General features: G+C 54.6%; 5 protein-coding genes, 1 non-coding gene and 1 pseudogene across 17 annotated transcripts in view; 3 read left to right on the plus strand and 4 right to left on the minus strand.

Annotated features, from left to right (window-relative positions):
• The first annotated feature begins 3,992 nt into the window (after nucleotides 1-3,992).
• Nucleotides 3,993-43,263, plus strand: SPNS2 (SPNS lysolipid transporter 2, sphingosine-1-phosphate). Of its 4 annotated transcripts, none has more exons than XR_009211043.1 (13): nucleotides 3,993-4,527; nucleotides 18,486-18,551; nucleotides 30,300-30,436; nucleotides 36,184-36,335; nucleotides 36,602-36,668; nucleotides 37,967-38,109; nucleotides 38,387-38,539; nucleotides 38,654-38,843; nucleotides 39,153-39,218; nucleotides 41,421-41,519; nucleotides 41,608-41,771; nucleotides 42,149-42,309; nucleotides 42,812-43,263. XR_009211043.1 is itself a non-coding variant. In XM_032137920.2 (13 exons), exons 1-12 carry the CDS (start codon nucleotides 4,167-4,169, stop codon nucleotides 42,303-42,305), a joined length of 1,641 nt encoding a protein of 546 aa, XP_031993811.1. In that variant the 5' UTR covers nucleotides 3,993-4,166; the 3' UTR covers nucleotides 42,306-42,309; nucleotides 42,812-43,263. The 4 variants fall into 4 exon arrangements, 2 of the variants coding, with proteins under 2 accessions (XP_031993811.1, XP_058287269.1); XM_032137920.2 differs by having other exon boundaries at nucleotides 42,263-42,309; XR_004245286.2 differs by having other exon boundaries at nucleotides 4,105-4,527; nucleotides 41,608-41,781; nucleotides 42,263-42,309.
• Nucleotides 43,264-43,743: 480 nt separating this feature from the next.
• On the minus strand, nucleotides 43,744-60,506 carry MYBBP1A (MYB binding protein 1a). 3 transcript variants are annotated; one of them, XM_032137913.2, is made up of 27 exons: nucleotides 60,241-60,506; nucleotides 59,975-60,070; nucleotides 59,321-59,404; nucleotides 59,145-59,219; nucleotides 58,936-59,043; nucleotides 57,593-57,768; nucleotides 57,267-57,434; nucleotides 57,022-57,139; nucleotides 55,151-55,446; nucleotides 54,433-54,543; nucleotides 53,625-53,750; nucleotides 53,244-53,411; nucleotides 53,065-53,164; nucleotides 50,970-51,066; nucleotides 50,734-50,885; nucleotides 50,383-50,469; nucleotides 50,150-50,299; nucleotides 49,877-50,047; nucleotides 49,547-49,704; nucleotides 48,045-48,297; nucleotides 47,751-47,876; nucleotides 47,599-47,667; nucleotides 46,922-47,029; nucleotides 46,603-46,704; nucleotides 45,503-45,639; nucleotides 44,746-45,305; nucleotides 43,744-44,320 (listed from the first exon to the last, which is right to left on the minus strand). In XM_032137913.2, the coding sequence occupies exons 1-26, from the start codon at nucleotides 60,436-60,438 to the stop codon at nucleotides 44,753-44,755; spliced, it is 3,987 nt and encodes a 1,328-aa protein (XP_031993804.1). In that variant the 5' UTR covers nucleotides 60,439-60,506; the 3' UTR covers nucleotides 43,744-44,320; nucleotides 44,746-44,752. The 3 variants fall into 3 exon arrangements, with proteins under 3 accessions (XP_031993804.1, XP_031993803.1, XP_031993806.1); XM_032137912.2 differs by lacking the exon at nucleotides 43,744-44,320 and having other exon boundaries at nucleotides 44,322-45,305; XM_032137915.2 differs by lacking the exons at nucleotides 43,744-44,320; nucleotides 58,936-59,043; nucleotides 59,145-59,219; ... (1 more) ...; nucleotides 59,975-60,070; nucleotides 60,241-60,506 and having other exon boundaries at nucleotides 44,322-45,305; nucleotides 57,582-57,608.
• Nucleotides 60,507-62,033: 1,527 nt separating this feature from the next.
• GGT6 (gamma-glutamyltransferase 6) lies at nucleotides 62,034-65,688 on the minus strand. Of its 5 annotated transcripts, none has more exons than XM_032138364.2 (4): nucleotides 65,496-65,688; nucleotides 64,667-64,869; nucleotides 64,454-64,549; nucleotides 62,034-63,576 (listed from the first exon to the last, which is right to left on the minus strand). In XM_032138364.2, the coding sequence occupies exons 1-4, from the start codon at nucleotides 65,630-65,632 to the stop codon at nucleotides 63,419-63,421; spliced, it is 594 nt and encodes a 197-aa protein (XP_031994255.1). In that variant the 5' UTR covers nucleotides 65,633-65,688; the 3' UTR covers nucleotides 62,034-63,418. The 5 variants fall into 5 exon arrangements, with proteins under 5 accessions (XP_031994255.1, XP_031994253.1, XP_031994252.1 ...); XM_032138362.2 differs by having other exon boundaries at nucleotides 62,034-64,166; XM_032138361.2 differs by having other exon boundaries at nucleotides 62,034-64,166; nucleotides 64,454-64,567.
• A 10,759-nt stretch (nucleotides 65,689-76,447) lies between these two features.
• Nucleotides 76,448-77,158, plus strand: LOC116458906 (thioredoxin-like; annotated as a pseudogene).
• Nucleotides 77,159-86,936: 9,778 nt separating this feature from the next.
• On the plus strand, nucleotides 86,937-112,221 carry SMTNL2 (smoothelin like 2). Of its 3 annotated transcripts, none has more exons than XM_032138203.2 (8): nucleotides 86,937-87,016; nucleotides 95,169-95,256; nucleotides 95,700-95,942; nucleotides 96,601-96,676; nucleotides 97,939-98,121; nucleotides 99,330-99,447; nucleotides 99,682-99,833; nucleotides 111,270-112,183. In XM_032138203.2, exons 2-8 carry the CDS (start codon nucleotides 95,202-95,204, stop codon nucleotides 111,394-111,396), a joined length of 954 nt encoding a protein of 317 aa, XP_031994094.1. In that variant the 5' UTR covers nucleotides 86,937-87,016; nucleotides 95,169-95,201; the 3' UTR covers nucleotides 111,397-112,183. The 3 variants fall into 3 exon arrangements, with proteins under 3 accessions (XP_031994094.1, XP_031994093.1, XP_058287487.1); XM_032138202.2 differs by lacking the exon at nucleotides 86,937-87,016 and adding an exon at nucleotides 87,447-87,921 and having other exon boundaries at nucleotides 111,270-112,221; XM_058431504.1 differs by lacking the exons at nucleotides 86,937-87,016; nucleotides 95,700-95,942 and adding an exon at nucleotides 87,447-87,921 and having other exon boundaries at nucleotides 111,270-112,221.
• Nucleotides 112,222-123,318: 11,097 nt separating this feature from the next.
• On the minus strand, nucleotides 123,319-123,422 carry LOC116459578 (U6 spliceosomal RNA). Its single transcript, XR_004245617.1, has one exon. It is a non-coding gene; the product is annotated as a U6 spliceosomal RNA (small nuclear RNA).
• A 10,290-nt stretch (nucleotides 123,423-133,712) lies between these two features.
• The window catches only part of ALOX15 (arachidonate 15-lipoxygenase), a 10,733-nt gene continuing 7,650 nt past the window's right edge, over nucleotides 133,713-136,795 (minus strand). The window contains exons 9-14 of the mRNA XM_032139530.2: nucleotides 136,176-136,262; nucleotides 135,908-136,077; nucleotides 135,624-135,745; nucleotides 134,941-135,041; nucleotides 134,649-134,816; nucleotides 133,713-134,539 (exon numbers count right to left, since the gene is read on the minus strand). Of these exons, the coding sequence (XP_031995421.2) occupies nucleotides 134,360-134,539; nucleotides 134,649-134,816; nucleotides 134,941-135,041; nucleotides 135,624-135,745; nucleotides 135,908-136,077; nucleotides 136,176-136,262 (828 nt within the window). The 3' untranslated portion in view covers nucleotides 133,713-134,359. The remainder of the gene's footprint in view (nucleotides 134,540-134,648; nucleotides 134,817-134,940; nucleotides 135,042-135,623; nucleotides 135,746-135,907; nucleotides 136,078-136,175; nucleotides 136,263-136,795) is intronic.

Below are 136,795 nucleotides of genomic sequence, written 5' to 3' on the forward strand. Positions count from 1 at the left end.
AGGCCACAGCTGCACATGGTGCTCACGCCTCTAACCCCAGCATTTTGGTAGGCTGAGGTGGGAGGATCACTTGAGCCCCAGAGTTTGAGACCAGCCTGGTCAACATAGTGAGACATTTTTCCTAAAAAAAAAAAAAAAAATGCTGGGTATGGTGGTGCACGCTTACAGTCCCAGCCTTTTGGGAAGCTGAGGTGTGGATCCTCAGGGGAGGAAGACTCTTCTTTTTTTATATATTTTTTTATTTTTTTATTTATTATTATTTTTTTCTCCCTGAGACGGAGTCTTGCTCTGTCGCCCAGGCTGGAATATGAAAGTCTCCATTTCTCTGTCTTTGCTCCTCTCTGTCTTGGCTGTTTTTGTTGTTGTTGTTGTTGCTTTGAGACAGAGTCTCACTCTGTCACCCAGGCTGGAGTACAGTGGTGTGATCTCGGCTCACTACAACCTCCGCCTCCTGGGTTCAAGCAATTCTCCTCCCAAGTAGCTGGGATTACAGGCGCATGCCACCACACCCAGCTAATTTTTGTATTTTTACTGGAGATGGGGTTTCTCCACGTTGGCTAGGCTGATCTTGAATTCTTGACCTCAAATGATCTGCCTGCCTTGGCCTCCCAAAGTGCTGGGATTACAGGCGTGAGCCACTGCGCCCGGCATCAGGAAACCCCTTCTTAAAAAGGATCCCTTGAGCCCAAGAGTTCAAAGTTATGATGAGCTATGATTGCACCATTGCGTTCCAGCCTGGGTGACAGAGAGAGACCCTGCCTCTTAAAAATTTTTTCAAAAAAAGTAAAGTTCAGGCCTAGGTGAGAGGCTGCCAAGGTAGAAGCTGCCAAAGGGGAAGGGAAGCAACCGAGGCCTGGAGACACTCCCATGTGGGAGGATGGGCAGAGGGCAGATGGGCTGAGCTCCCAATTACCAGCCAGGGAGGAGCAAGTGCATTCTAGGCCAGTATTTCTCAGAGTGTGTCCTGCAGAGCTCTCATCTTGCAAGACATTCTGTGGTCACACACACCTGGGAACATGGCATCCTATATCTCCCTCTGGGAGATTCAGAGTGTCCATTCTCATAGTAAAGGCTCTGAAAAGTCCCTAAGGAAACCTATTTTCTGTGTTTATCCCACTGCTTCCCAAGTATACCTGCTCTTTGAATAACGGCCATTAATGCCCTGTGCCCCATTTTTTTTGTGTGTGTGTGTTCTTTTCTTCTCCCCTGCCTTTTTTTTTTTTTTTTGAGATGGAGTCTCACTCTGTCACCCAGGCTGGAGTGCAGTGGCGTGATCTCGGCTCACTGCAACCTCCACCTCCCAAGTTCAAGCAATTCTCCTGCCTCAGCCTCCTAAGTAGCTGGGATTACAGGCACGCACCACCACGCCTGGCTAATTTTTGTATTTTTAGTAGAGACGGGGTTTCACCATGATGGCCAGGCTGGTCTCGAACTCCTGACCTCAGGTGATCCACCCACCTCCCAAAGTGCTGGGATTACAGGTATGAGCCACCACGCCCGGCCCCCATTTGTTTTTGAAGCTGTGATCTAGACCTAATTGAGTATCAGAAGGTCCTTTAGCCACAGAGTTCAGCCTCCTGTTATACTGATGAGGAAACAGAATCCCACCCAGGCTGAGGGCAGCGTGCGGGGCAGTGGAGGAAGTGCTGGATTAGAGGGCAGACACACCTGGGTTTAGTCCATGTGCTGTCATTTACCAGGTGTTCGACCTTGGGCAAATTACTTCTTTTCCCTGGGCCTCAGTTTCTTCATTGGCGAGATGGAGGAAAGAACCCTACCAGTCCTCTGTCTGACAGCCCCAGGATACTTCCAGAGCTTCTCAGAAGGCTGTAGGGATTTGTCCTGGGCTGCACAATCAGAAAGGGCTTCTTGTCCTCCCTGTCCCTCTGCCCTTGGTGGCCCCTTATCCCATACAAGGACCTATTCTAGAGACTGCCTTTGAGTTGAAACCCCAGTGAAACACAGTGGGAAGGGCTGGCTTGCTTGGTGGCAGCTCAGAGGTCCCCCAGGTTTGAAAGGCTCATGCCACCCTCTTCCCCTGCTCTGGGACCTTCCTAGTGGTGAAAAGGGAAGGCAGCAGAAAGAGAATGCTCCCCTTTCTGTCAAGGCCAAAAGTGTCCCCCTGGACAGGACTGTGGCCAAAAGGATGAGGAGTTTTGAGGCATGGGAAGGGGACCCTGGGGTTGGGTCTAGAGTTGTGGTTGTGCCTCCTTCACCACTAGACACAGTTCCACAGCTGGGCAGCCTCCCACAGCTAGACTATATCCACCTGCTGGCACCATCACACACTTATGAGATCATTGCTGGGGCCGGGTTCTAGCCCCATGGAGCTCCTAGCTCTCTGTCCTTGTTTGTTAATCACCCGTCATGTCAGGCCACCATGGGGAACTCCCCCCATTCGCCTTTGCAGGCCTGAGCTCAGCGAGCTGGAAAGAGGCAGCAGGCAACTTTCAGAATGAAATCTGTTTTCCTAACCCTCCCGTCGCAGTCATTCATACCCAGCACGCTGAAGCATATTTTTAGTCACTTTGCAGAATTTAAAATACACCTCGAAGGCGCCAAGAAACACCAGTTGGGGATTAACTCTGCTCACACAAGAGACAGTGGAGGGGGGCGGGGGGGTGCCTTGTGCTGTGTCACCCGTTGGCTATGCCATGACTCACTGTGGCCGACAGCTTCATCAGATGCACCTGCCTGTGGACGTGGGGTCCGGAGAAGCCTGTAGCGGGGAGTGAGCTCCAGCCCCCGGGAATGATGCTAGAGCCTGGGGGGCTCCAGGCCTGCCACAGACTCACTGCCTGTTCTTAATGGGTCACGTCCGTGCCCTGGGACTTGTCTGTGAAACACGGGGAATAATTAACTGGTTTCCGAGGGTCTGTCCAGTTCTAACATTCTGTCCTCTGCACTTTGTACAGGATTTTAATTTCAATGAAAGCCCCAAACAGGTGAATGGGGGAGGGAAGGGGGAGATCGTCACAGAGCCACAGCACCTCTAAGGAGGGGCGAAACCGTGATGGGATGTCAGGAACACAGAAGCACCCCAACCACTCTCCATAGGAGGCAGAACCCCGCCCCATCCCACCAAGGGGAGGTGACCACCCATGGATTTCCAGACTGAATCCCATCCTGCCATCTGCCCCCAGATACAGAAACGGAGACCCAGAGAGTGGGTGCCCTGTTCAGGGTCATGCCACACGCCAGGGCAGAGCTGAGCTAGGACCCAGCCTCCTGTCTGCCACTGGGGGCTTTGTACCCTCTCTAGAACGTACCTGGAAGTCTGAAGCTTGAAGATGTGGCCCCTCAGGAGAGAAGGCCCCTTCTGAATATCCTGTTTCTGTTGGGCCCCAATCACAGCCCTGGCTCTCCCTGCCAGGGGCTGCCGGCCACTCTGTGGGGCAAGGGTAGGGTCCGGGTGCCCACACAGGAATGGGCCCGGGGTAGGTTGGGGGCTGGATCTGGGTTGCCCTGGGGAGGTGGGCGACACAGCCCACCATGACTGGTGGAGGTCTAGGTTCTGGGTCCTCCCTGAACTGTTTAAATCCGGGCGTGTGAGTATCGGAGGAGCCACCGGCTCTCCAACTGGCGCCCCTGACTTTAGCCATCTGAGACTCCTCTCTTCAGTTCTCCCAAATACGCTAGGCTCAAGCCCTCAGCCCGGCTCCCAGAGCCTCCGCCGGGAGTCCACGCCCGAGGCAGGGGTTGGGTGAAGGGTACTGAGTAAGTGCTGGGAGCCCCGTCACCAGCACCCCGCTCCCAGCTCCGTAGCCAGAGCAAACCCTCTCCCGCTCCCCGCGGGCGTTCGCGGCCGGGCGGCCCCGGCGTGACTGCGCCCCCATTGGCAGGAGGGGCTCTGCCGCCCGTGCCCCCAGTCCCCGAGTCCTCCACCCCCAGAGCAGCACGTGCGGGGCGGGGCTGTGGCCCGAGCCCGGAGCTGATTGGACGCGGGCCTGGTAGGCGGGGCCGGGCCGCAGCTGTCAGAGCCGCGGCGGCGACGGAGGCGCATCGAGCTGAGCGGTGGCAGCGCCGCAGCCGGGAACAGAGCGCAGGAGCCGACGGGGCCCGACCAGGATGGTGCAGCGGCGGCTCCGCGGCGCACGCACGCGCTGAGCGGGCCCAAGCTGGGCCCCGCGCCCCCCGCGCCCCCCGCCGCCCCGATCCGGGCCGGCATGATGTGCCTGGAATGCGCCTCGGCGGCGGCGGGCGGCGCGGAGGAGGAGGAGGCGGACGCGGAGCGGCGGCGCCGGCGCCGGGGGGCGCAGCGAGGGGCTGGCGGTAGCGGTTGCTGCGGGGCGCGGGGCGCGGGCGGCGCTGCAGTCTCCGCCGCGGACGATGAGGTGCAGACGCTGTCGGGCAGCGTAAGGCGGGCCCCAACCGGACCCCCCGGCACCCCCGGCTGCGCAGCTGCTGCAAAGGGCCCCGGCGCTCAGCAGCCCAAACCGGCGAGCTTGGGCCGCGGGCGGGGGGCAGCCGCCGCCATCCTCAGCTTGGGCAACGTGCTCAACTACCTGGACAGGTACACCGTGGCAGGTGAGCGAGTGCCCCACCCAGCCCGAGGACCAAGACCCCACCCCATCCCACCACCCGCCTCGAGGCAGGTACCCCAGAGAGCTTTTGGTCCCAGGTTTGCTATCTCCAGGCCCTACGTGAGGTCCCTACGGACCCTCTGCTCAGGCACGACTGGGCAAGGGATGCCTCCGTGCTCCACGGGTACAATCCAGCTCCCCGCTCATACACACCCGGGGCCAAGGGTTAGAGGCGTCCCCACCCCTGGAGCAGCCCGAGCGTCCTCGCCAGCCCTTGACGGCCCATCCGTTGTCCTCTTCTCCAAGAGTCTCCTCTGCGTCTGTCTGTCTCCTTGTCTCTGCGCCCCCTCCAACCCCAGCTGCAGGTCCCCGGGCCTCCTTCCCTTCCCCCAGCCCAGGCCGTCTGTCCGTCCATGGCCCGTCAGTTCCTTCCTTTCTCCGCCGCCTCCACCCCCCTGCGTGCGTGCGGCGAGTGCGCGCGCCCCTTGCGGGTGTGCGCTAGGGAGACCGGGTGTGTGTGCGCGTGGCGGCGCGGTTGTGTGTGTGAGCGCGTGGCTGACAAAGGCTCCGGGCTGCGGGGAGCGGAGGGAGGGGAGGGGCGGGGCGGGTCCGCGGCGCCTGGGGACCCGGGCTGCGGTTTGCAGCTGGCCCTGTACAGAGGCCTGGAGGCGCCTCCCCCTGCTCTATGGTGCTTGGGGTGTAGGGTAGGGCGCAGGCCTTTGGAGCTAGAGACGTGGAGCCCCATCCTCAGGGAGCGTCTCTGGGAATCAGCCTTGAGGACGGGATTGGGATCGATAGAACAACTGGGTTCTAGCCCCAGATTTGCTCCTAATGTGCTTGGTGTGTGACCTTGGGCCAGTCTCAGCGTGTGTTTAGGTCTGTTTGCCCGTTTGTGAGTTGATTGATCATTGGGCCTTTGGGGGACGCACGTGGTTCTGGAATTGCCTTCTGCTGGCTCCCCTCCCCAGCTCTTAGGGATGGGTCTAGGGGTAAGAATTTGCCCTAGACTGAGCTGCTACTGGTTGGGAATGGTGGAGCTTTGAGAGGGAAGGACTTTGGCCAGACTGGCATAGGAAGGCGCTTCCCTGCAGGAGGAGAGCAGTACTGTGTGCCTGGCATGCTGGCCCGGAACCTGCGTAACTACAGCTTAGTAAAATCTGGAGCTACCAGACACACACACAACAGAGAGAAAGAGGAGATAGAGAGGAGAGAGGAAGGATTTATTTCTGGACAGACTCTAAAGAGAACTTTGCGGTAATTGAGAGAAGAGAGCCCGGGCATAAAGCACGTGCCACCTGGCGCCCTTCTCCGGGCCTCAGTCTCCCCCTCTGTTGAATGGAGTTTTGTGTCAAATGGAAGGGAAGAATTCTGATGGGAGGGCAGAGGCTTCCCCCTCCCCCCATTCCTGCTTTCAAACCCGCTTGGCTCTCTGTCCTTCCACTGGAGGAAGTTGGAAGTGGGTACCAGTGGCATCAGTTTCTGGGTCGAGCTATCCCAAAGAGACACTTACTTTGGTCTAGAGAGCAGGAATATTGAGCACCTCCCAAAAACGCCAACTGCTGTCACGCATGCACCATGCTGCCGGGGACCTGGGAGCATAAGTGCCACCCTTTGGGGGAGAAATCAGAGAATACCCTGGGACCTGCAGTCAGTTCAAAAAAGGCTTCTGTACACAGATAGGGGGACCAAGGTCCCTGTACAGCCCCCGTTCAAGATGGCCAGGAAAGTGACTGACTGGCAAAGTTGGAGTTAGATCTAGCAGTAAGGCTCTGCCTGGGAGGACGTCTTCCCACCCTTTCTTAGCTGAAGAATGAATGGTACTACTTCTGACACTGCAGCGCTCTCCAACTTGGTTTTTTTTCCGGCCCCAGACCACCCCCTTTGACGTTCTTAGGGGAACTGCCTCTGCCAGGGGCAGAGCCAGAGAGGGTGGGATCAGGGAGGGCTGGCGCTTATCTGCTCCCACTTCTACCCAGGTCTCAGAGTCAGATTGTCAGAATGGGGGAATGAGATAGGAAATTTGTGGTGAATTGGTAAAGGGAGGTGGGGAGTGGTGGCTAAGAGGGGCGTGGGGGCGGTTAGGGAGGAAGGCCCGGAAAGCCCTGTGCAAACACCCGCCTGGGCTGCGCCTCCCTCCCTCTCGTGGCCTGGAGTGGGAGCTCACGCACCACCCTACCCCCAACACACAACAGACACAGGTTTCCTCTCCGGATAAGCCTGGTTGCCCCTCTCTTAATGGTAGATTTCCCCATCTCCACTTCCCCAAGTTCAGTTTTTAGGAATATTTATTATCTCTATGGTAACTACTGTGGCTTGATGTGCTAGGGCCAGGGGAGTGCTCATCCCAGGCGTGAGTGCACCTGTTGCTGGCTGGCCCAGCTGGGACAGAGATGGGGATGTAGAGACTCCATTGCTCAGTCTTTGATGCTTGCACCTACCTGGCCCCAGCTCCCCACCAAAGAAGGAAGGGAGGTCCCACTCTCCTTTAACTCTGTCCTTTAAATCTGTTTTTTCATAGTACTGACCAGCTTTGTCCAAAAGAAATATAATGTAAGCCACATATTCCGGTCAAATTTTCTGGTAGCTGGGTTAAAATAGTACAAGAAATAGGTGCGATTAATTAATACTATATTTTATTTAACTCAATATATCCAACATATTTCAACACGTAATCAATATAAAAGTTGTTAGGGCCAGGCGCGGTGGCTCACGCCTGTATACCCAGCACTTTGGGAGGCCGAGGTGGGTGGATCACCTGAGGTCGGAAGTTAGAGACCAGCGGGGTCAATGTGGTGAAACCCCCATCTCTACTAAAGTAAATACAAAAATTAGCTAGCATGATGGTGCACACCTGTAGTCCCAGCTACTCGGGAGGCTGAGGCAGGAGAATCACTTGAACTCAGGAGGTGGAGGTTGCAGTGAGCCGAGTTCACGCCACTGCACTCCAGCCTGGGTGACAGAGTGAGACTCTGTCTCAAAAAAAAAAATATCTATCTATCTATATATATATACACACACATATGTATGTTGTTATTGGGATATTTTGCCTCCCTTTTCATACTAAGTCTTTGAAACCCAGTATGTGTATTTTCCATTCATAGCACATGTCAATATCACGGTGGCCAGGGGCCACTAGAGTGGACAGTGCAGGTCTAGAGTCTTTGCTGCCAGAGTTCGAGGCAAGGCTCTTCAGCTTCCCAGCCGTGTGACCTTGAAGACATCACCTGAGCCTTCTGTGTGATCATTCCCCTCCCGCCTGCCTCCCGGGTTGCGTGGGATAAATGAGACTGTATCTCGAGCACCTGGGACGGGGCCAGATTCCTAGGAGGGCTTCATGAGTGCCAGCTGCCTTCTCCTTCATGCCTCTGCTCAAGCTGGGCCCCTGGCCATGATGCCTTTCCTGGTTTTTTTTTTGTTGTTGTTGTTCTGTTTTTTGTTCTGTTTATGACAGTCCTTTCAGGACACCTTTGCGAACCCCTCCCTTCTCCACAGGGCTGGTCTCCATCCTGGGAACTCTAGTAGCTTCTGCCTCTGCGCAAGCATTCCCAGCGCCACCCGGTGAACCTGCTAATTACGGCCTCTCCTCCGCCCCATGAGAACCCCCTGAGGGCAGCAGGCCTCAGAGCCGGTGAGGAGGGCCAGGCTCCTGTGCTTGCTCTTCTTACCGAGCATTGCTTCAATTGGATGAAATTGAGGTAGCCCAGAAACCTCTTCTAAATCCTTCCTTGCACCTCCTTGTGCAGATGGGAACACAGCCATCCAGAGAACAAAGACACTTACCCAAGGTCACACGAGGGGTGGAGCAGGGCCACACCAGCCAGAGCAGCATCCTCTCCAGCCCCAGGAGCCCCAGGTGGAGGTAGGGGCATGACCCTTGCTTCTGGCCTGGGAACGCAGAGGCTCTGCGGGCTCAGGCAAGAGCCCTTTGGGTAGGTGAATTTCAGTTTAATTGAGCCAAGGCAGTTTGAGCTCCCCTAGGGCACATGGCTCCTGCTCCCATGGTCCCTACCAGCCTAGCAGCCACCCAGTCTGCATTCTGAGCCCACTCCTCGCTGCCAGGTCAGGAGAAGGAGGGAGTCCCTCAGACGGGGGTCTCACGCCCCCTCTAACCAGCTCTGCTTCCTGGTGCCAGAGCCACCTCTGCCGCCCAGGCTGCCATTCTTACCTCTGTGAAATGGAAGCAGAGCTGAGGGTGTAGGTGGCATCATTTTGCCCCTGGAACCAGGCCCCACAAGAGGGAGCTGGCCCCTGGCCTTGTTTATGGGTGGCAAATGACTATTTGGGAACTGAGATCCTTCCCCAACTTCTGTGGGGTACCTGTTCTCTTCTCGAGACCTATTTTCTTTCCCTTTGATCCGGCCTGGGGCAGCCTGGGCACTTGGAGTTGGGTGGAGTGGGGGCTGTTGAGGAAAGGCAGAGCCTTGCCCTGGGGGAGTCCTTTCTGCCAAAGAAGCTGAGACTGGTATCCATGGCAACTGCTCACTAACACAAACCCAGAAGGAGCGATGAGCATAGGGACCCAGCTGGGAACATAAGCCGAGAGGGACTTTGGGGCTTCCCCGGAGCAGCTGAGCTGGGTGCAGGAGAAGGGGGTGCCAGGCTGGGGCTCACTCTCCTATTGGCCTTTTTTTTTTTTTCTGGTCTGTCCTGTTAAGTCTATCCAGAATTGAAAGATGGGGAAACTGAGGCCCAGGGTCTTTTACAGGGTCACCTGGTGGGTAGATGACCTGTCTTGTGGCTCTGTGGCTCCCTTTAGATAAGGATGACCACCTTAAGGATAAACAGTGCCCCTGCCTTGCCCTCTTAGGTGGCCTTGTCCTGGCCACTGCCACATCTGCACTGTGGAGAAACCCCAGCTAAGGTCTGAGGGGCAGGGCATCCGGAGTGTCTGACTGGCAGGCTCAGCACCCAGGTGAAGCGCCAGGTGGCTTAGAATGTCAGCGCCCTTGTGACTAACTGCCTGCTGCCCACTTCCTTGCTCCTGCTTCCTTTTCAAGGCACCTTTCAGCAGGCTCTGCCAGCCCCTCCGCTGTGCTGTCATCCGTCAGAGGAAGTGCCTTGAAACATAGTACCTTGGTCTGGGGCCCCGGGCCAGTGATGGCCCTGGCCTGTGCCTCTGTTTCTCATTTAGTGGATGAGGCAGGAAGGCTGCAGGTCTGCAGGTGATAGCCTGTTCTGAGAGGGAGGCTGCCCTGTCCAGAGCTGCTCAGAGGAGCTCCTTGTTCCTTCCCCAGATCCTTCTGCAATAGGAAGTGGCCTTTGTTTCTGCCTGTGGGGGCCTGAAATCTTGAAGGTGGAAGGGGGACGAGAGTGAGGGAGTCCAGGAGAACACTGGCCCGATCCCCGGGCTTCTGGGGCTGGGCTCCCTCTTGAGCTCCAAATGTCTTCTGGGCTGAGCTTCCTGTTCCTGGCTCTGCCAGCCTTCGCCAGCTTTACTGTGTGACTGGAGGCAAATTCTGACCCTCTCTGATCCCTGAATCCATGATAGATGATTTTTGTCCCTCTCTTGCTGTTGTCAGTGTCTTGCCCCCAAAGATAGTGTGGTGCACTTGGTCTCAGGAACTCTAGTCTGCTGGTCCCTGGCTCTGCCTGCACCTCCCTTCCCCAGGACAACCAGATCTGCTTCCCGGGAGCTACAGTAGCCAACTGCGCTTGCCCCTGGTGGGTCTCAGCGGTGTCGTCTTTCCAGGATGCCGTCTCCGGTGCTCTGGGCTGAACCAAGTGCCTACCTCCTGGTTTTGAACTGTACTCTGCTCCACCTCCATCACAGCACCTATCCCCATGGAAGGTCACCATCCCCCTCTAGCCATGAGGGGCAGAGCCTGGTCACAGCTGGAACCCCTTCATGCATAGGAGACTGACCCAGGCTTGAGCCCTGTTGACTGAGTCACAGACTCAGTTGACTGAGACTTGGGTTGACTCATACCTGCCTGACCCAAAGCACATCCTTCTGGGCTGAAAGGGCACTGGTAGGTTTGGACAGCTCAGGTGAAGGGCCAGGCCCCTATGCTGACATCAGGGTTTCTCCGACAGTGGCTGGTGCTGTCTCTTTGTTCTGACCAGGGCTCACAATGAGCCTCAGGGCCTGAGTCTCCAGGAAGGAAATGGGAGGACGTAGTCGGCGGCAGTCCCTGTCTACCCAGTCCTCAGCCCTGACAATGAGGCCGCCCAACCCCCAAGCTGGGCAGAGCGGCTTTTCCACATTCAGGAGGGCACAGTGGCTTTGCCCTGTCTCTTCTGCAGCTAGGGCTGGCCCAGGTCACACAGTGAGGCCGTGTGAGGAAGAGCACCGGTCTGCTCTGGGCCTGGTCCTCGCCTGGTGGCTGGGAGGTTGGTGAGTGGGGCCATAGGGGAGATGACAGTAGAGCATTGGCATCGGGGCAAGAAACAAACCTGGAACGAGGCACTAGCCAGAGCTTGGAGGCTGGGGACAGAGTCCTGTCCTCCTGCTTTCCTCTGCCCTCTTGGAGCCCTTGCTAGGGTCTCCCCACTCCCACTCCTAGAGCCACGAGGTCTTCGTGATTCCTTCACTGTCAGGCATGGAGTTCCTGAATGGGCTTCCAGGAGGCAAAGAGCAGGATCAGGCTTTGTAAACTGAAAAGGGCTGTGCCTGGGGAGGGGTGGGGTTACTTGGTCTCACAGCTGTTTCTGGCACCCGTGCGAGCACAGCTGGTGTGGATGTTGAGGGGTGACTGCTTGCAGCCTTTTTGGGGGGAGTTGTCGGGGTGCAGGTGGGGAACATAGGCCAGATGTGGGAGCCTGGGGACCAGCTCAGCCTGGCTCCTGCACCCTCTGACCTGCTCACCTTCTGCGTGTCAGCTTCCATCTGAGGCGGGGAGCAGCAGTCCCTGGCCGCCTCGGCTACTGAAGCAGCACGTGGCGAGAAGGCTGAGGGTTTGTGGGCTTGAGGGGAGCCATTCTGAGGTCTCTTATCTCTTCCCCACCCTCTTCCCCAGGCCCCTGCCTTATCCTGTGTCTGGCTGGCATATCATGACCCACTGGCCACACCCCCTGTGGGTCATGATAAGGCTGTGGCCACCTTATCCCTGGCCCCTGGTGGTCTTGGGAGTCCCTGGGCCAGGACGGGGCTGGGGAGGCTGAGCTGGGGAAGGAGTAGCTGTGCAAAGCCCCCAAATTGCTAAGGCAGAGCCTGGTTCCAGTAAAGCTGGCCCCAAATGATAGACTAGAACCACAGGCCAGAGGCCCGCGGCCCGGCTCCGCCCCGCCCACTCTTGGCATAGAGACACAGCAGGGAGGAGGGGGGCACTCTTGGCTCCAGGGTGGTGTGTCTAGGGCTAGCGGGGTCTGCGGGCAGGACTCTCGGGTGGGGAGGGGTGTTTCTCTAAGAGGCCAAGGCTCTGGGCTGGGGGCCTCATCCTCATGGTCCCTGCAGAGACGATCACTAAGCTGCTCTGCCATTAATGACCCAGATTTGCAGGGTGGCTTGGGGGTAGGGGACCAGCACACGTAGAACAAACCCAGTTGAGATTCAGAAATGAACCCAGCAGGGATGTCTTGGGATTCTGGGCCACTTCTGAAATGGGCAACCTGAGGCCCAGCTGTTCCTGAAGGTCACGTAGCCTCCTCTGGGCAGACGGGGGCAGGACCTTGCCCTGGGCAAGCCTGGGGGTGAGTAGGAGTGAGTGTGCCTGGGTCCAGGGCACTGGCTCAGGGACTGCCTTGGCCCAGTCCCTAGGCTGGTGGGGTGCCGGCGGGGCCGGGCTGTGGGTTCCCAGCCTTAGCCATCCAGCGCCAGGTCAGCAGAGCCAGGCTCTCCGGCCCCTGTAATTACCGGGGTGGGAGCTGCAGCCGAGCCAGAGCAGGGGTAAGACTCCCAGCGTGAGCCAGCACTGAGGCCTCCACATGGGGACCTGGGTCCCTCTGAGAGGGACTGGTCAAGGGCGTCAGGGCCCATCCTTTCAGATCCCTAGGCCCTGTCTTTCCAGGCATCTGCCCCCATTCTGGATAAAAGAAAACCAAGGTGGGAATGCCCCATTGTTCTCAAGTCATAGCTGGGGCTGTGTCCTGTCCCACTAGTTAACGACCAATGATAACATTTATGACATTTATTGAGGACCTACTATGTGCCAGGCACTATTCTAAACACTGTATGTGGATTAACCTACTTAAACCTCAACAACCATATGAAATGAAGCAGATCTTCAAATTAAGCCATATTACAGAGGAGGAAACTGGCACAGAGAGGTTATGTTATTTCCCCAAGGTCACACAGCAGAGAAAGTGGGAAAACCAGGATTTAAACCCAGATGCTCCAGTTCTGGAGCCCATGCTCTTGAGAATTTAGCTAAGCCACCTGCTGCTCTGAGACAGGCTCAGGTAGGGTGAACGTGGGCTGATATTGACTGTGCTTGGGGAAAGCAGGGGGTACGCGGGGACAAGCTTGAGTGCCAGGTGCCCTGTCTGGGCTGCCTAGGAAGGAAGAGACCTCAGGATCACGCTGTTGGCATCTTGCATTTGAGGCTGGCCTGAGCCGAGGGCTCTTGAGGTCAGTGTGGATTTCCTCTTACACCTTGGCCTTTCGAGGATTCTGTGATGTCAGCAGATTGGACCTGGCTGGAGGAGGGAGGAGGAGGCCAGGAGTCCTGGAATCGGGGCTTGACTCCTCTCAGGGCTACTGAAGGACCAGCAGTGATGGGGAATCACTGTGAATGTCTGGGGTAAGCTGTTGAGTAAGTCAGGGCCAGAGTCCATCCAATTCTGGGGGTGCCCTTGAGGGTATAGGCACCACTTCACCAAGAGCCTCAGAGGAAAGAGGCAGGTGTCCTGGTAGACGCGACCTTGGATCTGGGCCCTAGAGGTGAGGCAGGTCTTAACGGCTAGAGAGGGATAGCCCAGGAAGAGGCACAGCTGTGGCCAGGGCTGGGCGGCCTACAGCCTGTGATGTGTGGTTCCAGGGCGCTCAGAGCAGCCCGGCCAGTGGTTTCCAATCACCTGGGCAGTGCGTTTGTAGAGTCTTGGGTCGTACATCTAGAAAGGGTGACTCTGCAGATTTGGGGAGGGCCCCAGGAAGCTGTATTTTAATAAGCACCTTCCCTAAAGGTGATTGGGATTCTCAGGCAGGTTTGGGGATCTTCCCAGTCTCTGCATTTACACAGGAAGAAATAGGGGTCCAGGGAGGTGAAAAGTCATGGCTAGCGGCATTCCCCTTTGCCTGGAGTCAGGGGCTGTATGTGTGTGCGGTGGGCACTGTGGTTGGGAGAAGAGCTGGCTTAGGGCCAGACCGTGGAGGCCTCAAATGCTAGAATTCTGGGAGGCAATGGGGCTGCTAAGTGTGAGTGGGCAGCCATAGCCCCGGCCAATACTCATAGAGCCGCGCCTGGCACAAAGTAGTTGGCGGATACATGTCAATATGTGCATTGTCGTTGTTGTTATTGGTACTATTACTGAGCCAGGGGTCTGGGCCAGTGGATCTTGAAGGACTGGTGGATGATTCTGAGGCCAGAGGTGACCAGTGGGCCACAGCATTAGCTCCTTGAGTCCAGGAACTGTCTTGTGGTCTCTAGAGGCCCAGGCCAGGACCTAGAACTCAGTAGGAGATTCGTAAGAGCTTGTGAGATCAGGCAGCAGGAGGGATGCCGGCTGGCCGGCAGGGGTTGGAGGCAGGGAGCCCAGGGAGGAGGCTGGGCGATGAAGCAGATGGAGAATCACTGGGGACCATTCACGAGGCGGAGGGAGCCAAAGGGGTATCCTGGCTGACTCCCAGGGTCCTGCAGTGTCCTACAGGGTCCGCTTAGGGAATGGGGACCCAGTGGTGAGCTGAGGAGTCAGAGTCAGGAGGCTAGGAAACAGGGATGAGAGTGTCTGGGGGTTGAGCCTCCAGGAGGTGGTTGGTTTCAGAGGAGGAAAGGAGGTGAGAATATTGACTTGGGAAGGGAAAGAGCTCTCAAGAACTTCTTAGCTGAGTGTGGTGGTGCACGCCTGTGGTCCCAGCTACTCGGGAGGCTGAGGCAGGAGGATGGCTGGAGCCCAAAAGGCTGAGGCTGCAGTGAGCTGTGATTGTGCCACTGCACTTTAGCCTGGGTCAGAGAGCAAGACCCTGTCTCAAAACAACAACAAATACTGTCACCTGTGAAAGGAGGCGAGGAAAGGAACAGCTGGCAGAGGGGACGAGTCAGAGCTGTTCTCACCACCAGGGTGAGGGAGGTGTGGGCGTGTTTGTGGGCTGCTGTGCAGGAGCCAGAAGCCAGGGAGAGGCTGAGTGCACGGGCCCAAGCCAAGGACTGCCCCAGCGCAGCCTCCCTGCCAGGCGAGAGAGACAGTTGGCCCAGAGTAGGGGACGCTGGCCTCAGACAAGAGGTGAGACCTCCCGGGGCTTGGGAGGTATGTAACTGTTGTCAATGGATGTTGTTCCAGAATGTTTTCTTGGGTGATGAGGACCCTGTGGCCAGGAGACAATTCTGGCTGTGGATTTGGGGTGCTGCCTGGAGAGGCCTGCATTGCGGCTGTGTTGGCTGGGGTCTGCATCTGGGGTAGGAACCCCACTTTGCATGCACGCCTGGCGGGGTGGGCTTGGCCTGAGCTGTGGGAGGCTGCTCCTGGGCGTGAGGCCCATCCTGTGACCCACCAAACCTCAGCCTCCAGGAAAGAGGCTAAAAATAAGGCTGTGGTGAAGAAGGGAGGGGTGCGTGGGCCCGAGCCGTGCTGGAGCCCAAAGGAAAATCTGAGGCGACCCGCCGAGCTGCTGTGACACACGCTTCCCGTGCCAGCGGCCAGCGGGATCTCGCCCTCCTGTGGCTGTGGCCGCTTCTAGGCCCGGAAGAGGGAAAGCAAGCCAGAAAGGCTCAGCCCGGGTCCGACCTTGGGCCTCGCAGCCTGCAGGAAGCCCTCCTCCCTGGGAAGGTTCTCTCTGGTCTTTTTCCTGGAGCTTGGCCTTGGACCCGAGGCTGGGCGCCGGGGAGTGGTGGGATGGGGGCAGGCCATGTTATCCAAAGCTTCCCGTGTCCTGGGAACTGCCCAGGACTTCCCAGAGGCCTCAGACGCCCACGTGGATGTGGAGGAATGTCCTCCCTCTACCAGGAGCTCTATGCGATAGGAAGTCAGGGGAAGGCTTCCTGGAGGCAGAGGCAAATCCTGGACCTTGAAGTCATCCGATGGGGAAGTGTGCAGCTGGATGGCTGGATACTGCAGGGAGGAAGCGAGAGTGCTTTGATTTGCCGTGGACACAGGATGTCGTCATGATGGCTATTTTGATACGGCCTCCCTCCCAGAAATGGAACCTGCAGTTACTGCAGACCCATGTCCCTCCTCTGGACTATGGACAGGGACCCTCCTGCCTCCTCCTGACTCTGTCCATCCCCTTGTCCACCCGACACCAAAATCGTGACAGTCCCTGCTCTGGGTCCTGGAGATGACCCGCCACGGCTCCTGCCTTGCTTGTGGTCTAGTGGAGGATGAAGCCGCATTCACCCACGTGTGAAGTCCCTGTGGGCCATGTGTGTGCTGGGCCCTGCAGGACACCAGCAAACCACGCAGAAGGCAGCGTGGCAGGAGAACAAGCTTTGGTTTTTGGCAATAGACCTGGTTTCAGATCTCACCTCCAAAACAGAATGTACTGTGTGACGAATTACTTCATGTCTCAGAACCTCGGTTTCTTCTATATAAAATGGGATGAGAATCATAAATACCAGCACAGATAGTGAGGACAGCGTCTGTACCATCTTCAAAGCCTCACGCAGTTCCTTGGAACTTAGCGGGAAGCAGTAACTAGCGGCTGTCAGCTCAGGAGGAGCTCATAGCTGCGCTTCTGTGTGCATTCCTTTTTAGAACCCACTCATCCTGGTGGGCCCAGCGCTAAAACGAGTTTGGACAGGGGAGAGTGGGGGCAACTAACTTATTGAGGGTGGTGGGAGGGGAGCAAGCAGGGGAGATATTCCAGAACAGGAGGCATCTGAACTGGCCTTGAAGAAGTGGCAGGAGTGAGCCTAGTTGACGGAGTTGTACCAGAATAGAAGAGGAAGTGTGTGGAGTCAGGGGGCCACGAGTAGCTTGGGGTGGCTAGTGGAGGGGTGGTGTCTTGAGAAGTGAGGCCGGAGGGTGGGGCTGGCAGGGCCGCACCTTCACCCTGTGGTCTGGTGAAGGGCCTGGACACAGGGGAGCCCCAGATGACAGTGACTGTGCCACAGAGGGATGGGATCAAACCCACACATCAGGAGGGGGAACAGAATCCTGACCCAGAAAGGAATGGGTTGTGGGGCCGTGAGCCTCTGGGGCTGGGTCGGGGCACCTCAGAGGTCCCTCTTGCTGGCTCTGCCATCCACAGGCCTAGGATTGGCCCCGGCTTCTACCTTCAAGGCAAAGCCACAGCCTCTGCCTTGGTTATTAAGTCATTAACTGGGCCTCACACAGCCTCTTCATTACGGGTAATTATGGTCAATCCACTCAGGGCATGAACAAGGAGGAAGACAGCTTCTCTGGCTGTCAGGCTGCTAGGACATCCGCCCGTCTGTCCTGCATTCCGGGAAATTGCTCAGGATTCCAACCTGGGTCTCGGAAGGGACAGTGACATTCCAGCCTCCCCACTCCTTCCACACCCCCAGTCCCAGCTGCCAGCAGGATCCTCATACAGCACCTGGAGATTCCACTTTTTCCTACTTCCCTGTGGTGTGACTTTGAGCCCATGGCCTAACTTCCTATGCTCCAGTTTCCTCATCTGTCAACTTAGATACTAGTACCAGCCTCCTAGGGCTGTGTGAGGATTAAACAGGCATTTAATGCTCAGTTAGGCAAACCATCATCTGTTGAATGCTGCCATCATCATCGTCGTCATGAAGAGCTCTGGAGTCCCCCAAAGGCCTCTGTCCCTGCCTGTGGGGCCCCCAAGGGCAGGGCCATCTCCTCCTCCTCCTTCCCCTGTCCCTTCTCACTGCAGAAGTACTATGGTCAGGGGGGCTCTGGCCTGTGGCCTGGGTCCTCCTGTCCTTAGAGAGAATGCAGGCAGGGACCCTGAGGCCCGCGGGGATGGGGGTTGTGCTTACTCAGGAGCCCTGGCTGAGTGCTGTGAGGGGTAGAGGGTCCAAGATCCTGCCTGTCCCCCAGGAGCCATGGCTCTGCCAGTCTGCTGGAGCTGTGGGTGGTTTCTAGGTGGTCCAGCTGCTGCCCCCACCCCGTGACGTGCAAAGCCCTAAAGTAGTTGGGTTTGGGAGCAGGTGCGGCCTCAAGAAATCCACTTCTCCCAAGAAAGGGGGCCTGGAGCCCTGCCTGCTTCCCTCTGTACCCTGGGCCTGAATCTGAAAATGGGGGGCCTGGTTATAATCCTGAGGGTACCTGGGGTGAGAGCATGTGTGTGCACGCGCATGGGTGTGTGTGAACGTGTGTGCGTGTGTGTGCATATGCATGTGTTTGCAGGTGTGTGCGTGTGTGTGTGTGTATGCATGTGTGTGCGTGTGTGCGTGCGTGTGTGCGTGGGTGCATGTGTACAGATGTGTGTGTGCATGTGCGAGCACGTGTGCGTGTGTGCGCGTATGAATGTGGTTGTGCACATGTGCAGGTGAACCAGAGTGAGTGGCTGCCTCTACCAGGCCAGAGGGCTCCCCGCAGCTTTCAGGGCCCCCGCTGCTCTCTGGGTCATGGGCTTTGTGGTCCCCCTGAGGGAAAGGCCTATGTCTACTGCACTGATCCACAGCCTGGGCCACAGGTAGGGAAGAGGCCCAAGCTGGCAGATAGGAGGTGTGGTTGCCCATGGGGCAGAATGACCACAGAGGAGCCCTGCCTTTCCCTGCCCCTTGCGCCCTTGTGAATGATGGGAACAGGCTGAGGACAGGAGGTCCCCGTGGAGGCAGGAGGGAAGCCTGGGAAACCTGGGCAGGGTAGAGATCGCAGCAGAGCAGGAGTGCTGCAGATGCGGCCAGGCTGGGCCCTGCAAGGTGGGAAAGAGGCTGGGCTGGTCTGTGGGGACACCAGCCATCAGACTCGGCCAGTGAGCACCCTCTGTCTTCCCTCCAGGCGTCCTTCTGGACATCCAGCAGCACTTTGGGGTCAAGGACCGAGGCGCCGGCCTGCTGCAGTCAGGTGAGGCCCACCTCCCACCTTCCCCCCCGCCCAGGTGTTGGCGTCGTGAGTCCTGTCCTGTTGGCCGTCATCTGCCACCCGGTCTGTCTTCCCCTGTCCTGACTCCTGGAAAGAGAGTGGGCTTTGCATCCCAGTCTCTCTATTGCCGCCCGCCAATGGCACTGCTTCTCTGAGCCTCTGCTGCTTTTCTTGTGTAACAAAATGAATAATACCTGCCCTGAGGGGCTATGGCAGGTAAAGGAGAGTGCAGGCAAAAGTTGCAGAGGTGACCTTGCTCTGGGTCCGGGGCCTCATCGGGACCCAGTGATCCAGGTTCCTTCCTGAGGCTGGTGCAGGGAGCTCCTTAATTCAGTAAGTTGGGCAGTGCCAACAGAGCCGTGGTGACCCTGTTTTTATCTCCTGCCCTCCCCCACATTCCTTCCAATATCATCAACCCTGGGAATCACCTCTTAGGTGACGAGGCAGAAAACTCCACCTAGTCAGCCCCAGAGCGGTTCCCAAGCCCGGGGCAGGCGCCTGAGAATCTGGGCCCTGAACTGGACGTGGGCCTGAGGTTCCTGCCACCCTCTCCCCTGGGGCCCAGGCTTCTGATGGGCTGCCAGAGCAGGGCCTGAGCCCCCAGGCTGCTGGAAGCTGGGCTGGGACAGTGTGGGAGGCCATTAAGCACTTATGGCAGCCCACCAGCCCCTCCTTCCGGGAAACGTGCCTCCCTTGTCCCCGCCCTCCCCGTGACATGGCCCCGTGGGAGCCGGGCCCTTGGCTCCCTGGCCTTCCCACTGGCTGAGGCCATGTTGGCAATGCTCTTAGCAGCACCCCTCGGGCCTGGGCAGAGACTAAGGCCGGTGCTGCCACCCGGGGCTGGGGGCAGGAGGCCTGGTCCTGACTCTGCCCTAGTGGTGCTGTGTGGCCCCAGCCTGGGTCCTGCCTTCTCTGGGCCCTTGGGCCTGGAGTCCATCCGGCTGTGAGCCCCAGTCAGATGCAGGATGAGGTCCCCATGGTCTGCATTCCAGTCGGTGAACCCCTTCCCCTGCCTGGGCCCTCCTGGGAGGGAGCGGGTGGAGTGAGCTTGTTCTGTCCAGGAACCTGCCTGACCTGTCTAAGTGGATTCCAGTATGCACAATCCCTCCCCAGCTCACAGAATGCCACAGCCGCTCCCCCTGCCCCCCTTCCTAGCTGTCCTTACAGCCCAGATGGGGACTTCGGGGCTCAGAGAGAGGGGTTGCGATGGTTCTCGGGCTCAGGTGAGACTTGACTGTGCTAGGATGGGGCACGGCTGTGTGGTCCAGTATCCCCTATAGGTGGCCAGGTCCCTGCCCTGGCAGACATCATGTTTTCCCAGGCAGGCCATGAGCCCAACCCCTCCCCTACCCCTTCCTGGGTCTCCCTGGCTAGGCCAGAATAAGTCTGCCTGCCCTGCCGCCTGAGACAGGTTCCTCTAGCTCTCTGGGCTGTGCGCATGCAGTGACCAGCACTTCAGCCGGGAAATGGAGTTCCAGCCACATGGGTGCATGAGAAGGAGTGGGCTGCCAGGCTGGCAAGGAAAGGGTGGGAGAAGGCCTAGCTGCCCAACCCCCGCCCTGTGTGGCCCCTGACTCACTGGGGACCTGGCCCAAGCCTCATCCCCCTCCTGGTCCCGGCCTCGCTGCCTCTTCTGGAGCAAAGCTGCACCCGATACGTCCTCCATTTAATGCCCACTGAGCATGGTCGGGGCCAGCACAGCCCAGGGAGGGGCGGGAGGTATAGGGAATGGTGGGGAGGGTCACAGGCTGGGCGGGGGGTGGGGGGCTCGGTTCAAGGCAGGTGTGAGGGTTCCCTGGTTCTTTCTGCAGTTCTGTCCCAGGCTGGCTGCTCGGGCTCATGAAAGAGAAGTCACTCTGTCCCTCCTCATCCCGGTGGCCTGGCTGGAGGTGGACAAAACGTGCACAGGCGTTGTCTTGTTTCCTTCTTCCAGTAACCCTATGGGCTCCGTTTGTCAGCTTCATTTACCAGATACAGGGACAAAGGCCCAAGAGAGGGAAACGGCTTGCTCGAGGGCTGGCAGTGGAGAGCAGCCGGCCTGGAATAGGGACCTGGGCCTCTGCCTCTGCTGCCCACAGGCCAGGGGGCAGCCTGGATGCTTGGCATCTCAGTGTCCCCAGGGTGGGTGCCTCTGGGCCATGGTGAGAATTGCCGGCATTCTCAGGGACCCTCTAGTCTGTACACCATGACCCTCACCTGTCACCTACCCCGGCACAGCTGGCATGGCTCCCCAAGGTGCCCTCACCCCTTCGGCCACTTAAGCCAAGAAGCCAGTCGAGTAGACCATGATGTGACTCAGTGGACAACTAGGCAAGTCACCTAATTGGCCTGTGTCCCAGGCACCTGTGCCTTCCCCAAGCCCGATAAGGTCGGAGCCGGGTGGAGGGCGCCAGCCAGGTGTTGGTGCTTGCCCAGATCAAAGGGCCAGGGCTGAGAGCGGGGCTGCCTGCTTATTTGTGGGCACCAGGGGCTGCTGGGCCAGGAGACAGGGAGTGGGGGTGGCTGAGGGTTAGGCCTGGGCTTGTCCCTGCTGTTTCCCTCTTGGGACCAGGCACGAAAACTGCTGAGGATGAGCCCACTTTCAGCAGCCCCTTTGCAGATTAGATGGCTGCTGGTTTGGACCTGGCCCCTGGACCTTCTGCAGGAGCCATAGCTCAGCCTCTGTGAAAGCCCACAGCAGAACTACAGCTCATAGGCTGGGCACCTATGGCTCATGCCTGTAATCCCAGCACTTTGGGAGTCCGAGGCAGGTGAATCATCTGAGGTCAGGAGTTCGAGACCAGCCTGTCCAACATAGTGAAACCCCGTCTCTACTAAAAATACAAAAATTAGCCAGGCGTGGTGGCGTGCGCCTGTAATCCCAGCTACTCAGGAGGCTGAGGCAGGAGAATCGCTTGAAGCCAGGAGGTGGAGACTGCAGTAAGCCAAGATCACGCTGCTGCACTCCAGCCTGGGTGACAGAGCCAAACTCTATCTCACAAAAAAAAAAAAAAAAAATTACAGCTCATAGGTTTTGCTGTTTTGGGAAATCAGGAGCCCCCATGGCCTACACCTAAAGAAGCAGCTGCCACTGAACCATGTGCTGAGCTCTGCCCAGACTCAGTTCTTGCCCTCAGGTAGATTCCCTCTATCTATAGGGGCAGAAAACATATCATCAAGTCACCACCCAGGCACAGGGGGAATGTGGGAGCCTGCGTGGACGGCAGAGAGCGTGCACTTAGCTCTGGCTGGTGGCAGGTGGAGAATGCTTCCCTGAGGAGGAGACATCTGAATGGGGCTTTGAAGGATGGGTTAGAGTTTATAGTCAGTGTGTGAGATCGAGTAGATGTGTGAAGCCCTCCTTTCCCCTCCAAGCTAGGCAAAATATGCCAAGAAAACATGTTGAAATTACAAAGCTGAGCTTGACAGCTAAAGCTAGCAGGGAAATTCCCAGATGCCAGAAGCAGAGAGCTGAACTCAAAAACCGGAGTGGGAGCTAGAATTGAAGCCAAGTGATGCAGAGTGTTTAGGGACCAGATAAATGTCTTCGAAGCTTGTTACAGTATTTTCAATGTAAACATTTTTATCATGAAAAATTTTAAACAGACATAAAAAGTAGTGAGAATGGCGCAACAAACTTCCATGGAACACATCACCCAGATTCATCAAGGGAACGCCCGCTTGGCTCAGTTTCCGGGCCTGGGATTTCTTCGTTCTAACCATGGGTGATTTCGTTTCCATCCAAGCTTCCTGATTCCAAGCTGTGTCCCCAGGCTGGTGGGTGGTTTTTCTGGTAGAGTTCCCTTTCGAGAATGGGCATTTCCCACCTGCCTCTGGCTTTATGCACAAAGCCTAGTTCCAGCCCCTGCTCCATACAGGCCTGGGGCTTCCACTTCCTTCCCCATAGAGGCCCCCTGTGTTTCCAGGGACCCCAGCAGAAGCAAATCCCAAACCATTCCTTAGGGAATTCTTCATGACCCAGAGCCTGCATGGGACACAGGGGACAATTTCCACTGAAGACAAAGTCAAATTCAAAATCAATAGAGCAGGCCGGGCGCAGTGGTTCACACCTGTAATCCCAGCACTTCGGGAGGCCGAGGCGGGTGGATCACCCGAGGTCAGAAGTTTGAGACCAGCCTGAACCAACATGGTGAACCCCGTCTCTACTAAAATACATAAATTAGCTGGGCGTGGTGTGGGCGCCTATAATCTCAGCTACTCGGGAGGCTGAGGCAGAATCGCTTGAACCCAAGAGGTGGAGGCTGCAGTGAGCCAAGATCACACCACTGCACTCCAGCCTAGGTAACAAGACCAAGACTCCGTCTCAAAAAAAAAAAAAAAAAAAAATTGGGCACACAGTTCTCCCTCATTTTTTTGAGAGGGAGTCAGCTGACCCTGAAGATGGGAAAACAGACTCATCGCAAAGGGACTTTAAAATTAGGTGTGTTTAATATTCAAAGCTGTAAAGGAAAGGATAGGATTTGTCAGACAACAACAGAACATTATGAAAAGAGAACCAGAAAATGTTTAAAAGACTAATATTCAAAAATACTAGAAGTGAAAAATATGTATTAGAATAAAAAATGGAATAATTAGGTGAGTTAATGAGTAGACTAAACCTAGTTGAAAGAAAAGTGAATTAGAAGCTAGATCTGAGGAAATCAGCATCAACGCAACACAGGGAAGGGCAAGGGAGAACGAAGGCTGTTTGTGGCACTGCCTGACTCGAGTGGCCCGTGGCCCATTGGCCGTGGGTTGGTGTATGGGGAGAACAGAAGGAGAAGAGGCTGGACAGTGGGCAGGGTCTGACTGTGAAAGGCTTGAAGGCCAAGATAAGGCATTTAGATTTTGTCTTGGGGCAGTAGGGAGCCAGAGAAGGTTTTGGAGCAGGGCAGTCCATGTAAAATGTGTGTCTCAGGCTGGGCGCGGTGGCTCACGCCTGTAATCCTAGCACTTTGGGAGGCCGATGCAGGAGGATCATGAGGTCAGGAGATTGAGACCATCCTGGCTAACACAGTGAAACCCCATCTCTGCTAAAAATACAAAAAATTAGCCGGGTGTGGTGGCGGGCACCTGTAATCCCAGCTGCTCGGGAGGCTGAGGCGCAATCACTTGTACCTGGGAGACAGAGGTTGCAGTGAGCTGAGATTGCACCACCGTGCTCCAGCCTGGGCGACAGAGCGAGACTCCATCTCAAAAAACAAACAAACAAACAAAAGATGTGTGTCTCAGGATATTCGTTCTGGGACCAAGTGTGGGAAAGGGCAGCAGAGGAAGCTGAAGGCTACTCAGGGCCAGGGTTTGTAGGCTCACAAGGAAGTGCCAGGATGGGGATGGGGGAACGGAGGGAGAGTGGGGACAGAGGAAGAGCCAGCTCAGACCGAAACCAGACAGTGCCTCTGATTTGGGGGTAAGTCTCCTTCTGCCCATTCTCCCCTCCCCTCTTTGGCCAGCCCAGCGACTCCTGCTTCAGCAGACTTGGGTTCTGAAGGCACAGCCGGGCAGCCCCTGTGGCTGTTCCCCAAGGCCCTCCTTTTCAAGGGGTGGCCCCAAAACCTCATTCACCCTGAGGCCTGAGAGGCCAACACAGGGTTTACATCCTGAGTAGGGGATCACAGAGCAGGTGTTCCCGTCCTTCCACGGGGAAGTCTGAGTGTGGTGAGCTTTCAGGTGCTGATGGGGCCATCTGTCCTGAGCATTCTCCGTCAGCTTGGCCAGCCTAGGCTGTCCCTTGGATGGGCAGAGCCTGGCCCCTGCCCCACCCATGTCTGCCTGAGCACCCTCCCTGCCCACAGGATGTGGAGGATGGCAGGTCTTCTCCAAATAACAGATCAGCCATGTAAAAATAGCCATGGTTCAGCCCAGGCCGAGGCAAGGGCTGAATGCAGGCTCCAAGGCCACAGAGTGGGGGCTCAGGGCTGCCCCAAGCTCGGACTTGTTCTTTCCTGCTCCAAAACTGCCTTCTGGGGTCATACAGGCCATGTGTGCCATGGGGATGGCTCCCCTGACCACGGACAGGGTCCTGGGGCTGCCCACCAGGACACCGAGTCCCCGTGGGGGTTCTGAGCTCTGGGCTGCCATGAGAGGTGGACAGCACTGGCTTTCTGACGGCCTCCTGCCAGCCCGGTGAGGAGGAGGGAGCGAGGCCCTGGCCCAAGACCCTGAGGCGGGCGGGTTGCTCTGACTCCTCCCTCCCTGCTGTCACGGCCCTGCCCGCTCGGCCCTGGCTCTCTATTGTCCTAGACCTGTGGGCTCAGCACACGTGAGCTGAGCGAGGGCTTCCCCACACCCTCCACAGGATGTCCCTGCGGGAACTGCTGGGAAAGCCGCCCCTACCAAAACCAGGGGTGGGGCTGCCAGTCTGCCCAGAAAGCTCTCCTCAAACAAACAAAGACCACGGGATGGCGGGGTGGTGGGCAGGGGAAGCTTCTAGCCTGGAGGCCCAGCCCAGGCTGGTCTTTATTCTCAGCAGAGTTGTCCGCTGGCCTCTGTGTCCCCATCGGACACAGTTCACATGGGCAAGGCTTTGCCTGTCCTGTCCCTTCTGCCAGAACCTTCTCTCTCAGTCCCCTCTGTGTCCCTACCCTGATTGTGTTCAGGCCCCTCCATGGCCTGTGACCTCCAGAGGGGCCAGGAGGGGTCCTCCCTCCTGTCTGTCCTGAGCAGAGAGAGGGCGGCAGTGATGATTCCACCTCCCTCCTGACCCTGGACTGCCATGTCCCAAGGGAAGACACTGAGGGGCGGGCAGGTCCAGACTGTGCCTTCCTAATTTGGTCTGTCATCTCAGGCAACTTCCTCCACCTCTTGGGGCCTCAGTGACCTCAGCTGTTAGATGGGGATGGACATGGGGAGGATCAGGTGAGCTAAGGGCACGTGGGTGCTTGGGCAAGTTCATCAGGCTGGGGCCGGTGGGTGGGGACGGGGCGTGCCAGCTTCTGCCAGGAGTCCACCTGCAGTCCTGGGGGCTTCTGCCCATCTCAGTGAGCAGCCAGAAACCAGGGAGGGGTTGAAAGAGCTAGGAAGGGCCTGTGCTTCCTGCTCCACTGTGGGCAAGAGGGGAGAATGGAGCATGATGGCCGGGGTCTGGCGAAGGTCTGGGTCATGTCCCTCCAGCCCCTCTTCACCCCCTCTGGTAAGGGGCTTTTTCAAGGGTCCCACCATGGTGTTGGGGGGCGGGGTGGAGAGAGTGCGCCGTGGTTCTCTGTCGCCTTCTAAACACCAAACCCTGTCCTGGTCTTTAGCCCAGTCCACCCTCCACAGCCTCATCTCTCGCTGCTTCCTCTTCAGCGTCCTCAGGCCGTGGCCTCACCTGTCTCCTTGCTGTCCTCAATAGGCCCTGAACCTTCCCTGACCTTGGGAACATCAGCTGGGACCTTCCCCCTTCCCAGCATGGCAGTCTGCGGAGTGATTTAGAGCAAGGACTCTGGAGTCTGCCAGACTGGGGTTTAAATTCTGGCTCAGCCGCACACTAGCTGTGTGACATCACTTCTTTTGGCCTCCATTGTCTCTTCTGTAAAACGAAGAGAACAGAATCAAATGAGATCATCTGTGCATATGTCAAGGCTGCATCCTGGGCCTTGCCTATAATAACTGCTCCATAAATAATAACTGCAGTTATTACGAACACTAAGCATCATGCCTCTGAACCATTATACAATATTGCTGATAAGATCTGAAGTTTATATTTCAGTGTATATTCTTGATGTTAAGTATTACCGTAACGGTAAACTCCTATGCATGCTTCAGTGCCCAGCTTTGACACCACCACCTCCAGGAAGCCTCTCTTCATTATCTTGGCAGGATCTGGAGTTCCTTGATGGTTCCCCAGTGTAGGTTGTCCTTTAAACAGAGCAACCTATGAACAGGATCTGCCCCTGGCCTGACGGGGCAACTTCTCTTCTGATTCTTTCTGTCCACTTCCCACCTAGCACAGACAGGCACAGAGAGAACAATTCCTCCTCCTCCCCCTAACATGTGTCCTGATGCAACTGGAAATCTCCCTCCTGCCACGTTCTGATCTGATCTCAGGCAGGTCCTTGGAGGCAGGCCCAGAAGGAAAAATTCTTTTTCTAAATGTGAGGAAATAATTTCTGCCTTGAACAATTTAAACAAGGGCCCAGTGTTGACCAAGGCCGGCCTGCTCTGGGCAGGGTGTGGCATTAAGCACCTTGCACGTGCTATCCAGCACCCAGACCCACCCTGGAGAGCTGCTATTTTTATCTTCATTTTACAGAAGAGGATGTTGGCATGTTGGCGCTGGCTCAGGCCGGCTCACGAGAGTCCATTGTTAACATTTCAGGAATGGTGTGTGAGCTTGTCGTAAAATACAACCATTGTTAAAAACTAAATGATATCAGCTTACAATTAAATAATTAGAAACAAGGTAATAACTACTCAGAAGTCCTCACTTCCTAATTATTTTGCTGTGTTTAAGCGTTATCTGTGTTCCTATGGTGAGTGGCGTCTGTTCTATTTGTGCGGTAGAAACACTGGACAATGGCGTGTTCCTGCACATCCCTGTCCAACGCCCATCAGTGACACGACGTGGGTAGCTTGAACTCAGCCAGGGTGGAGTGTTTACACCACAGAAATGAGCAAACACGGCCAGGCGCGGTGGCTCACGCCTGTAATCCCAGCACTTTGGGAGGCCGAGGCAGGAGGATCACCTGAGATCAGGTGTTTGAGACCAGCCTGGCCAACATGGCAAAACCCCGTTTCTACTAAACATACAAAAATTAGCTGGACGTGGTGGCAGGTGCCTATAATCCCCGCTACTCGGGAGGCCGAGGCAAGAGAATCGCTTGAACCTGGGAGGCGGAGGTTGCAGTGAGCTGAGACGGCGCCACTGCACTCCAGCCTGGGCGACGGAGTGAAACTCCATCTCAAAAAAAAAAAAAAAAAAGAGCAAACACGCCACATCAGGGCTGCCCTCGCCCCTTTTTCAGAGCCAGTTAAACATTTATCAGCACACCACTGAAGGTGAGACACAGAAAGGCTGTGGCCTGACCGAGGTCACTGGCCGGGAAGGAGCAGAGGTGAATTTGAGCCCAGGGAGTGTGTCTCATGCCTGGATTTGTGCACCCGCATGCTGATTCTACCCAAGCCCTCTGGAATTAACAGGTCTGCTCGTACACCCACCACCCACGCGCACTCTCTGGCCTGTTCTTGCTCGCGTGAGAGAGGGGCAGCCACTCCTCCAGCCAGGTTCAGGGGAGTTCTGCCCGGCCTTCTCACCTCTCTTTCACCTCTCTCTTTTCCTCCTTCCTCCCTCCCTCTTTCTCTTCTCTCAGGTCCCATCTCGCCAGGGTCTCAGGCCCACGGAGGAGCAGCCGGGACCACGCACACATTCAGCCTGGCAGTCAGAGGCCAACTGGCTGCCATGTCTGTCACTCCCAGCCTTTGTCTGGCCATCTGCCCATCAGCTGTGGGACTGCTTTCCAGGGGGAGGAATGGGGGGCCACCTCGCTGTGTGACCTAGGGTCTACCCTGCCTTGCCCTGGGCCTCTTCGTCCCACCTGGGACCTCCAAGGCCCCTCCCATCACTGGCAGTGGCCTCCCTGTGGAATCTTCTAAACCTCTTGTTCTGGAAGAACAAAGCCAGGTCACGGCCTTTGCTCAGCATCCCGTTGTGTTCTCCTTTCTCACCCGTGGATGTCACGGTCATCACAGTGGGCTCCGGGGCCCTGCCCCAGCCTCTTTCCTGCTCCCCCAACATGCTAAGTAACTCCTGCCCCAGGGCCTAGGCACTTGCTGTTCTTGCCCCAATAATTGCATGATTTGTTTCCTTACCTCATCCAGGTCCTGGCTGAAATAGCCCCTTCTTTGACCCCTCTATTTAAAATTGTGGTGGCTGGGTACAGTGGCTCACGCCTGTAATCCCACACTTTGGGAGGCCAAGGCGGGTAGATCACTTGAGGTCAGGAGTTAAAGACCAGGCTGGCCAACATGGAGAAACCCCGTCTCTACCAAAAATACAAAAATTAGCTGGGCGTGGTGGCAGGCGCCTGTAATCCCAGCTACTCAAGAGGCTGAGGCAGGAGAATTGCTTGAACCTGGGAGGCGGAGGTTGCAGTGAGCGGAGATTGCACCACTGAACGCCAGCTGCCTGAATAACAGGGCAAGACGCTGTCTCACCAACAAATAAAACACCAGCTAACTATATCAATAAATTTCAGCCAGGCGCGGTGGCTCACGCCTGTAGTCCCAGCACTTTGGGAGGCCAAGGTGGGCGGATCACCTGAGGTCAGGAGTTGGAGACCAGCCTAGCCAACATGGTGAAACCCTGTCTCTACTAAAAATACAAAAATCAGCAGAGCGTGATGGTGCGTGCCTGTAGTGCCAGCTACTCGTGAGGCTGAGGCAGAAGAATCACTTGAATCCAAGAGGCGGAGGTTGCAGTGAGCGGAGATTGCGCCATTGCACTCCAGCCTGGGTGATAGAGTGAGACTCTTGTCTCAAAAAAATGTAAAATCGTGGCATCCACGTGCTCTCACACACACCCTTCCAAGCTCCTGTTTCAGCCCCTCCCACCCTCTGTAGCACTTGCCACCATCTGACAAGCTGTGTTATTGATTTGTTTCTTTATTGTCTATTTCTCCTCATTCGAATGAAAGCTCCGTAGGGTAGGGGTTTTTGTCTCTTTTGTTGACTGCTATATCCCAAACACCTAATACGGTTCCTGGTGCATTGTAGGTACAAAAAAATTGTTGTTGTTGTTGAATGACAAGACGGTAGGATGGACAGACGGATGGCAGTGTTTTCAGCCATTAGGAAAGGCCCCGCAGCGCACTGGGAGCAAGGGCAGCTGTGTGGTCTAGCAGGTGCAAAATCTGGAGTTCCAGGACCAGTTCTGCCTGATTTGCTGTGTGACCTTGCGTAGATCCCTTCCCCTCTCTGAGCTTCTTTCCCAAGTAGAACAAGGAGTGCAGTGCGGTAAAGTATAAGGAACACAGGCTCTGGGGTCAGATCCCCACTGGAACATTTACTGCCTGTGGGGTCTTGGCCAAGTCACTCTCCCTCTGAGTCTGTCTCCACATCTGTGAGGTGGGAGGGGGCTAGAAAGATACGTAATACATGAGATACAAAGATACATGATGAGATATGGCCGGGCACAGTGGCTCACACCTGTAATCCCAGCACTTTGGGAGGCCAAAGTGGGTGGATCACTTGAGGCCAGGAGTTCGAGACCAGCCTGGCCAACATGGCAAAACCCCATCTCTATTAAAATATAAGGATTAGCCAAGTGTGGTGGCACGTGCCTGTAATGCCAGCTACTCAGGAGGCTGAGGCATAAGAATTGCTTGAACCCAGGAGATGGAGGTTGCAGTGAGCCGAGATTGTGCCACAGCACTTCAGCCTGGGTGACAGAGCAAGACCCTGTCTCAAAACGATAAAAATAAAATTTTAAAAAGATATGTGAGATATGACATGGTGAGCCCCTAGCACAGTGTCTGGCATGTAGAACATGTTCAATAAATAGATGTTGACTCTTAAAAAGTACCCAAAGGGCTCACCCAAACCTGGACAAGCTGGACGAACTGGCCATACATGGGAGAGGATGGCATGGACTTGCCTGACCTTGTAAGGCCTTTCCCACCTTCCTGGGGTGCAGGTCGGGCTGAGGTTTCCTCTCTGGGCTGCTTCCTTGGTCCTTTTGCTCCACAGACTCTTGGCCTCGAGCTGGCATGAAATGGGCCGGGAGGCTGGGGCGCAGGGACCTGGGCTGCCTCTCAAGCTCTCTTCTCCCTGCAGTGTTCATCTGTAGCTTCATGGTGGCCGCCCCCATCTTCGGCTACCTGGGCGACCGCTTCAACAGGAAGGTGATTCTCAGCTGCGGCATTTTCTTCTGGTCGGCTGTCACCTTCTCCAGCTCCTTCATTCCCCAGCAGGTGAGGCCCGGCCCGGCTTCTCTCCCACCCCTGTGTCCTGGTCCCTCTGGTGAGTGGCTAGTCTTATTGGCCTGTTGAAGAATCCAGCCCAGGGCTTCCAGCTCCTTTGCTTGAACCCCACTATCTTCCCAGTGCAGAAGGATGAGGTGGTCTTCGGGTACTTTTATAAACCAGCCCGGCGGCTGGGGCCTTCCCCACACTGGCCTGACCTGAGGGCCTTCCAGCCCGTGTGGCCTCCTGACTCTTTCTGAGCGTCCCTCTGATTTGGGATGGATGCAAAGAACAAGTCTGGCCTAGGAGTGATGGCCTTGCGTCCTAGTCCTGGCTCTGCCATTACCTGGCTGTGTGACCCTGGGGGAGTCACTGCCCCTCTCCGATTCTTGCTCAGTTTATGCTTGGTCTGATGACCAGCTAACTTCTTGGACTGACGTCCCAGAGAAGCAAACATCAATTCAACACAAACAAGAGTCTTCTCGTTTAGCTCTCACAGGTCTGGGCTTGAATATCCCAACTTTGTTGCCTACTCAGCTTTGTGACCTGGAGGAACTTACCCTTAATCTCTCTGAGCCTCAGTTTCCTCATCTTTAAAATGGGGATAATACTTCCCAACTCGAAGGTTTCCCTTGAGAAGCAGCTGCGCTGTGAAGGTCCAGACACTGGAACACGGCGAGTGCTCAGCCAGTCATTGTTCCTGTTCCTCCTTCCAAAGATGAGACTGTTGCCTTGTGAGGTAGTGAGTTCCCCATCTCGAGGAGTATTCAAGCAGAGAGTGGCAATCACATGGTGGCTGCTGTAGAGAATGATGAAGGAAGAAGGGGAGAGCATGATCTGTCTTCAAGGAGCTTTCAGGATAGCCCTGTCCTTGGGAACACCCAGGCTTCAGGATAGGAAGATTTGACAGGAGCTCCTGTGCTCAGAGCCTTCAAGAGGTGTAGAAAAAATGCTGAGAGTCCTCACTAAAGAGACAGCAGTCTCTTGAAACCCATGGGTTCAGGGAGGGCTTCCTGGAGGAGGTGGCATTTGCGCTGGGCAGGCAGGACTGTGAGATTAGGCCTTTTGGTGAAGGTAGCATGGGCAGAGGGAGCCAACCCACTGATGCAGAAATGGTGGAGGGTGTTGAAAGATTGAGGATTGGGCCAGGTTTGATGGCTCATGCCTGTAATCCCAGCGCTTTGGAAGGTCGAAGCGGGTGGATCCCCTGAGGTTAGGAGTTCGAGACCAGCCTGGCCAACATGGAGAAACCCCATCTCTACTAAAAATACAAAAATTAACCGGGCATGGTGGTGCATGCCTATAATCCCAGCTACTTGGGAGGCTGAGGCAGGAGAATCATTTGAACCTGGAAGGTGGAGGTTGCAGTGAGCAGAGATCGTGCCACTGCACTCCAGCCTGGGTGACAAGAGCAAAACTCCTTCTCAAAAAAAAAAAGAGAAAGATTGAGGATTGCATTTTCACTGGAAAGAAAGCAAGGACTGGGTCATGGAGAACCTTGAATGCCAGGCTAGAGGGCCTGGGCTTCCTTCTGTGGCAGTGCTGAGCTCTGGAAAAGTTTGAAGAACAATGGCGGGGTCAGATTTGGGTTGATGGTGGGGACATTGGAGGGAGGGCAGAGAGAATCGGCAGGTTTGCCAAGGACATCCTTGCTTCATGGGGCAGCTTCACGGAGGAGGGTCAGGTCAGGTCAATCTCCAGGCCCAGGATGGCAAGCAGAGCCTTGTGGCCACAGACAAAAATAAGGACTGGACCAGAGGCCTCCAGGGCCCCTCAGGACCTCGTCTTGCCCCTGGCCAGGCCCCTGGTCACCAACCTCTGAGGCTGCTCCTGGGACTGACCAAGTAAGTCTAGGACCACCGTGCCAGGTCCGGGTCCATCTCTGGGTGTGTGGAAGGAGACAGAAGATAAGCAAAGGCAAAGAGAGAAACAGGTCACCTCCAATGAATCCATAAATTCATTGCAATCACAATTTGCATCCCATAGGGGTTTCTGGTAGACCTTGGCAATGTGATTCTGAAGTTAATTTGGCAGAGAAAACTCCGAGGAACAGCCAAGAGCATTGTGAAAAAATAACAGTGAAAGGGGATTTGCCTCTCAGTTATCAAAATACGGTGATTGTAACTAAAACAGCAGAGGGATGGACTAAGATCAATGAACCAGAGTCCTCCTTTCTGTGGGGATTTAGTGTAGGATGAAAGTTGCATCTCAGGCCGGGCGCGGTGGCTCACGCCTGTAATCCCAGCACTTTGGGAGGCCGAGGCGTGCGGATCACGAGGTCAGGAGATCGAGACCACAGTGAAACCCCGTCTCTACTAAAAATACAAAAAAATTAGCCGGACGTGGTGTCGGGCGCCTGTAGTCCCAGCTACTCGGAGAGGCTGAGGCAGGAGAATGGCGGGAACCCGGGAGGCGGAGCTTGCAGTGAGCCGAGATTGCGCCACTGCATTCCAGCCTGGGCAACAGAGTGAGACTCCGTCTCAAAAAAAAAAAAAAAAAAAAAAAAGTTGCATCTCAAATGAGTGGTTTGGGAAGAACTATCTATCCATCTGGATTGAAAGCAAAGTTTGGCCTGTGTTTCAAACCATCCTGCAGAATAAAGTCCTGATAGGGGAAAGTAAAGCAAAAAGCAAGCTCTTAAAATCTAGAACTATAAATCAACAAGAAAAAGACAAATAACTCAGTAGAAAAATGGGCAAGGGATAGCTACAGACAGTGTCAGGAGAAGATACCCAAACGGCCAACACGTGTAGGAAGAGACAGTGCTCAGCTTCTCTAGTAATCAGGGAAATGCAAATTAGAACAACAACGAGATACCATTTCACACCCGTCAGATTGGCAACAATTAAAAAGGCTGACAATACCAAGTGTGATCAAAGCTGTGGGGAATCGGGGACTCCAGCCCTGCTGGTGGGAGTGTAAATTGGTAGAGCCTCTTTGGAGAGTGAAATGGCAGGATATTGTAAAACTGTTTATCTCCCGTGGCCCAGCCTTCTACTTGGGGTATATATCCAAGACAGAAACTCCAGCTTGTAGACACATGCATGGAAGAAGCACTGTAATAGCACAAAAAAAAAAAAAAAAAAAAGCAATCTAAATGACCATCGCTGGGTGTGCACAGATTAATGGTGTGTGTGAGTCTTTTTTTTTTTTTTTTTTTAGACGGAGTTTCACTCTTGTTGCCCAGGCTGGAGTGCAGTGGCACAATCTCGGCTCACTGCAACCTCCGCCTCCCAGGTTCAAGCGATTCTCCTGCCTCAGCCTCCCAAGTAGCTGGGATTACAGGCGCCCGCCACCACACCCAGCCAATTTTTGTATTTTTAATAGAGATGGGGTTTCACCATGTTGACAAGGCTAGTCTCGAACTCTTGACCTCAGGTGATCCTACCACCTCAGCCTCCTAAAGTGCTGGGATTATAGGTGTGAGCCACCATGCCCGGCCCTGTGAGACTCAACAGGAAAAGAATGAACTAGATCTTAATTAACCAGCATAAATGGGTTTCAAAAAGAGAAGAACGAGGGAGCAAAAGCAAGTTACAGGATAAGATGCGTGGAGGGTTTCCTTTCATGTTCATTTTATTTTTAAATGTTGTTGGTTTGTTTGAGACAGAGTTTCGCTCTTTCGCCCAGGCTGGAGTGCAGTGGCGCAATCTTGGCTCACTGCAACCTCTGCCACCCCCTCCCCCACCACCGGGTTCAAGCAATTCTCCTGCCTCAGCCTCCCGTGTAGCTGTGATTATAGGTGCCTGCCACCATGCCCGGCTAATTTTTGTATTTTTAGTAGAGAAGGGGTTTCGCCATGTTGGCCAGGCTGGTCTCGAACTCCTGACCTCAGGTGATCCACTCACCTTGACTTCCCAAAGTGCTGGGATTACAGGTGTGAGCCCACCATGCCCGGCCTTAAATGTGTTTTTGAGACAGGGTCTTGCTCTGTCACCTAGGCTGATATGCAGTGGTGTGATCACGGCTCACTGCAGGCTTGACTTCCTGGGCTCAACTGATCCTCCTGTCTCAGTCTCCTAAGTAGCTAGGATGCACCACGATGTCCCGCTGATTTTTATCTTTTTTTTTTTTTTGAAATGGAGTCTTACCCTGTCACCCAGGCTGGAGTGCAGTGCAGTGGCACAATCTTGGCTCACTGCAACCTCCGCCTCCTGGGTTCAAGCAACTCTCTGCCTCGGCCTCTCCAGTAGCTGGGATCACAGGTGCCCACCACCACGCCCGGCTAATTTTTGTATTTTTAGTAGAGATGGGGCTTTACCATCTCGGCCAGGCTGGTCTTGAACTCCTGGCCTTGTGATCCACCCACCTCGGCCTCCCAAAGTGCTGAGATTACAGGCGTGAGCCACTGCGCCTGGCCCGATTTTTATCTTATTTTTAAATTTTTTTAGCGATGAGGTCTCGCTATGTTACCCAGGCTGGTCTCGAACTCCTGGCCTCAAGCAATCCTCCTGCCTCAGGCTCCTAAAGTGCTGGGATTATAGGCATGAGCCCCCATGCCCAGCCTCACGTTTGTTCTTTAAAAGCACACAGGGGGCCGGATGTGATGGCTCGCGCCTGTAATCCCAGCACTTTGGGAGGTCAAGGCAGGCAGATCAAGAGCAACCTGGCCAACATGGCAAAACCCCGTCTCTACAAAAATTCAAAAATTAGCTGGATGTGGTGTCAGGTGCCTATAATCCCACCTCCTCAGGAGGCTGAGGCAGGAGAATCGCTTGAACCCGGCGGGGCAGAGGTTGCAGTGAGATCGTGCCACTGCACTCCAGCCTGAGCGACAGAGGAAGACTCCGTCTCAAAAAAAAAAAAAGAAAAAAAAGAAATCGATGCAAAAGAGACAAATGACCCAACAGAAAAACAGGCCAAGGCTGTAGGCAGGTGATTCCCAGGAAGAGAAACAGAGGCGAGGAGCTAAGGGGAGATGGGGAGAGGGAGACGGGGAGAGAGAGACAAGCACGAAGGGGTCGGAGATGCACCAACCCAGGCAGCACCTGCAGGCACAGCAAGCCAGGAGCAAGGTGAGCAGATGGAGAGAAGTCAGGGAGACCTGGGGAAGGGCTGGACGTGGGCGATGCTGGCCAGATGGGTGGCCAGGGTGGGGCTGGGGAAAGATGACCAGGCTGGGTTCTCAGGCCCCGGGCAGCTGGGGGACGGAGGGAACAGGTCCACATCAAAGGGGTCGTGGTACCAGCAGCTGGCAGGGCCCCACCCTTCCCCGCTCAGCCGGGCTTTGCCCTTTGATGTGTGCAGGGGGAGGTGCTCTGGGTGCCCTGGGCTTCCCTGCCAACTCCCCAGTCCCCACTTCACACTGGGCCCTCAGTGCTACCAGGGTTGGCCCAGCCACCCGGCTTGGGAGAGACACACAGAGTGGAGGGTGGTGGCTTGAGGCTCCCCAAGTGGAGTCAGAACCAGGGAGGGGTCTCCCAGGTGGTGGTGTAGTGGAGACATAGGCTTGTGTCCCCAGTGCCTATGAGGACACAGGGGCCTGCCTGGGCCATACCACTCTCAAGCTGGGATAGTCCCGTCCCATACCAGCACTGGGCCGGCCAGGCCCCATCAGACTCACTATACAGAGGGGCAAACTGAGGCCCGGAGTGGCTGGGGGAGGTGGTCTTTACGGAGGTGCAGCCCACCAGCACCCTCGCCCTTCTCTCCCCTGGCTCCTGGGCCCTGCAGGGGGAGAGAGCAAAGTGGGAACTAGGGATGAGAGGCAGACAGCGGGTAGTCAGTCCCCCAGCATCCTCCACGCCTCCCCACAGTACTTCTGGCTGCTGGTCCTGTCCCGGGGGCTGGTGGGCATCGGTGAGGCCAGCTACTCCACCATCGCCCCCACTATCATTGGCGACCTCTTCACCAAGAACACGCGCACGCTCATGCTGTCCGTCTTCTACTTCGCCATCCCACTGGGCAGGTGAGAGCCAGAGATGCCAGGGTCTGGGTGAGGATCTGGGCAAGGTTCCCTTGGACTTCTGAGTGCTCCCACTCCCTGGGGTTCTAGCCCACGCAGGCGCCCTCAGAGAGCCAAATGTGGGCGGTCAGCCTTTGAGAAACTCCTGGACCTGCTCCCTGGCCAGCTGGCTGGGTGGGGAGGGTGGGCAGCCTGCCTTACAGACCAGCAGGCACTCCCTGTCCCCCAGCCCGTCTCTGCTCAGCCTGACATGTGTCTCTTCTCTGCAGTGGCCTGGGCTACATTACTGGCTCCAGCGTGAAGCAGGCAGCCGGAGACTGGCACTGGGCATTGCGGGTAAGCCCTACGTCCCTTCCCATGAGAACACCCTCCAGTCCAGACCTCGCTCCAGGGTTGCCCAGAGATGTAGTCCAGGCTAGGACCTAGGCCTCCAGGATTCCTCCCCCAGCTGCCTGGACTCTGAAATCCCTGCCCTTCCAGATTAGTCCAGATTGAGGTGTCAGAGCCAGACACAGCCCCACCGCCCTCAGGGTCCCCAGGCTGAGGGTTGGAATCTCCCGCCCGGGAGTCCCAGGTTGAGAGAACCAAGGATTCTCCCACCACGTCAGGAAATTCCAGGTCCGTGGCGGTGCTTCCTGCTTCCAGCCCTGGCACTGTGCTAGGGTAAGGCTGGGACAAGACCTCTGTGTGGGGGCCCCAGGGTCTGGAGCCACTTCCTGTCTCGCTGGGTTTGGGGCAAGTTACCAAGGCCCCAGGACAGTGCAATCGGAGGAAACAGAGATCCCCAGTCTCTCGGAGGAGCGGAAGCTTAAGACAAAGTGTTTTTTCCTAAAAGCAGGAAGGAAGCGGCCTCCGTGGAATTTTAGTGGGGGGGGGGATGGGGGGCAAGAGGGAGGTGGCAGGCAGAGGAACTCCCCAACCCAGGGGCTCCCATTCCGGGGGGGGGGGGGGGCATGGGGGAGTGTGTTCTGCAGGGCTGGTGAGATGGAATCCAGGCTGCCAGGGTGTCACTCTCCCATCCGGAGAGAAGCCTGGGGCCTTGGAGGTTCTGCTCTGGAAAATGGGCTGGACACGGGGAAGATCCAAAAGGGCTCGTGAGCCTCTGTGGGGCCTGCATGGGCCCCCCACCAAATGCCAGCTCACCTGATCTGTCAGTCTGACACTTCACACCCAGACAGCACCTTCCCAGGGCCCCGCTCCAGGAATTCCCTCCTCCCTCAAAGTCATCATCCCATCTGGCTGTCTATCTACTTATCTTCCATCCGTCCATCCATTTGTCCATCCCTCCCTCCCTCTCTATCCATCTCTCCATCTACCTCTTTAGCCATCTCTTCTCCCCTATCCATCCACCCCCTGCTTCACTCACTCACCCCTCCTTCTTCCTTCAGTCTGTCCGGCTTCCCTGCACCCTCCCCGCTCTGGTCCTGCCCCTGGTCTGGACAGGCCATCTCAAGCCTTCAGTCTCTTGACCGACCTCAGCTCTTCTCAGCAGCCCAGTTAGGAAGGCTGGACAGATACCTGCTCAGAGGAGAAACCTATGGCCCAGAGAAGGCATGACTTGCCTGAGTCCCTCCTTCTGCAGCAGGGACGAGGCTCACTGGGACCTGGTGTCCTAACTTCCTGCTCCCTGGCAGGTGTCCCCTGTCCTGGGCATGATCACAGGAACACTCATCCTCATTCTGGTCCCAGCCACTAAAAGGGGCCATGCGGACCAGCTCGGGGACCAGCTCAAGGCCCGGACCTCATGGCTCCGAGATATGAAGGCACTGATTCGAAAGTGAGTACCTCGGGAAGAGGGAGGGGTGCTGAGAGGGCCTGTCCCTGCAGGGCAGCCCACCAGCACCCTCAGCCAGACACCCCACCAACTCTGCTGTCTTAGTGCTGGGAGGGACATTTTGGCCCCTAGAATCGATTATTCCTGCAGCCTGAATCCTCACCCCTGGAGCCTGTAAGACGAGGCATTTTGGGGCCTCCTGTTCCCCCAGTGCATGGGGCTGCCTATGGGGGCTGAAGGAGGTCACTGAGCTCAGTGTCACTGCCTGGCCTCTCCCCAGCCGCAGCTACGTCTTCTCCTCCCTGGCCACGTCGGCTGTCTCCTTCGCCACAGGAGCCCTGGGCATGTGGATCCCGCTCTACCTGCACCGCGCTCAAGTTGTGCAGAAGACAGCGGAGACGTGCAACAGCCCGCCCTGTGGGGCCAAGGACAGGTGGGGCCCCGGGGGGTGGGCCTGGGGCTGGCGAGGGACCTCGGACAGGAGAGGCCCCTCAGCCTTAGCCCTGAGCCGCCTCAACTCATGCCCCACTGTCCTCTGTCCCCACAGCCTCATCTTTGGGGCCATCACCTGTTTTACGGGATTTCTGGGTGTGGTCACGGGTGCAGGAGCAACGCGCTGGTGCCGCCTGAGGACCCAGCGGGCCGACCCACTGGTGTGTGCTGTGGGCATGCTGGGCTCTGCCATCTTCATCTGCCTGATCTTCGTGGCTGCCAAGAGCAGCATCGTAGGGGCCTATGTGAGTGCGGTGGGGGGCAAGGGTGCTGGGGGAGCTGGGCCTGGGCCACGGGAGGGTCTGGAACAGGACATTCAGTCTGACTTGCTGGATGCTCCCTTCCCTCGGGGAGGCTCCTGTTCTCTGGCTGCCCCTGCTCATCCCCAGCCCGGCCACAGCCTATCCAGGGCCTCTGGGTGCCTCAAGGCTGTGGGCATGGCTTGAAGCCTCTGGATAGCCCATGAATGGATTTGGGCCCCCTGCCAGCAGCCAGTGTGTAGGGGGCAGAGGCTGCGGGGACCACTGATGGTGGCTTTGCATTCTCCTGGGCAGATCTGTATCTTCGTTGGGGAGACGCTGCTGTTTTCTAACTGGGCCATCACTGCAGACATCCTTATGGTAAGCCAGGCAGGCCGAGGTCACCTTGTGCTGCCGAGCCAGGCCTCTTGACCTCACAGGGGTGCCTGGGGAGGGCAGGTGAAGGGGTGGGAGAGCTGGTAGGGGGTTGGGGGGAAGGCAGGCCTGCCAGGAATGTGAACCCAGAGGCAGGGAGGGGATCAGAGAGTTTGGGGTCTGCCTCCGGACAGGGCCGGAAAACAGGGTTGGGCAGGCAGAGCGAGATGTGGAGACCTAGTGGGAGGGGGCGTCTCGAGGCTCAGGTTAGTGTCTGGGAGGCTGGCAGTGCCAGGCTGGCACCGAGGTGGTGGTGCCTGCCAGCACTCCTCCCCCCTGGGGTCTGAGCATCCATGGGATCTGCCCTCCCTACTCAGCCTGGCTCCCAGGCGTGCCTGCCCGAGTGCCTGCGGGTGGGGCCGGGTGGACAGAGGATGTCTTCACAGGGCCAACAATGGGCTCTAGACTAGTCAGCTGGGGACAAAGGGCTGTCTGAGCGGCCAGCAGGGGCTTGTGGCCCTGGGTGGGGATGGGAGCACCCTGGGAGGAGCCAGGAGTGGAGCTAGGAATTCATGGCCCTCTGGGGGTGGCAGGGGTGAGTGTGACACTTGGTCCCATGCCCAAGGATCAGCCTGGCCAAGGTCAGGAGGGGACAGGGGAGAGTGTCTGGGTGGTGTCAGGGCAGGCGCTGGGGCAGAGAGAGGAAGGACTCAGGGGTGGATTCTCAGGGTGCCTGGGTTTGGGTGCCCCAGCATGGGACAGCCCGGGAGATGAGTTTGCCAGGCACTGCGGCCCCTGCTGGCTCCTGCACTTCGGGAAGCCTGCCTTGCCCCACCCCAAGCCTCCAGGCGTATCTGCTTCCTCCTGGGGTGTCTCTCTGTGTCCTCCCGAGTCCATGGGCTGGGGTGGTGGTGGGGAGGTCTGACGCAGCTCTGAGCCTCAGCACGGAGCCAGGCGGTGGCAGGGGTGCTCCAGGGTCACTGCACAGGTCCAGAGTGAAGGGAGGAGTGAGTCTGTGCAGATCAAGTGCTGTTGGGGCTGGGCAGGACCCCCTCCCCTGCCTCCACCTCCAGGGAGCCCCTGACAGCTGCCAGCAGGGTCAGGGTCAGGGTCCCAGGGAAATCGTGTCCCAGTTTAACTGTCACAGTTTATTCCTGCTGGAAACGGGGCCACTTGTTTCGATTCAGGCCCTTTTCCACCCGCCCCCACCTCTCCCGCAATGGGGTGCCCCGTGGGTGCTGGCTGCTTGCACACTAAGGTTGGCACTCCAAAGAGGTGAGGCAGCTGGAGCTTGGGGCACAGGGGCTGCCTGGGCACCCACAGAGCTGGCTGTGCCTGTCCCGCCCCCGCCCCAGCCCCAGCCCCTCCTGACTCTGGCTTGCCCAGCTTTGAAGTGAACCTCCTGTGGGTTGGGGCCTGCTTGGTCTGATGGGGGTCTGGGGCCCAGCAGTGCCTGGCATTCAGTGCTGAGGGTGCCCAGGGGTGCGAGCAGAGGCTCTTCCAGGCAGGGGCCTGCCTCACTAGCTCCCATCCTAGGCCAGTCGAGGCCTTGCTTGGGCCTCAGGAAGGGGAACCAAGATGGGTCTTTAGCTTGATGGGAGGTGAGGACAAATGGCTGCGGCTGGGGTTCAGGTTCCCTTGGGAACATGTGCCTCTCCGGACTTCAGTGTCCCCATGACCCAGGGCCAAGGGCAGAAGCCAAGGCACCCTGGTCTCAGGAATGGAGCAGGAGCCGCGCCGGAGAGACGGCAGCGCGACCGTTCCTCATGGCTCGGAGGGCTCTGGGCTAATGGCCTCTAGTGACTGGCACCCCGGCAACCCCCAAAGTATCCTTCCTTGACCGCATGTAGCTGGGAGGGGGGGTGAAAATTCCCATTTCGGAGGGGTGTCCTGGGGGCACAGCAGGTTTGAGGCCAATGATGCTTTCAGTATGGGGTAGGTGGCAGCGGTCTGGGTTGGAGGTGTGGAAGCCCCTGGGGCTGAGAGGGCGACTGCAGCTATGTGTGGGTGGCAGGGGCTCAGGGAGGAGAGGAGCAGCCAGGCTGGGTGGGGTGGGCAGTAGAGGGGACTGTGGGGAGGAGGGCAGGGCCCAGGGGAGAGAGGTGTCAAGACACAGGGCAGGAGTGAGTCTGATGGTGTGGGGGCTTCAGAAGGGCCATGGCCCGGGCCTGGCTCCTCTGGCCGCTGACGTGCCCGCCTGTTCCGCAGTACGTGGTCATCCCCACCCGGCGGGCCACTGCCGTGGCCTTGCAGAGCTTCACCTCCCACCTGCTGGGGGATGCCGGGAGCCCCTACCTCATTGGCTTTGTAAGTAGCCCCGGGATGGGGCTGGCCTGGGGAGCCTGGGGGGCTTCAGAAGGGCTCTGCCCTGACGTCCACCCCCCAATCCTCACAGATCTCAGACCTGATCCGCCAGAGCACCAAGGACTCCCCGCTCTGGGAGTTCCTGAGCCTGGGCTACGCGCTCATGCTCTGCCCCTTCGTCGTGGTCCTGGGCGGCATGTTCTTCCTCGCCACTGCTCTCTTCTTCCTCAGCGACCGCGCCAAGGCTGAGCAGCAGTGAGTGGGGGTGAGGGGACACCCTGCTGCACCCGCTAGGAAGCAGGGACCGTGACAGCCACTGTGAGCCCTGCCCTGGGGTGGGTGGGGGAGGGTACACACCTCCCATGCACCCAGTGGGTGACCTGGTTGCTGGGGTCCAGCCCTGGGGCCTTCCCGTGCCTCTGGGGCTCAGTGCCAGGGTCAGCCTGGAGCTGTGGGAGGCCACGGGGGTGTCTGGTGGATCCAGCCTTGGGTTTGTCTCTGGACTTAGTGGTTTTCAAAGCTGGGACCCCTCCCCTTCCTCTCACTTTCTGACTTCTTTCTCCTTTCCTCTTTACTCCTCTCTCTCCTCTCCCCACCCCTGGGCTCTCCCATCTCCCCCTGGGGCTGACGAGGTCCCTGCCCAGCACCTCCGGTCAGCTGGCCCCCACGACGCGATGTGCCAGAGCAGTGCCCGGGCCCGGCCCCCGCTGATGCACCACCCTGACCCCCGCCCGTCTCTCCCCCAGGGTGAACCAGCTGGTGATGCCGCCCGCTTCTGTGAAAGTCTGAGGTGGTGAGTGCAGGCTGGGAGGCCCGTGGGGGCTCCCTGCAGAAAGGGGAAGGCCAGGGTTAGGCGACAGGGAGCACTTTTCCTCCGAGTCACCTCCTACCCCAGCACATCCCAACCCTGGGCTTGGTCTCTGAAGATGTTGCCAGAATTTACTGATGGAGCTATGGGTGGGACAGCAGGCTGCTCCTTCCAGTAAATCAGCTCCCCTTTCCTTCCTTCCAAGGGCTGGGTGGGGCCTCGCATAGGTCAGGGCCAGGACTGGCTAGGAACTCCCCACTCTGTCCGGATTTCTGTTCTTCCAAATCCTCCTAGATGTATCAGGGCCTGACTCCTTGGCCCTTCCCTCTGGGAGCTATAGCTTCCCAGCAGCACGAGACCCAGGGTCACAGCCGCAAGTCCAGGGGAAGGCTTGCGTCTCCAAACAGCAAGAAAAGGGAAGGAGGCAGGGCAGCCTTGGTATGGGCCCCACTAAGCCCCACTTCTGACCTGACACCCCTTTCCCCAGGTGCCATTGGGATAATGAAGAACCCACACTCCCACCTAGTCTGGGAGGTGTCCTACAGCATCCGGGACCGGCTGGGCTGCCCCAAAGCTTTCTGTGTGATCCACGGCTAGGCACCCACCCTCTCTGGCCCAGGCCTGCCGAGTGGCCCTGGCATCAAGAGGAGGCCATGTCCTCAGTTACCCTGGAAGGATGTGTGTGTTGGAGCCACACGGTTGGACAGATTCCCAGCCCTAGGTTTGGGCTGCAGGGCCCCTGGGGCCAAGGAAGAAGACAGCCCCAAGTGGGTGTCCGGGGAGCGCCTGGCCTGCCACCAGCTTATGTGATCTTGGGCAAGTCCCTGCCCTCCCTGGAACGAAGGGCCAGGGCGCTGGACTTTCCCCCACAACTTGCTGGGCAAAGCACGATCTGCAGCTTTGACGACTCAACAGACCCTGGACCATACAGACAGCAGGTGGCCCAGGCCTCAGGGCGGCAGTCCCGGCTTTGAGGCTCACGCGAGGGCCTGGTGTGCAGAGACCACTGCTCAGCTGGGCCTCGGACCTTGGGGGTATCGGACTGAACCTGGCAAATGAAGCTGGGCACCCAAGTCACTGGGTACTCCCTGGAGGACACTGTCTATCTCGGGTTGGCTCCCAGCCTGGAGGTCCCAGATGGGGACTGTTCTGATAAGCTGGCATCACCAGGGGTGAAGGCCCTGGCTGCAGCTGTGCAGCACCTGTGCCCCCAGGCTCAAGGTCTCCGGGAGGTGCACACCAGCCCACCCCTGCAGCGCTCCTCTCCCTGCCACCACCCCCCAAGCCAGGAACCCACTCCTTCCCCAAGGCTGAGCTGAGCCTTTTCCAGCAGCAGGGCCCAGGAGACCATTCCCAGAAGCCATGGGGCAGCAGCCAGGGCTCCAGCTGCTGGAGGAAGCAGCTATCCACAAAGCTTCCTGCCCCAGAGCTGAGGCCGAGGCCCCCGGGAGAGGCCAGCCCCTACCCACACACTGGCTGCTGGCATTCCACCAAGTGACCCCGGGAGCCAGGCCTTCGATCACCCACCTCCCATCCATGCACACACCAGGATGCAGCTGCCACCTTCATACCAGCCCCAACCCGCTTTGGGGGAGCTTAGCCCCCTGCGTCATCCACTCCCTGCACTTCTGCTGCAATCAAGGTGGTTCTGGTGCTGGGGAGGGTGCCCTTGTGGCCAATAGGAGACCCCAAGAGCCAGCTTGGACAGTGCTCTTCTTGCCCCTTAGTTACTGGCTGGCTGTGGCTTCAGTGGTGTGTAAGCTAGTGGAATACTCACCCACCAAGCTCTGGGGTACCCCGGGGGCCTGACGAGGAGGGGGTGGGGGTGGTATCCTCCAAAGACCAGCCTCCACCCCCACTCCAGCCTCAGCCTCAGCGGAGCCCCAGCGATGTTTTCTTGTTGTACAAGAACCAGGTCCGAGTGTTGCCTCCTCTTCCTTCCGGAAGCCAAACTGCTCCTTTATTTTTTAGAGCTGCTGATTGTGAATCTCAGAGTCTTAAGAGAGAAGCCAAATATATTCGTCTTGTAAATGAAGAAATAAACCTATTTAAATCACCCCCGGTGGCTCCCTCACAGCAAAAAAGCCTGTGGGCAAGGGGGTGGCAGGCACGAGAGATGGTCACACCTGTACCCAGCCTGCAGCCAGCGCGTCAACCTGCACCCACCCAGGCAAACACCAGAGCCCTGGACATGGCCCTGGAGCCAAGGTCCCAGCCCAGAACCGGGGGCAGGGAGGTCTCTGCACCCTGGGACCCCTGCAGGAATGGCTCAGAGCAGGATGCCCAGGCAGGCGGCAACAGCCACCCTCCCCAGGGGCAGAGCTGGCACCTTAGAAGCAGCTTGTGTATTAAAATCATGGTAAAAAAAAAAAAAAAAAAAGTCTCAGGCAGATGGAGGCAGGGGCTGGGGGCGGCCTGTACCTGTGGCTCAGGGCTTCCCCGCCTTCCTCAGCTGCGCTTTCTTCTTCTTGGCCCCGCTCTGAAGCAGGCTGGGACTCCTGATGACCAAAGACAGCCTTGCCTTTTTCCGTGCCAGCGCAGACGGGGGTGATTTGCCCAAGACCCCTTTTTTGGGAAGAGCCTTCTGATGCTGCTTTTGGCCTGCAGGTTCCGCAGGGGATCCAGGAGCCCCATTCACCTGGAGCGGCTTCTGGTTTTTCTTCTGCAGTTTTGGGAATTTGGCAGGGGTGCTGGGGCTCAGGGTGGGGGCGCCAGGGGCTGGACTCTTGGTGGAAGGCGTCACATTGGCCTGGGCCGGAACCTTGGCCTTTGTCCTGTTCCTCTTCTTCCTGCCCATGCTGGGGGGCTGGCTCCCGCCGGTGGCTGCAGGTGTGCCATCCTCCGCTGACGTGCCATCCTCTGACTTGCGTTTCTTGCGCTTCTTCGTCTCTGGCAAGAATCCCTTTTTCTTCCGCTTCTTGCTGATGGGGCTCTGGGTGGCACTGGGGACCTCCTTGGCATCCTTCTCCAACTTGGGGCGCCTGAAGGGAAGTGAGCAAGGTAAGAAGGTGCCCAGTGAAGGCAGCAGCCACTGCGACCACCACCTCCACCTGGATCCTGTGAGGCCCCAGGGTCCTACAGCTCCCACATCTGAGCATGCGCTTGAATGCGTGTGTGCAACAGCGTGAAGGTGTTCCCAGCCCCTGCCCAAGGTGTGCATTCCCCTCCCAGAACCTACTGGACTCCCAGGGTTTTCATGGCCTGCCAGTAGAGGTCGTGCAGGCGGCTAGAGCCGGTGGAGTGTGCCCCCTGCTGTAGGCTCTGCTGTTGCCCCTGCAGCACGCCCAGGAGCACCGTCAGGTCCAAGGTCAGCTTCTGCAGACAGTGGGAAGGCAGAGCTGTGGGGGCCACAGAAGGCAGGGCCTCTCCCGGGCTCCCAGTCTTCCCACCTTTGCCCTGTTGCTGCCTCGCCAGTAACCCCTGCGCCCTCCCGGCCTCAGCCTCTCCTTCTGCCTGTTGAGTCATCCGTGTCTCTTACCGAGGGAGGAAACACGCGTCCCAGGTGTTGGTTCTCCTACTTCCCATAGCCAAAGGCCTATCTCGGTGTCCTCCCCTCCAACAGTGGCCCTGGCCCACCCACCTCCAAGAGGGCCACTCCCCATCACTCCATCACCGCGGGGCTGCCAAAGCCCTTCCCCACCCACCCCTGCCACCTTCCTGCACATCCTGAATGGGTTATTGTTGGAATCTGCTAGCTTCCAGGAGCACTGCTCTCCTGGCTTCCTCACTATCAGCCAGTTTTGTAAGGCCCCATCCCGGGCCCCGCCTCTGCCTGCCAGCACCCCCTTGGCAAGCTCTCCCTCCACAAGGGCTGACTAGCACCTATGCTGAAGATTCCCAAACCCTGCCCTCTGGGCCAGACCGGGGGACCCAGATGGCCGCCTCCAGCTGCCTCCTGGCCCTGCCCTGATGGCTGCCCACACTCCTGCGCCAGGCCTGGAAACCTGGCTGCTCACCCTGAATCTTCTCCAACCCTTCCACATCTCCAGCCCTGCCATCCCCTTCTTGGCTTTCTCACGGGATGTGGCAGTGCCACCCCCTCTCACCTCGCCCTGCAGGAGGAGGTCAGGGTGGCACAGTCCCTTCCCAAGTCACTCATCCATCCATGGTTCGGTAACTGCCCAAATGACAGCCCAGAGCCCTGGCCCAGGCACTCAGAAGTTTCCCCACATGACCCCCATCCCCGCAGTCCAGCCCAGGCATGGCACTGCTGCCCAGGAGGCCCCGAGGCCCCTAAGAGGAACCCCAACACGACCCCGGACTGGGCCCCCGCCTCACCTCATGTTTGCAGGTCCTGAAGAGAGCGTTGAGCAGCTCCAGAGAGGACAGTGCCTGCTGATGCTCCGCCTTGGTCCGCGCCTCCCCCAGCACGCGCAGGTTCTAGGGAAGGGTGGCCAGGCTGAGGCACCCCGGAGAGCCGCTCGCCTTTCTGTTTCCCAGCCGGGACTAAAGCCGAGAAGCAGGGACCATCTCCTGGGACAACCCCAGTTCCCCCAACTCTGGACTCAGGCTCCAATCCTCACTTCTTTCCTGGAGATCGGTCTCCCAGAGAACTGATTCTGAGGGAGTGGGCAAAGGGCGCCCCCCAGGCTGTTACCTCGGTGACCTTTGCTAGGACCTGGCCCATCAGCTGCTTCCACTCGGGCTCCTCAAAGCACGACCTCACCTCCCGCATGGACAGGCTCTTCTGGAGCAGCAGGCAGGCCTGTGGGTGGCAAAGGTGGGTGGCAGGAGCCTTGGCACATCCGGTGCTCACGGCTCAGGGATGCATGAGGGCTCGGGGGCCTGCCCGGCACTGCTGTGGGCAGCATGCGAGGCTGCCTGCTGCATTGGGCTCTGTGACCACCTGCTCCTGTGCCTTCATGTGCAGGGGGGGACACCAAGGCCTCCCAGCTGGATAGAGATGGGACCTCAGGTTGGGACAATTCCTGCCTCTTATTGGCTTAGTGCCATCTTCCTCCAGCCTGCCCCCGACAACCCGGCACCGGAGCAGACACTACCAGGGGCATCCTGTGTGTGGCCAAATGGTCAGCAATGGCTGCAGCAGTGAGGCCAGCCCTGCCCCCTCAGCTCCTCTGTGTTCACTGTGTGGCAGGGTCCAGGGCACGGCCACCCCCTTCAGAGACAGTGTACCACAGCCAAGCCAGTGGGGCAGGGACGGCTGTGCCCGTGCTCACCAGGGCAGTGCTCTGGGGCCTCACAATATCCAGTCAGAAGAGGGTTAAGCGGGTTAATTCAGACAGGCCCTGGGCTGGGAGCTGGGAAGTCTCTTACCTGATGACGGGGCCGTACCGGGCCTGTGATATGCTGGACCGGGATGGGGAGCAGGCTCTTACAGAGCACCTGGTGGGGAGTGACAAGGGCTGTGAGGTGCAGGCTGGGCTGAGCAGGGACCCTGAGGAAGCAGGGAAGGCCCCAACACTCACCGGGTGCCGGGAGAAGAGGCTGAGGAACATGGGAACTGTGAGGGGGCTGTTGCGCTTGGTCAGGAAGGAGCTCAGTGCTGTTGAGTACACCCGGGTCACCAGGTTCAAGTCCAAGCAGCTGGCAGCCTAGGCCAGGGGACAGCGAGCTGGGTGAGGCCAGGAGAGGGGTCCCTGGGACGGGAGCAGAGCCTGGCCTACCTTCAGAAGGCTGAGGGTTGTGCCCTGGGGCAGTCCCGGCCTCCACTCCCTGGCTGTGAAATACCTGGGGCTGCTCCTGGGCCAGGCCCTGCTCACCTGCGGGCCCATGGGCATGAGGCTGGGGTCAGTGCCAGCTTTCTGCTTCTCCTGTGTCTCATGCACGCAGCCCTCGGCAGTGTTGCCCTTCAAGACCCGGAGCAGGTAGAGAGAAGCGTTGAAGTGGTAGAGGGCGGTGGGGGAGTCGGGCTGGCGGCCAGCCTGCTGCACCAACCGCTCCACCTGGGCATGCAGGGCCTCTGCGCGCTCACCCAAATCGTGGCAGTAGCGCCGGGCACGGCACAGGTGGTGCCTGTGGGTGGTGAGAACATTCTTGGTCCACCCCGCTCCGCCACGCACAGCCAACCCAAGTCCCACTTTACAGCAGGGGAAACAGACTTAGAAGAAGACGGAGGTGACCCAGGCCACAGAGGAAGGCCCAGGGCCGTCTGCAGGCTGCTTGGAAGCTGTGTGGGCTCAGAGTGCTTGGGTGACAGGGGCACTCCAGGGGAAAACAGAACAGCTCCCTGAGCGGAGGTTGCACCAAGGGCCAACCACCTGCCTGGGGCACTCCTCCTGTCCACACTTGTCTCTCGTGGGGCAGTGGCCTCCAGGACTTTTGTAAAGCAAGACAAGGATTCATGTGCTCAGAACCCTCTGTGGCCCTGCAGGGCCGGGGACACAATGGGGACAAGAGGCAGGATGCTCAACAAACGACACTGTCCACGCATGCTGGCAGAACTACCTGAGAAGGCATGGCCTGGGCGGGCCTGGGGTTGTGAAGAATGCACTGCCAGTCACACTCCCCACCCCTCCTGACTATCCACGCAGCACCCCAGGTCCCAGGCCTTCACCTCCCCAGCGACCTGAGTTCTGAAGGCAGGTCTACCTGGTGCCTGCGTGTCTCTCCCATGCCTGCCACTGCCTCCGTCCTGGGCCCCCTACCTCCAGCACAGCCCCTCCCAAACCCTTCTCCCAGCTGCCAGCCATTTCTGAAAAGGGAAACCAGACTCAGACCCTCCCCCACGCCAATGCTCTTGCTGATAATGCCTCTGTGGCCCCCAGCACCGCTAGGGTCAGGGCCTGCGAGGAGTGCAGGGGCCTGTGGCCTTGCTGTTTGCCTGACCTTCCAGCTGCATGTCTGACCGGCTCCCGTCAGGATGCACTTCCTCCCTTTCTGCCCTGCCCAAGGCCTCCCAGCCTGACAAACTCCCATGCACGCTACACCTCCAAGGACTGGGTTGGGTGTCCCCTGCCACAGGTGCTCCCACTGTCCCCCCTCCACCCCAGCACAGCCCCCTCGAGACTGTCAAGGGCAGGGATGGACCCCAGCTCCAGGGCACTGTTGGCCCTGTGTTGGGAGAACACGCGGATGAATCAAGGACTGTGGGAGTCACTGAGTGAAGTGTGCCTCCAGGGCTTAGCAGTGAGCCTGCGAGGTAGGGGCCCAGGCTGGAAGCTTGGCTCTCTCCTTCCTGTGCAGACAGCAAGCCTAGAGCTCTGGCTCTCCTGTGCCTGGTGGCTGCTGGCCACACCTGCCCGCCCTGCACCCCCGTGCTCACGTGAAGATGCGCGCCGTCTTGTGCAGAAGGTCCTGCTCCTGTTTGGAGCTACTGCTGCGCAGGCTGCGCCGGATGATGCTCAGCAGCGGCTCCAGCAGCTCCAGGACCAGGGCATTCTCGGGCTGCTTGGTCACTAGCACTTCCACCAGGTCCAGCACCTGCAACCAGGAGGGCGGGTCAGCAACACGGGGGTGGATGCACAGGGAGACGGGGGTGGATGCACAGGAAGACGGGGGTGGATGCACAGGGAGACGGGGGGTGGGTGCACAGGGAGACGGGGGGTGGGTGCACAGGGAGGCGGGGGTGGGTGCGGCATGCCCCCAGGCTCACCCTGATCTGGAAGTCGCGCCGCAGCGCCTTCTCCTTCTGCAGCTTGTTCTTCTCGTCTCGCCGGGCCTGGATACGCAGCTTCTGCTCGGCAAAGAGGCTGGCGAGGCTCTGGTCCAGGGCCATCATGGCCTCATCCCCCAGCTCCTCCTCGTCCTCACTGTCCTCTCCACCCTGAGGGACAGAGGCCCAGCGGTCAGCCTGGCCTCGGGCGGGCACACAACATGGGGACACCCGAGCCCTCCCCCGCCACCCCCACCCAACCCCCCCACTCACCAGCGCCTTCCCGGCCTGCAACACGGTCATCAGCTGCTCCCGGAAGCCCTGGTCCACGTCCCCATCGCGCTCCTCCTCCTCGCTCTCCTCCCCCTCACTCTCCTCTTCACTCTCTGAGCTTCTGTTGTCCTCGCCGTCCTCGCTCTTGTCCTGTGTGGTAGAGGCAGGCGCGTCACACACCTCCCCAATAGTCCCACTCCCCGCCACCCCCACCCGGCCCGCACTGGCAGCACCTCTGCACCCTTCAGCCGCCGCTCAACGGAATCGTCCATCACCACCACGCGGTCATCCTCATCCTCACTGGTCTCGGGGTTCAGCACCTGGGGAGGGGTGCCGGCCAGTGACCCATTTGCGGCCCCCGCCCTCCTCTCCAGGCCCCGCCCAGCCTTGGCCAAAGGCCTCCATTTCCCAGAAGAAAACGGAGCCTAGGAGAGGTGGCCAGACCAGGCCAAGGCCTCGTTGAGACCCCTCCCATCGGCCGCAGGCTCCCGGCGGGGAGGCTGGAGGCTGAAGCGGCACCCCCAGTGGAGCTCGCTGCTCAGTGAACCCCAGCCCACATTCCACTCCCAAAGGTCCCAACTCACATCCAGAATTAGCTGCAGGGCACGCGGGGTCAGGTGGGAGCAGATGTGGCCAAACACGCTCCGGGCCACCTGGCGCATGAGGTGGCTGGGCTGGGCCAGCAGGGCCAGCAGGACCTCCACCAGCACCTCTACCCACGGCGGCTCCTGGGGGTCTGCAAGGGGGAGGGGTTGAGCCCGGACAGGGAACCGCTGGCCCCGCCGCACCACTCCAGTCCCTCTCATGACCAAGGACCCACCGATGGCCTTGGCGCGGCTCCGGTGGGGCTTCTCTCCCAGGCTCTTCCTGATGCAGGTCTGGATGTCGCCCAGCAGGTCACAGCTCTCCGCAGGGGACTGCGGGCAGGGAAGGACACACATTGGGGCCAGGCCCTGTCCCCAGCCCTTCTAAGCCAGGCGAGGGGCTGGCCAAATGGGAGCAGTGGCATCAGAAGCCTTCAACACCCCAGCCACTGGCCCAGCCTGGCCAGTCACCCCCACAATCCAGAATGGAAGACCCCGGCTGGACCCCAGGACACCCCAAGAGGGCTTTTTTTTTTTTGAGATGGAGTCTCGCTCTATTGCCCAGGCTGGAGTGCAGTGGTCTGATCTCGGATCACCACAACCTCTGCCTCCCGGGTTCAAGCCATTCTCCTGCCTCAGCCTCCCAAGTAGCTGGGATTACAGGCGTGTACCACCATGCCCGGCTAATTTTTGTATTTTGAGTAGAGACAGGGTTTCACCATGTTGGCCAGGATGGTCTTGAACTCCTGACCTCGTGATCCACCCCCCCCCCCCCTTGGCCTCCCAAAGTGCTGGGATTCCAGGCGTGAGCCCCCACGCCTGGCTGAGGGCTTTTTTATACCTAATACACAGTTATAGGATCCAAAAGCCTGCAGGGGACAAGGAGTCCAACTCCCCCTCTGACACTCAAGAGAGGCAGAGCCTGACAAGGATGGTCAGGGTCCCAGAGAAGCTAGCAAGCCCCAGCCCCCAATTCATAATTCTAGATTATTCCCTCCATGCTTGGCATGAGAGACAGAATTGCAAGTCCTTAGTTTTAACTAATTTAATTACATTGAACTCATCTGACGGGATAACCCCAGACCCCAGTGAGCTGGCGCGGTGTGCGCATATGCAGGAGCTCTTGAAAACCGTGTGATCTTTGGTATCTAAAAGGCAGACTTTCCCTCATAATGCAGTAGGCAGCTTGAACGTTTAGGCCAGGGTGGGACAAAGCAGCCCAAAGCCCTCGTCATTGCTCTCCGGCTCCCAGGCGGTGTGCCCAAGCAGGTCCCTCTCCTTCTCTGGGCTGTGCCTTTTTATTTTTTTTTTCTAAGACAGAATCTTGCTCTGTCGCCCAGGCTGGAGTGCAGTGGTGTCATCTCGGCTCACTGCAACCTCCGCCTCCCAGGTTCAAGCAATTCTCCTGCCTCACCCTCCTGAGTAGCTGGGATTACAGGCACCTGCCACCACACGCGGCTAATTTTTGTATTTTAGTAGAGAAGGGGTTTCACTGTGTTGGCCAGGCTGGTCTTGAACTCCTGACCTCGTGATCACCCGCCTTGGTCTCCCTAAGTGCTGGGATTACAGGTACGAGCCCCGCGCCCAGCCAGGGCTGCAACTTTTATCTAAGGCTCTGACACAGCAAACTGCAGCCTCCTCTGTCCAAGTCAAGTTCGGAGATCCCCAGGTTGGGGGCAGGCTCCACGTGTCCTAGAATCACCAGGGCTCTGCTGCTATCAAAGGCCTGACGCCAAGAATCGGAAGGGGCATCGTGGCCAAACTTTCCCCAAACAGCTCATCCACATGCTGGGCTCAGAATAACCAAAGCTGGCAAGTAAGGCAACCACAGCCAAGTGGCCAGACGGGAGCAAGCGAGAGACCCACCTACTCAGGCTACATAAGACCTGAAGCACCCCGATAAGAGCCTCCTATGTCATGAGAAGAAAACTCTCAAAAGAAATCAAGGTACTGGGCCTCGGATGTGGTCAGGGCTTCCTGATGGGAAGAAGCGAGCGGGAGAGCCCGTCGCCAGAAGGTGTTCCCACAGCTGGGGATACAGTGCAAGCTACTTTGAGTCTCAGTTTCTCCATGTCAAACATGGAGCGGGGGTGTCTGCCTCGAAGCTGTGGGGATTACGAGACCCTGCATGGAAAGCCTAGGACACCAGCTGGTGCCGCTAAGTGGCCAGAGGGATGTTCCCACCTGTGACGAGGTTGGCTTCAAAAACCTCCCAACTTAACCCCCCCCAGAGCCTCTCCTGGAAACCCGCACAGCCCTCAAGCCTCTCGGTAGGGCTCATTGTGCCACAGAACCCCAGGCTCATGGCCCCTCCCTCCCAGGCCCCAGTACCTTGAGAAGGTGGATGCCCACGAGGAGCAGAAGGTGCTGGAAGGCAGCAGCCCTGGCCTCTGAGGAGTGGGCCTCCAGCTCCTTCAGAGTCTGCAGCATCCTGTGGGGAAACAGGCAGATTCCCAGGCCCCTGCGCCAGTCAGCGTCCTGCCCACCCCCTGGAAATCCCACGTGCTCACCGGTCCCAGGCCTGGCGCTGCTGCTCAGTGAAGGGTGTCACAGTGGTCACATTGTGGCTGTGATTCAACAGCAGGTCTGCAAACTGCACCAGGTGATAGGTCCAGGGCTGCCCACCCCGGGTCTGGTCCGGTGCCTGCTTGAACTGCGTGCTGAGGGTCTGCAGTAGACTAGGCGAGGGGTGGGGCTTGGGGTCGCCAGACCGGACGAGTGAATGTAGCCGCCCCCCTCCGCCTTCCCCAGGGCTCGGTCTCCCACCTCTCCAGGACCTACTAGAACTCCCGGGGCCTCTGCCGTTATTCCCAACTTAAGGTACCTGGAGGGAGCAGGCGCCCTCAAGGCCTTCCCACCTTCGGACCTCTCCTGGGCTGCCCAAGACTCACCTGAAGAAGGCACTGCTGACAGCCTCTCGGGCCTGGCTTTCCAAAGGGAAGGAGAATGGCTCCTTTGTCTCGGGGATCTGGGATGTGGGCTTCTTTGTGATAAAGAACGAGTGGAACAAACAAAACCTGGGGAGGGCGGGAGAGCGGCCATCGCCATTCACTGCCATTGGTTTTTACGGGCTCCCCTCCTTGGATGGCACCACCGAGGGTACAAGGGCAGCAGGAGGAGGAGGAGCCCTTCTGCTCTGGGTACAGTCCTCGGGGACCTGACGGGCAAGGCTGGAGGTGGCTGGGCTGGGCTAGGAGGGGAAGGGGCCGTTTCTCTGGTCTGGACCCCCAGCTGAACGCGGTTTAACCCGAGCTGGAGAGAATCAGTGCCCCTCCCAAGGAACCAACAGATGGGAGGCTGTGTGGTCATGGCCGAGTCACATCACTGCTCCTGCAAACATGGGGCAGCCCCCTCTTGCAACCGTGCATGTTGAGGGTGACGTGAGCACCCAGCTCTGCACTGGCACAGACGAGGCAGGTGTGGGGCAGAAGGCTTCCCTGACACCTCCCACAAGCAAAAGCTGCCTGCAGGGCGCGCAGAGCACACCTGAACCTTTTAGGCCCCTGCAGCTGGGGTGCCTCCCGGGCCCCTTCCCTTGACGGGTTCCTGAGGAATTCCCAAGTCCCCTTGTGCCTGCTCCCCACTGATGACTCAACCCAAAGGCTTCTGGCTCCAGGGGATGCAAACTAGGACGAGTTAAGGGGCCCCATTCGTTGGCCACACACCCATGGGAAGCTGGGGCTCCAGCACAGCTCGCACCTGGCCACCTGCTCAGTCAAGGCCTCCTCCATCTCCAGGTGCAGGCTGTCCACAATGCTCACCAATCGAAAGATGATCCATTTCCTCAGCCGGAACACAGCTCGCTCAGGCCTAGCGGGGCAGGAGGCGAGGTCATGTGAGCCACTTAGAACTGGCAAAAACAGGCTGGGCCCAGTGACTCGCACCTGTAATCCCAGCACTTTGGGAGGCCAAGGCTGGCGAATCACTTGAGGTCAGGAGTTCGAGATCAGCCTGGCCAACACGGTGAACCCCCATCTCCACTAAAAATACAAAAATTAGCCGGGTGTGGTGGCGGGTGCCTGTAGTCCCAGCTACTGGAGAGGCTGAGGCAGAGAATTGCGTGATTGCTTGAACCCGGGAGGCAGAAGTTGCAGTGAGCTGAGATCATACGCCACTGCATTCCAGCTCAGGCCACAGAGAGTGAGACTCTGTCTCAAAAAAAAAGAACTGGCAAAAACAGGACATTCCTTTGCCTGATCTCGGAGACAGGAATCCAAGATCTCCCCATCCCAATTGCCAGTGTGGGGACACACAAGTAAACTGAGGCCTCATATCATATGAGAGCTAAGGCTCTTCCCCCTCGCTCCTCTCATGGTTTAGAGCCAGGACGCTGTGGAGGGCGGGCTCGGGTCGCAGGGCTCTGCAGGCCTAGGAAGCTAAATCCTAAATTAGGCGTCCTCCCCCAAGGTCCACTCACACGTGGAGCGATGAATCCTGGGCTTTCTTCTGGTTGTTGGTGCTGAAGTCAACCAAGGAGTCCAGGTCTGGCTGGAGAAACATGGCCCGCAGCCAGGCCACATAGCCCTGCAGGGCCAGAGGGCTCAGGAACCGCACGACCCGCCAGAAAGTAGGCGTGACAGGGAGGCCTTGGTTGGTGACGGATGAGAAGGCCACTAGCACGGCCAGCTGCCGCTCAGGGTCATCCTGGCACCCCTCTAGGAAGGTGCCCACGTAATCGTCCATCTCTGGAGCAAACCTGAACTGCTTTGGGAGCTGCAAGAGTTAGGCATGGCGCTGAGCCCACCAGCCCAGTGGGGGCAGGCGGGCAACAACCCAACAGCCCAGTGGGGGCAGGCGGGCAACAACCCAACAGCCCGGGGGGGGGGGGGGGCGGCCACCCCCCCCCCGCCGGGGGGGGGGGGGCAGGCGGGCAACAGCCCACCAGGCTTGTGCCCACTACGGATTAAACCGAGCCCCGGAAATCTGTCGTACACAGCTAGGCTGAGCCTCAACTTGCAACAGTTCCCTGTCACCCCAGTGCTTTTGTCTGGCGTCAAGGCTTCTGTGGGTCTGACTGCCCCAGCTTCAGCACCTCCGGCCCCAGAAAGCCCCTCTTTCCGCCTTGCTCGACGGGGATGGCCTGTTTTCATGGCTCAGCGCAGGGCAGAGTGGTAGTTAAGAGGTGAGACTGACCTGGGTCCAAAGCCCACGCTGCCAATTCCTAGCCATGCCATCTTCGGGACCAAAAACCACCACCTCTCATGTGCTTACTCAGTGCCAGGACCCACGCTCTGCGTTTTTGTGCGGCAGCTTAGCATTTTTAGCAACCCTTTGCAGTTGGCCAATATTGTCATTGTGTAGGTGAATAAAGTCAGACACAAAAACACCTAGAAGTAACTTCTCAGGGTCAGAGGCTCCCAATGGGGTAATTGTCTGGCTTCACAGCCCACGCTGTTTTCCTTTTAATTTTTTAGAGTTGTGCCCCTGGAGTGCAGTGCCACGATCATGGCTCACCGCAGCCTCAAAATTCTGGGTTCAAGGGATCCTCCCACCTCAGCCTCCCGGGTAACAGGGTCTGCAGGTGTGCACCACCGTCCAACCCAAGCTCTTAACCACTGCCTGATACTTCAAGTCTGCCCCCTCACCCAGAATGACAGCTCTCTGAAACTCGTTGCAAAAATAAAATGAGCTGGTGAGAACAGTAAACCCAGCAGCACTTACTGGGCACCAGGCTCACTGGTGCCCAAACACGGTCATGACGACTGTTATCACTGCAACATGGGTGGGGGTGGAGGGAGGTCTGAACAGCCCGCTGGCTATCCATGCCCACGAGGGGGCCTGCTGGCAGAGGGGCCTGACCTTATCAAAACTGTCAGAGGAAAGCCATGTATGGTGGCTCATGTCTGTAATCCCAACACTCTGGGAGGCCAAGGAGGGTGGATCACCTAAGGTCACGAGTTCGAGACCAGGTTGGCCAACATGGCAAAACCCCGTCTCTACCGAAAATACAAAAATTAGCTGGGCGTGGTGGCAGGGGCCTGTAATCCCAGCTACTCAGGAGGCTGAGGCAGGATAATCGCTTGAACCTGGGAGGCGGAGGTGGCAGTGAGCCCAGATCGCACCACTGCACTCCAGCCTGGGCAACAAGAGTGAAACTCCAACTCAAAAAAAATAAATAAATAAAACCTGTTTGAGGGGAAGGGGTTCAGGCAGCTCACCACCCAGAAGAAGGGGACACCCATGGCTCTAGCCAAGCCCCCGAGGTGCCCTGCTCCCCCCCCCTTCTTGGCAGGGAGAGCTCCGGGTCTAGCCTTTCTGGCAGTGTCGAGCTGCATGGGCTTTACCCACCTTAGCAGTGCACACGTGCTCCCCGTAATGGCGGATCACGTCTCCCTGCATCACCAGCTGCAGCTGCTCCTTGGTCAGCAGGGGCAGGGCTGCGCCCAGCAGGCGGAAACATAGGTAGCTAAGGGGGTGCGGGATAGAGCCTGGTCAGAGCCCTTGGTCCCCCTGGGGGGGTCCTCAGGACTGGTGGCCCTGCCCCACTTCACAGACAGGGAAGGAGGCCGAGAAAGGACACGCGTCGCCCGCACCTGGCTGGCCAGAACTGTATCTTCAGCAGCCCTTGTTCCACCACCTCCTTCCAGAACCGTGGGAACTTATCTTCCTTGAGCGCCAGGCGCAGCAGGTCCAGAGCGATGGCGGGCAGCTGGCGGTCCTTCTTCACGGAGGAGGCGGCCATCTTCAGCACGTTCACCAGCCTGCGGAGGGCAAGGGACTCAGGGAACACTTGCCCCATGGGCAAGGGCCAGGGTGCCAAGAGCAGCTGCGACACCCCCAGGCCACACGGCAAATCTGGGCCTGGCCAGATGCAGTTCCTCGGCCCCAGAGAGAGCAAATCCGCCCACCTCCATCACACCTGGGAACATTCTCATCCGAGAATAGGTTCACGGATCCCACCAGCTTCTTGAGCTTGGAGGGCACCTTCTGCTGGGCCAGGAGGAAGAGCTCTAGCTGTTCGGGGGAGCTGAGAATTATATTCAAGTCAGCTTTGAGGACCTCTGGCAGGATCTCCTGGAATGTGGCCTTTGAGACCTAAGGATGGAGAGAGAAGAAATCGTGGCTTCCTCTGCAGGGTGAACCTGGTGGATCATGTTCTACCTGCTCCCGACACAGGGCCACCTGGTGAGGCACCAGAGTCATCAGACGGCATTTGCTAACAAAACTCAAATTCCCAGGCAGCTAGGTTTTTGACAAGCATCCCACTGACGCTAACTGGCCCCCGGAGGTACCTGCCTTTTTTTTTTTTTTTTTTTTTTTTTAAGACAGAGTCTCGCTTTGCCGCCCAGGCTGAGTACAGTGGTGTGATCTCGGCTCACTGCAACCTCCGCCTCCTGGGTTCAAGCAATTCTCCTGCCCCTGCCTTGCGCCATCACACCCAGCTAATTTTTGTATTTTTAGTAGAGATGGGGATTCACCATGTTGGCCAGGCTGGTCTTGAACTCCTGACCTCAAGTGATCCGCCCACCTCGGCCTCCCAAAGTTCTGGGATTACAGGTGTGAGCCACCATGCCCGGGGTCAGAGCTACCCTTTTAATTATCCCTTTTTTTGGTATTTCAGAGGACTAGCTCATTTCATACACAAGGAGCCCTAGGTGGGAGCTGGGATTCGAATTCAGGTCCTTCTGGCTCTGAGGCCAAGACTGCACAGTAAGCCCTGGCCTGGGGACCTGCTAGCCCCTGCCTTTCTCTTTTCAGTGGCAAAAGGGCCTAGGTGCTACCTGCCCAAGTCAGGCAGTGGAGGCCCACAAGGGGCCAGCCTTGACCAGGATAACAATAGCAAATGTTTTACATACTTGCCACGTGCCAGGCACAGTTCTAGAGCTGCACTGCCCAATACAGTAGCCACAGCCACACAGGGCTGCTGAGTGCTTGAAAGGTGGCTAATCTGAACAGGGATGTGCCTAAGTGTAAAATACACACTGGATTTTGGAGACGACCTGACAAAAAGAGTGTAAAATACCTCAACGGTTTTTTATACCAATGCAGATTGAAATATTTTAGATACACCAGATGAAGTAAAATGTTACTAAGTGACACCTGTTTCTTTTTACCTTTTCGACAAAGTCTCTGAAACGCTTACAAATTATACATCTTCCTATTTCTATGGAACAGTGCTGTTCCAGATTCTCATCCATGCCCCCCCTGATGTCTCTGTCACGGGAAGGGTTGCCCGAGCCCGCACAGCTGGTGAGCTCATACCTCGGAGAGGACGTCCACCAGGGCCTTCCGGGGCTGCTCCTGCAAGTGGTTTTGGTACTGGGCCAGGGCCTGCAGCAGCTTCACCGACTTCATCAGTGCCTCCTGGTCCTGGTCCCCACAGAGGGACAGAGGGTATGAGCAGGGCACACTACTGTCCCCCACCCATCTCAAGCCAGCCTACATTCCCCCTCTCCTTCCAAAGCTCTTACCTTCACCAGCCGGCCTGACTGAAAGAGGGCGAGCACTCCAAACAGGTTTGCAAAGAGAGCAGGTCTCAGCGTCGCCTAGAAAAGGATTCCCGGCACAGACATGAGGGGCCCTGGGACTCCCCATTCCCCAAGCCTCCCACCCCTGGGGCTGCTGACCTCCCTGGCCCCACTCTCACCTTCTTCACCTGATGCAGGTCATATTTTTCTTGTATCTGCTGCAGGATGCTGCACAAGGGGAGGTCTTCAAAAGACTGTAACAGCTGCCAGGAGTTGTGTGGCAGGAGGAGGGTTCAGGAGAGTGGCCCAGCTACATCTTCACAAACCTTAACCTCCCTTCCCCCTTCAACTTCTCCCAAGAAGCCTCAGGTCCCTCGTCCCACCTTCTATGGCCCCTAGATTACTAGTCTGAAATGCTCAGCCACTGGGTCTTCTCGCCGCACCTGGTCTGAGCTCCCCTCAGGCTGATCCTGCAGGCCTGGGTCTTTATTGCTCTTCCCCCCGTCAAGGCTCCTCAGAGAGTGGTCTACTCCAATCAGCTGAATGCCTCTGCAGGCCTAAGGGAGCCCACCCAGGGCTCACTGCTCCCAGCAAGTGTACCTAAGAGGCCGGGCAACCCAAGCACCAAACAGAAAACCTGGCCAGGCCTTGCTCACACTCTCTCCACCTTCATGTGAGAAGGCCTCCCTCAGGTTGGCCTCCAGTCAGCTCTGCCACTCCGGACCTCTCTCTCGGGCTGCCCCTCCGCCGCAGCTGAGACACCACAACCGCCCTCCTCACACCCCACCATTTTGACCTGGATGGCTGGGACCCTGCCAGGAGCACCACCTCACCTGTGCCAGGGCCAAACTGTAGCAGGGCCGGGCTGTTTCTCGCCCGACCCCGAGTCCCGTGATTAGGCGCTTCAGGGCATATTTCATCTCGGACCCCTGCGGAACCAAGCACACGCTCGTGTTCAATGGTGACAAGAAGGTGCACGCCCCCGCGCACTTTGGCATCCAGGTTCGCGACCACGTGCTCCCAGTCCCAAATCCCTGGGCTCGCCGCCGCTTCCTTGCCAGGATATGCGCGGCCCCTGCCCCAGACCCCGCCACTCCACCTTCGGCCTGCCGCGCAGATACTCCAGCAGCTTCTCCGTGGCCTCAAGTCGCGTCTCCTGCTCAGGCTTCGCAATGTCCCAGAAGAAGTCCAAGAACTCGCGACTGTGCTTCAATAAGCCATGGCGGTCGGCAGGCCGGGCACCACTCTGCGTCGCCTCTCCAGGCGACATCGGCTCGGCGGGGTCCCGGCTCCCCATCTCCGCCACACTCACCGAAACACGAAACACGTGTGCTCCGGCCCCAGCCGCTTCCAGGTCAGGGCACGGCGCATGCGCACCGGTTTGTGTCGGCTCGGAGGCGGAAGAACCAGAAGGGGCGGGGAAACCAAGAGCGACCGGGCCAAAGAAAGCGGCATTTCCGCCTTAGGTCTGAGCGGAAGTCCCTCGCCTAGTGGCGCCGGTGTTTCCCAGCCTTCTGCTCACACCCGCTCTGCCTTGGCGGCTGTGGCATCTGCCCCTTTGGAGCCCCATGGGGGCATTTCTAAGGGCCCATCCCGGAAACAAACCGAGGTGTAGCACTTCGATCCGCCTCGTCCCAGAGTGGCCCCTGCGCTCATAACATTGAGCCATTCAACAGTTATTGGGCTCCTGGCGTGCCGTGCTAGGCGGTTGAAACAAAGCCGCTGCTGTCGTGGAGGAACACGGAGCCAAATGCATTAAAAAAGATCATAATTATAAAGAGAAGTAGGAATGCAAGGGTCAGAAGGAGCCTTTTAAATGCTGGAACGTGAATACATCACCCGTTAAAAACACGGCTAATTACTATTCAATAGGGTCTATCTACAGTAATGACTTGAGGGGCTGGTCAGGGAAGGCCTCTGTGAGGAACTGGCATTTGGGATGAGAGCTGAGTGACAAGAAGGGCCCCCCTCCCCCGTACTCCTGCAAGGATCTAAGGGGACGAATCCTAAGCCTTGCAACTACAAAGGCCCAGGGATGGAGGGGCTGAGGCTGGCGAGAAGCAAGGCTGCATTGGGCCCCAAGCTAGGATTTTATTCTCAGGGTGGTGGGAGTCTCTGGTGAGCTTAATGCAGGGGCAGGCCTGGATCCGATTTACGTTTTAACAAGATGATGCTGGCTGCTGTGTGGGGGACGGACTGTAGGTCTGCGCAGGTGGAAGCACGGGAAGACCATTTAGAGACAGTGGTGGACTGGACCCAGGGAGAATGAGAACAGATCAGATTTGGGCTGATGTGGAGCAGGTGGGCTGGGTGATGGAGTTGGATGTCGGGGGAGAGGAAATGAGGGGGATGCCAGGTTTGGGACTAAAATAACTGGGTACATTGTGGTGCCATTACGGATAAGAATTTTCTTGGGAGTGGGAGGCGGAGGTGGTGGGATCAAATGGTCTATTAAATCAGAGAAGCCTTTTACAATGGCAGGGGAGGGGAACTGATACTGGTCACCCTCGCTTCTTGGTTTGAGAAGCTGTTTATAGAGGGCTGTGGTCCAGAGAGGACCTAACCCTTGGGGGAGGTCAGGGCTAACCTTCACCTTGAATTTCCACACGCTCAACTCCAACTCCTTTGTACCCAAGCCCCTGGGGCACCTTCTCACCCTCTCAACCGCTTCCCTGCTTTGCTGTCTGTTCTAGAAAGTGAAATGAAAACATTCACCTTGCACATCTGGTGCCCCAGGAGGCAGGAGGTGAGGGGAGCTGGGGGAAGCTGAAAGATACCAACCCAGGCTCTCCCCTCTCTGGTTGTTGGTCACCTGTGCTGCCCATCAGGGGAGCCCTGACTCCAGTTGCTTCAAAAGCTGATGGAAAATTAACCAAGAAGCAGGAATGGTGCTTGGTTTCCGGGAGACTTGATCTTTATTTTGTACCAAGTCTGGTTGAGGAAGATAGGTAAGGGGTGTCCTGAAGGGAAGGACAGAGATGCCAACAGTACCCTGGGCTCTGCCTGTCCTGCTTCATGGGGCCAGGGCCTAGGCAGAGGCTCTGCACTCTTTCCACTGTCCTCAAAGCTGGATCTGAACTCAGTGCTAGCCCCAGGCCCTATTGCTTTTTCCTTATTACCCTGATGTTCTTAGCTGATAAAACAGCCAGAGATTCCATCCAGTGTGAGTGATCTGGAGAATGATTGCGTTAGCTCTGGATGCCAGAACTCCAGTCTAGGTAACTGAAAAGGCCAGAGGTTGGGGCCTGAGCCAGCAGTGAGCACATAATAGATACACACTTTTTTTTTTTTTTTTTTTTTTTAGACAGGGTTTCCCTCTTGTTACTCAGGTGGGGTCGCAATGGTGCGATCTCGGCTCACTGCAACCTCCACCTCCCGGGTTCAAGTGATTCTCCTGCCTCAGCCTCCCGAGTAGCTGGGATTACAGGTGCCCGCCACCATGCCCAGCTAATATTTTTGTATTTTTGTTAGAGACGGGGTTTCGCCATGTTGCCCAAACTGGTCTTAAAGTCCTAGCCTCAGGTGATCCACCTGCCTTGGCCTCCCAAAGTGCTGGGATTACAGGCATGAGCCACCACATCCAGCTATTATTATTATTATTATTATTATTTTAAAGACAGGGTCTCACTCTGTTGTCCAGGCTGGAGTACAGTGGTGTGATCCTAGCTCTCTGCAGCCTTGAACTCCTGAGCTCCAGCGAGCTTCCTGCCTCAGCCTCCCAAGCAGCTGGGACAGCAGGCATGTGCCACCGCCCCTGGCAAATTTTTAAATTTTTAGTTCAGACGAGATCTTGCTTTGTTGTCTAGGCTGGTGTCAAACTCCTGGCCTCAAGGTATCTTCCTGCCTTGACCACCCAAAGTGCTGAGATTACAGGTGTGAGCCACCACACCCTGCAGGTGCACACTCCATTGCTGCTGTGTCTGCTCTGTTCCTGCCCTCATGCTTCAGATAACTGCCTTCTGCCAGACCCACCCCCATCCTGTTAGAACCCCTGGAAGGGGCAGCAGCCATGGGGGACGCTGGAGACATGGGCGTGCTCTGCGTGGGCTGCCACCTGGAGCAGAGTCCCTTGGCCACAAGTGCTGGGATGCTCTGTTGGTTCTTGCTGACCCTGGTGCTGGTGCTGGGCCTGGGTTGGGGGCCCTGCCACCAGATGGCTGAGTATGGTGTGAGTCATGGCCCTGGCCACATCAGGGGTCCCTGAAGCCACAAGCCCCAACACATCAGCCTCTGTGTCATCCGGGCTGCCACGGAGGATGAGGGGGCAGGCCCAGGCACTAGTGGTAGACTTGGCCACCAGGCTGCTGAGCAGAACCCCAGTGCTTGGGGACAGGTGTGCAGAGCCAAAGGAGCAGTTGAGAGAGGAGGTGAGAAGGAGCACGGAGCCGCTGCTGTCCACGGCGGCCAGGGCACTGCTCTCGGGGCTCACAGCAGTCTGCAGGAATGGTGGGCAGGGGTCAAGGATGGGCGCCCCGGAGCGCAGGGCTGCCTCCAACAGTGCCAGCAGTTCTGGGCCAGCTGAGGGACTGGGGGTGGTGAACAGGATGCCCTGGGGCACAGGTAGCTGCCGTGCTGGTTCCAAAGTGGGCCTGGGCCCAGCCGAGGGCACCTCCACCCCCAGGTCTCCGGCCAGCAGACTCAGTAGAGCATCCCCAGCAAGGTCTGAGGTGGGAGCAAGGGCTGCCCTGCGAAGCACAGCTGCCAGTTGTGGGTTGGTGGCTCGGGCCCCAGCGCCCAGGGGTGTCCCATCAGCATGGCAAAGTAGTGGACAGAGGCCTTCGGTGCCCCGAGCCGCCAGAGCCCTTGCCAGGGGTGTGTCCACCAGGAAGCCCTCCTGAGCCAGCATGGTGGGGCCCACTAGCAGACGTGGCCAGGGCAGGCGGCCGAAGCGTGCATGCAGCAGGTGCAGGGTGGGCAGAGCTGCGGGCAGCCCCAGGCCGGGGGCCAGGGTCTGTGCTGGGCCTGATGTCAGGGCCGTGGAATTGCCTGAGGAGCTATCATGGAAGAGGCCCCAAAACATGGCACCTGCAGGAGACAGAGGGGTCACTCAGCAGCCGCAGGTCAAGGGTCACTGACTTGTTTCAGTCAACATCCCTTGACTGAGCCTGGGATCAGGAGTTACTGACCAGGCCCGAGATCAAGGTTCCACAGAACTGGGCTCAAGGGTCATAGCCTGGGGTTGGGACTGCCGCCCAAACCCTAAGTCCTGCTCGCCTAGCAGCCTTGAGGTCAGGGCTGCTGATTCCCTAAGTTCCGGGGTCACTGATCAGGCTGTGGGTTGGGATCGCAGTCTGGGGTCAGGGGTCACTGACCTAGCCCTGTGGCATGAGGATGCACCACTGCCAGGCACAATGCAGCTCCAACTCCAGCATCCACGACGTTGCCCCCGGCAACAAGCAGCTCTCGGCCTAGGTGGGAGCACGTGGCTGCAGCAAGGAAGGCATTGTCATGCAGCAAGGAGGGGGGGGCTGGGCCGGTGACCCCTGACCCTCCCCTCCCCCAAGCCGCCCCCAGCACTGACTGACCTGCAGGGCTGATGATGGCACCATGGTGGTATACGCCAGGGCTGTGGGAGTGTCCGCCGGGTGGAGGGGCCACAGAGCCCAAGCTTCCTGTCGGGCTGCCCTGCTTCTGGAGCTGCCTGACAGCCAGGGAGCAGCCAACAGCCAGCAGCAGCAGGGCTGCCACTACACGGGCCCAGGTTCCGGGCAGCCCGCCAGCCTTGTTCCTGCAGAGGGGGCGCGTCCTGAGCCAGGGCTGGGACAGAGGGATGGATGCCCAAGGACCCCAAGAGACCCCAGGGAATGTTTCCCAAAAGGTTTGATTTAGCAAGAGGAGCACAAGTCAGCCAAGGAGAATGGGCTTCTTGGCAGCGGGCACAGCTTGGGCAAAGACATGGAGATGGGAAAGCACTTGGGGAAACTGAGCCTAGCTAGGGAGGGAGTCCCTGGAGGGGAGATTGGAGGGGCAGAGTCCAATCAGGTGGGAGGGAGGCCCAGTGGGGTGTGGCAGGCAGGAGAGAAGGGGCTGGGGAGCAGGCCCAGCCAGGCGTAGCCAGGCCCCAACCTGCCCAGCAGGTGCCTCATGCACCAGGACTTGGGAGCTGGGGACCTTTGACAAAGCAGCAGATGGGACAGAGGCTGGCTTGGTACAAATGTCCCTCCAGATGCACAGACTTTTGATTGGGTCAGGCCAAGTCTAGGGCTACAGCCTAGGTTTTCCCCCAAATCGATCATACAGTGCCTGGAGCTAAACCCAGTGGAGAGTTGCCTGGTCCCCCCGAGGGGCTCCAGAGAGAGGGACTTGCCAACCTCAAGCCTGGGGAGCCTGGTGCCCAGACCCCCCCTTACTTACCTGGAAGAGTCCTGGTGCCTCCAGGGGTTTGGAACCAGAGCCTCCGGTGTCTCCTCCTCCTCCACTTCCTCCTCCGACTCCAAGCTTGGCTCCCAGGGCAGCAGCTTCTGATAGACCACGGGCTCTGCCAGCTCCATGGCCCCCCAGTGCTCGCTCCAGCCCTCCTGCCTGCCAGCCTTCCCGGCTGTGTCTCAGAGGCCCTGCCCAAGCCTGGCAGGTGGGAGGTGGCAGCGACCTTGGGGAAGGGTGGGGGTGGAATCCAGAACAGGTCTGGGCAGGGCACGGGGCCAAGGAGGCTGCATGTGAGCCTGCCCCATTAGGACCCAAGGCCCGAGGAGCTCTCGCGACAGGGTTCCCGATGTGACTGCCTGTAAGGGGCCACAGCTCAGTGAGGTCGAGGAGGAGTTCAGCCTTAATGCCACAACCTTGATACCCAGACACCTGCTGGGCTCCTCCCCTTGGGGGATGTGGCCCGTGGATCCTACCCAGGACTCTAGGGACTGTGGACTTGAATTAGAGCTACGGTTACACGGTGGCTTGGGTCAGAGCTCCTACGTGCTTGAGTTGGCACATGACCAGGTTCTGGCGTAGGGGTGTCTGGTCTCTGGCCGGGGTCAAGTCTCAGCCTGTGGCCACTCTGGGTTTGGGGAGCAACTTGGTTCATAACTCCCTGTGCGTGTTTTGCGACTCTTGTCCAGAAGGTAGCGCCACAGCCTGGAAACCAACATTTCTGGGATTCCCATCAAGGACCTGTTGCAAAACAGTGCTATTCTTAATGGCCCCAAATTGGAAAGTGCCCAAACATCCATTATCTCTAGAATGAGTGATGTAAGTCACAATGGACCACTCTGCAGCAATGAGAATGAGTGATCTACAATTATATGCAATAATATACACAGGTCTGAAAAGCATAAGGACGAGGGAAAGCAGCCAGGCAGGAGACAGCACACGCTATATGCTTTCATTTACACAAAGTACACAAACAGGCAACAACGGTCTGCCCTTAGAAGTCAGATAGTGACTGGAGGAGGGACCAGGGGGCTTCTGGAATGCTGGAGATGTCCTTTCTTTCCTTTCCTTTCTCTCCTTTCTCTTCTTTCTTTTCTCTTCTTTCTTTCTTGACAGAATTTTCGTTCTTGTTGCCCAGGCTGGAGTGCAATGGTGCAATCTCAGCTCACTGCAACTTCCACCTCCTGGGTTCAAGCAATCCTTCTGCCTCGGCCTCCTGAGTAGCTGGGATTACAGGCACACACCACCACGCCTGGCTAATTTTTTGTATTTTTAGTAGTGACAGGGTTTCACCATGTTGGCCAGGCTGGTCTTGAACTCTTGACCTCCGGTGATCCGCCCGCCTCAGCCTCCCAAAGTACTAGGATTACGGGTGTGAGCCACTGCGCCCAGCCGAGATGTTGTTTCTTAATCTGAGTGTTGGTGACACGAGTGCCCTGGGTGTGAAAATGCATCAAGTTGGGCAGTGATGACATGTACTTTTCTATATGAATATTGTCTTTCAATAAAAAAGTAAAAATGAAAAATCTCAGGTATTTTCTACATTAAAACAACAACCATAAAAATCATCCTTTGATTCATCCATCATCCCATCTGGCTCTCCAGCTGCTTCCCTTTCTCGCGGCCTCTTCACGAGCAAGTACACGGGTTCTTTAAGGTTGATGTGCATCACGATCACCTGAGGAGCTTGTTAAATCAGATCGCTAGGCTCCCCTCCCAGAAAGTCTGGCTTCAGGTGTAGGGTCTAGAATGTGCTTTCCTAATGGCCCCAGTCCTGGAACCACACCTTCAGTCTAAAAAAAAAAAAAAGTGTACACCTGCTGTCTTCACTTCTTTCTCTCCTGTTTCTTCCCTTAGCTGGTTTCTGTCACTAATTCCCCAGAGAAACCTTTGGTTTCCTTTTTTCTTGGGCCAATAAAAAACCAACCAACCAACCAAATAGAGCAGCCTAGGGTTGCTACCTTCTAATTTTGCCAATGGTGGGGAGATGGGAATCAAAATGACCATTTTTATGATTTTATGACATTCTATGATTTTATGACATTTATGTCATAAAATAATTTGGTTTCACTTTCTGTTAACACAGTGTAAGAAGGTTAGAATCTCAGAATGAAGGTCCGTCCTTCATTCCTGAGAAAAGGCATCTGAGAGCCTTAGGGCTCTGTGCTGCCCCCATCTCCTGCCCAAGCCTCAGCCTGGCCTTTGGGCTCCTAGCATTGTTCCTTTTGTCCAGCAGGCAGAATTATTTTCGGCCCCTACCCTGCCCAGCCAACATTCCTCTGCTCTTAGAGCTGGGTCCTGACAAGCTCTTTCGGACAAGACCTCCACTGGTTGGGTTCTGGGAACTAGGAACATTTCCTAGTTCCCAGAACCTCTCATTCCTTTCTCATTCCTGCAGCTCTGGACCTATTAGCTAAGCTCCAATTAGATGCAGATGGGTTCTGGGGATAAACGTGCTCAGGCCAAAGTAGCTCCAGGGGCAGATGGAGTCAGTCACTTTAGGGCTCAGAGTAGGGGTGGGGGTTGGCAATGGCTTCAGGAGAACTGGGTCTAGTCCCGTGTCTGCTAATAACTGAATATATGACTGCAGGTGAGACATTTAACCTTTGGGAGTCTTGACTCCACCTCTGTAAAATGAGGATAACAATATCCTCCTAGGGTTGTTTTGAGGATTACACAAGAAAATATATTTAAAGCCTCTAGACCAGTGCTTAGTACAGAGCAGTCCCCCCAAAAGCATGCGTTCCTTTCTCTCTGCTCTGTGAGCCTCAGTCTCCCCAGTGATTATTACGGACAATCTACACTCGCATGTCCATGCACACATACACACACATGCAAAAGGTGGCTTGAAGTCTGTAGATTCATTAATTTCTTCATTCATTTCTTCATTCGTCCCCTTATCCTAATGGTTCTCAACCTTAGATACACATTACAATTATCTGGCAAGCTCTGAAAAATTCTAATACCTATGCAGACCAGTTAAACAATGAAATCGGGATCTCTAGATTGTAGCTTCATCCGTTTTTGAAGCTTCCCACGTGTTTTCAATGTGCAGGCAAGGTTGAGAACCACTGCTTTAGCTAGTGATTTCTGCAATTGAAATCACCTGTAGCAATTGGACCCCCCAAACACCAATATCCTGGTCCCCCTCTTTCTCCTACTCCCACGCCAATTGAGTCAGCTTCTCTGCAAGAAGAAGAGAAGCTGATTCATTTGGCTTCTCAGAGTCTCAGTCACGATGATGTTGTTTTGTTTTGTTTTGTTTTGAGATGGAGTTTCGTTCTTGTTGCCCAGGCTGGAGTGCAATGGCACAATCTTGGCTCACGACAACCTCCACTTCCCAGGTTCAAGAGATTCTCCTGCCTCAGCCTCCCAAGTAGTTGGGATTACAGGTGTCCACCACCACACCTGGCTAATTTTTGTATTTTTAATAGAGACAGGGTTTCACCATGTTGACCAGGCTGGTCTCAAACTCCTGGCCTCAGATTGATCTCTCTGCCTTGGCCTGCCAAAGTGCTGGGATTGCAGGCTTGAGCCACCATACCTGGCCTCTGACTGTTCCTTCTAACCAAGAAGGGACCCCTGAGATGAGGAACAAGGAAGAGTATGGACCCCACGTGTGTGTAAGCCTTTCCCCAGGTTGACTTTATAATTGGCCTTCTTGGAGATGCTGGGATTTGACTCTAATTATAGAATGGAGACAATGAAGAATGCGTATGTGGCAGGATTGGGGGTGGGGATAGAAGTGGCTTTTCTTTGCAAGGTATCTCTCTCTGTGCAATGTGACCAAAATACCAGAATATTGTTAAAGTACTTTTAAAAAATTATTCCAGGTGATTTCAGTTGCAATACAATGGCATTCAGAAATTCTTAACTCAGAGCCAGCATCCAATAGTCCCTGAAAGACATGGGTATTCCCATTTCCTGAGTTTACAGTTACCCTAGTAAATGGCAAATCCTCATTCTTTTTTTTTTTTTTTTTTGAGATGGAGTCTTGCTCTGTTGCCCAGGCTGGAGTGCAGTGGTGCAATCTCGGCTCACTGCAACCTCCATCTCCTGGGTTCAAGCAATTCTTCTACCTCAGCCTCCCGAGTAGCTGGGATTACAGGTGCCCACCACCACACCCAGCTAATTTTTGCATTTTGAGTATAGACAAGGTTTCACCACGTTGGCCAGGCTGGTCTTGAACTCCTGACCTCAGGTAATCCACCCACCTCGGCCTCCCAAAGTGTTGGGATTACAGGCGTGAGCCACCATGCACGGCCTCTAGGTGTTTCTTTATGGGGAAAATCAACATAGCTCCTGGAAAATGTTTTTTTTTTTTTTTTTTTTGAGATGGAGTTAGTCTCTGTCACCCAGGCTGGAGCACAGTGACACAATCTCGGCTCACTGCAACCCCTGCCTCCCAGGTTCAAGCGATTCTCCTGTCTCAGCCTCCTGAGTAGCTGGGATTACATGCATGTGCCACCACGCCTGGGTAATTTTTGTATTTTTAGTAGAGACGGGGCTTTACCATGTTGACCAGGTTGGTGTCGAACTCCTGACCTCAGGTGATCTGCTTGCCTCGGCCTCCCAAAGTGCTGGGATTACAGGCGTAAGCCACTGCGCCCAGCCAAATGCTTTGTTCTTTATCCCAATAACCAGATAATCCAGAAGTCATTTGTTTTTACCTGGTAGGGACAGCAGTGCACCTTTACAATCTTGCCTCAGAGCTGTGGCAACACAGTATCTAATGGTCAATGTCAGGGATATAAACCCTGGCAGCTGGTGCTCAGATGAGGTGGAGACAGTGGTGCCTTCCCCAGACATTTCTGCAATGTGATTCTGAGCATTGGTCTTGGCCGCATAGCCTCTGAGCTAGCTCTCCAACAGCTCTACCCCCCATCCGCTTTCTGTGCCCATAGATTTTTCATAAATTTATTTTCTATTTAACTCAGGCAGAAGTGTGTCTTTTGTTTACAATTAATAACACTGACTGATGCATATACTTCTAGGAGTCCCTAGAGGGCAGCAAACAGCACCTGCAGTTTGAAGTGGGAACAGGGAGGCAGAAGCAGCGCCGGATCACGTTGGATCACCTGGATCGCGTTGGACGCTGGCTCAAAGTCTCTGCAAAGGTAAAGAGGGCATTTGTGCTTTCCTGACCTGTTGGCTCTCAGGAAGAGTGTGTCTTAGACCTGGACTAAGGAGACTCGGACTAAGGAGGTTCAATTCCAGCAGGAGGCCATTGCTTTGTCAATTTTTTTTTCTTAATATTTCTAAAGCAGAAGGGATGAATTATGAGGCACTTGTGGTGTCTCTTTCCTGGTAGCACCTACTTCTTTATTCACTGCTTTTACCTCTTGTCAAAAGTATTCTAGTTGCCTTTGAGCCCCAGCCTTTGTCTTGTGCCGAGAGTCTTATTTATCTTAGACATTACCTGTGTGCCACCACAACCAGGTTCCTGGCTGCCTACCCTCCATTCTTCTCCGTAATAGCATCCAGATTTTCTTTTTCTTTTTCTTTTCTTTTTTTTTTTTTTTTTGACAGAGTCTCGCTCTGTATGCAGTGGCGCGATCTCAACTCACTGCAATCTCTGTCTCCCAGGTTCAAGCGATTCTCCTGCCTCAGCCTCCCAAGTAGCTGGGATTGCAGGCATGCACCACCATGCCTGGCTAATTTTTGTATTTTTTTTAGTACAGACAGGGTTTCTCCATGTTGGTCACGCTGGTCTTGAACTCCCAACCTCAGGTGATCTGCCCACCTTGGCCTCCCAAAGTGCTGGGATTACAGATGTGAGCCACCACGCCCGGCCCAGATTTTCTTTTCTTTCTTTCTTTTTTTTTTTTTTTTTTTTTTTGAGACAGAGTTTTCCTCTCCCAAATAGCTGGGATTACAGGCATGCACCACCATGCCCGGCTAATTTTGTATTTTTTTAGTAGACACGGCGTTTCTCCATGTTGGTCAGCCTGGTCTCAAACTCCCGACCTCAGGTGATCCGCCCACCTCGGCCTCCCAAAGTGCTGGGATTACAGGTGTGAGCCACCGTGCCCGGCCCAGATTTTCTAATAGGGAATTATTCCTTGCTACTGTGTGTCGAATCCTGGGGAGAGAAGCCGAGGTCATTAGCAGTTCTAGGGTTTGGGGCTGACCTAGAGGAAAATGACCACGAGATGGCAGTAGCAGGCAATGAGCTTTATTGGGATGGCGCTGGGACAGGGTTACCTGTGAGGGGAAGTCCCCCGTAGCGGGGGTCCTTCTAAGGATAGTGATGCAGGGCCACCATCCAGAAAGAGGAGAAGACAAGACAGCTTCTGGGGAGAGGGGTATCAGAGAGGGGGTTTACATGTCTAGATGAGGAGGGGTGTCTCCGGGTCAAAGAACTGCCAAGGGCAGCCCTGGCTTGGGCTTTTAGGGCCCCAGGGTTTGTCCTCTCTATGGCCAGCAGATGTTGGGTGCAGTTTGGCAGGGTATATAAAGCAGGCAGGCTCCAAGTGGCTAGAAATACGTTTATTTGGGCTATTTAATTTAAAGCAATTGGATGTGTAAAAAACTGAGTTTAGCTCTCGTGGGTCTTTGAGCTAGCAGTCCTGTTGTGAAGAAGTAAACAGCATAGGACTCAAGGCACAGCTCATCTATATGACAGAGATGAATAACAGTGCCTGCCTCCCCCACTGTCTCCCACTGCAGAAGTCGAGGGAGCAGATCCTTCCTCAGTCTCTCCTGCTCGTATAGCCAAGGGCAAACATGGGGCCTAAACTCAGTCAGTTCGGGAATTGTCCCCAGGTCTTTAAAATTTTATTTATTTACGTACTTATTTTTGAGACAGGGACTTGCTCTGTTACCCACGCTGGAGTGCAGTGGTGCAGTCATGGCTCACTGCAGCCTTGATCCCCTAAGCTCAAGTGATCCTCCTGCCTCAGCCTTTTGAGTAGCTGAGATCACAGGTATGCACCACCATGCCCAGCTAATGTTTAAATTTTCTGTAGAGATGGGGTCTTGCTATGTTGCCCAGGCTGGTCTCAAACTCCTGGCTTCAAAATATCCTCCTTCCTTGCCTTTCCAAAGTGTTAAGATTACAGGTGTGAACCCACCTCACACCTCTCACTTTTTTTCGTGAGACAGTATCTTGCTCTGTCTCCCAGGCTGGAGGGCAGTGGTTCAATCTCAGCTCACTGCAACTTCTGCCTCCTGGGGTCTCGTGATCCTCCCACCTCAGCCTCCCGAGTAGTTAGGACTACCGGCGTGAGCTACCACGTCCAGCTAATTTTTTTTTTTTTTTTTTTTGAGATGAAGTCTCGTTCTGTCACCCAGGCTGGAATGCAGTTGTGCGATCTAGGCTCACTGCAACCTCTCCCTCCCAGGTTCAAGTGATTCGCCCACCTTAGCCTCACGAGTAGCTGGGACTACCATGCCTAGCTAATTATTTTTTGTATTTTAGTAGAGATGGGGTTTCACCATGTTGCCCAGGCTGGCCTCGAACTCCTGAGCTCAGGCAATCCGCTCACCTTGGCCTCCCAAAGTGCTAGGATTACAGGTGTGAGCCACCGCGCCCGGCCTAGATTTTCTAACTGGGAATTATTAAATAGCCTGGGTTTGAGCCACTGCACCCAGCCCTCCCCAGGCCTTTTCATATGTGTGTGTGACTTCAGTATTTGGAGATTTGGAGGTTAGAATCATTGGCTGGTCTGGTCCTATCGAGAGACTCTGCCATGCTGCTTCTCGATTCTTTTTATGTATTTATTTTAAGATGGAGTCTTACTCTGTCATCCAGGCTGGAGTACAGTGGCATGATCTCAGCTCACTGCAACCTCCACCTCCAGGGTTCAAGCAATTCTCCTGCCTCAGCCTGCTGAGTAGCTGGGATTACAGGCATGCGCCACCACAACCAGCTCATTTTTGCATTTTTTAGTACAGACGGGGTTTCACCAGGTTGGCCGGGCTGGTCTCGAACTCCTGACCTCAGGTGACCCACCCGCCTCGGCCTCCCAAAGTGCTGAGATTACAGGCATGAGCCACTGAGCCCGCCACTTCTCGCTTCTTGATCCTTTAGAGCAGGCTTTGTCAACCAGGTCACTCCTCTGAACCACAGAACACAGGAATGATTTTCCCATTTCTCCAGAAAGCCTTTGCCCTTTCGCTTTCTTCCTGCTGGAATTCCACCGCTAGGCCTGGGCCCCGGGGACAGCAGGGCTGCGCTGAGGACAGCGCGGCAGGCAGCTAAACGGAGGCTGGGCCTTACTGACCTCTCAACCGGCGGTTTCAGCCCTGGACTCTAGATCTTTACGTTTCTTGTCACGTGGGCAAAATAAAGCTCTCCTTTGTGTAGCTGTGAGGTTGAACAGATAGAACTCACAGTCTGCCTTTATTTTAATCTCCATTCAAATGTGTTTTGTGGGGATGGTCCATCACCGTTCTTTTGAATGGAATATAGAGCAGGCCCATGTCTTTTCGGGACACTCTCTTTTGGTAAAAAGTTTTTGGATCACTTCAAGTTATAAAAGTTTCATTTCAGCCAGGCCCAGTGGCTGCTCACACCTGTAATCCCAGCACTTTGGGAGGCCGAGGCGGGTGGACCGCCTGAGGTCAGGAGTTTGAGACCAGCCTGGCCAACATGGTGAAACCCCGTCTCTACTAAAAATACAAAATTAGCCAGGCGTGGTGGTGGGCACCTGTAATCCCAGCTACTCGGGAGGCTGAGGCAGGAGAATCACTTGAACCTGGGAGGCAGAGGTCGTAGTGAGCTGAGATCGCACCACTGCATTCTGGCCTGTGAGACCGAGTAAGACCCTGTCTCAAAAAAAAAAAAAAAAAAAAAAAGTTTCATTTCAATAATTGCAATTAAAAAATAAGTGTGGTCCCATTCATGGAGCTGGAGAGTAGATCAGTGGTTGCCAGGGGCTGAGGGAGGCGGGCTGGGACTTGTTGTTTAGTGTGTGTGGTGTTCCGTCTGGGATGGTGAGTAGCTTCTGCAGATGGCTGCGCAACAGCATGAGCATATTTGGGGCCACTGAAATAATTCGTATACATGTAAATTGGTTAAAATGGTAAATTGTGTGTTATGTATATTGTATCACGATGAAAAAATGCAAAAAAAAAGTATAAGCCAAAAAATCCCAAAATACCCCACAGCCCCTCCCCCAAATGTAAAAGTCCATTTAAAGTTAAAAACTTCTCCCTTGCACCTTCTCAGTCTGTTTTGGGCAAACAGCATGCAACAGGAAAAGGCTGTGTGTGTCTATGGCCTGGGATTCTCCTCCTCACTCACTTAGCTGCTTTCATACCCCCAGGGTTGACATGGTGGGGGAAGAGGAAGAAAGGGGCAGGAAAGATCTGATTTTGTATTGCAGGAGCTGGTACAGAAGCTTCTTGGGCTTTGTATATAGGTGACTCTCTATTGGGGAACTTTTTTTTTTTTTTTTGAGACGGGGTCTTGCTCTGTTACCCAGGCTGGACTGCGGTGGCATGATCTCGGCTCACTGCAACCTCTGCCTCCCGGATTCAAGCAATTCTCCTGCCTCAGCCTCCCAAGTAGCTGGGACTACAGGCGCCCGCCGCCAAGCCCAGCTAATTTTTGTATTTTTAGTAGAGACGGGGTTTCACCATATTGGCCAGGCTGGTCTTGAACTCCTGACCTCGTGATCCACCCACCTCAGCCTCCCAAAGTGCTGGGATTACAGGCATGAGCCACCATGCCCAGCTGAGGTATAATTTACATAAAGTAAAAGTCACCAATTTTTGTGTATATTGCCAGCAACTGACACCACAATTAAGACAACAAAGGAACCGATTGCTCCCGCAGCCAACACTATAGTTCACCATGGAGGACCCTGTGGACAGCTCCAAGCCTCCCTTTGCATGACCATTTCCTGGGCGGAAGTCCTTTGAGCTAAGTGGGAAATTTGGGCAGTACCCAACCTATGTAGATGAACTACATCCTGGCACTGGCGAAGTGGAAAATTTAGAGCACCCAAATCGATGCTCGATCCAACCCATTGATCACACCTCATCCCATCACAGCAAGTTAGGTGTTTCTCTGCTTTTTGTTTGAGGTGTTAACGTGAGAATCTCTTATCTGTAGGACTCTCCAGGGAGCTGTATCTTGCGATTCCAGTAGTGGAAAGAACAAAATCAAAACACCGAATGGCGAAATCCTCAAAGGGAAGGACCTGGAATTCACATCCTTCGAGATATCATCTGTACCTCGGCACTGTTGTGACCCAGTGGGCAACATAGTAGCAGGGTCAAGGGACAAAATGCATGCTAATAGTCTCCAGGCTCAAAAATGATTCAAGACCCTGATGGTGTCTCTCCAACGACCAACACACAGGGATGGTGCCAACCTGTCACTCAGTTACAACGCAGGGCTGGTGACTAACTGGTTTAATTCGAGACCGTGGGTCGGATCACTTGTCTGTGCTTTGATAATGGAGAATTCGAGTCCCTGGAAAAAGAACTACTCGACCAGGTTAGACTAGCGGCTGGTAGAGTGTGAGTGACAACATATTATACCATCAAGTTGTTCCTAGATCAGTGTACGGACCGATCTATTGCACTACTGTCAGTTGTAACCAAGATTGTTGTATTCGAGGGGAAAGACACTTGCCCGGAAAACACACAGCAAGTTTTTTGAGTACGGAGGAGCCCTGCGCCACCCCATTATGATTTGAGGTCTCTCCTTGGATGCTCCCAAATCTGGCAATGGTGGCAAACTATTGGGCTGAAAGACTCAATCCAGCGTATTCTGGATTTAAGGCTCCTGACATAATAACCCGGAGCGAATATCACACTTCCACTTACTCAGATGGCTTCATCTCACTGAGTGTCAAGAGGAACAGGGACGGGCATATGGTCACTCCAACTTTGAACATCCTGAAGAATTATGGGGTAACAGGCTACAAATGAATACGGTCAGTTCCCTACTAAAAAAAAAAAATGCTGCTCATCAGACCTCAGCGGCCAAGATGGTGAAGCAGGTCGAGAGCAAGCTTGCTTTTTAGGAAGCCTTGGATGCCGCAGGCGATAAACTTGCAGTAGTTGACTTCTCAGCCACGTGGTGGGGCCTCGCAAAATGATCAAGCCTTTCTTTATCCCCTGTCTGGAAAGTATTCCAACGTGATATTCCTTGAAGTAGATGTGGATGACTGTCAGGATGTTGCTTCAGAGTGTGAAGCCAAATGCATGCCAACATTCCAGTTTTTTAAGAAGGGACAAAAGGTGGGTGAATTTTCTGGAGCCCGTAAAGAAAAGCTTGAAGCCACCATTAATGAATTAGTCTAATCGTGTTTTCTGAAAACATAACCAGCCATTGGCTATTTAAAACTTGCAATTTTTTTAACTTACAAAAAAATATAAAGCATGAAGACTATAAACTCAAATGCTATCTGGGTGACAATAAAACATTAATTCTAACACTTTAAAAAAAAGGCAAAGAGCATTTCCAACAAGCAAGCATTTTCCTAGTACCCCTTTGCTCCACCCCTTACCTCTGCTCCTTGACAACCACTCATCTGATTTTGATCCCTGTATGTTGCTCTTTACCTAAGAAATCATGTTTTGAGGACTTATATATTGTAAATGGAATCATACAAGATGCACTTGTTCATATCTGGCTTCTTTCACTTAGCGTGAAGCCTTTGAGAAGCATCCATGTCATTGCGTGCATCCGTTTTTTCTTTTTATTGCTAAGTAGTGTTAATTGTATCTATGTACCACAATGTATCAATTCACCCATTGATGTAGACTGGATGGTTTCCAATTGTTTACTATAATGAATATAGGCATTATAAGCATTTGTGTACAAGCCTTTGTGGGGACATATGTTTTCATTCTTCTTGGATAAATATCTGAGTGAGATTGCCAGGTCATATGGTAAGTATATGGTTAACTCAGCAAAAAACCACCAAATTATTTTCCAGAATAACTCTACCATTTTGCTTTCCCACCAGCATTGGATGAACATTCCAGTTGCTCTATATCCTTGGCAACACTTAAGTATTGTCAGTTTTTAAGGTATTGTGTGTGTGTGTGTGTGTGCGCGCGCTATCTCATTATCGTTTTAATTTCCATTTCCCTCATGTCTAATGATATTGAACATCATTTTATTCACTTACTGCTACTCATATATCTTCTTTGCTGAAGTGGCTGTTGAAATCTTTTGCCCATTAAAAACTCAGGTGATTTTATTTTATTACTGAGGTGGTGGTGGTGTTGTTTTTAGACAGAGTCTCACTCTTGTCACTCAGGCTGGAGTGCATTGGCGTGATCTTGGCTCACTGCAACCTCCGCCTCCCGGGTTCAGCGATTCTCCTGCCTCAGCCTCCTGGTTGTGAGGTTATCTGGAGAGTCTGTAAAAACCAAGGCCATCTGTTGGTGGCCTCAGCTTGGTTCATATTGGGCTGGGCTCCAGACAGAGGTTTCCTCAGAAGTGTCCACCTCATGTGAGTGATGAATTTCTGGGAAAGTCCCTGTGAGCTTGGTGGCTCTGCTGAGCCACAGGCACGTGGCGTGGTCTTTGCCATGACCTTGGAGAGGAGGTGTAGCCACTCTGGCTCATGCTTACTAACTGGCAGCGTGGGTCCCAGTGCCAGCCAGGCTCAGGCCCCAGTCCTGCTCGGCATCTACACCACGGCCTATCCCCTCCAACTTCAGCCCTGCTGTCTTCCCCGCCCCCCAGAGACTGCCAACACCAGCTCCTGTCTCCCCTGCCGGCTCCTGTCTCCTTTCTCCTAAGGAGAGGTCTCCATTTTTGGTCTACAAAACTGTCTATCTTTTGTTATTGATCATGTTTGTGTCATTATTGCTTTTTAAAAGATCTCATGTCTATGTTTGAAGCAGAAGGAAATGGTTTCATCTATCTCGATCAGAAGCATTGTAACTTATATACATGTGTGATACAGCTGCTGTTAACTAAATTTTGTTCCACAAGCAGATCTGCAGAAATGCACATACCCCGGAGCTGTGTGTTATTCTTCAACTTGCATAAAAACAACTCACATCAAGCCTGTTTGGACCTGTTGGTGACCAAGGTCCAGCTCAGCCTGGGGCAACAGGACAAAGGTGAAAGCAACCTCTAGTTTTTATTAAGAGTCCATTTTAAACATATATGCATATTCATTCATTTTCTTGTGTGTGTGTGTGTGTGTGTGTGATCACTATGTACCAGACATAAGGGCCTTTGTAAGGGACTTACAAACATGAGCTAATTTAATCCTCATAACAATCCTAGGATGCAGATACTGTTATTATGCTCCCCATTTTACAGATAAGGAAACTGAGGCCCAAAGAGTGGTGAGCCACGACTGGGATCCAGAGTCCTGCGGCTCTCTCTGCTGTGTGTGCACATGCGTGCCCTCGTGCCTTAGCTTGCATACAAGGGTGGAGGACGTGAAGTCCATGCTACCTCTGGCAGTGGCGTGCTTTTCCACAGCCAAGAGTGGAAGGGAGAAGGATAGGAGAGTGGCAGACTCAGGGCCTGGCTTGGGGACACCAGCCCTCTGACCCAGACATGCTCTGCCCACTTCCCCCCTGCCTACTCACTAGACTCAGACGCAAGAGTTGGAGACTGCCAAGGAGGCCTGGCTGCAGCAGGGGCAATGAGGTCTCTCTCCCACTCTCTCCCATCCCCAGCCCACCATCAGGACCAATCTGTTCCCTGCAGGCTGTAGGGACCAGGGCCTGGAGAGGAGGGAGATACGTGACGACAGCTACTTCCTTAGAGGAGAGGGCTACCATGCCACCTCACTGCGGTTCTTTATGTCTACAGACACAGCAAGATAGAGAGAATAAGGGATACAGGACCCAGGAGAGAACAAAGAATACAGAGGAATACAGAAATACAGACTGGTGGCTCACGCCTGTAATCCCAGCACTTTGGGAGGCCGAGGGGGGTGGATCACTTGAGCTCAGAAGTTCGAGACCAGCCTGGCCAACATGGCGAAACCCGTCTCTACTAAAAATACAAAAAAAAAAAGAAAAAAAAAAGAAAAATGAGCTGGGCGTGATGGTGGGTACTTGTAGTCCCAGCTACTCAGGAGGCTGATTCAGGAGAATTGCTTGAACCTGGGAGGCAGAGGTTGCAGCGAGCAGAGATTGCACCACTGCACTCCAGCCCGGGTGACAGAGCGGGACTCTTGTCTCCAAAAAAAAAAAAAAAAAAAAAGTAGGAATACAGAGAGTCAAGACAGAGAGGGGCAAAGACAGAGAAACAGAGACTGGGAGGTGGAGGAAAGTACCTGGAAGGCAGCTGAGAGTGAGGCTGTGGGGAGATGGGGCTGGGGTGAGTCAAAGCTGGTACAGGAGGTGGCCGTGCAAGGAACGAGTCCCCGGCCATGGGGGATTAGAGCTCTGGGGAGTCCGAGTCAAAAAGGCCTGGAGCCAGGGGTTCCTCCCACCCGCCGTGCAGCCCTGTATCAGGTGGGGCTGGGCTGGGGCTGGAGTAAGCGTGCATATTGTATCCAGTCCATCCTGGCTGCTGGCCTGGTGTCCCTGGATCTGGGGACAGGCACCCGGCCTCGTGGTGCCCTCCTCCTGCATGGGCCAGTTGGCTCCACCCTCCCGGTGCCAGTGTCAGGTTCCAGGCTGTTCCCCGGGGGAACTTTGATCTGGAAAGAATGAGGGTGACCGATCTGGCTGCTGCGCAGGGCCGAGCCGTGTCACCGAGACCTGGCCTGAGCTGCCCCTGCCGCCTTCCCGCCCAATGGGACACCAAGCGGTTACCCTGGGCTTAGGAGACACAGAGGGGCTCTTTCCTGCTTCCCTTCCCTCCCTTCTCCTCTTCATCATCCATTGTTTATTCAGTAGTTCACTCATTCACTCATTCATAAGCATTGGCTGATGGAGTGGGGGTGAGTGATGGGGACAGAGGGACAAGGAGACAGGGTCCTGCCCTTTAGGGAGCCCCTCGACTGATACAGGGGCAGGTGGCCCACACAGACACACCCTAAACAGAGACCACTGCTTGAGAAACACAAGCCCTGCTTTGGGGGAGGAAGATGGGGAGTGCGAGGAGGGATGTGTCCTAGTGGGCACCATGCAGGGTTAGTGGAGGTAAGGAGGTAAGGACAGGCTTTATCAGGGAGGGCTTCCCGGAGGAGGGGGTGGTTAAGCTGGACCCCGATCTGGAGAATGAGCAGGAATGTGTCCGTTTGAGAAGTAGAAGCCCAGGCACAATCACAGAAGTGTGAAAGAGTTTTGTGTTTGTGTGTTTGTGGGTGGCAGCGGCTGAGAAAGGGGGATTGGAGAGGTGGGTGGGGGGCTGGTTAGGAAGGGCCTTGAATGGCCCCCTCAGGCATTCCCCTGTTGGCGAGGGGACACATGCTACCCCTGGCAGCTCAGGGTAGGGGTCCTAGCTGGGACAGGTTGTCAAATCAAGATACAGCTGGGGGCTGTAGGGGAAGCGGCAGCTTGATGGCACCTCCAGGCCTTGCTGAAGAGGGGCTGGTGCCTCCGAGACCTCCCCTGCCAGCCCCAGCCCCAGTTAGTCTCCACAATGCTTTTGAGGAAGCCCAGCTGGTCTATGGGCTGCAGCGGCTCCAGTGGGCTCCAGGCCCAGGGCTCAGCCCAGCCCCCCGCCTTGGCCTGGCCTCCCCACCCCCACTGCCCACTCTGACTGACGCAGCCTTTTGCTGGGCTGAAAGCGGACACTGCCTGGCCTGTGAGGCCCTTGGGGAAGGCCCAGGGAGCAGAGCTCCGGAGCTCGGGCTCCTCTTGTCCTGAAGGCTGCTGAGCCGGGGCCTATAAATAACCCCTCCCCCGGACCCGTCTCTGAGAAGGGGGAGGGGAGGCAGGCCCAGGCCAGGCTGAAGGCACCAGGTCTTTTGGTGGGAAGCTGTGCAGGGGGTGAGAGAAGAAGGGGACAGGCCCACGGTTGGAGGTCCTCTGGGCTGGAGCAGCCAAGCTCCACAGGGAGAGTGCGTGCAGGGACTGTTGTTGGAAGAGGCGCGGCCAGTCCTCCTTCCTCCCATCTCTGGGTGGGTTTCCGGAGGTCCAAGAGTCCGGATATGAGCTCTGAGGGCCACCCAGGCTGGGCCTGGCCTGCCCCAGAGACCCCTTCTTCAATTCCCAGTGGTCCAGGACAAACTTGTCCCTGCTTTGCCTGAAGACCTTAAACATGTGCCTGTTCTTCCTGGACTCAATCTCCCCTCCTGGCTTTGCAGTTTTCAGGGTGGGAGCTGAGTGAGTCAGCGTAGAGCCCTCTCCAGGCCATGGGGCCAGGGCTTAGGGGCTGGGACCCAAGGGGGAGGATCCTGGAAGTGGAAAATCTGAGCCCAACCACCTTATCTGGGCTGGAAGCAGCTGTCTCCACCCCACACCCTGCGCAGCCCCCGCCTCCTGGGGGAGGACAGCAGCCCCTCTGTGCAGGAATAGGTGGTGTTTGTTCACTGGGTAGCCTGGGCCTCCACAGAGGCCTGTGGGAAATTCTTCCTTATTGGGGTCAAGAGGGCCCAAGGTTGGTGCAGGAGGGCAAGAAACGCTGCTCACTCTCTTCTTTCCCCACATCACAGCCACCCTGATTTTTTTTTTTTTTTAGATGGAGTCTGGATCTGTCATCCAGGCTGGAGTGCACTGCAACCTCCACTTCCCCAGTTCAAACGATTCTCGTGCCTCAGCCTCCCGAGTAGCTGGGATTACAGGTGCATGCCACCACACCCAGCTAATTTTTTGCATTTTTAGTAGAGATGGAGTTTCTTTCTTTTTTTTTTTTTTTTTTTTGAGATGGAGTCTTGCTCTGTTGCCCAGGCTGGAGTGCAGTGGTGTGATCTCTGCTCACTGCAACCTCCGCCTCCTGGGTTCAAGCTATTTTCCTGTCTCAGCCTCCTGAGTAGCTGGGATTACAGGCACATGCCACCATGCCTGGCTAATTTTTGTATTATTTTAGTGGAGACAGGGTTTTAGCATGTTGACCAAGCTGGTCTCAAGCTCCTGACCTCAGGTGATTTGGCCACCTCAGCCTCCAAAAGTGCTGGGATTACAGGTGTGAGCCACCATGTCCAGCCATATGCTTAGAATTTTAGCAGACCCCACAGCAGCCAGGATCTGCATCTTCTAGAGACCTACTTCTGATTAGAGGGAGCCAGAACTGGGGCATGTGATATACATGTTCAAACTCATGCTCACACAACATTATACATGCAAACATTTAATATATGGAAGCATGTGTATGCATGTGACACGTATAAACATGTGGACAGTATCAGCTGCATAGGACACATCCTGATGTCTACATTGACACATGTACTGGAGACACACATATGTATGTGTGCATATAAACACATTCCCTACCTACAAGCAAGCGCACCACACTGCACATGCAAGCACCACACATGCCCAGACGCATCCTCAGATACACGGGAAAGAGATGAGCATTGAAAGGTACACGTGTGCCTGGCAGAATGTCTGCTGGGACGGAGAGACGGCATTTAAAGGAGGGTTTGGTGGAGTGGAGTTGAAGTTATCCAGAGGTCAGGAGGGTCCCAGGATCAGCCCCTGTGGCTCCGCTTCAGGCAGGCAGAGCTGTGGGACTAGGGCAGAGACCCATGCATCCTTCTCCTGGGCACTGCCCTGGGACCCAGCTGGAGATAAGACTTGGAGGCTCCAGGATGTGCCCAGCATGGGGCCCCCGCTCCGCACAGCCTTCACCAAGTTCTCTACCTCCCTCTTTATCGCTCTTCTTGGCTCCTGAATCCAGCAACCTGGCAGGAAAAGATAAATCTAAGCCCTGTGTTCCCACCCCTATGGATCTCATAACAAGGCAACAGTTTCCAGGGCAGAGGCTGGATTTCAGGATTTGGGAGGAGGAGGGGGAATGGCGTGTTTGCCAGGGGTGGTGGGGTCCAGTCCTGGAGTGCACGCTTCCTCTGAGGCCTCATTAGCTTGCTCCCTGTGGGTGCCTGCGGCTGCAGACCATGACGAGTCAGAGGGTATGGCAGGATGCACGCACCTTCCTGATTGTGACCCTGATGGCCAGGCTGGCTAGCTGCCCCAGACAGTGAGACCTCCGTGGGGGTGTGGCAGGGCCAAGAAGGGCCTGACCTCCAACCTGATTCCTTCCTGGTGGAGAGGCTTAGAGGGATCCCCAGTGAGGTGTGCAGCTGCCTTTGACCCAGTGAGGAGGCTGATGCGAGCTTGTAGACGGGCCGGGGAGCCCCACAGCTCACTATCCCTCTAACGCACCTTCTCTGAGACCCATTTTATTTTATTTTGAGATGGAGTCTCACTCTGTCACCCAGGCTGGAATGCAATGGCATGATCTCAGCTCACTGCAACCTCCGCCTCCCGAGTTCAAGCAGTTCTCCTGCCTCAGCCTCCTGAGTAGCTGGGATTACAGGCACACACCACCATGCTTGGCTAATTTTTATATTTTTAGTAGAGACGGCGTTTTGCCATGTTGGCCAGGCTGGTCTCGAACTCCTGACCTCAGGTGATCTGCCCACCTTGGCCTCCCAAAGGAGGGATCCACGCCTGGGATTACAGACGTGAGCCACTGCACCCAGCCTCTGTGACCCATTCTAATGAATGGTACCTCCATATCCCCAAGTCAGAATTTGGGAGCCGTCCTTGCCTCTCTCCCTTCCCTCATTCTCCACTGTCCATCCGTCCAGCATCCTATCGGTTCCACTGACTCTCCAATGAGTTCCCTTTTCCAAGAGGACCCAACCACCACAGGTTTATTGAGCCATTACTAAAGCCAGCTGCTGCCCCAGGTGTGGGGACAGCCTCACGGCCGAGACACCTCCTGCTCTCCAGGGATGGGGTCCGATGCGTGACCACGTGTGTGTGTGTGTGTGTGCGCGTGCACCATGCATGTGGACCTGGGGTGCAGAGGGCTGGAGGGGTGGCGCCAGGCAGGTGGACAGAGCCCACTCCCACCTCAGTTGGGGGATTCAGCCATCCCACTCCTTCTGTCCTTTCCCCACGCTGTAAGGCCTGCTTGTGTTCTCTCAGACCTGAGGAGTCTGGAGAGTGTGGGGGGCCTTCAGGGGTGAGGCTGGGAACAGGCAGAGAAGTGGGAGTCCTCAGCACTGAGGTGGCAAGCACCGTGCAGGTGTGGGGATGAGTGAGACCACCCAGGCAGGTGTGCAGGTGAGAGGGAGGAGGCCCAGCTCAGAGCCCTGGGGACCACCTCGGTGAAGGGATGAGCAGAAGCACAGTCACTCAGAAAGGTCGCTGGGGAGGGAAAGAGGAGAATCAGGTGAGTGAGGAGGAGGAGGGAGTGGTCCTGGGGGGTCCCGAGGGCCATGGGGGGCACTGGAGACCTCTGAGGAGCAATTACAGGGGAGTGAGCCCTCCGGCCAATCTGGGGAGCAGGGAGGAACTGCTCTGACCTGGTGGAACCTGACTGCTGTCCTGGGAGGCGAGCAGGGACTGGTGTGCAGGAAAGAGGGTACTGCACCTCAGGTCTGGGGGCAGGGCCCGGGCTCCAGTCCCATCTCCGCATGCCTTGCTGTGTGGCCTTGGGCCAGTCCCTGCCCCTCTTAGGGCCTCGGTTTCCCCACCTCAGGCCCAAAGATGCTAACTTCCCTAACTTTGTGGTTTTGGCCTGGCGAGGATTTGATTTTGTGAGACATTGGCAGGGGGGCTGGGGAAAGCTTGTCCTGCATCCTGCATCCAGCCTAGAGTCAGAGCAGAGCAGGAGGCTGGCGGGCAGCAGCAGGGGCAGAGCCAGGAGACTGGAGCGGGAAGGGCAGGTGCCAGGGCCCCCAGGCCTTGGTGGGAGGTTGGCCTCCACTTGCTTGCTGACATCAGGGCTAGTGAATGTGCAGGGAGTTCAGCCAGGTTCACGGGCCCTCACCTCCCTCGCAGGCTGGTACTGGGCAGAAGTGGAGCTAAAGGAGAGTGGGGGAGGCGCCTGCAGGGAAGGCTCACAGGAGCCCCTGGGCCTGGGAGCAGAGCTGCAGCCTCGGTCCAGCTGTCACGGAGCCAGGTGGGAGGGTGGTGCTGACCCTCCATCCTGCCCCCTTCCCATCCCGGAATCACTCTCTTCCTCATGCTACTGGCTCTTCTCTCCTCTCCTAGGTGCATCTCCAGCTACTGACTCGGGTATCTGACTGCTGAGAAAAAGGAGCCAAGGGGGGTGGTCTTGTACCATCTGCCTTCCCAGAACCCACAGTGAGCCCCCATCTCTGCCCTTGACAGAGTCCCTCCTTCGGCCCCAGAAGCAGCCATGCCCCGTCCCCAAGAAGTTCCTCCTAGATATTCCCATGTGGCTCAGGAGAGACCAGGTAACTAGCCTGAGGTTGGAGAGTGTGGATGGATCCCAGGCGGCCGGCTCTACAATCTGTCACCTCCTCCACCCTGCCAGGATTCCCACCCATGGCCCAGCCAGCCTGCCTTTTCCCGGAGGGTGGACAGAAGCCTAGAGACCAACCTGTCCAGTCCCTCTCAAGGCTTCTCCACATGCTCCTTCCTTGGATCTTACAAGGGAAGGGACTGGGCTTCTGTGGCTGAGACCAGGGTTTTTGAACTCCAGGTTCTTGTGCTGAGACCTGGAGGGGCTATGAGTGCTGTCTGCAGCAAGAGCAGCAGCAGCGTCTCTGGAGGCTGCTACTAAAGATTCCACCTGGAGAAAGCGTTAGGGGAGCAGTTTGGCTCACGCTGTCCAGATGGCTACCTGGAATGCACACACATGCTCACACATATATGCAGCATGCACACCTTTTGGCATTTGACTTTTTCATGAAATAATCGCTGGAAGGCTCCCTGGATTAGGTAACCCAGAGTTCCTTCCTGTCCCCTTGGGGCTGGGGGCTGGGGAGAGAACCAGCATTTAGCATCTGTCATGCTGCTCCAGTTCCTTTGGGGCAATGATGGCAGGTCCAGGAGGGTTTGTGGGCTCCAAACATCCTTGGGAGCTGAACACGATATGAACAAGCCTTTCAGACTTCTCCTTCCTGCAGGTCAGCTGGCTGTGCCTGCCCAGCCTCTGGGCCTCTTTCAGGCAGGCCAGGCTTGGGAAAAAGAAGGCCAATTAGGAAAGGTTTTTTTGCACAAAGGAGGATATGTTCTCATTTTTATTTTAAATCAGCTTTATGATACAGTGAAAACTTAGAGTTAGCTTTGCCCATCATCCCATCATCCTAAAGCAACACTTGTTTCTCTTCTTCCCTTTTCTGGTGATGGTTTGGGGTGTGCATTTGGAAGGGGGAACTATCTGGGTTCAGCCATGAAGAGCATTGAGAAGGAATAGGGGTAGGACCCCTGGCCTGCGGGTAGAGGCCAGTGACTGAGACGCTCATTGCGGGAGGGGGCGATTAATCGCAAAGCTGCCCATTCCAGGATTTGGAGATTCAGCGCTAGCACACCCTTCTTTCCCTGTCTGCCCTTAGCCTCTCCGGGATCTCCTAACGGAGGTCCCTTGGTGGGTCGGGAGCCTCTACCGACCACTAGTGGGAAGGGCACGAAGATCTTGCTATACAGAGTAGGACTGGGAGGGGAGAGCGCATAGTCGCAGAGTCAGGGAGGGGACCCCACCACCTGTCTCCTGCCTGAGGTCTTAGAACAGATCCAAGAAATTCCAGGCGAAGGTCCCACAGGTGAGCGTGTGCCTGCGAGAGCCGTGGCCGCTGCATAGGGAGGGCCCCGCGGGGGAGGGCGGCAGCTCTGGGAGCTGTAGGTGTCCCATTAGCGCGGGAGTCTCCGCCCCCAGCAGAACCTGGGCCTGGCGGGTGAGAGCCCCGAGCGAACGCGTCAGCCCGGGTGTGCTCTCCACGGTCCACGGGGGGCCAGGGCCTTCTTCGGGTGGGCCCGCCGCCCCTCCCGCAGGCCGCACGCTGCTCCTCCGGGGTCGCAGGGCTCAGTCAAGAGCCCGGGAGGGGAGAGGCTGGGCGAGCTCTCCCTCCGCACCGTCCCGCTGGGCTCCAGGGCAGGGGGGTGTCCCGGAGTCGGCCCCGGCTCCGCCCCCGAGGCCCCGCCCCGCGCCCGCCTCCCCGGCCGCCCCTCGAGCCAAGCCAGCCGCGGACGGCCAGTCGCGGCCCGGAGCTGCGGAGCTCGGATCTTCTCCCCGCCTGGCCCGCTCTCGACCTGCGCGCTCCGCTGGGCCATGGAGCCGGCCCCCGACGCCCAGGAGGCGCGCACTGTGCGCGAGGCGCTGGGCGGCTACGAGGCGGCACTGGAGGGTGCGGTGCGCGCGCTGCACGAGGACATGCAGGGGCTGCAGCGCGGCGTGGAGCGGCGGGTGGCAGAGGCGATGCGCCTGGCCGGCCCCCTGGCGCGCACGGTGGCCGACCTGCAGCGGGACAACCAGCGGCTACAGACGCAGCTCGAGCGCCTGACGCGCCAGGTGGAGGCGCTGGGCTTGGCCAGCGGGATGTCCCCGGTGCCCGGCACTCCCGGCACGCCCAGCCCCCCGCCCGCGCCCGGGGTTCCCGACCGCGCGCCCCGCCTGGGCAGCGCACGCTTCGCCAGCCACGCCACCTTCTCGCTGTCCGGCCGCTGCCAGGTGAGCCCGGGGGAGAGCGTGCGCTGGCGCCAGGGAGTGGGGCTCGGAACCGGGTGCCGCCCCTTCGCCCCGACTGCCTGCATCTGCGCGCGTCTGCGGGGTTGGGGCCTCCACCGGCCGCTCGGACTAGGTGATAGGGGTCCTGCCGCCCCTCCGGAGTTGGAGAGGGCGGGGGGAGGACCGCTTAGCCTGCCAGCTGCACCTGTCTTGGTCCTCCGCCGTTTTTTAGAGCCAGGCTCTGTTTGCTCAGAGTCCTGTCTCCCTCTCTCCTCTGTCCCACGACACCAACGGCTTGGGCGCCGAAGTCCAGCCCCTGACTGTTCAGCACTGCCTGGAGCCACGCAGGGCATGTTGGAATGGTCAACACCCCTGCCTGCCCCCCCACCCTCCATTCACGCTCCCCTGCGTTGCCGCTTCACTGAGGCCTGACGGCTCCGGTTATTGATTAACTCAGATTGAGAACTCAGGTCCCTGGATGGGTGAGGAGGGGACCGAGGGGGACGCGATCAGCAGCGGCTTTTGGGAACTCTGCATCGCAGGGGGCAAATCCCTTACCGTGAAGGGAGAGAGGTGGAAATCCGCCTTGAGCCGTGTCTAGATTCTTCGGGTCAGTGACTAGCCAGAGGCCCACACCACGTGGGGATGGGGCAGAGGCCGACGTGGACCAGTCACTACCTTGCGCATGGGCCACCCAGAGCGGTTAGAATGTTTCCATGGTGTGTGCAGTGGCCCGTGGGTGGGATTTTCCATCCTGATCAGGTATGTGCTCTCGGATTGGGTTCCCAGGATCTGGGGCTGTGTAGCCTGCACCTGCTCCCTCCTTGGTGCAATCCGTGGGGCACTCAGATTTCCCGCTGTGGGCTGGGCTGGACCTCAGGGGGCCTGGAGGAGGGTATCAGATTGAGCCTTCCCCCTGGAGGTCCCATCTAGGGTGGGAGATGGCCCCAGACCAAGTTTGGGCAGACAGAGATGTTTTGCTCCAAACACAGTAGTTAGCCCCTTCTCAGTGGGTATCCCAGCAAGGCTTTCTGCTGGGGGCCTGGGGCTTGCTGCTACTGGTGCAGATGGGGGTGGAGTGGGGGCTGTGCATGAAGCCTCAGAAAGGCCGAAAGTACTCACTGGTGAGTGCAGCCTCAAGGTATGCGAGTGGAGTGGGCAGTGGCGAATGCCCCTAGTGTGCTAGGCAGAGGAGCTGGGCTTTGTCCGGCCTGTAAGAAGTTCTTAAACATGTGATGGTGGCAGAACCCGGGAGTATCCCAGTGCTCCGTGTGAAGTGTCTGGAAATGCGGATACACTTAAGTCTGTCTTATGAACATGACACTCTACATGACCATGGTCTAAAATCACCACTGTGAGCTCACACGTGCCTCATCAACTGTGTCATCGGTTGTTTCTGAGGTTTTATTTGAACATGCATTTGCTATTTGTCTGCTCATAGCAGCTGCTGTCCAAATTAAAAAAAAAATGTCAGAGTCACATATACGTGTAGATGTGTGTGTACACACACACACAGAGAGAGAGAGAGAGAGAGGGATTCTCTCCAGTCGTGATTTTTGTCAATGGAGATTAGCCATTGTTCACTAGCACCAAGCTAGTCCTCTTGGTTAGGGGTTGGTGGGTGAAATTCAGGATGAGGGTCTTCTTTGTGTCTGGCAAGCCTTCTTAGGGGTGACTGGAAGGTGGAGGGTGGCTGGAGGTGGGTAACTTGATTGTGATGGTCCAAGGAGAAAGGAAAGGTCTGAGCTGGGCCATGGGCCGTGGTGTGTAGAGGGGCTGCCTTGGACAGGGTTTCGGAGGGGGAATGAGCAGATGGGGTGTCTCAGAGGGGAGCTCTGACTTGGGGGACTGCTGGGTCACAGATCTGGGGGGAGATGCTGGGTTCCACCCGGGTCGTGCTGAACATGAGGGGACTATGGGAACTGCAGGTGAAGCTGTCCCAGAGAAGGTGGATTCATGGATCTGGTGGTCCAGAGAGCGAGCAAGCCTGGAGATTAGGGAGCTCTCTGGGCAGAAGCAAAGAGTCCGAAGGAAATAAAAACCAGACCGGGGAACTGCCAGGGAGTGAGAAGGACCTGAGAATGCACTCTCAGCAAACCAGAGAGGGAGCCCTCCTGGAAGAAGAGGCTGGGGTCAGCGAGGATGCATCAGCCTGTTGGGGAGCGAGGATGGAGACCCGGGCACCCAGGGGCGTGAGCAGCAAGGGTAGCTGAGCACTGTGGGTGGAGCATGGCGATGGTCCCCAGTTGGGTTAGAGGCTCTGCACCCCTTGAGCCTTGGCTCCCGGGGCCTGAGGCAGCTGCCGCTGGGCTGACCCCAGAAGCACCAATCCCCATCTCTCTTGCTGTCCTCCGTCTCGGGAGCATTGTCACAGCCTCCAGGCCAGTGTGCGGCATGGAGAAGAGGGACTGTGTGGAGCCATCCACATGCTCTGGCTCGTGTGCTGTGACCAGCACTATGTAATCAGGAGCTTGGTCACACACAAGGAGCCAGGGCTCAGGGTGAGACTGGAGTGTGGACCACGGACAGAGAGTCACAGCCGCACGCCACGCTGCTGGGTGTCCGACCTCTCAGACTTTGTGTCTGTGTAGTGGGGGTCTGGGTGGGACAGTTTCATCCCATCCACATGAGTCAGGGATGGCTGTACTACCTGGCATTGTAGAGGTTGGTGTCACGCTGCCCCTCTGTAACAAGCAATGACATTTAGAGACCCAGTTGCTTTCAAACTGGGGACTGAAGGACTGGAGGTAGATTGTCTCCAGTATATAAATGTCCCCTGAATTCAATGCAGGAAGGGTTGATCAAGTAATCCTGTCTGGCTGGGAGCAGGGAGCTGGGAGCCAGCTTGGGGCCTGGGGTGGATGGTGGCAGCCTGAAGCCAGGCCCAGGCCCCAGCAGGTTGGGCCAGAGCTGTGGCCTGGAAATGTCATCCTCAGCTGAGCTGGAGCCACTGGGTCCCTATGCCCGAGGCAGCAGAGGCCCCAGGAACAGCTGCCAGGAGCCCCATGTCAGAGGCCTGACCATGAAAGAAGCCAGACTCGCCTTATCTGCCTTCCTTTCCCAGACACACTGCGATAAGAGAGTTAAATGCTTTAGGGAGAAGTTTGAATTAAGTCCTTTCAAACGGTGGTGTGAGTGGAGGAGGGCCGGGTCAGCAGCATGAACTGTCTTAGGATGGGGCTGTGGCTCTGCGTGGGCCTCGTCCTCATGGATGGGCCTGTGCAGATCAGGCAGCACCCAGAAGGCCTGAAAGATTCTTCCTTCCCCCACAAAAATGTCTAAAAGCTTTTCCAATAAGAAGGCCCCTGAAATCAGACTTAGCTCATCACCCTTCCGCCTTTCCCATGAGTCTCTCAGGCCTGGGCTCCCTCATGGGGCATCTCCCCCTTCTCAAAACGAAGCCGAGCTGGGGAATCTTGGGGGGTACCAGGCCAGCTCAACAGGACTTGTCCCCAGCTCCAGGGCTCTCCAGCGATTTCTGCCCCGGTCCCAGCATGCCAAGGCCCCTCCCTGGTTTCCTTCTGCATGACGGCAGCAGGCTGCCCCCATCAAAGGACAGCAGTAGCCCACTGGGGACTGCGGGAACAGCTCGTTCCAGCCCAGCCCTTTGGTTGAAGAGCTCTGAGTTCTGTGAAGGTCCCACTGGGTGGTGACCCCAGTCCTCCGCCTTTTCCTCACACTCATTGGCTCAGACAGATCCCGTGGGGCCGGGGCTCATACTGACCCAGGTCCTGGAAGACAACTTTGCCTTGAGTTGTCCTCTCTGCCCCCTAGAAGGCCAGAGCACTTTGTGGACAGAGCCCTGGATTGGGGTGGGAGACCCGAGTCCCGTACTTTGGCTCTGCCACTACCTTTAGCCATGGTGTGGGGTTTAGGGGCTCCCCCTGCCCTGCCCCGTGTCTTGCTTTCCCCATCTGTGTGATGATGGGTTGGAGGGCGGTCTCAGAATAACCCCTTCCACCTTGACCTAAGGCACGGGCAGACCCCTTTCCCCAGGTGAGGAATGCTTCTAGTCGTGGGGCAGGGGAGCTTGGGAGTCTGGGCTCAGCCCCACACCCCAGCCTGCATTAGCCCAGCCCCTTCCCCTCCTCCCTTTGCCGGAGAACCCTTAGCAGCGATCCAACCAGAATAGAACTTACCTGCCAGTCTGGTATAGCGCCTGGTCCCCTGGGGCATCATGGGGGTTGTTGAGGGGGCTGCAACGTGCAGGGACAGGCATCTGTGGAGGACCCCCCCACCCCCCCATAGAGATACATATTTCCTGGGAAAATGGTTTCACCCTCAGCCTTTCCCCCCAGGGCCCATGGAACCTGTCAGACGAGAGTAGGGTGGGTGAGGGGGCACGGAGACCCCAGAGCCTGGTGACCATGGGGGCCGGGGTTCCAGCTGGACTGGCTGGTTCTCCTCCCCCTGCCGACGTGGTCCACATGGCCACAGCATGGCTCTAGGGGCACCCATTCTGCTCTGTGTGCTGGGAGACACCCTGTGCTTTTCTCGCATTCCTGAGAATGAGCCTGGTCTCTCCTCCTCTTGAATCAAGAGCTGAGGGGTGGCCTCCTCTCCGAGGCTGGCTCTTCCCAGGCTGTGGGTCCTATCTGCTGTGAGCTCCCCAGTGACCCCATTCTGCAGATGGCCCCCTCATTTCTCAGCCTATAAATGTGGTCTTGCCTCTTCCTTCTGGAAAAACCCCTCAGACCCCTTCCCCCGGCTCTGCTCAGGGCTAAAGTTACTGTGCTGTCTTCATTTCTCTGGGACCTCTCCCCTAGATGGTCCCCCGCCCTCCTGTCCCCCGCCCCCCTGTCCCCCGCCCCATGCTTCTGATCACCCATGACCTCTTCTTTTGCTGAACCCAATGGATGCCTGGTTGGATTTCCTCTTCACCTTTTCCTTGTCCCCAGGCTGCCTTTGGACGCACCTGGCTTCTTTTTTCTTTTTGAGACAGAGTCTCGCTCTGTTGACCAGGCTGGAGGGCAGTGGTGCAATCTTGGCTCACTGCAACCTCCATCTCCTGGGTTTAAGCGATTCTCGTGCCTCAGCCTCCCAAGTAGCTGGGACTACAGGCACCTGCCACCATGCCTAGCTAATTGTTGTATTTTTAGTAGAGATGGGGTTTCACCATGTTGGCCAGGCTGGTCTTCAACTCGTGACCTCAGGTGATCCACCCGCCTCAGCCTCCCAAAGTGCTAGGATGACAGGCGTGAGCCACCCCACCCAGCCCCGTGCCTGGCTTCTTGACTCCCTTCCTTCCTGGCCTTGGCTTTCTCAGAATTCTTCAGGGGCTCCTCCTACGTCTCTGGCTGCTCCTCATTCTCCGCAGACCGCTCTGTTGCTTCCTGAAATGTGGGGGCCTCATCCCAGGGGCCCTAAGCTGCTCTTCCTCTGCTGGGCTTCCAGGAGCCCAGTGGATGCCCTGACTCCTGTTTTTCCATGTTCATCCTTCTTTTCTCTTAAACTCCAGACTCAAAACTCCAGCTACCTCCTCAGCTCCCTGATGCTTCAGGTGCCCCAGGCCCTCAACATGTCCCAACTGAAACCCTCATTTACCCCCTAAACCTGCCATGACCCATCAAGTCTGGGCTTGGGAGAGGCTTGGCACCCTTCCTCTTCCATGTCCACCCAGTCTCCCGGCCGGATCCCTTTTCCCCGAAGCTCCGAGTCCTTCTTGCCCATGGCCCTCCCAGTGTCCCATCTCCCCTCCCCAGCTTCCTGCCCAGGACGAGTGAAGTGTCTTGCCATCTGGTCTCCACTCTCTGGCATCTTCTGAAGGGTGTTCCTGAAACACAGAGCTGAGGACCTTGGGCTCCTTCTTGTCTAAGGCGTCAAGTACCCAGGGCCGGCAGCTTGGGCGGCAGGGCACTTCTCCATCTGCCTGCGTCCTGGACGGGCGTGATCGGGATACCTGTGCCTTGATATCTCTCTGCAAAAGCAGACATCACTCTGCTGGGCGTGCTCTCCCTTGCTCGTCTACCGGGCTCACTCTGGATGTGGCTTAGGCACCCCTGCCTCTGAGAAGCCCTCCTTGCCCCACTGGGTCGGATGAAGCCTGTATGAGGCATCCTTATCCTGACACGGCCCCCTCTGTTCACCAGCCTGGCTCCCCTACCAGACTGATTTCCACACAGCAGGGTGGCACCTCCTGCACTGGTTGCAAGAGGAGCTGAGCCATCTGGGGCCAGGGATGCATCATCATTCGCCTGGGAGCCTTGTAGACCAGGGGACATCTGGGAGAGGCACAGCCGACCTCTCAAGCCGCTCGTCCTGGGTCTTGGTGGAGCCCCCACCAGCCCCACAGACACTGTCAGCCCTTCACATGACCTCGCTGTGAGGAGGGCAGGACCAAGGTTGAGGGCTTCTCCCCTGGCCACACGTCCCAGCTGTTTTTCCCTATATGACCTTGGGCAGGGCACATGCCCTCTCGGAGTCCTCGGGCCCCATCTCTCAAATGGCTCTGGCAGCACCTACCTGGGAGGACAGTTGCTGTAAGTGGTGTGCCCAGCAAAAGGGCTGGATGTTTGGTAGATGCCAAGTGGCACTTCCCTAGCCTGCTCCCGTTTCTCAAACAGGGAAACAGACCCCGGGAGCTGATGTGGCCCAGGTCACATGGGTGGGTGGCAGCACAGCCTGGATCCCAGGCTCCCCACTGGCTCTTCGCCTTGGCTGTCTTGTCTGCCCCCACCTGCCCCACCCACTACTACTGCCCAGCCGGGACGCATGAGTTGCACGGAGCTGATCAGGTGCTTGCACTCTGCAAGCCGGGTAAATCTTGTGTCCCCGCCTCCCATGCAAAGGCCTCATCGTGACCGGGGCTCTGTGGCTCATCGTTGGCCCAGAAGGACCCGGTGCCACTGGTTCCTGCTGCCCCTGCACGGGTAGCCATGCCGACCTGGCCCAGCTGAGAGGGGCAGGGGGCCAGGCACTCCTGACCCCATCATCTGGTCCAGCCTGGGGGAAAGGATGAGGTGGCCTAACGTCATTGGGACCCTCAATCTTGACTTCTGTCCTCAGCTTGTTGGGACTGTGGGAGGAGCCCAGTGGAGGTGTTTGCCTCCCAGGATCTCGGGTTCAGCAGTTGGAGTGGGGCCATCCCAGCTTTTGTTGTGTGACTTGGCCCATCACTTGCTTCCTGGGGGCTTTCTCTCAACATGATTGGTGTTTTGCCAGAACATGAGGGGATTTGGGGGTGGGCAGCTTTTGGGGGTGGGCAGCTGGCCCTAGCTGATGGGGTCTCGGTGACATTTGTGTCTCTGTAGAGTTTGGATCACGACGAGGCCAGTGAGTCGGAGATGAGACAGACCTCAAACTCGTACATCATGGAAAATGGGCATCAGCCGGGGGCAGGTAGGGCTGAGGGCAGAGGACGGGTGGCTGGGTAGGTTTGGGGGTTAAGTAAGGCCTTGGTCAGGCGTCGGGGGGACTCTATCCTGAACCCCAGCAGGGAGAGAGGCTGCCAGGAGAGCAGCGCCATTCAGTAGAACTTGTGAAACACAGAGGGAAGTTGGGAGATCTCAGGAGGTAGTGAGCTCTCCTGTTTCTAGAGGAAAGCAAGTAGAGGCTGAGGAGCCGACTAGTATTTATGAAGCTGGCCATGAGGGGAAGTTGGGAAAAATCCACTCTGGTTGGAGCAGTAAGATATCCCCAGTAGGGGAGGTCAGGCAGGCTGGAGCAGTCAGGGAGGCTTTCCTAGAGGAGGTGGGAGGAGGGCCCAGGAAGGCTAGAGCCCTCCTGGGAGGTCTCAGACCCCTGTGGCTGCCACAGCTGACCATGCTGGTCACATGTTCCAGGTCCAGGCGATGAACCCCCTGAGATTGCCCAAAACTTCTCGGCACCAGATCCCCCCAGGCCTCGTCCCGTGAGCCTCTCCTTGCGGCTGCCCCACCAGCCAGTCACGGCCATCACCCGAGTCTCTGACAGGTTCTCTGGGGAGACCTCAGCTGCGGCTCTATCACCCACGTCTGCTGCCACCCTGGGGGCCCTCAACCCAAGCCCCAGCGAGGCCACCACGCCCTGGACTCCCAGTCCTAGCGGTATGAGCTGGAGAGCGTGGCCTTGGGACAGACCTCCCCTTGGGATGGGAGAGGGAAGGCCGGGGCTGGGGAGTGGGAGTTGGTGGGTGACATGGAAAACAAGGGGCTAAGCCCAGCCCTGCCTCTGCCTGCCATGTCAGCCCCTTCCCTTAGCCCATCCTCCCGGGCTCCTGCCCAGAGATGCTGTGAAATAGCGTCATCCCCTGGTGGGGGCGACCGTGGCTTTTATTACAGTTGGAAGGTGGCCTCTTGCCCTGCACATTGGGCACTGTCCCCCTCCCTCAAGGCCCCAGGCCTGACTTGGGCCTGTGGCCAGGCCTCTGTGGTAGGTCCTGGGGGAAGCCGTGTGGGCCTCTATAGGGAGGGTTTGGGAGCAGTGTTCGCTGGATACAGGGCACGGCATGGGCCCTGGGCTCTGTGCTCTCAAGAGCAGGGCGGGGACAGTTGAAAAGACCTCTTTGATGCTGTTGCTGTGTGTGCCCATCCTCCTTTCTCCTCCACTGTCTGCTGAGGCAGGGCCAGCTTAGCCCAGAAGGTTAGCTCATCCATGCAGTGATGCCCGGTAAATGAGGCAGGGCCAGGTCAGAGGAAGGGAGGCTATGGCAGGCCCTCCCTGGGGCCAGGGTTTGTTACTTCTCTCCCTCTCTCTCTTCCACAGAGAAGAATTCCTCTTTCACGCGGTCTGTGTCAAGCTCTGGCTACGGGGCAGTGACAGCAAGCAAACACAGTGACAGGTGAGTCAGGGCCCGTGTTCCTGTGGGGTCGCTGCACCCCGGGTGTCTTCTCTGCTTTGGACACAGGCCGCCCAGAGTTGGCCCTGGGGTTGGTGCCTCCACAGAAGGCTTGGGGCTGGATCTCGGGAGCACTGGGCGGCAGGGTTGGGGGAAAGGTCTGAGCAGGGGGAGTGAGGCAGTGGGCCTCGGTGGAGAGATTCATTTGGAGAAATATGGTCACAGGCTGGTTTCTTTGTGGACCCTTCAAGTCAGTCAAAAGATTGGAGGAGTGGCCGGGCGCGGTGGCTTACACCTGTAATCCCAGCACTTTGGGAGGTTGAGGCGGCTGGATCACCTGAGGTCAGGAGTTCGAGACCAGACTGGCCAACATGGCGAAACGCTGTCTCCACTAAAAATACAAAAATTAGCTGGGCACGGTGGTGGGCGCCTGTGATCCCAGCTACTTGGGACGCTGAGGCAGGAGAATTGCTTGAACTCGGGAAGCGGAGTTTGCAGTGAGCCGAGATGGTGCCACTGCACTCCAGCCTGGGCAACAAAGCCAGACTCTGTCTACAATAAATAAATAAATAAATAATAAATAAATAAATAAATAAAATAAAATATAATAAAATATTGCAAGAGGCCTCTCAGCCAGCAGGAGGGAGAGGATAGGAGCTTTGTCTTCTTCTGTCCCAGCCAGCTGGGGTCCCTCGGAGCCCGGAACTTCCTGCCCACGGGCTGCAAGCAGGGGCAGGCGAGCGGGGCCTTTCCTGTGGCACAGGCCTCCCCCACCCCCCGGCCAGCCACCAGGACTGTGATTGGGGGTGGGGGTAGGGTAGCAGGCTTGGCTTTTTTTTTTTCTTTAATAATAAAAGGAGAATTGTGACTTTCTGGCAAACCGTTCTGGGGAAAACAAAGGGGGTCTTATCTCATGGTGGTGGAGGCAGGAGGCCTGGTCCCTCCGGGGCTGGTTCTGAGCACACCTCCTGCCTGAGGAGGGGGTCCCCCTGTCCTCCCCAGGCATTGACACCTGCAAAGGGGTGGTTATGTCCAGATCGGAGCCCAGCGTCTCCTGAGTTGAGCCTATTGGCCAGTCCCTCCAGCCAGCACAATTCAGAAAACCTGCCAAACCAGCTAGGGACCAGAGCAAGGGGGCCTCCTCTCTGAGCGCCCATCACGGTGCAGGCTGCCTTGTCCACACTCAGTGCAATGGAGACCTTGGGGCCTGGTGAGCTCGTGATGGCTGCTGGGCCCAGGTCCCAACTCGGCGATTCTCTCCTCAGCCCACCGCTGGTGACACCACCCCAGTCGCCCGTGTCCCCACAGCCGCCAGCCATAACTCAGGTCCATCGGCAGGGGGAGCGTCGCAGGGAGCTGGTGAGGTCGCAGACGCTGCCCCGCACCTCGGAGGCGCAGGCCCGGAAGGCGTTGTTTGAGAAGTGGGAGCAGGAAACAGTGGCCGGCAAGTACGGATGCTCACTCACAGACAGGCCCGGCCCCACGGTGTGCCCAGGCCCAGACGGGGGTTGGGTGGGTGCAGCAGAGCAAGGCTCAGCCCTGTCCTGTTCCCCAGGGCGCTGTTGCCCAAGATCTCTTGGGCAAGGCACAAAGTTAGGGCTGGGCCACAGGGCAGGTTGGGGGGACAGGGGACCCCAGTTGTTGGGGGAAGATGGCTGTGAGGCAGGGAGCCAGGAAGACCTGGTGAGTGCCCCTCTCTCCTCCTCCATTCCCGAGGCTCCCTGTCCTGTCTCTGGTGCCCGGAGGCTGCCCTCGCACCCACATTCCCCAGGGGTTGTGGCACCTCTAGTTTCTGGGCATGACCGGGGACTGGATGCGGACTGGGATTCCTGGCCAGAGCTGGGAGGCCCAGCCTGGGGTTGGTCTTGCCCGAGGACCGAAGGTGATGCCACGGGGCCGAGTGGCCTCCAGCCCACTGCTGGGTCTCGAGAGGTGGCTCCTCGGGCTCCGGCCCACCTTTGCATATTCAGCCAGTCCTTGTGTCAGTGCATGGTATTGATGCCTGCTGTGTGCAGGGTGTGGCCCCAGCGTGGTATTGATGCCTGCTGTGTGCAGGGTGTGGCCCAGGCCTTGTGGGATAATGAAGACAACAGCCAGTCCCTGCTCAACTGTAGTGAGGGGGACCAACCCAGGACGTGTCCCCACTCACCCCAAACAACCTGGTCCAGGCCATTAGGGACTGTCCTTTGGGCCCAGAAGAGGAACTCATCCCTCCTGGCTAGGAAAAAGCCACCAGGGAAGGAGGCACCCCATTAAGAGGGGAGCTCAGAAGGAGGGGTGGGAGGAAGGAACCGGGAAAGGTGTTCCAGGCAGAAGGCAGGGGCCTAGGGCCATGTGAGCCAAGGTCTTCTGTCTCAGGATTCCCACGTGACCCCTGCTTCCTGGGTGGGGAATAAACAGGGGACCTGGAGGGCTGTAGGGGTGTGGATGGTCCTGCCACATACCATCAAAGGAGGCTGTGTTGCTGGTATATGGGGCCGTGCCGTGGACATGGGCACAACTGAGCCCATGTGTGCCACCAGCATCTCCCCTGGGTGAGCAGAGCAGGTGGGGGCACCCTCCCTGGTGGTGCAGGGACGGCCTCCCCTGCCCCAGACCCGCACTGGGAGATGGCAGCTGGAGGGGCCCCCGCAGCAGGCCTGCCATCTCTCCGCAGGGGGAAAGGCGAGGCCCGGGCCAGGCTGAAGCGGTCGCAGAGCTTCGGCGTGGCCAGCGCCAGCAGCATCAAGCAGATCCTGCTCGAGTGGTGCCGCAGCAAGACGCTGGGCTACCAGGTGAGCCCCGGCTCCCCTCCAGCTGCTGGGACCCCCGGCCAAAGGCTTGACCAAGCGTCGCCCCTGTCCTTGTTCTCCCACCTGGGCAGGAGCCCGCTGAGGCTGGGGTTAAGGGGTAGGAACCACAGTAATTATGCCTTCCGAGTGGGTGCCTAGCTGCCCATGGCGTATGCTGAGAAACTCCAGGAATCCCGTGTCTAGGCTCCCGCATTGACCCCACTCACGCTGTTGCAGCACGTGGACCTGCAGAACTTCTCCTCCAGCTGGAGCGACGGCATGGCCTTCTGTGCCCTGGTACACTCCTTCTTCCCCGACGCCTTCGACTACAACTCCCTGAGCCCCACGCAGCGGCAGAAGAACTTCGAGCTGGCCTTCACCATGGCCGAGTGAGTATGGTGGCTCCTGCTGGCTACCAGCCCCAGCCCAGTCCCTGAGCCCAACTTCTTCCCCAGGTGGGGCACGGGGGCGAGTGGGAGGTGGGGCCGCTGTCTGCAAAGCTGAAGGACCCTGGGGCCATGTGGTCTGTGTACCTCTTGTGCAGATGGGAAGACTGAGGCCTGGAGAGGGATTTTCCCAGAGTCACTCAGCACTCAGTGGTGGAGGGGGACTCTGTTCCTGGGGACCTGCCCTCTTTGCTGGGTGCCCAGCTTCTGAGGTGCACTCTGGGAGACCAGCCACAGACCAGGCATGAAGGGCAGCAGGACAGTGTCCCCCAAAGCTCTGAATCTGTCCTCTCTGGACTGATGGAGAGATGCCGTTGCTTGCATGAGCCACAGCTGCCAGTTAGCAAGAAACTGAATAAGACCTGGGCCACTTAAAAGGAGATTTTTGCTTCCAATAAGATTTTCCTTCCCAAAATGGTGTTCTAGCATTTATTGTGAAATTGCCTAGCTTCTTAGGTCCCACCTCTAGGGTGAAGATTTCGGGGTGGCTCTGGGGTCAGGAGGCACCTGGAAAGCCAGTTTGGGATTCGGTTTTTGGCCGAGGGCCTCAAGAGAATTGGCAAAGTCAGGTCTGTCTGCCAAGGCTCCAGCGGGGAACAGGGACACAGTCAAAAACTGGGCGCGGAGAGTTCAATAAAGGGACCCTTTACAAAGGCGTAGGCAGGAATGCGGTCGTGGGTCAGGCCTCATGCAGCAGCCCCGGGATAACAGCAGTGCAGCAGATGCCAGCCCGTGGCCTGGGTGGGGAGGATTGTCTGATAAGAGCTGCGCTTTGGCAAATGGTTGCAGTAAGCTCGCTGCGACCTGGCAGGGAGGGAGCTGTGGATAAGTGTCCCAACCTCACTCCCCTCCTGCCTCACGCCCCGGCCTCTTGGTGACTGAACCCAATCTGAAAGCAGAGGGCCAGGGCTGTGGTTCATCCTGGCCCCCAGGGCAGGGAGCAGGGCACAGATGAGTGGTGTTCAGGGCTGCCCAATGCTAAGCTCTCTGAAGCTCAGAGAGAAGTAAGGCCGTCCCCAAAGCCGAGTCTTCTGGAGGGCGCGTTTGTTATTCTCTCCCTGCCTTTGTGCCTTATGTTGTCAGCCTCTGACGTCGGTCTACAACCGACCATGTATGTTTCTGGTCTGAGTCCTCAGTGCCCACATTTAAGAGTGGTCCTTGGCCGGGCGCAGTGGCTCACACCTGTCATCCTAGCACTTTGGGAGGCTGAGGCGGGTGGATTGCCTGAGCTCAGGAGTTCGAGACCAGCCTGGCCAACACAGTGAAACCCTATCTCTACTAAAATACAAAAAATTAGCCAGGCATGGTGGCAGGCACCTGGAGTCCCAGCTACTCAGGAGGCTGAGGCAGGAGAATTGTTAGAACTCAAGAGATGGAGGTTGCAGTGAGCCGAGATCGCGCCACTGCACTCCAGATTGGGTGGCAGAGTGAGACTCCATCTCTTAAAAAAAAAAAGGGGGTCCTCATGGGCTTGTTGGGTTAAAGGAGCCTCACCCCAGGCCTCACCTGCCTTCCTCATTCCTTTCCCAGCCCAACCACCAACCACCCAGCCCCGGCCCCAGCCCCGGCCCTGGCCCACCACCCTGGCCCCTGAGCCTGGCCAGGGAAGGAACCAGAGCCAGTGGGTCTTGTAACCTGCACTTGGTTTTGTAAGTCTCACTTTGACCTGAGACAGCTGCGCCTCTCTGGGGCAGCAACTCTCACTCCGAGGGCAGAATCGAGACTGGCTCTGAGCTCCTCAGCCTGAGTTTTTGGAATATCGGTATCAGCCCTGTTATATTGCCTTGGATGACGCGCTTGGACTCAGCCCCCTGGGGTCACAAGAACTCCTTGTATACTTTAAAAGCCTGTCTTGGCTGCTTGGGGTTAGCTGTCATCCTAATTGCAGAAACAGCTCTGAACCAGCGTGTTGTGCAACTGGATCCAGACGATGGTGAGGTGGAGCCAAGGGGAATGGGTGGTGCAGGGAGCGGGCAGCTCATGAGGATGGGGCCCAGCTGCCGAAGCCCAGACATGGCAGCCGTTAATCAGACTGTCAGAGGACACAGGGTCAGGGTATCGGGGTGGATACCCCAGCACCCACCCCAGCAGCAAGGTCACTCCAGCACCCACCCCAGCGGCAAGATCATCCTAGCAGCCACTCCAGCGGCGAGGTCATCCTAGCACCCACCCCAGCGGCGAGGTCATCCTAGCACCCACCCCAGCGGTGAGGTCATCCTAGCACCCACCCCAGCAGTGAGGTCATCCTAGCACCCACCCCAGCGATGAGGTCACCCTAGCACCCACCCCAGCGGCGAGGTCATCCTAGCACCCACCACAGTGGCGAGGCCGTCCTAGCACCCACTCCAGCGGTGAGGTCACCCCCACACCCACCCCAGGGTGAAGCCACACTGTCTTGCAGGGTTCTTCATTGTCTAAGTCCAGTGGTGCCCGCTTATGCCCTGGTCACCTTGGTCACCCTCTGCCCTAGACCAGGCCAGGCTGTGGCAGGGAGAGGGACGCCCCGGGCCATGGGGTGGTGGCCCCGTGCCCCAGCCTGCAAGGAACACAGCTCCCCTTGGCAGCCAGAGCCAGAGCGATTCTGGGCTGTGCTTCCCCAGCACGAGGTTTGAGTTCAGGGAGCTTCTCGACTCCAAACAGATGTTTCTTCTGTTCCCAGCTTGGTGGGGTGATGGGGAGGCAGCGGCGGAGGCTGGTCCAGGTTTTGCCTTCTGCCTTCCCGGAGCACACAGCAGGGTAAAAACGTGGGCCCCGCCTCCCGGTGGCCTGAGCCTGCTCCAGCTGTGGAGGGGGCAGGGAGGATGGGTCTGATGAAGCCGCTGAGATGAGTTCTTGCTTTTCTGCTGACTCAAGGGGGTGGGGAGGGGCATCCACCGCAGGCCTGTGGGGGGAGTTGGGGGAGTTTGCTCAGAGCCTGGGAAGAGGCCTCCCCTCATGACTCATCCATAAGAGTATCTCCCAGGTACTAGGGGGAGAAGGCTGGGAAGACTGGCTCACCTGCCTGGGGCCTCTGGGGAGGACGACAGCTTGGATCACCTCCTTTCTTGGACAACAGGCTGGTTAGAAGAGCTGGCAGGAAAGCGCAGGGACACCTGCCTGAGGATACTAGCTGTCAGTGTCCTCACCGATATTCCTGAGGTTTGCGGCAAAGGCTGAGCAGACGCGCGTGCTGCTAAAGCCACCCAGGGTTGTGCAGGCAGCAGGACCACAGAGTTAAGAAAGGCAGCCTGGGGGCGGGCAGGGTGGGATGAGAGGAGCCTGGGGTCTGACAAAGACAACTTCTGGAAGGGAAAGGGGGACACAGGTCCCCAAACCACGAGTTTACCTTGCGGAAGAATGAAGCATTTCCCTGAGCAAGTGCCTTAAAGGCACAAGGATCAAGTATGCACCAGGGACCTTTGGAGTAAAAGTGGTGTGTGCTGCCCTCCCCCAACCCCCACCTGATAATTTATGGTCCCAGAGATTCCCAGTGGCCTAATCTGTGTGAATGATGCGGCGTTGACAGCACAGTGAGCTTCCCTTGCCTGACAGGTGTTCAGGGTCTGGAACGAGGGAGGACCAGCCCCTTTTATGGAAGGGGCTGAGTCGGGCAGGCGCCTGACCCTTCTGCACCCGTCCTCTCCACCTCTGCAGAGACCCAGTGCAGGACGTGCAGCCCCAGGCTTCCCGCTTGCCCTGCGGGGAATGTGTCCTGCTCTCGGGTTACGCTGGAGCAGAAGGGCCTTCCAGGCTATTTGTAGTGCCCATGTGTCTCTGTCTAAAACCAGATAGGAGGCAGTAGTCCCAGTCCTGGCATCCTGGTCTGCACTTAGAGCAGGCTTAAAAAAATAAAAATAACCCCCAAACCCGTCCTCCAGCTCCCTTACAGGCCAGCCCTGTGGTAGCTGAAGCTCACAATAGACAGGAGTAGGAGAAAACCCTTTCAGCCTTTTCCCCACCCCACCGATACAGGGCGCAAGCAAAGCCACTTTAAATATGGTCGTCGGGATTGGCCGGGCACAGTGGCTCATGCCTGCGATCCAGTCCCAGCACTTTGGGAGGCCAAGGCGGGTGGATTGCTTGAGCTTAGGAGTTTGAGACCAGCTTGGGCAATGTGGCAAGACCTCACCTTTACAGAAAATACAAAAAATTAGCTGGATGTGGTGGTGCACACCTGTGGTCCCAGCTACTTGGGAGGCTGAAGTGGGAGGATCGCTTGAACCTGGAAGGCAGAGATTGCAGTGAACCCAGATGGTGCCACTGCACTCCAGCCTGGGCAACAGAGTGAGACCTCATCTCAAAAATATATATATATATATATACATATCTGTGTGTATATATATATATATGTATATATATATGTATATATATCTGGTTCTTGCTATGGAATGGCATTTAAAGTGATTTGTACTTTCTCCTTTGAACTTTCTGTTTGAATGATTGACTGATTGATTGATTGATTGATTGACACAAGGTCACACTTTGTCTCCCAGGCTGGAATACAGTGGTGCAGTCACAGCTCACTGTAGCCTCAGACTCCCAAGCTCAAGTGGTCCTCCTGCCTCAGCTTCCCAAGTAGCTGGGACTACAGGCACACACCCCCACACCTGGCTATTTTTTTTTTTTTTAGAGATGGGGTCTCACTCTGTTGGCCAGGCTGGTCTCAAACTCCTGGCCTCAAGTGATCCTCCCATTTCAGCCTCCCGAAGTGCTGGGATTACAGGCATGAACCACCGCACTTGGCCTGTTTGAATCATTTAAAACAACCTGTATCATTTTTACAACAGGAGTTGTGTTTGTTTTTTTTAATTTAAAAGGCAATTGGGACGTCTAATGTTTGGAGACTCAAACAGTTTTTATAAAAGTCAATGCTGATCATCACTTTGTTTTTCTCCTGTCTCCCGAGTTTTGTCCAGCCTATGTCTGCAGCTTCCAGGAATCTTGCCGTCACAGGTCAAATATCCCTTATCCAAAATGGCCTGGGACCAGAGGTGTTTTGGATTTTAGAGTTTGGAATATTTGCATTATATAATACTTACTGGTTGAGCATCCCAAATTTAAAAAATCCAAAGGCTCTAAAATCTGAAACTTTTGCCAGGCACGGTGGCTCACGCTTGTAATCCCAGCACTTTGGGAGGCCGAGGCGGGAGGATCACGAGGTCAGGAGATCGAGACCACGGTGAAACCCCGTCTCTACTAAAAATACAAAAAATTAGCCGGGCGTGGTGGCGGGCGCCTGTAGTCCCAGCTACTCGGAGAGGCTGAGGCAGGAGAATGGCGTGAACCCGGGAGGTGGAGCTTGCAGTGAGCCGAGATTGTGCCACTGCACTCCAGCCTGGGCAACAGAGCGAGACTCTGTCTCAAAAAAATAAAATAAAATAAAATCTGAAACTTTTTGAGTGCCAGACATGATGCTCAAAGGAAATGCTCCCTGGCGCATTTTGGATTCGGTGTGGTGAACCTGTGCCATTGAAGCTGGCACCATGTCTCTGAGAGAGAGTGCTCCCTTTGCAGGGACAATCTGGGGTGGAAGGCAGGTGCTTTTTTTTATTTTTTTGAGATGGAGTTTCGTTCTTGTTGCCCACGCTGGAATGCAATGGAGTAATCTCAGCTCACTGCAACTTCCACCCCCTGGATTCAAGCGATTTTCCTGCCTCAGCCTCCCGAGTAGCTGGGATTACAGGCGCCCGCCACCACGCCCAGCTAATTTTTGTATTTCTAGTAGAGACGGAGTTTCACCATGTTGGCCAGGCTGGTCTCGAACTCCTGACCTCAGGTGATCCACTCGCCTCAGCCTCCCAAAGTGCTGGGATTACAGGTGTGAGCCACTGCGCCCAGCTAATTTTTGTATTTTTAGTAGAGATGGAGTTTTGCCATGTTGCCCAGGCTGGTCAAGAACTCCTGACCTCAGGTGATCCATGGAAGGCAGGTGCTCCTGAGGGTCTGGTGTGAGCCATGCCTCAAAGACAGAGAATGCCCTCTGCCTATGGGAGGGGGAATTTGGAGCTCCCCGGGAAAAGAAGTGAGTAAAGAGCAAAGGTGACAGGTGGAGAAGAAAAGAGGGAGCCAGGAGACGGTGGTTGCGTGTTGCATATTGTGACCCCTCCCTGCTCCCCTAGGAACCCCTACACTCTCATGTACTCAACTTAGAAATAACGACAGTGGGAACCAGATGGATCATGGCCCAGTGCCCTGGTTGCCTGCTGGGGAAGCCGGTGATCTGGACAGCGGAGGATGACACAGGGCATGGCATCCACTCCCATCCTGACTGCCACCCTGGACTTGAAGACTTGCCGCCAGGGCAGGGGCCAGGGGTCATTATCAGAGGGTAAATGCAGCCTCTAGAATGAGGAGGGGGTCAGCTTGCTGTCTTCTGCAGAGGGTGGACAACACCCAGAAAATGCCGCCAGGGCAGGGGCCAGGGGTCATTATCAGAGGGTAAATGCAGCCTCTAGAATGAGGAGGGGGTCAGCTTGCTGTCTTCTGCAGAGGGTGGACAACACCCAGAAAATGCCAGCAATTCTGAGGGCCTCCTATGAAGTGGGTTAGGGAGTGGCAAGACCTGGTTCAGAGAGGTGGGTCCTGGGTATCCTTTGTGGGTACAGTTAAGGAACCAGAGCTATTTAGTTCAGAGAAAGACATGGAAGGAAGGTTTTCTTCTGGCATGCGAAAGGTTCTTGCATGGGGGAAAAAATTAGACTGAGAATAAGTAGCCTTGTGCGGTCAGTAGATAGAGAGTACGCACAGGCACAAATAGCATAAGAAATGTCAGAAGAACTTTCTCGTGGTCACAGCATCTGCAGAGGGTTCTGAGCTGACCTTAGAGGAAATTGGGTCCCCTTTCCCTGGACCCCGAGATGGACAAGCTGAGGCAGGGCCTTTACAGAGGTGATTGGTGCTTCTGATGGGGGTGTTTGGATGGTTGGAGGTCCTAGAGTCCTCATGCTGTCCTTACTTAACATGTGGCACCACTGAGGCCACCGCTCTCGGTGCTGATAACCTGAGCATGTGTGGAGCCTGTTTCTACACACCTGGAATCCTCCAAATAGCAGGTATGGGAGTGGAGGTGCCCCAGCTGTGTGGCAGGTGGAAATGATCGTTCAGGAAGGTGAACTCAGGTCCCCAGCCTCTCTGAACTCAGATTTTCTTTTCTTTTCTTTTCTTTTCTTTTCTTTTCTTTTCTTTTCTTTTCTTTTCTTGAGATAGAGTCTCACTCTGTCACCCAGGCTGGAGTGCAGTGGCATGATCTTGGCTCACTGCAACCTCTGCCTCCCATGTTCAAGTGATTCTCCTGCCTCAGCCTCCCGAGTAGCTGGGACTACAGGCATGTGCTACCATGCCTGGCTAATTTTTGTATTTTTAGTAGAGACGGGGTTTCACCATGTTGGCCAGGCAGGTCTCCAACTCCTGACCTCAAATGATCCGCCCACCTCAGCCTCTTAAAATGTTGGGATTACAGGCGTGAGCCACCGCGCCCGGCCTGAACTCAGATTTTCAATCCTTTATCGTCGATAAAGCACCTTTGCATGCCTGCTCGCATCAGAGGGCCAACTTCCCTGACATCGAGCCCTGCCCTGGCCTGTCCCAGGGAGAAAGGGTGCCCGCTCATTGAGCCAAACCCACTCATCACCCCACAAAGCCTGTTGGTTTCACTTACAGGCCACCCGCTACAACCCCAAGCAGGAGGTGGGGAGGGGATCCAGGACAGATGTCTCCATTTCGCCTTGACATTTGGTTTCTGATAGGAGGCCTGGCGTCCAGCCAGCACAGCAGAGCAGGGCCTGCGGGTAATGTTACAGTCTTTGTCTCTGGAGCACACAGCCGCGTGAGTCCTGGTAGAAAGTGCTGAGTGCGTCGTGCCAAACTGGGATGGGTTAGAGGAGTCTTGCTCTCTCACTGGGGTCTCCCCTCTGGCTGGGTTCTCTGGGGAACAAGATGCATACATAAAGACACATTGTGGAATCACAGCCTCATAACAGGCCCACTGGGAGGGACAGCAGAGGTGGTATTCTGATTTTTTCTTTTTTTTCTTTTTTTTTTTTTGAGACGGAGTCTCGCTCTGTCACCAGGCTGGAGTGCAGTAGCACGATCTCGGCTCACTGCAACCTCCACCTCCTGGGTTCAAGCGATTCTCCAGCCTCAGTCTCCCAAGTAGCTGGGATTTCAGGTGTGTACCACCATGCCCGGCTCATTTTGTATTTTTAGTAGAGACAGGGTTTCACCATGTTGGTCAGGCTGGTTTGGAACTCCTGGCCTCAGGTGATCTGCCCGCCTCGGCCTCCCAAAGTGCTGGGAATACAGGTGTGAGCCACCATGCCCGGCCAGTATTCCGATTTTCTGCTAAGGAAATGGGCACAGAACAGTGAAGAAATTGGAGGAGTCGGGGTTTGAACTCTACTATTTTGATTTCACATTCAGGCCTCTTCTCTGTGATCCACCCTGCTTCTTAAAGCAAGGTATGATCATCAAAATGGCAACAAGAATAATCTCTGACTTTTTTGTTTGTTTTGGTTTTGGTTTTTTTGAGACAGGGTCTGGCTCTGTCACCCAGGCTGGAGTGCAGTGGTGCCATCTGGGCTCACTGCAGCCTCCACCTCCCGGCCTCAAGCGATCCTCTCACCTCAGCCTCGAGTAGCTGGGACTACAGGTGCACACCACCATGCCTGGCTAGTTTTTAAAATTTTTTATAGAGACGGGGTTTTGCTGTGTTGTCCAGGCTGGTCTCAAACTCCCAGGCTCAAGTGATCCTCCTGCCTCGGCCTTCCAAAGTGCTGGGATGACAGGCATAAGCCACTGTGCCCGGCCTAATCTTTAACATTTATTAGCTCTTTCGATGTGCCCTTCGCTGTTCCACCTGATTTGCATGGGTTTATAATTTTCATACCACTCTTTCGAGGTGGATATAATTTACAGATGGAGAAACTGAGGCCCGGAGAAATGAAGTGTGTTGCCCGCAGATATATAGCTCGGAAGAGATGGAGCTGGGATTTGAACCCTGACAGCCATGCGCTTACTGATGGAAAAAGAAAAAAAAAAAAAAGACTGGAAACCCCTGGAACTACAAAAGTACACACAGCTGCGGAAGGAAGGGCACTGACAATCAGGCCAAGTGCGATCGTTTTTGCCTTTTTGATTCTGCCTGATAATGTCAGGCCGGCTCCATCTGGTGCCCAGGGGACCCAGGCATACTGTGAGCAGAGTCAGAGGAGGCAGGGGGCGCAGGGCTGGGCATTCCAGAGGCTATCTGTTGTTATTTCAGGACTCGCTGCTGAGATGAGCAGGGCGATGTGTCTTGACTGTTAATGTTCCTCTTCCCACGTCCACGAGGCCTTCAGCCTCCCTCTGAGCCCCAGTGAAAGGCCACAGTGTACACACGAGTCTAAACCAGTGGAGCCAAAAGTTAAACCAGTATTTCCCAGGGCAGGAGGCAGAGGGCCCTGGGGGGCTGGGGGTGGGGCGGCAATGATTTTAAGCAATCTTTTTTTTTTTTTTTTTGAGACGGAGTCTCACTCTGTCGCCCAGGCTGGAGTGCAGTGGCACGATGGCAGGATCTCGGCTCACTGCAACCTCTGCCTCCTGGGTTCAAGCGATTCTCCTGCCTCAGCCTCCCCAGTAGCTGGGATCACAGGTGCCTGCCACCACACCCAGCTAATTTTTGTATTTTTGGTAGAGACAGGGTTTCACCTTGTTGGCCACGCTGATCTCGAACTCCTGACCTCAGGTGATCTGCCTGCCTCGGCCTCTCAACGTGCTGGGATTACAGGCGTAAGCCACCAAGCCCGGCCATGAACAGCATTTTAAAGAGGTGGGGTTGGGGAGGGGCAGGGGAGAGAAATAAACATGAAGTATCATGAGAAAATACAGGTAGTGGTAAAGGTAAGTATTTCTGTGAAACTTTATTTCCACATACATGTAAGCATATGCTGAATCATGATAAAAATATCTTCCTTACTCTGGGTCACATTAAAATAAAATAAAAGTCTAAAAGCACTTTTAGGAAGTAAATGGGTAATTTATTTTTTGCTTTATTAGTTTTGCATTTATTTTAATAACTCAGTGTTCCATATACTATTGATATTTATTTATTTATTTATTTATTTATTTATTTATTTATTTATTTTTTTTTTTTATTTATTTTTTTTTTTTGAGACAGCGTTTCACTCCATCACCCAGGCTGCAGTGCAGTGGTGCGATACCTTCACCTCTTGGGTCCACACAATTTTCCTGTCTCAGCCTCCCGAGTAGCTGGGACTACAGGCACACGCCACCACACCTGGCGAATTTTTGTATTTTTAGTAGAGACAAGATTTCACCATATTGGTCAGGCTGGTCTCGAACTCCTGACCTCAGGTGACCCGCCCGCCTCGGCCTCTTAAAGTGCTGGGATTACAGGTGTGAGCCACCACATCCAGCCTACTTTTTTTTTTTAAACTTAAATATTGGGATTACAGGTGTGAGCCACCACATCCAGCCTACTTTTTTTTTTTTTAATTAAATATCGTTTCACTTCAAATTTAAATACAATATGCCAGGTACTGTGGGTCACCTGTGCCTGTAATCACAGCTACTCAGGAGGCTGAGGTGGGAAGATCACTTGAGGCAGGCGTTCAAGACCAGTCTGGGTAACATAGTGAGACCCCCATCTCTACAAAACTATTTTTAAAAAAGTAGCTGGGCCAGGCGTGGTGGCTCACGCCTGTAATCACAGCACTTTGGGAGGCCGAGGCAGGTGGATCACCTGAGGTCAGGAGATTGAGACCAGCCTGGCCAACATGGTGAAACCTTGTCTCTACTAAAAATACAAAAAAAAATTAGCCAGGCGTGGTGGTGGACACCTGTAATCCCAGCTACTCAGGAGGCTGAGGCAGGAGAATCACTCGAACCCAGGAGGCAGAGGTTGCAGTGAGCCGAGATTGTGCCACTGCACTCCAGCCTGGGCAACAAGAGCGAAACTCCGTCTCAAAAAAAAAAAAAAAAAAACCCTACCTGGCCATGGTGGTGTGTGCCTGAATCACAGCTACTTGGGAAGACAAGGTGTGAGGATCACTGGGGCCTAGGAGGTTGAGGCTGAAGTGAGCTAGAATCGTGCTTACGCCTGGGCAACAGAGCAAGCCCCGTCTCTAAAAAAAAAAAACCCCAAATTAAATAAAGTAAGTCTGTTTAAACGGAAATATGAATTGTATAGGTGGCTCATAAATCTGGGAGTCTGGGAAACCCTGCATTGGGGTCAGTGACTCCAAGGGTTCTGCCAGGGTTATCTGAATTCCCCGCTGGTGGGCCCTTGGGAACCTCTGGCTGCGGGATGAGCTCTGTTCCCGGGACCGAGACGCCGGCCCTGTCGCGGCTGTGGGGTTGGCTGATGGCTGGGACCGCCGTTCTGACGGGGCTTGTGTGTTTCAGGAATCTGGCCAACTGTGAGCGTCTCATCGAAGTGGAAGACATGATGGTGATGGGCCGCAAGCCGGACCCCATGTGTGTCTTCACCTACGTCCAGTCGCTGTACAACCACCTGCGTCGCTTCGAGTAAAGCCCCTGAGCCTGGATTGCCAAAGAGCAGCCCCAGGAAGAGGCCGGGGGTCCGCTTGCAATTCCCCAGCCAGGATGCCCCCAGGAGCCTTGTCGTTTGGTGTGAGAGCGCTGTTTGTTCTGTGGCATGTGACCACGCTCCCCTTCGAGCCCAGCTGTGTTACTGATTAAAAGTACTGCTGAGCTGTGGTCCGACAGCGCTGATCACAGCCAAGGGCTCGGAGGAAAAGGAAAAATCATGAGAGAGAGAGACATTGGTGCTAAGTAATGATCTTCCTAAAGAAATGCTTGTGTTTATAGCTTCCAGAATGCTAATCTACAATTTTCCCTCTGGTGGATTCCATACATCGGCTTTACAGGGTTACAGTGACTACCAAGTGTTTTTTAATCAAAATACCCAGAGTTTTTTTACTTCCTCTCGCGATTGTAGGTTCCTCTCCTCCCTCCCTCTGGGCCACTGCCAGGAAACAGACCGCTGAACCAGCAGCTTGACAAAGAAGACCGCAAGTCTTGGGAAGAAACAGTTTAATCACTCCCAAGTCCTGGGCAACAGATGACCTTCAAGTCACCTCCGCTCTCCGGGGAGATGGGAAGGCTCTCGTCTTGGTCCCAAAGTCCTCCTGTTCTTCCCAGGAGGCCCCACAAGTGTTTGGCTAAGCACAGGCTCTCGGGAATTTAACACTTTTGGGGAAGGAATAGGCCCTTTGTGCTGAGAGAGAGTTTTTAATTCACATCTTTTTTAGGGGATTTGCTGCAGATATTTATAAAAAGTAACTCCTCTGTACCACTGACCCATTTGTACATAAAAAAGATGTGTTGAATTTTGCCTGGGGTTTGTCATTTCTGTTTGGGAGATGGGAGTTCTGTGAATAAGAGACTTTGCACACCTTCCAAGTGAATATCCACTAAATTCCCACCCCTGTTCCTGCACTTAAATCACTGGCCTGGAAAGTTGAAGATGGCATTTGCCATCATCTCTGAGTGTGCCTGTCTCCCATCTCCGTGTTGTGGAAGGAGCGTCAACAGAAAGTTCCCCTTGAGATCTGCCCTCTGGATGTAGACTGCAGTGTTTGTGATAAACAGTGGCCCAAGACAGCAGGGTTTGGGGTGGTCCCGCACTTGGAGGAAGCCCATCAAGGAACGTTGGTTTATTTTCACAGCTGTTTGGTGGTCGGATTTTCATAGAAAAATCTTGAGATTCTATAGAGCTCTAGCCATTAGCTTATTCTCAGCCAAGAATCGTTGCGTAATTGGGTTGGATTTTAGCCATGCAATTCTAAACCTTCCCTTTAAGGAGCGGATCTGTGTCTTCACCTCATGCAGCGGGCTCTCCATACCAGTGCCTGTGTGCCTTTGTGGGGTCCCAAGTGTCCTCTGGGTGGTATATTGGGGGTGGGCAGGAGATCCCTGGGGGTGTCAGGAGGAACGTGGCAGAGGCTGCAGGTGGGTGAGCAGTATTCTCCATGAACTGATTGGTCCAGGCTGCAGTCTTACCCTGTCTCTCGGATATTCCCACGCTGGAAACCATTCCCTTGCTAGCTCTCTGTCTCCTGTACGCTTGGGGAGGTGAGCCCTATTATTAGCAGAGACACATAACTGAAGCTTAGGGTTTCAAACCTAAAGCCAATCTGGGAACACAAGGGCTCTGTAAAAAGCGTGCCTATATGTTACTGGGTCCTTGCACACGTTAAATAGAGCTCTCCCGAGTTGCAGACATGGCCATACGCTCTGCGCATGAAACAGAGCAGATCCTGCCAGAATACAGAACAATTTCTTTTAAACTTTAGGAATGGCGTCCCTCACGTCTCACATTCAGAATGAGACAGACTCGAGATTTTAAAGTTGGTTCCGTGATGTTCTTGTCTATGGTCTTTGTTGGGGGTGGGGGCTGAGGGATCATAAGAGAGTTTATGAGTTTTAAACATGATTTTACCTCTAAGACAAAGCACGAGAAGAAAATCCAGGAGGGTCTCACCGTCCCGAGATATTTGGAAAGCACCGTTTTAGGTCGGGGTTACGCCAAAGCTCCCCGTTTGTGAGACCCAATTTCATCTTGCTTTCTACCCTGGTATGGAGGAATTCACTTCTTTTTTCCCCTTTCCCAAGAGAATTATTTCTTGGAGCTGCTCATAAGAGTCTTCTGTTTTTCCAGATAGATTCCTTCACCTGATTTTTGTTAAAACTTATTAAGTCGGATCAAACTGGCTTGTGCGTTTCCCTGAAGTGAACGTTTCACCAGAGCCACGATGGGTTTGAGCTTTTATGACAGCTGATGGATATTTTTCAGGGCAAGCGAGAGCCTATAAGCACTTTCTGGATGTGATAGAGCACATGCTGGGAGAGGAGACCGCCCAGGCCAGGTGTTTGGAGAACAGTTTGTTAAAGCCAATGAGTTTCGCAAATGTGCTAGACGATGAAGGGTTCTCAGCTTTCCCAGCTGCAGTGATCAGAACTCTGTAACTGGAGACCGGTGTGAGAGAAGATTTTATTCTCTGCCATCATGACCGGGTCTATATGACTGCAGGCAATTGCACAGAAGACTAGAAATGCTGATTCAGTTGGTCGGTTTGGGGTGGGACATCTTACCAGTCCGGCAGAACCAACTCTGGCTTGGGTTTCGCCAACTGGTGACAGGTGACCAGCTCATTCTGATGAGTTGATGACGCCTGTGGACGTGGCCCACTTGATTTATTTTTTCTCCCTCGGTTAGCTGTGCTCTCCCAACCACCTGATAAATGGACCCAGTATGATTATTTCTGAGCCATCTTATCTCTCTCACTTTTAAAGATTGGACTAGGTTTGCTTTTAGAGCTTTTGATCTCTTATCTCTTGGTGCTTGGACTTGCTTTGACACCAAACAGCCCTCATAGTCTTTTGAAAGAGCACCTTAAAAATTCCTAGGCTGGGCGCGGTGGCTCATGCCTGTAGTCCCAGCACTTTGGGAGGCCGAGACAGGACAAATATTTGAGCTCTGGAGTTTGAGACCAGCCTGGGCAACAGAGTGAGACTCTGTCTCTACAGAAAGTTTTAAAATTAGCCAGGTGTAGTGACACATGCTTGTAGTCCCCGTTACTTGGAAGGCCAAAGTGGGAGGATGGCTTGAGCCTGGGAGGTCAAGGCATCAGTGAGCGATGGTTGTGCCACTGCCTGGAGATAGCGCGAGACCCTGTCTCAAAAAAAAAAAAAAAAAAGAAAAAAATCCCTAAGAACTGCCTACTCCCTAGAAAGCACCAAATAAGGAAAAGCACCCCGGAAGAATGAAGCTAAGAAGGCTGCGCTCTCCAAGGCATCCAGGCAGCCTTCACTGGAGGGACAAGGTCCAGGCAGGTGGGATGATAAGCTGGGAAGGGGCCCTGAACCAAAGGCAGGTGATGTGGGTGGCAGCACCAGACAGACGCCAGACGGTGTTACCGTAGATCTTGACTGTCCACCTTCATTCCTGAAGTTGATCCAGCTTTTTTACTCTCACATAGGTGGATGTAAAATCGATCTTTAGGGATCTGATTTTTTGTTTGTTTTTGTTTTTGTTTTTTTTTGAGACGGAGTCTCATTCTGTCACCCAGGCTGGAGTGCAGTAGCACAATCTTGGCTCACTGCAACCTCCACCTCCCGAGTTCAAGTGATTCTCGTGCCTCAGCCTCCTGAGTAGCTGGGAGTACAGGCGCCTGCCACCACGCCAGGCTAATTTTTGTATTTTTAGTACAGACAGGATTTCACCATGTTGGTCAGGCTGGTCTCGAACTCCTGACCTCAAGTGATCCACCCGCCTTGGCCTCCCAAAGTGCTGGGATTACAGGCATGAGCCACTGCGCCCGGCCGGCAATCTGAGTTTTAATCACTCCCAGTAGCAAGTGTCCTTACCTGGTTTGCAGACTGAGTGGCGTTTGCGCTGCCGAGGCTCTTCCTGGCTTCCCCGCTTCTCTGGCTGTTGCTCTCCCTCCTCTGTTCATTAGAGCCTCCTCTCCTCGGCTTGTTGCTCCTACATGCTATGACCTAAGCTCTATGCTCCTTCTTCTACATTAGGGTTCATAGCCCAGGACTTTGGGGAGTCTGTGGATGTCCAAATTGAGTGTTTTACCTCAATTTGGTTGAGGTTGCAGTGAGCCGAGATTGAGCCATTGCACTCCAGCCTGGGCAACAAGAGTGAAACTGTCTCAAAAAATTGTATTTCTTTGATGTTTACTGGATGGCATTCTTCTGTAAAGAAAGTCTTTCCCTCCAAGTCAGTTTTTGAGTATTCCTGGAGGCCCATGGATTCTTTTTTTTTTTTTAATTCAATGTGTTGTAATCGCTTACTGTTATAATTTTTTTTGATGCTCAAACTGTTCAGAGGGAGAAGACAGCTCTTGTGTCTTTTTGCCATATTCCCATGGTTCTTTGAGCATTTTATTTTATTTTATTTTTTTGAGACAGAGTCTCACTCTGTTGCCCAGGCTGGAGTGCAGTGGCGTGATCTCAGCTCACTACAACCTCCACCTCCCAGGTTCAAGTGATTCTCATGCCTCAGCCTCCTGAGTAGCTGGAACTACAGGCATAAGCCACCATGCCTGGCTAATTTTTATATTTTTAGTAGAGAGGGGGTTTCACCATGTTGGCCAGGCTGGTGTTGATCTCCTGACCTCAGGTGATCTGCCCGCCTCGGCCTCCCAAAGTGCTGGGATTACAGGCGTGAGCCATGCACCCGGCCTTTGAGCACGTTCTTGCTTTTCTGGCACAAGGTGTTCCAGACTGACCTTTCACTCTCCTTGCCCCACCTGTAAAATCAGTCATTTATTCAAACCCTGGTCTCTTGTGGTGGAGAATTTTTATTTCCCAGTGAAGGTCCAGGAACTTGGTGTGCTCGTTTTGCTGGGTGTCACGCTTCTAGGCCCTTTCAGTGAACAGAGCCAAGATGTTTTAGAGGAGCCTCCAAGTGTATTGAAACCTCCAGCTTAAATTCAGCACCACAGGCCTCACCTGTACTTTAGTCTGTATTTTTCCTTTTCTCAAACCATCCTGATTCCCAACAATTTCAATATGCTTACAGATTTCTTCTGTACTGCAATACCCAAACTCTGAAACAACAGTTTCTGAATTTTTAAACTGATGTCACTGCCAACAACAAACCCACCAAGTAAGGTTTGGGATTTCTCTTCAGCCCCTTTCCCCACCTTTGGGTATATTCCCTAAGGGTGCACAGGGTAGTGGATTCAAAAGTTACTTGAGGCCAGGTGCGGTGGCTCACGCCTGTAATCCCAGCACTCTGGGAGGCCGAGGCAGGCGGATCACTTGAGGCCAGGGGTTCAAGACCAGCCTGGCCAAGATGGTGAAACCCCGTCTTTACTAAAAATACAAAAATTAGCCGGGCATGGTGGTGCGTGCCTGTAATCCCAGCTACTAGGGAGGCTGAGGCAGGAGAATTGCTTGAACCAGGACCTGGGAAGTGGAAGTTGCAGTGAGCCAAGACCGCACCATTGCACTCCAGTACACGAAGTGACAGAGTGAGACCCTGTTTCAAAAAAAAACAAAAAGAAAAAAAGTTACTTGAATTATTAATTTTCTCTTGGAAACCATGTTATGAATTTGATATGCATGAGGTTGACTTGATTCTGTTTGTATTCAATTGTAGGTTTCTTTCCATCATTTTTATTTGCTTTTTTTGACTATGTAAATTCTTTACCTAGATCAAAAGTCAAAACTATACAAATAGGTATATTCCCAATCCCATTCCTCCATCTGCTCCCACCCTTAGTCTCTGTTTTCTCCTCCTTGCCTGTCTTCTCCTTTCCTCCTTTTCTTTTTACCTTCCTTCCACAACAATAAGCAGGTACATACCTATCATCTCATAGAGATCCTCCTCGTCCTTTTTTTTTTTCTGAGATGGAGTCTTGCTCTGGAGTGCAGTGGTGCAATCTCAGCTCACTGCAACCTCCACCTCTTAGGTTCAAGCGATTCTCCTGCCTCAGCCTCCCAAGTAGCTGGGACCACAGACACCCGCCACCACGCCTGGCTAATTTTTGTATTTTTGATAGAGACGGGGTTTCACCATGTTGGCCAGGCTGGTCTCGAACTCCTGACCTCTGATGATCTGCCTGCCTTGGCCTCCGAAAGTGCTGGGATTACAGGTGTGAGCCACTGAGCCCGGCTGATCCTCTTCATCTTTAAAAAATTCCTGCATAGGCCAGGCACGGTGGCTCATGATGCCTGTAATCCTAGCACTTTGGGAGGCCGAGGTGGGTGGATTGCCTGAGCTCAGGAGTTTGAGACCACTCTGGGTAACACGGTGAAACCCCGTCTCTACTAAAATACAAAAAATTAGCTGGGTGTGGCAGTGTGCACCTGTAATCCCAGCTACTCAGGAGGCTGAGACAGGAGAATCGCTTGAACCCTGGAGGCAGAGGTTGCAGTGTGCCAAGATAGCACCATTGCACTCCAGCCTGGGCAACAGAGCAAGACTCCATCTCAAAAAAAAAAAAAAATGCCTGTATCGTCCTCCACTGTGCTAGCTGATCACTTCTTCAGCCTGTCTCCTAGGCAGGAATATCTTGGGGTTTTTTTTCCAGTATTTTGCTATTACAAACGGGACTGCGGTGAACAGCCTCAGGTGTATGCTGTTTTGCATTTGTGAGGGTGGACCTTCAGGGTTAGTTCCCAGGATTGAGCTTGCTGGGTTCAAGGGTAAATACATATTTTGTTAAACATTGCCCAAATCTCCTCTGTTTTGCACTCTCACTAGACATGTGAGAATGCTTGCTTTTTCCCCAACAGCGAGTGCTGTGAGGTTTTTGAATTTTTAGGAGACAGATGGTTTCAGTGTAGTTTAAATTTGTATTTCTCTTATGAGTGAAGATGAGCATATTTTCATGTTTACGGGAGACTTGTATATCTTGTTCTATGAACTCTTCTGTCTTCATTTTTCTATTTTTTCACTTGATTTTTTTTTTTTTTTTTTTTTTTGAGACAAAGTTTCACTCTTGTCACCCAGACTGGAGTGCAGTGGCACGATCTTGGCTCACCGCAACCTCCACCTCCCGGGTTCAAGCGATTCTCCTGCCTCAGCCTCCTGAGTAGCTGGGATTGCAGGCATGCGCCACCACACCCGGCTAATTTTTATACTTTTCTGGAAGAGACGGGGTTTCTCCACGTTGGCCAGGCTGGTCTTGATCTCCTGACCTCAGGTGATCCACCCGCCTTGGCCTCCCAAAGTGCTGGGATTACAGGCATGAGCCACTGCGTCTGGCTTTTTCACTTGATTTTTAAGAACGTGTGTGTGTGTGTGTGTGTGCGTGTCAGAGTCTCACTCCCATTGCCCAGACTGGAGTGCAATGGCATGATCTCGGCTCTCAACAGCCTCTGCCTCCTCGGTTCAAGTGGTTCTCCTGCCTCAGTCTCCTGAGTAGCTGGGAGTACAGGTGTGCACCACCTCGCCCAGCTAATTTTTGTATTTTCTGTAGAGACGGGGTTTCACCATGTTGGCCAAGCTGGTCTCAAACTCCTGACCTCAAGTGATCTGCCTGCCTCAGCCTCCCAAAGTGTTGGGATTATAGGTGTGAGCCACCGCACCCAACCAGGAACTTTTTGTATATTAGAAAAATTTCTGGGCTGGGCACAGTGATTCACATCTGTAATCTCAGCAATTTGGGAGGCCAAGCTGGGAGGATTGCTTGAGTCCAGGAGTTCAAGACCAGCCTGGGCAACATAGTGAGACTCCCATCTCTACAAAAAGTTTAAAAATTAGCCAAGCATAGTGGTGCACACCTGTAGTCCCAGCTACTCTGGAGGCTGAGGCAGAACGATTGCTTCAGCCCAGGAGGGCAAGGCTGCAGTGAGCTGTAATCGCCCATTGCACTCCAGCCTGGGCAAAAAAGTGAGACCCTGTCTCAAAAAAATAAATAAATAAAAGATTTCTGTATCTCTCCATCCCAGCTGTCTCCACCCACTCTGCCTGTAACCTGATCTATCTCATATCACTTCTCACTTGGATTAGAACAACTACCTCCTAAAACTGGTTTCCAGGCCTCACTCTTGTCCTTCTCTAATCCATTGTCCATATTGGAACTAGAATGATCTTAAAATGCACATCTGATCATGTCACCACCTCCAGTGACTGGATTCCTGTGGTCCTTGGGATAAGCAGTTTCTTAGCGGAGCATTGGGGACCACCTCCCCTGGCCGTGTGCTCTGTTTTCAAAGAGCTGTGTGTGGTCACAGAACGAGGGGCTTTGTGAAATTACGCTGGCAGCAGAAATGAGCAGACCTGGTTTCTTAGGTCGGCTACATTGTCTCATCGTCTAAACACCATTTCCTTGGGGAGGCTTCATCAACACCCCTCCATCATCTCTGTTCCCGGGGCACCGTGAACTTCATCCTGTCACTCACAGCTCCTGTTTTATCACTAGACTATAAGCTCCCTGAGGGCAGAGCATGTGCTTGCTCCCCTACTGGATCTAGCAGGCGCTCCAGCAGTATTTTTTTTTTTTTTTTTTTTTTTTTTTTTAGACAGAGTGTCACTCTGTCGATCAGGCTGGAGAGCAGTGGCACGATCTCGGCTCACTGAGATCGGCAAGCTCTGCCTCCCGGGTTCACGCCATTCTCCTGCCTCAGCCTCCCGAGTAGCTGGGACTACAGGCGCCCGCCACCACGCCCAGCTAACTTTTTTGTATTTTTAGCAGAGACGGGGTTTCACCGTGTTAGCCAGGATGCTCTCGGTCTCCTGACCTCGTGATCCACCCGCCTCGGCCTCCCAAAGTGCTGGGATTACAGGCGTGAGCCACCGCACCTGGCCTCCATCAGTATTTCTTAATGGATGGCTTGTACTGCTGAGTCGACAGGTTGTTTGGTGCCAGGTAAATACAGGAGGAATGGAATGAAAGAATGAGTGGTTCAGCCCAAGCTCCTGAAGGTTAAGTGCTTACTTTCAGAATTAATCAGGTGCCATTGAATTTCTTTCCAGTGGGACCTTCTTACTCAAGATGGCTTCAATTCCAATCACCAGAGAGTTTTGAGAACCAGTGGGAGGGGTTACTGGGCAGCAGGGCTCTGCGCCCACCGGGATTTGTTTATTCAGCTGATGTTAATAAATGAAGCTGAAGGTAACAAGCTGTCACTTAGCCTCTCCAGGCTGGACCAGAACTACCATTGGTTAAGTTTCAGATTTCAGCCCCAAAGTACAGTGTCACCACCTTGGATGAAGGATATTAATTAGTGTTATGAGGGAGATCACAGTCTTATTCCCCTCCGTCACTAGCACGAGACTGAAAAAAAAAAGAAAATCAGATTCAGTTAGAGCGGAGACGTGCTGAGAAGCTGGGCCAGAGACCCCGCGGGGAACCTGCCGTCGTTTGTCAAAAAACGAGGCCAACGAGGAAGAAGCCAACCATGCCTCCCACTCCACTCGCTTCGGAACCCACAGAATGTTCAATAGGGCAGCACCTTTCAATTAATAAGACACTCAGATTCCACCCTGGTGCAGTTAAGCGAACTGGATTAACCACGCGGCACGTGGCAGAGCCACAGTGCAAACCACGGCACCTGCTGCTGAGGAAAATGCAGGCGCCTCGGCCGCTCGGAGCTGTGGGTCCGACGTGAGCAGCCTCGGGGCAGAGACGGATTCTGTTCATGTCTGTCCCCTCTGCCGTCCCAGGCCTCAGGGGCTTCTGTTGACCTGACCATGGCAGGGTCATGTTTTGCCCGCCTGTGAAAACCACTCTAACCATCATGGTTACCATTGCGTTGCATGTTGGCAGATTTGGGGAACATCACCTTCCAGGCCACTTACAGCACTCGAATAACGGCTTTGACAAAACACAAGCGTTATTATGAATATAATAATAATCAGGGTTAGTTGGCTGTCCTGGCGGTTTCTGGTCTGCAGAGGGTTAACAATGATGACAATAACGTTGCCTCCTGGGCTGGGTTTCTCATCTGCTCTATCAGGCCCACCCCCTACTCGGGACTGATTCTCCGCATCCGCATCCCGGATTCATGTCCCCCACCCCCACCGCACCAAGGGCAAGAGAAAAACCCAAAGTTCTGCTCAGAACCTTGTCCCCTGCCCCCTACTCCCCTCACTGCAGTTTTCCTGTTAACCAAGGAATTTCATTCCACAGATCTGTTTGCTTCTTTCTGTTGCTTTAGCCAGCAGGCTTACCCTGACCTGAGGAGGGTGACTAAGGGGAAATGGAGTATTTTCAGCCAGGGGCCATCACAGTTGCTGTATCAAGTATCTTTTCCAGGCAGTGGATTTCATGACAGGCGTGTCTTTATTCGGCAAAATTAACACACTTAATTTAGAGGGATGGACTTCCCTTCCAGGAACGTTGCCCCCCTCATCTGTCCCCCATGCCACCTGCCGGATCATCTACAGTGACAGCAACCACCATTTTTATCCTGGAGACACCATTAAAGCTAAGCCAGGAGGTCTGGCTTGTAGTCTGCACTCCACCTTTTGATGAACACAGGAACTCACAGAGCCGGTTTTCTCCTTCGCAATGGGCATGAGCCCGGGAGGATCGGGGAGGGGGTTAGTGGGCATCTGAGACTCGGGGAGCTGCAGTGGTCCTTGGTGGGAGATCCACAAGGTGAATTGATCGTGTGAATCCGAGCACTCTTTGGGGCCAGAGACACCAAGGAGAAGGCACAGAGGGAAAGGGCTAGAGTATTTCCTAAAATTGCACTGCCGGGCTGGGTGCAGTGGCTCACGCCTGTAATCCAAGCACTTTGGGAGGCCAAGGCGGGTGGCTCACCTGAGGTCAGGAGTTCGAGACCAGCCTGACAAACATGGTGAAACCCCGTCTCAACTAAAAATACAAAAAAATTAGCCGAGCGTGGTGGCACATGCCTATAATCCCAGCTACTCAGGAGGCTGAGGCAGGACAATCGCTTGAACCCAGGAGGCAGAGGTTGCAGTGAGGTGAGATTGCGTCATTGCACTCTAGCCTGGGTGACAAGAGCAAAACTCCATCACACACACACACACACACACACACACAAATTGCACTTGCTATAGGGATGGGGCTATTTTTTATTTTTTAACTTTTTAAAATTTTGTGGGGTTTTTTTTTTGAGATGGAGTTTTGCTCTTGTCACCCAGGCTGGAGTGCAATGGCACAACCTAGGCTCACTGCAACCTCCGCCTCCCGGCTTCAAGTGATTCTCCTGACTCAGTCTCCCAAGGAGCTGGGATTACAGGCACCCACGACCAAACCTGGCTAATTTTTTTGTATTTTTAGTAGAGATGGGGTTTCACCATGTTGGACAGGCTGGTCTTGAACTCCTGACCTCAGATGATCCACCTGCCTTGGCCTCCCAAAGTGCTGGGATTACAGGTGTGAGCCACCACGCCCAGCCTTAATTTTTATTTTTTAACAGACAAGGTCTAGTTCTGTAGCCCAGACTGGAGTGCAGTGGTTCAATCACAGCTCACTGCAGCCTCGAACTCCTGGGCTCAAGCAATCCTCTTGCTGTAGCCTCCTGAGTAGATGGGATTACAGATGCTCACCACCATGCCCAGCAAATTATTTATTTATTTTTTATTTATTTATTTATTTTGAGATGGAGTCTCACTCTTTTGCCCAGGCTGTAGTGCAGTGGCACAGTCTCACTGCAAGCTCTGCCTCCCGGGTTCATGCCATTCTCCTGCCTCAGCCTCCTGAGTAGCTGGGACTACAGGCACCCGCCACCACGCCTGGCTAATTTTTTGTATTTTTTTTTTTTTAGTAGAGATGGGGTTTCACCGCGTTAGCCAGGATGGTCTCAATCTCCTGACCTTGTGATCCACCCGTCTCGGCCTCCCACAGTGCTGGGATTCCAGGCGTGAGCCCCAGTGCCCGGCCTAATTTTTATTTTTTAGAGGTGGGATCTCACTATGTTGCCCAGACTGGGGGCACTTTTTTTCTCTCATTTTTAAAAATGTTGAGTTAAAAAAACTTTTCTTTTACATAAAAGATATATGGAACACTTCATGAATTCATGTATCACCATTGCTCAGGGGCTGTGCTAATCTCGGCATCATTCCAATTCTAGTATATGTGCTGCTGAAGTGAGCACTGTTCTATCATTTTTAACATCAATTTTATAGAAATGAAATTTACATCCTTTTAAAACAGTTATTTTACCAAGTAATACATTAAAAAGTCAAATAGAGGCCAAGGACAGTGGCTCACGCCTGTAATCCCAGCACTTTGGGAAGCTGAGAGGGGAGGATCCCCTGAGGTCAGGAGTTGGAGACCAGCCTGGCCAGCAGGGTGAAACACCATCTCTACTGAAAACACAAAAATTAGCTGGGTGTGGTGGCGTGCGCCTGTGGTCCCAGCTACTCAGGAGATGGAGGCACGAGAATCACTTGAACCCTGGAGGTGGAAGTTGCAGTGAGCTGAGATCGCACTACTGCACTCCAGCCTGGGCGACAGAGTGAGACCCTTCTCAAAAAAAAAAAAAAAAAAAGTCAAATGGTACTAAAAGCCATACTGAAAAACACTGGCTGAGTGCGTGGCTGACGCCTGTAATCCCAGCACTTTGGGAGGCCAAGGTGGGTGGATCACAAGGTCAGGAGTTCGAGAACAGCCTGGCCAATATGGTGAAACCCTGTCTCTACTAAAAATACAAAAATTAGCTGGGCATGGTGGGGGGTGCCTGTAGTCCCAGCTACTCGGGAGGCTGAGGCAGGAGAATAGCTTGAACCTGGGAGACGGAGGTTGCAGTGAGCCGAGAACGTGCCACTGCACTCCAGCCTGGGCGACAGAGCAAGACTGTGTAAAAAAAAAAAAAAAAAAAAGAAAGAAAAAGAAAGAAGGAAGGAAGGAAGGAAGAAAGAGAGAGAGAAAGAGAGAAAGAGAGAGAGAAAGAGAAAGAGAGAGAAAGAAAGAGAGAGAGAAAGAGAGAAAGAAGGAAAGAAAGAAAGAGAAGAAAAAAAAGAAAGAAGAAAGAAAGAAAGAAAGAAAGAGAAAGAAGGAAAGAAAGAAAGAAAGACACTAACCCCCTTGCCCCACCATCCCGCTCACCCCATCTTGCTCCTGAGAAGGAACCATCCTTACCTTTTCTATGTATTTTGCTTTGTATTTATCCCCGGATTTCTAACATTGTCCTACTCTTCTTTCTTGATTCTTTCTTTGTATGTGCCCATTGATTTCTCACTGTGGGGGCTGGGAACTGGGCCCTGTCCCACTGTGACCCCATCACTTCCTCTGCTCAGTCCTCCCACAATGTAGTCATATCACAACTTTGGTTAAATTGATAGTGTTTTTATTTTAATCACTATGCAAATAATATTCAACTCAAAATGTTCCTTAACTCTTATGGTCTCCCCAAAACTTGCTGAGGTGGTTTTAAAACATATCTGCAGTTTCTTGGACTCTCCTTTCATCAAGATGGGGAATCTGATTCCCTCCCCCCTTGCACATGGTGGCTCAACTCTAAGGAACACAATGCCGCTGAAGTGATGCTGTGTTGCTTCTGACGCAGGTCGCACAGCTTCCCTCTCATTTTAGGACCTGAGCCTTTGGAGCCCTGGACCACCATGCAGGAAGCCACCAGCCACCATGCTGGAGAGATCATGTGCAGAGACCACATAGAAAGAGTCCCAAGGAGCCCCTCCTAGTCCATCCTCGAGCTCTAAGAGTCTTCTAGTAGACTCACCAGACATGTGAGCCAGGAGGCCTTTGAGATGACTCTAGCCCCAACCACCGAGTGAGACCTGCCTATCTGAGCCCAGTCAACTGCCAGGGTCACCAGAGCTGATAATAATCAATGATTGTTGTTTTATGTCTGTAAATTGAGGTTGGTTCAGCAACAGGTGATGGGAACATTGTTCCAACTGTGGTCTCCTCATCTCATTTGAATGCAGCTTCATCCCTCCAGTTGCTCAGGCCATCTTTGATTTATCTCTTTCTTTCATACCTCGCATTCTATATGTCAAGGAATATTTGGCTCTGCCTTCAAAATATCCAGAATCCAATCGCTTCTCACCCACCTCCAATGCTTCCACCCTGGTCCAAGCCACCATCACCCAATGGGGCCATCAGTATGATCTTTCCCTGGATCACCACAGTGGCCTTCTGACTGCAATAGCATCCTACTTCTACCTAGTCCCTCCTACCATTTATTCTCAACACATAGGCAGAATTATCTTGCCAACATGTGAGTCAGATCACATCACTCTTTGGCACAAAACACTGCAGCAGCTCCCATCTTGCTCAGAGTCAATGCCCGAGTCCTCACAATGTCCTGGCCCTTCATGTCCTGACCCTTCTTGTCTCTCTGACCTCATTGCCTAGACCTCTCCCCTCTTCAGTTCTGCTGCAGCCCCACTCTTCTTGTTAGTCCCTGGATGCATTAGGCTCACTTCTACTTTAGGCCCTTTGCATGAGCCATACTCTTCATTTATTTCCTGGAATTTATCATTACTTTTTGTTTGTCATTTGCCTACCATTCTATGTGGCAATTGCTCATTTTTTCCCCAAGTGCTTTCATGTTTCTGGATACTATTTTCTGTATCCTCAAACATGTCATTTTCTCTGATTCCTTGGGTGCCTCACTCCTGGTGCCTGCCATGCTGCTCCCCTCTGGACTGGTAGCTCTCTATCCCCTATCATCCTGGCATTTCTCTTCACTGCTGTTCAGCATGGAATCCCATGACTTCCAGTTCCACATTATTTTTCTTAGTTTACTTTCTCATTTTGTTGGTGCACATCCTGTAGTAGCTACTTAAGAGAGGACATACATGTGAGGTAAAATTTGACTCCTTGCATGTCTGAGATGCTTTTATTCCACCTTCCTATTTCATTGATCATCTGGTTGCAAGTATTCTCAGCTGAAAATCATTTTCACACAGAAGCCTGAAGGCATTGTTTTCTTTCAGTGTGGCTATTTAGAAGTCCAAGGCCAATACCTGATCTTTCGTATGTTTTTTTCTCTCAGGGAGCTTTAGAAATCTTTTCTTTATTCTGAGTATTCTGAAATTTGTGATGATGCACCTTGGGGTGGGCATTTAGTTCGGCCTCTCAATCTGGAGACTCACATCTTTCAATTTTGTGAAGTGGCATTATTTTTACTCTCACTCTCTCTCCTCTGTTTTCTCTTTATAGAATTTCTATTAGCTGGAAATTGGACTTCCTAGAGTGGTCCTCATTCTTATATTTTTTCAATTATTATTATTTTTAAATCTCTGTTTATTTTTGTTCTACTGTATCTTCCACCAAACTTGCTTTTAAATATTTTATTCTTACTCTTCTTTTGAGCAATTTCCAAAATTTCATTTTTGTTTTTTCATTAATTCCTTTAAAAGTAACATCCAAAATAGAGAATAAAGCATCTAACTCTTGTTTAATGGATATAACATCTTATTTTACTTTTCTGAAGAAATTATCAAATTTTTTTTTTTGATTTTTTTTTTCTACTCCTTCCATCATCTCTGCTTTCTCCAAATTCCTTTATCCTATTTGTCTGGATCCGACTCTTCCAAGTTGGAGGCTGTCTTTAAACATTGGGTGATCCTGGGCTGCCTGTTCTTGTCTAAGTGTGACTCACTAAAAACATGAGTGGGAACTCTGAGTGAGTGGGTGAGGCTTGTCCATAGAAGGACTTACAACAAGGTCGTTGGATAGCAAACTGGCTTCTTTCTTTCTCTCTCTCTTCCCTCCTTCCTTCCTTTCTTTCTTCTTTCTTTCTTCTTTTCTTTCTTTCTTTCTTTCTTCTTTCTTCCTTTCTTTCTTTCTTCTTTCTTCCTTCCTTTCTTTCTTTTTTTTAATGGAGCTTTGCTCTTGTTGCCCAAGCTGGAGTGCAATGGCACAATCTCAGCTCATTGCAACCTCTGCCTCCCCGGTTCAAGTGATTCTCCTGCCTCAGCCTCCTAAGTAGCTGGAATTACCGGCATGTGCCACCAGACCTGGCTAATTTTGGTTCTTTTTTTTTTTTTTTTTGGTAGAAATGGGGCTTCACCATGTTAGTAAGGCTGGTCTCAAACTCGTGACCTCAGGTGATCCACCTGCCTTGGCCTCCCAAAGTGCTGGGATTACAGGTGTGAGCCACTGCGCCCGGCCCAAACCGGCTTTCAAATTGGGGCGAGACTCCAAGATGTCAGAATGTGGAGGTCTTTTCTCTGGAGCCATTCAGTTATCCAGAGAGAATGTGTCAAATCTCCTACTGGCAGTGGGAGTGGGGAGGCGTGCAATGGGTGGGTGGAGAGAGCTGGGGTGCGCCTGCTGTAGGAGGAGGAAGGGGGTCCATCCACTCCCTATACAGGCCACGTAGCCCCCCTGTTTTTAGTCCCATGCCTTATGCCCACCTTCTGTAGATTTCAATCTCCCCGTCCTCAGCACCTAGAGTTCTACAAGACCACCCCCTTTCTGCTTGTTAGTTTCCTCGTCTGCAGGGAGCCAGGTAGTGATCCCCAGCTCTGCCAAGTCAGCTCCTGCTCCTCTCCCTCTTCCAGATATTGTGGGACTCTCTCATCCATGTTCGTCTCTTCCCTCATTTTATCCCCTTATGAATTTATATATTCTTGATTCCTTTATTGCCACTTCAGTGGAGTTTTGGAAGGGGGAAGTGAGCAATCTGCCATGCTTACTCAGAAGTGGGCTGCATTTTAAAAACAAAATTGGCTGCATTGCTCAAAGATGAGGGAGGGTTTAGGAAAACCAATTTGTGTGCAAGACATACTTTTTCACAGATATATGTACGCATGCCTTACATGATGAAACTCCTGTGAGAGGGGCCAACCCATGAAATTCCCAGATGGTGAACATAGGAACCACCTCACTGAATTGCTATGTGGATTAAATGAGCTAATACAAGTAAAATGCTTAGCACAGGGCTTGGCATTTGAGTTCTCAAGGGATAGCAGTGATGATTATTCTGATAGTTTGGGGATGAACTTGACTAAGGGCTCTGGGGATTTAGGGGAACTTCTGTCCATCCTCTTCTGTGCCCTGAAGGAGGAAGCACCTTCTGCAGGCTTCTCCTTGGAACCCCACCAGCCTGTGGATCTCAGAGCTCTTTGGAGTTTGAGAAGGGAATGGGGAAATCCCTCTGGTCTTGACAACTCTGATACTGCATAATTGGCATAAATGGGGCATCCCAGCTCAGCCTGGAATGTTCTCGTTTCTTGGCATGAACCTATCTTTTTGCAAACACAGTCAGTTTGTGTCTGTCCCATCAGCCGTCTTCCAAAGGTTTATTCTACCCAGTCCCGCCATACACATCCTTTTCAACATTAAAGTCACTCTTTAATTTGTAACAAAGAGATATGGGTCCTAGTTCTGTCTTTGCCACCAATTGCCTAGAAATAGCTCAAACTTGGGATCTAGATTTGATCTGCCCGGTTTGAATCCCAACTTTGCATCTGCCATCGATGAGCCGTGTCCCACGGGCAAGTACTCAGTCCTCCATGGGCCTTGGTTTCCTCGTCTATCAAATGAAGATAATAATAGTTCCTAACTCATAGAGCTATCATGGGGCTGAAAGAAATAATCCATGTAAAGCGCCCAGCCTGGTACTCAGAGTTCAGATAAAGCTAGCTGTAAGGATTACTATCTTTCCCAATTTAAACTCTCCCGCAAACTTCGTAGCTCCAGGCACAACTGGAGGTGAGGACTCAGGCATATGAAGCTTTTCCAGGGGCTGAGGCAGAGGAAATGTGATCTCCTGGATTTTGTTTGTAGCTTCTACTAGACCACATAGCAACCGAGCAACCTAGCAACGAACGAAAGCAATTCCATTTAGTTCCAAGTCAAGCAACTTACTTTTTCAAAAGTATGTCATTCCAACTTGGAAAATGCCAATCTTCCTGAGTAGTCTTCATGTCATAGAGACAAACACTTTATGGTAAAAATGCTATTTGATTTTGTTTCTGCTCAAAGCAGTTCTCATCACAATCTTTTTTTTTTTTTTTTTTTTTGAGACAGAGTTTTGCTCTTGTTGCCCAGGCTGGAGTGCAGTGGCGTGATCTCCGCTCACTGCAACCTCCACCTCCGGGGTTCAAGCAATTCTCCTGCCTCAGTCTCACGAGTAGCTGGGATTACAGGCATGGGCCACCACGGCCGGCTAATTGTTTGTATTTTTAGCAGAGACGGGGTTTCACCATTTTGGTCAGGCTGGTCTCGAACTCCCAACCTCAGGTGATCCGCCCGCCTCGTCCTCCCAAAGTGCTGAGATTACAGGCGTGAGCCACCGCGCCCAGTGCTCATCACAAATTTTAAAACTGATCACAAATTTTTTCCTCTGCTCTTCCGAGCCTACTGTTTTGTAAACGAGTTACTATATTGCCCTCTTGTGGAACATAGAGATTTCTTTGAGTCAAAGTCCTTGCTTGAATTTTTTTTTTTTTTTTTCTTTTTGAGATGGATTCTCACTCTGTCACCCAGGCTGGAGTGCAGTGGCACGATCTAAGCTCACTGCAAGCTCCGCCTCCGGGGTTCAAGTGATTCTCCTGCCTCAGCCTCCTGAGTAGCTGGGATTATAGGCACCTGCCACCATGCCCAGCTAATTTATGTATTTTCAGTAGAGATGGAGTTTTACCATGTTGGCCAGGCTGGTCTTGAACTCCTAGCCTCAAGTGATCCACCCGCCTTGGCCTCCCAAAGTGCTGGGATTACAGGCGTGAGTCACTGCGCCCGGCCGTCCTTGCTTAGATTTGAAATAGGACTCCCATTTATAATTTATTATTCATAGTATTAGGTTCATCGGAAAGTATGCTTTATCCACATATTTCACAAAACTCTTTTAAAAATTATTATTTCATTTTCAGTTGTTCGAACTTGGAGACTTTATGTTGACTGATTCTGTCTTCCTACAGCGATTCTACCTGATGGTATGTCAGTTCTGTTCCTTGAGCTTCCTCTGGGTTCAGAGGGCTACTCATAAATTAGTCCACAGCAATTCAGGCATAGTGGGGAGAGCAGGCCACAGGCCACAGGACAATTGTTCCGCAGGGGTTGCGGTTAGAACTCAAGGAAACTGCCTGAAAGCCTCCTTTGTGCCAGCCCCTGTCCAGCCTCACCCCAGCTGGAGGTGCTGATGATCCTAAAGAGGATCAGAACATGCCACCCCCAAAATATGCTACCTCGGCAGAAGAATATTTTGAGCTATAGGCAAGGAAGAAACAACAGATGCAGTAAAAGTTCTCTGCCCTCCTTTATCTGCCTAAATGCAGGACCTAAATTTTGCTTTGAGGAAGATGCCCCTCTGTACTCGGAAGAAAGAGAGTGACTCTTATCACCGGTGACGGGAGTTGCATCGAGAAGAGTCTGCAAAAACAAACAAATGGAAGAGAGATAACTGTTCTCGTCCATTAATTTCTCCCATATGTTCCTAAACACTTTCTTACAGTTTATTACCCCGGAAGCCTAAACATTCTTTTCTTTATCCAGTCACTTCTCTATAACCTATCACCCTTTGCTCAAATAGTATATAATTTCTCAAGTCTAAACACTTATTTGAGTTTTCTACTTCTTTTTGTGAAGCTCCTGTGCCCATAAAAATATCAACATCCATAAAATTTGTATACTTTTTCTCTTGTTAATCTGTGTTCTGTCAGTTTAATTTGCAGGTCCCCAGCAATAGAACATAAGAGAGTATGGGATAAATGTTTCCTCCCCTCTAATCTCAGGTATGGAGTTGGTCAGCGGAGGGGCAGGACGAGGGTCAGCAGCCTTGATACCCTTTTCCAGAAGAGCCTCTTGCAGTTGGTTCAGATCTTGAAAGTTACTCACCCGCTTCGGCAACCTCAGCTGCTGTGCCTGACAAACGGCAAATGACTAGAACCCAACCACACGAGATCCCAGGGGTCCAGGCAGGGTTTTCCCTGCCTCATCTTGACTTTCAGGTGGCTTTATGTGCCTATGCGGTGTTGCAATGTTAATCCTCAAGGGTGAAATCCAAGCTGGTTTATCCGCAGGGCTACCAAGGCCAGTGGTGATGGTGAGCAACGAGGCACTAAATTTCTTCTCCTAAAATACAGAGGATCTGTTCAACGCACTCGCAGTCACTGTACAAAAAGCTATTCTGTATTAGATCAGCAAAGGAAACCAGTCCAAGTGCAAAGGCAGTTTTAGATCTATGTCCTGTTTCCTGTGGAAACGTGAAATCAAAGGGAAGCTCACTGGTAGGACGGAGCAAGCACCTGTGAAGGTGCAGCCTTTTTTAAACTTAAGTTCTGATCAGCAGGTTGGCGGCGCGTCCTGCGAATCCATCCTTTAACAAGCATCCCCTGCGGGAGGGGCTCTGACGCAGAGTGTAGGAGGGCTGCCTGTATTCTGAGAAACACTGGATGGTGTCTGCCAAGATTCAATAGCAGACATTATTACAATTATCAGGAGACACAAGCTGTGCCAAATAGTAAAATAAGAAAAAATATATTTACGTTTCCCAGGGTTTGGCCCAATCAGACTGCTTGGCTCACATAAATGCCAGCACATAGGTATTTGCAAACAATAAACGTATGTTTAGCATCCTAAACTCTACTTTTAAATAAAACATTAAGGAAGTCATTATTTATGCAATTAGTAAGCCCATAATTAACACTGAAGACAATTAACAATAATTAACCCATAATTTTTACTATGCAATACTAATTTTAAAATACCTTTCACAACTCAAGGGATCAGGTTCAAATTTTTCTAGAAGGCCTAGCTTACACCAGCATCGATGACCATCTTCCTTTCTTGGAAACTGGACCTTCAGATCCTATTAATGTGTTTGATAATTTCATCATAAAGAGCAAAGACAAATGCGATGTGCGGACAGACTCTGCCATGATGCGAAATCATTCTTTGTAAAAGTTTGTTCAATACAAACTTTATATGAAAAAAAATTTCCCTTCAAGGAAAAAAAAAAGCCCTCAAAATTTTTCGTGGAAGCCTCTGGTATTTGCATTGGGAAATACGATCCAGTTGAAACATATATTTTTGATTTTTTTGCTCATTACCTTAAAAAATTACTGAATGCCTATTTTGTTACAGGTACTCTTCTCAGTATTGGCCCAGCACCATCCTTAAAGCAATCTTCAGTGAACATAACATATATAGATATATATATATAATTTTTTGAGACGGAGTGTCTCTCTTGTTACCCAGGCTGGAGTGCAATGGCATGATCTCAGCTCACCGCAACCTCCACCTCTCGAGTTCAAGCAATTCTGCCTCAGCCTCCTGAGTAGCTGGGATTACAGGCACACACCACCACGCCCGCCTGATTTTGTATTTTTAGTAGAGACGGGGTTTCTCCATGTTGGTCAGGCTGGTGTTGAACTCCCGACCTCAGGTGATCCGCCCGCCTTGGTCTCCCAAAATGCTGGGATTACAGGTGTGAGCCACTGCACCCAGCCAGGAAATATTATTTTTAAAGTCTGAAATCCAAAATTGCTTTCAAGGTGAATAAAAGGATTTTAAAATATTGTAACGATTTTATTTCTGTGATGATCGTTGAGTGTAAATTCTTCATTCTCTATCACAAAATCCATCTAAGACTTCAATAGAAGTGAAAAAATATATAGTTTTTTAGTCTGTGATTAAGGGGAACTATTTCATGGGATGAGAACTGGATATAGGCCAGGCGTGGTGGCTCACACCTGGAATCCCAGCACTTTGGGAGGCCTAGGCAGGCGGATCACCTGAGGTTGAGAGTTCAAAACCAGCCTGGCCAACGTGAAATCCCATCTCTACTAAAAATACAAAAAAATTAGCTGGGTGTGGTGGTGGGCACCTGTAATCCCAGCTACGCAGGAGGCTGAGGCAGGAGAACCCTGGAAGCAGAGGTATCAGTGAGCCGAGATTGCGCCACTGTACTACAGCCTGGGCAACAAAGCGAGACTCTGTCTCAAAAGAAAAATCAGACCAAACATCACCAGTTTGTCTTCTGTAGAATTAAACAGAATCAGAGGCAAGAAGCAGCTTTATTCACATTATAAATGAAACACTTTTGTTTTGTGCATACTGTTAGTTTCTGTTTTAAAATATTCACAGATGATCATATTAAGAAATAAAGGCCAGGTGCAGTGGCTCACGCCTGTAATCCCAGCACTTTGGGAGGCCACGGCAAGTGGATCACCTGAGGTCAGGAGTTTGAGACCAGCTTGGCCAACACAGTGAAACCTTGTCTCTACTAAAAATACAAAAAAATTAGCCAGGCATGGTGGCAGGTGCCTGTAATCCCAGCTACTCGGGAGGCTGAGGCAGGATAATTGCTTGAACCCAGGAGACAGAGGTTGCAGTGAGCTGAGATCGCACCACTGCACTCCAGCCTCGGCGGCAGAGCGAGACTCCGTCTCAAAAAAAAAAATTTAAAATTTTTAATTCTTTACCACATCAAGCATATGAACCCAGAAAAATTTTTTGGTGCTCTATATTCTTTTGCCAATATTTTATTTAAAACAGTTCAGTCCTAGATCTTTTCCATCTTTAGTATAAAACAACTTTTTATTAAACTCAATTTGGGTTCAAAATCCTATTTCTAGCCTAGGCAACATAGTGAGGCCCCGTCTCTACAAAAATAAAAAAAATTAGCTGGGCATGATGGCATGAGCCTGTAGTCCCCGCTACTCAGGAGGCTGAGGTGGGAGGATCATTTGAGCCCAGGAGGCTGAGGCTGCAGTGAGCCGTGGTGATGGTGCCACTGCACTCCAGCCTGGGTGTCAAAGTGAGACTGTCTTAACAACAACAAAAAAAATCATATTTGATTCATAAAAGATGTGGAATAATATGTATTATCCCCCTATTCTAGCCTTGAAATGGTTTATATAGTTGTGGCTATTTGCCGTATAGATCTGAATGAAGAATGAGGAAGAGAGGGAGGAAGGAAAGAGGAGTAAGGTCCCAGCTGACGCCTCTAGAGTAAAATGTGTTCACTGGGTGCAGAGACCATGAAAAGGTGCCCCTTTAGGGAGGGTGGGACATGGGAAGAGGGTGGGGCTTGGGAGGGCAGGGCTGTAACCACGAAAGGGTCAGCTTGTGGCTTGGGTGATGGGGGCTGAAATAACCAAAGGCTGGCGACGCTCAGATGGCCACACTGTTTTCCACCAGGCTGGGCCGCAGGTACTCGTAGGGCATGTCCAGCTTTGCATTCCGGATCTCGATTTCCTTATCCAGGGCAGCCAGCTCCTCCCTGAACTTCTTCAGCACAGCCTTAGGCTCGGGGCCCGAAAAATACTCCTCCTCATGCTGACCCACAGCCACCTGGCAGGGAGAGGAAAAGGTGGCTGAGAGCCTTATGACCCCCAGTCTGGGATGCCACACGTCCCCACAGCTGCCTCCTTCCTTAGGGCCCTGGGCACTCGGCTCTCACCATAACGGGCTGGCGTCTGCCCAGCTGCCAAACAATGGACATCTGGAGAGAAGCCTGATGGAAGTTGGGCAGTGTCGCCATCACTGTCTCCAGCGTTGCATCCTTGGTGGTTGGCGGGGGCAGCCGCATCGTGCAGGGTGCATTAGGGACCCAAGAGTACCAGTCCAGCTAAGGAAGGGCAGGGATCCAGAGTCAGTGCCTGCCAAGCGTGAAAGCCCTGTGGCCCACCTGCACACAGACCCCTCGCTCACTCCAGGCCCCAAATTCCCAGCTGCCCATCTCTGGTAAGTACCTGGCCCAGGTGCACAGAGGCGTGTTGGCCAGTGCAGGTGAAGATACACATGGTAACAAAGCGGCAAACCTGGTCCCGAGACTGTAAAGAGACAGGAAACCCTGCAAGGGGTGAGGAGAGTTAGAAGCTGGGAAGCCAGGAGTAGGGCAGCGCTCAGAGGACGAGGCCAAGAGTGGAGAACAAGAGGGGCGAGAAAGAGCGGCAGGAACGCTCAGTAACTCTTACGGGAATTACCATGACAGCAGGTTGGGGTGGGGGAGTGGGGAGTTCTGCTGGGAGGGTCCCACTCAGTGGGGTGCTGCTGCTGACTCACACTGGCTCACAACAGTCAGTCCATGACGTTAGGTGGTTAGCAAGCTGGTCAGCATCACCTTGGTAGTCACAGTAGAAGTATTTATACCATGGAAATGTGCAAAAGCTACAAATCAGGACGGTTCTTCCCGAGAGTCGGTTGTTAAACATTTATGAGCAGCCACTGGTCCCGCTGCATCTGGCACCTAGGGGTTCTCGGTGTGTAGGACGGGGACCCGTCTCTAGGTGAGAGGGAGTGGAATCTGAGAAGGCCTTTGGAGTTCTCATAGGTGTCGAAAATGCTTCTGGGAGATTGCACAGAAGCACGGGGGATTCTGGGAAGGTCTCTTGGGTTTTGTGTCTGAGATCTCAGGGCAGGGGCTCCTGTTTACCTCGGTCCTGGGCCCCTTGCAGCCCGATTTCAGTGATGTCTCGACACCAGCTCTGCAGCTCTGGGTCATCTTTCACAGCCATGTCTGTCTTATAGTGGAGACTCACGATTCCTTCCACATACCTACCAACCAATGGAGCAGGGCCAGGGAGCTGAAGCCAGCTCTGCCCCTGCTCACATGACCAGGTCAGGGCCCCAGGCCCCCAACACATGCAGACCTCCTGCTCTCCTACGTGTCTTCTCCACCCCCACTTGCACCGCCACTGGCCTTCCCGCTTGCCTCACCGATAGATGATTTCCCAGAGCCGCAGCGCATCTTGAGCATAGAAGGAAGACTCCACTCCCAGGAGGCCCCGGTCAGCCAAGTCGTCAGGGGGACAGAAGGAGCTGTAGGTTAGAAAGGCTCCAGCTTGCTTGAGCAGCTGCACATGGCCTCCCCCACCAGTGCTCATTATCTGAGAAGTGAGGATGAACAGGGTCAGGGGAATCGATCTGCCCTGAATCCAGAGCTGGAAAGAAGAGAGACCCAGAATCTCCCTTTCTCTTCCCATACCTGGTCGAAAATTCCCATGTCAGAGACCAGCCCAGTCCTGGCCCGGATGTTAATTTCCAGGGTGTATCGCAGGTGGGGAATTATAAGCTAGAGGGAGAAACAAAGAGAAGGGCAAAGTCAGAGGAGAGCTGCAGCAGATCCCTGCAGGAAACAGGGGCTGACAGCAGGAAAGGCGCCAGGTCTTCAGAAAAAGCACAGATGTAGAGTTCAGTGGCCTCTCAACAGTGAGTTTTCAGAAGTACCATTCGACCCAGCAATCCCATTACTGGATATATACCTCCCAAAATATAAATCACCCTACTATAAAGACACATGCTCACGTATGTTCATCACAGCACTACTCACAATAGCAAAGACATGGAATCAACCTAAATGCCCATCAACAATAGACTGGGTAAAGAAAATGTGGTAGATATACTCTGTGGAATACTATGCAGCCATGAAAAAGAACAAGATCATGTTCTCTGCAGCAACATGGATGGAGCTGGAGGCCATAATCCTAAGTGGACTAACATAGGAACAGAAAGCCAAATATGGTATGTTCTCACTTACAAGTGAAAGCTAAACATTGAGTACACATGGACACAAATAAGGGAACAACAGACACCAGCATCTACTTG

Source organism: Hylobates moloch, unplaced genomic scaffold (assembly GCF_009828535.3).
Source record: "Hylobates moloch isolate HMO894 unplaced genomic scaffold, HMol_V3 SCAFFOLD_19, whole genome shotgun sequence".
NCBI lineage: Eukaryota > Metazoa > Chordata > Mammalia > Primates > Hylobatidae > Hylobates > Hylobates moloch.

Coding starts and splice junctions, on each gene's coding strand:
- SPNS2 (XM_032137920.2), top strand. CDS start 4,167: ATGATGTGCCTGGAATGCGCCTCGGCGGCGGCGGGCGGCGCGGAGGAG. Junction 39,219..41,420: donor TCACTGCAGACATCCTTATG/GTAAGCCAGGCA, acceptor CCTGTTCCGCAG/TACGTGGTCATCCCCACCCG. Junction 41,772..42,262: donor CGCGCCAAGGCTGAGCAGCA/GTGAGTGGGGGT, acceptor TCTCTCCCCCAG/GGTGAACCAGCTGGTGATGC.
- MYBBP1A (XM_032137913.2), bottom strand. CDS start 60,438: ATGGGGAGCCGGGACCCCGCCGAGCCGATGTCGCCTGGAGAGGCGACG. Junction 60,071..60,240: donor ATCTGCGCGGCAGGCCGAAG/GTGGAGTGGCGG, acceptor TTGGTTCCGCAG/GGGTCCGAGATGAAATATGC. Junction 59,405..59,974: donor ACAGTTTGGCCCTGGCACAG/GTGAGGTGGTGC, acceptor AACTCCTGGCAG/CTGTTACAGTCTTTTGAAGA.
- GGT6 (XM_032138361.2), bottom strand. CDS start 65,632: ATGGAGCTGGCAGAGCCCGTGGTCTATCAGAAGCTGCTGCCCTGGGAG. Junction 64,568..64,666: donor TGCCATCATCAGCCCTGCAG/GTCAGTCAGTGC, acceptor TCCTTGCTGCAG/CCACGTGCTCCCACCTAGGC. Junction 64,167..64,453: donor TCCTCATGCCACAGGGCTAG/GTCAGTGACCCC, acceptor TGTCTCCTGCAG/GTGCCATGTTTTGGGGCCTC.
- SMTNL2 (XM_032138202.2), top strand. CDS start 87,523: ATGGAGCCGGCCCCCGACGCCCAGGAGGCGCGCACTGTGCGCGAGGCG. Junction 95,943..96,600: donor CTGGACTCCCAGTCCTAGCG/GTATGAGCTGGA, acceptor TCTCTTCCACAG/AGAAGAATTCCTCTTTCACG. Junction 99,834..111,269: donor CTGGCCTTCACCATGGCCGA/GTGAGTATGGTG, acceptor TGTGTGTTTCAG/GAATCTGGCCAACTGTGAGC.